Source organism: Cinclus cinclus, chromosome 3 (assembly GCF_963662255.1).
Source record: "Cinclus cinclus chromosome 3, bCinCin1.1, whole genome shotgun sequence".
In the NCBI taxonomy this organism is placed as follows: Eukaryota; Metazoa; Chordata; class Aves; order Passeriformes; family Cinclidae; genus Cinclus; species Cinclus cinclus.
The window spans coordinates 5,653,826-5,773,701 of NC_085048.1; the positions used below are offsets into that span (position 1 = coordinate 5,653,826).

Here is a 119,876-nt window from a genome sequence, read left to right on the forward strand (position 1 = left end):
AACAAGGTCTTAGCACAACTAAAGCACTCTGAGTAACAGTCCCACCCCAAAGCCATGAGAATGCAAGGCTACAAAATAGAGATTACCAATTTCATCCATTCCCTAAATTCCTCTGCTCCCAAATCTAGCAGGTGATGAGTTTATGTGGAAGTTAGTAACACAATACTTTCTGCTGGTAACTCTGAAATCCAGGTTGTGTCACTGACCATCTGGAACCACGTGAGCCATTGGTAACACTCACTGGTCACCAGCTTTGCAGAAACACAAAGAAGCACAAAAGCCATAAGTGGAAAAGTTCATAAAAGGACAAAAAATATGAGCAATAGAACCCCTCATTTTCAAGAGAAGCTTATTTTTTTGCTTTATGACTGAATTTCTGATTTTACGTCAACTTTATTTTTTAAAGGAAGACATACCAGAATCAACATCACTACAAGTCCAGTTAGCATATGTAGACACAAGTCACAGTTTTGTTTGTGTTCAGCACCTGGAATAAGCAAGTCACTGATTCCTTCTACAGTCCAGTGGACAGTAATGAGTACCTCAAAGTACATCATAAAAAGAGATGGAAATAATTATATCAAAAGGAGATGAAGATGGTCTTTTAATACAGTCCAGTTATCAGAGATCCCCACAGTAGATGTGTTTATTTAAACAGCAAGGCTGGTATTCTTCTACATTTAGAAGCCCACAAGTGGACATCAAAACTGAGACTAGGAACCCAGAAAACTACATGGTCCACTCTGCAGAGACACACAGAGCTCAGTTCAGCAGCTCAAACACACAGAGACATTTATTGGTATTTGTTTGCTCAGAGCAACTTGGTTTATCTGAAGGATAAGGGCTCTGGCACACTCAGACTGCTGAAGCTACTACCAAAACTTTAGCAGTTCACCCTGAAACCCCAACAGAAATCAGCACCTCCATATTGCACTTATTTTAAATTGACAAGCAGAAGACTGACTTGCAAATAAATTCCTGCATTGCTAGAGTCAGTTATCCCTTGCCTCCAGAGTGGAAGAGAAGGGTGGGAAGAACAAAGTGTAACAAGAATATCAGACCCCTAAACAGAATGCCTCACATATTCTCAGAGATTAAATATCAGAGGTAAAACCCCACATTACACTATTTAGTACAAATTCCCAAGACTTCTACCTGGGTACACTTCTATTGAAGCAATAATTTGCTTCAATAATTCTAGACATTCTGTAATATTGTAAACTTCAACTCATCCATCAGTGCCACAAGTAGCTTCAGTGGTTCACTATTTAGAAATATTTAGAAATATTTGTTATTTAGAAACGGCAACCTGCTTCTACTGGAATTTCTAAGGTCATTTCCAGTTGGATATTCCTATAATTGTAATGGTTTAATAAAAGAATCCTTCCGTTTTATCTGTCTTCGATTAAGACACTTGCACACTTTAAGCAAAGAGCAAATCATTCCTCATAACCTAAAGATTTTGCTTGCTCTAAAGAATCTCTTTCCAGATAGAAGAGATGCAATAGAAACCCTGAATGGTTAAAACACTCAGAGTTCTTGGAAACAGCTGAACCTGAATCTGAATGGTAAACAAACTTTACTGTCTCTCAGAAACTGAGGGATCTTAGTATGGCGAGAACCAAACCCTTCACTTGCACTTAAGTGCACTCAATGCAAAATCATGAATGTTCCTGGTCATTCAGAATGTTGGTTTTACAGAAAAAAAAATAATAAATCAACAACTTTTTTCCTTCATAAAGCTCCAAAATATCCAAAGCAAGATTTATAAACATATTACAAGGGACTTGTAATAAATTCATACCACATTCTTTTCACTCCTGGCTGCACTCAATACCTGGAGGAAATCAACCACAAACTCTTGCACCATTTCCAGCCTCAGCTTTTACTTGTCTTGTTAGCAGCACCTCATCTCTACACAATTCATCAACAGCAATCCTCTATCCACTGCCAGTCTTTCACTAAACAGCACGAGGATAAGACTTTATCCCAGATTTTGTTCCTTTATCTATATTTTATTTGTACTGCAGTAAGGAAAACAAACACACCAAAGTGTTATTTCAGAAGACAGTGGTTTGGTAAATGTTGAGGGTGACACATTTCACACAGGAGTCAGCAAAACCTTGAAGCAGGCATCCAGAAATCCATCTGTTGTTCTGCTAAAACTGACCTGGTTTCTGCAGTCTTGAGGGGCTGGTTCACAAATCCAGGACCCTACTGTAGTAAAGGTGATTCACCTCCACCCAGATTTTCTTTGCTGATGTCTGCATAAAAGGCATATTTAATCCCAACATACCCATAAATTTCACTCTGCATGTGACAGACATTTTTCCACTGGGAACCAGATAAACAATAGAAAACTACTCTGCACAGGACACTCGATTGTCACATTATCCACAGCTTTTAGTTGTTAAAAATACCAGAAGTCATTGTCAACACACATTTGAAAACCTGCTTCACCTGCTGCAGGGCCTAATTATTCCCAATTTGAATTTTTCAAAGCGCTTTATTTTTGGTCTTCCATTCCATTTTGTAAAATTTTACTTGGTTTGGCCTTTAAGTCTGTGGTCAGAAACTCCATTGGAATACAAGAGAGCCTAAGAAATACCAACTTTTTATCTGCCCAACTGCTCCAAGAAAAATATTTTTGTTTGTCTTTAAAATCTGGCATCATTTCAACAACCTTGTTTATATCTGAAACTAAGCACCCTTGAAAAGCTCAGCAACCCAGTTTCAAGCCTGTTTGCAGTGGTACTCTGGTAACTGAAATAAAGAAGGCAGAGACACTACAGTCCTCTGTATCACCCTGTCATGCAACCTTAGGGATCTCTTTCCACACAGTTTGAGAAACAGCAAGGTAAAGACCCCTTTTTATTTATAGCCTTCATATACAAGCAATGCTTTGGATTAAATGGGCACTAAAAGCTTAAGGTCTAATAAAGTTTAACAGTTGTTATCCAGCTCATTTTATGGTTTCATGAAATGTCTAATTTTTTCATCGCAATTTTTATAAAGATGCATCAAAATACAGTAAATGACAGGTTAAATGACAGACTAAAAAAAAATACTGAGCAAAAATGGTGACAGAGGTCTCCATTACATGGATAAAATTGAGAATAAAATTGGAAATACAGGAAATATTTATTGTTCAATATTAAATAATGAAAATGTCCTTAAGAAAGTATGCAAAACAAGTAGCTGACCTATTCACATGCAACATCAAGGTTTCATTGAATTGCAGAATGATTTGGGTAGGAAGGGAATGTAAAGATTATCTTATTCCAGTACCCTGCCATGGGCAGGGACATCTTTCACTGTGCCCATTTTGCTCCAAGCCTCATCCAACCTGGCCCCTTGGACACTTCCAGGGATGGAGCAGCCACAGCTTCTCTGGGCAACCCTGTGGCAGGAGCTCACCACCCTCACAGGGAATGCTTTTTTTGCTTTTTTTTTTTTTTCCTAATATCCAATCTAAACTTGCTCTCATTCAGTTTGAAGCCATTCCCCCTTGTCTTGTCACTCCATGCTCTTGTAAAAAGTCCCTCTCCATCTTCCTTGTAGGCACCCTTCAGGTGCTGCAAGACCATAGTTAGGTCACCCCTAAGCCTTCTCTTCTCTGGGCTGAACAATCCAAATTAAATTTGTCCAAATTTAACCCCAAATTTAATTAATCCAAATAAATTCAGAGTTGCTTCATCTCCACAACACTGCCAACTAGAGGGTATGGTTTCCATCCAGAAATTAAGTGTTGTACTAAACCTAGAACCCCCTGAGAATATTTTGAGGTTACCTACTCTTTATTTTCTGTCAGTGACTAAATATTTTTGAGCTGCAAATGCTCAATTGTACTCCAGCAGTAAATCTGGATAGCTCTGGCAGCACCCAGTGCTTAGAACTGCAGCTTCTACAGGCAAATGTGGGCTAAAATACAACAGAGAGATCAAGGTGAAGAAAGGCAAATATCTCAGTAGTGCCCAGTTTTACTTCCCTTAATGTAAGTAAACATGTAACTCGCCCATTTCTTGTAGGCAAACCCTGTAAATGGAAACATGAAAAATGCAAAGAGCTGTTTTAAATACATTAGATACATATTGGCTAGACCAGCTCAGAGTTCAGAGCTGCCTGCATGATGTGTCAAACTGGGCGTACCACATTAGGCTGGGCTTGTGAATAAGTGAATACTGCAAATGGTTACCAAAGCATGTGGGCAAGGGTAAACAAGAGATTACTAACACCTTTTAGGACTGAATAGCTGAGTGAGCATGCTGCAAAAGTAGGCTGGCAAATGAGCCTCGATTCTTAAAAGTTGTCTGCATCTGTGCATAAAGTTTTAAACAAGAACTCAATTGTAACTTGATGAAATTGGTCAAAATATTGAACCTGCTCTATTATGCATTCCCTAGAGCTCTAGTTCACTCTTTGTAATAAATGTTAAGGCACTACAACAAAGCATTTTATAAAGGACCTGTCCCTCCTCCACATGATCATGTGCATATTCACAAAGCTGAATTTGTGTAACCAAAAAGAGACTCAGAGAAAAAAAACACACAAGGACCGTGACTTGAACTTGACACATAACACATGAGTAGCTGCAAGAATTCTTATCTAGCTTACCTGGAGGTGGCTTTTTCCCTCCTTTACAGGCCTGTGTTTTGCCACACCTACTACATTCCATAAATCAAGGTGAATCAGGGGTGTGTTACTTTATTCAGCTGATTGTACCACATTTTAGAGTCACTCCACAGCTGGCACACACAAGTAGCAAAACCTGCCTAACTCATATATATGTGAAAGCCATTAGGAGGAAACAAGCTGAAATCTACACTGCCTGCAGAATAAACATCTAGCAGGGTACACAGAATTAAATTCAGATCTACTTCAGTCAGTTATAAAGCCATAAGCATGACTTTTTCTCATTTTTTAGGATGAAATTTAAAATAGTGATGATTTGTGCTCTGTGCTATTAAAGGAAGCTTCATTTCTCTACTTACATAGAGCTGATCTCATTGTTTTTCAAAACCAGTAACTGAACAGGTTTTGCAGAAATACTAATCCCTTCTCATAAAAAAAAGGAAAACCATGGGAATGGTTTAATTTGCCTTAATTTATGAAGCCAACTTACACCAGGACCCAAAACAGATCTCAACTCATTGTACCACACACTGCTGCAGTGGCACTCAGAGTATATTCAACAACACGTGACAATTTCCTACCTGTATTCTGAGTTTTAGGGTAAACAATTCTTTTGTTCTTTTTTTTTTTTTTTTTTTCACCACAAGAGACCACAAAAAGGTGATGTGCATGAAAGAATATGAACAGCCAACTTAGAGAGCTGTGTGACCAAAAGGGAGATGGAGTCATGGAAGAGTCATGTTGACAGGCACCACTGCCTCTAAAAGGTGACAGCCTGGGGCTGCCGGGCACCTGCAAAGGAGACAGGAGGCAGGTTATGGGCGTGCTGGAAAAACACAGGGACACTCCCAAGGACGTGTCCCATCACAGCCTCATCTCACGGTGCCCTACTGCAACAATGGGAAGCGCAGCAAACAGCCCCAAAGTGAGCGGTGGAGGGATACAACACATCCCGCACAAACCTCTGAGCTCCCTGTAAACACCGCACTGCGCTGCTTGCGAGGGCTTCATCCCACAGCCCCCGTGGCTCCCCTCAGCGCTGCCCCTTCATCCCGGCGTGTGGCAGCAGGACCAGGGCAGTGCCTGTCCCCTGTGCTGGGCACCGTGAGGTCACCTCGGGGGCCGTGTCCAGTTCTGGGCCCTCGGCTCAGGAAGGACATTGAGGGGCTGGAGCGTGTCCAGGGAAGGGAACGGAGCTGGGGAAGGGGCTGCAGCACAAGGGAGCAGCTGAGGGAGCTGGGAAAGGGGCTCAGCCTGGAGAAAAGGAGGCTCAGGGGGAACCTTGTGGCTCTGCACAACTCCCTGACAGGAGGGGACAGCCAGGGGGGTCAGGGCTCTGCTCCCAGGGAATAAGGGACAGGACAAGAGGCCATAATCTCAAGTTGCACCACGGAAGGTTTTTAGTTGCACATTATGAATAATTTCTTCACAAAAAGAGTGGTTAGACATTACAATGGGCTGCTGAAGGAAGCGGTGGAGTCATCGTCCCTGGAGGTGTGTAAGGACAGACTGGACGTGGCACTAAGACACGTGGTCCAGTTGACAAAGTGGTGACCGGCCATAGGTTGAACTCGATGGTCTCAGAGCTCTTTTCCATTTAAATAACCGTGTGGCACTGGAAATTCCGCACTGTCCCCGAGCTCTCCTTGCGGCCCTCACGACCCCTCTCACTTCCCTCTCCCCCCCCCCGAGGCCGTTCATCCCAGCGCCACGCCCCCTGCACCGCAGCCAATCGGATCTCCCGCCAGCGGGACCGCAGCCAATCACAGCGGGCGGAGGCCGCGCGCACCGTTGAGATCCCTCACCCCCCCCCCCCCCCCCCCCAAGGCCCGTCAGTTGTCGGTTGGGACTGCGCGGGTGGCGGGTGCGCAGGCGCTGAGCCCTCACGCCCTCCCCGCTGCCCCCGGTCACCTCCGGTGCCCGAGCGGAGCCGGAGCGGGACTTCAAGGTGGGGCCCCGGCGGGGACGGGGGTGTCCCGCGGCGGAAGGCTGTGGGTACGGTGAGCCTGGTCTGAGTACGGGTGAGGGACAAGCGCGGGGGAAACCGACCCGGAGCACCCGGTTGGTCAGTGGTGCCGCGTGTGTGTGCTCTGCTGGCGGATTAACCTCCGTTCTCCGCAAAACCTGGTCGGGAGGGAGGTTCGGGAGCAGGTGGACTAATGCTGGTGGTATTTCACAGCTGGGTTGTTTTGCTGGGTTTGCCTGGAGTAGAGTTAATTTTTGGTTAGAACATGCCAGTTGTGGATATAAACACCAGTACTGAGCAGCTTCGGAGCATTTCGAAGCGAACGCTGCGGGTTTGCGTCTTCCTGTGCTGTGGAAAACTCTGGTTCTTCTTTCTAAAGCACCTGACAGCATCGATCGGGCGATTCGCCGCCGTGTTGGTCTTGCCATTTCTTTTTTCCTGTTTCTTTTCTCTAAGGGCTGTGTCCCAAGTCCTCTGTGCTAAGAGATGCTTTAATGCTGTATTTGACAGCATTATTTGTAACTTTTGTATCTTGTGCAGATATTTTAACTGTTGGAGACCGGGGTGGGGGGTGGCTTCCCGTGCTTTGAATTCCCGTCGCTGCTAAAGCTACGCCTAACATTAAAGCTCCTTACACCTTTAAAATAAACCTGCTGTTTTAAAGAGTTTGTGGGAAAGAGTTGGTGTTCAAAATGTTAGGAAGACAGCTGCTGTGCCTTCCAGAATCACACTTTGTCTGCACATGAAGGAAGATAAAGGGAAAATTTGCTGGAATGGGGCTCTTCTTGAGGAGCAAATATGCTGCCTAACAACATTGCAGAAGGTTTTGTAAAACCTGCAGCTTCACTTCCTCTTGTTTTTAACGACAGAGCATCATTGTGTGCCTTTCAAAACAAAGTGCTTAAGTCACACATAATACATTAAAAGGGGGTAAAAGCTTATAAATCATACCTGGCACTCGATATAGTCATTAATTCCTTGCTGAGAAATATTTACCTCATAGCTAAGGTTATTAATTTTTGGTTTTTTATAGAGAGAGAAGTGGGGTACATAAAGGACAGGTTTAAATGTTGTTGTGGTAGATGTAGAGCAGCTTAGAAGGGAAGTAGAAGTTGCTCCTGGCAGTTCTGTGTATGAAATAAGCAATTAGTAAATGGGAATGTTGAAAGGCTGAAAAAACTTCCAACAGCTGTAGGGGCTGGAAACTGAAAAAGGAAAAGTGAGATAAAAAAGGAAAATTAAAAATTATAGTAGGAAACAGGCTTCTGACCTAAACAGTGATATAAGTATTTATGGCTGCAGAGGACTCTTAAATGTGGGTCGGGAACTGTTCAAATGCCTGTGCTTAAACATGAGGAAAATACTGATTTTTCTGTCTTGGTATGTAGAATTGTAATAGGACACACACAACAGTGGAATAACTGACCAAAAGAAAACAATTCTTCCTTTCATTTAGTCTGCAGTGGGAAAAACATCTCATTGCTCATTTGTTTTAATATATGAAAAACTCTGACGATATGTGAGAAACCTCTGAAGTCAGTAGGGAAATCCACTGTTGATTCAAGTGGTTGTTTGGACTGGGTTTTGGAATTACCCTCTGGAAGGAAGATATGTATAATATATAGCTAGTTAAACTGGTCACAGTAGAACTGTTTTGGTTACATGCCTTGTCCATTTAAATTTTTCAGGTGCATCTGATTGCCTGCTGGAAGCACTTCAAAGTCTACACAATGAGCTCGATGTTGATGTTATTTTTTGGTGGAATCCTCATCTGTTGTGCTCGCTCAGCTGGTGACTCGGTACCCAGGTTGCTCCTTGTGTCCTTTGATGGCTTCAGGGCCGATTACTTGGAAACCTACGAACTTCCTCATCTCCAGGAATTCATTGAGGATGGTGTGCTTGTAAAAGAAGTCATGAATGCTTTTATCACCAAGACCTTCCCAAACCATTACACCATAGTGACAGGTTTGTACGAAGAAAGCCATGGCATTGTGGCTAATGACATGTATGATGCAGATGCCAAGAAAAAATTTTCACAGTTCAATGATTCAGATCCCTTCTGGTGGGACGAGGCAGTTCCAATCTGGGTAACAAATGAACAGCAAGGAAATGGAGCAAGTGCTGCTGCAATGTGGCCCGGTAGTGATGTAAAAATCAACAACACGACCCCTCATTTCTTCATGAAGTACAACTTCTCAGTGACGTTTGAGGAGAGAGTGGAGAGAATTGTTTCGTGGCTGAACAGCTCTGACCCAGTGGTCAATTTCGCTGTGCTCTACTGGGAAGAACCGGATGCAAGCGGGCACAAGTACGGCCCCAACAACACCCAGAACATGCGCAGAGTGTTGGAAGAAGTGGATAAACATGTTGGCTTCCTTATGAACAAACTGAAGGCATCGGGGCTGTGGGACACTGTTAATGTCATAATAACAAGTGACCATGGAATGGCCTCCTGCTCTGCAGAGAAGCTGATTGTCCTGGATAAATGCCTTGGGCGCAATAACTACACCTTGATAGACAAGACTCCGGTTGCTGCAGTGCTGCCAAGGCAGAGTATGTTTGGGTTTGGTTATCTTTTAAGGCATATACTGAGAATTAAGTCTTGTTTATCTTGCCTCTAAAAAGTACTAGGCTTTTTAGTAACAAGAAGTTAAAAAAGTACATACTTTTTTAGTACTTTAAAAAGTATGCTAGACTGTTCTAATCTTTTGCAAAACCTATGGAGCTCACGTTGCAGAACTTTGGCATAATGGGTAAGCTAAAGAATGATGGTTTATTTAGAAGTTTGTCTTGGCAATCAGTGGGACAAGGAGAGTTTCTTGTGAAATTGCTGTGGCTGATAAGGATGACCCTGGTGCAGGTGGTTGAGAAAGTAGGTAGGTACTTCGTTTGCCCATTCTCTTGTTGCTCACTTAGTCTGTGCAGCTGTAATTCACAGTGAGCCTGAAATAAACCCATGTGTTTATTCAGAATAAAAAATGCCACTGTAAACTTCCAAGTAAGAATCTAGTCCCAGCTTTGATCATTTTACCACTTCTGTTTCTGGGAGTGAAACCTAAGATTTCTTATTTGTATCTTGGAGTAGTCCCCAGCAGCCATGTCTGAAATAATGACATTGCTGGCCTCTCTTGTGACCAGACTAATGAACAAAGTGATTCATACAGTTACAAAAGAATAAACACTTGCTGCATTGGATAAAATATTGACTACTTGAGGGGCTCATTGCTTTCTCTTGATTTCTCTGCTTGAATTTTGCCCTTCAATCCCAGATGGTACATTGAGTTGTAGGTCCAAACCCACATCTGGGAGGTGTCTGATTTTAAATGAAAGCAAATTTTGAAATTCACCTCAACCAATGTAACGTTTCTTAAGGGACATGAAAAAATCCTCTTCTCTGTGTTTTTTAAAAAATAATTATTCTGAAATAATGGATCTTGAGTTTAATGACAGATAATTGTGGTAAGCATGAGTTAATTTCCAGCTGCTTAACGTGCAATATTTTCCTTGGCAGACAAAGAAGTTGTGTATAACTTACTCAAAAATTGCAACAGTCACATGAAGGTTTATCTGAAAGAAGAAATTCCAGACAGATTCCATTATCGCCATCACAAGAGAATCCAGCCCATAATTCTGGTTGCAGATGAAGGCTGGACAATTGTACAGAATGAGTCCCTTTCCAAGTGTAAGTGTGTGTTCCTCTGAGGTTTGTGTGGGTAAACTGCCTTGTTTCTCTTCCAGCCAGCTGCAGGGTGGTTCTCATTTAGCAAGGGGAGTCTTGGCACTGTGCAGGTTGAGGAATAGTGCAGCATTTTCTAGAACATTCTCAGCCTGAGCCTGGAGTATTTAACAGATGAGGAGGAGATGGGGAATACTGTGTTGCCTGAAACACTTGTCATGTTCAACTTAATAGTCTGAGTTATCTTAGGCAGGATATCAGTCTGTCTCAAGCTTTTCCTGGAGTGTGGTTTAACTTTTTATTGTGTATAAAATATATATATATATATATATATATATAGGGGTGCTTAAATCGAAGCATGCAACACCCAACATTTAATATTACAGTACATGTACTTAAATGGCAGGAAATACTAAAAATAGTAGGAACACAGCAGAATGTTTGAAAGACAAAACTCAGCAGGTGTCACTTCTCAGTGTCTTGCTAAACTGTGCACTTTCTTCCTGCTGGAATGTCAAATTACACATATATATAGGTGTGTATATATATGAGTATATATTTCCACACTCAGGGTTTTTTTCTTGGCAGACAGGGGACATGTATAATTTATTGAAAAAAAAAAGTGACAGTCACATGAAAGTGTATCTCAAAGAAGAAATTCTTTGTTGTAATAGTAAGAAAGTTCAGCCTGTAATTCTGGTTGTAAATGAAGGCTCCATGTGTGTATGTTGTTCAGAAAGTGATTGGACAGATTCTTGGTAGGAAGATCCATTAATAGAAATAAAATACAGAAGTACCAACATTTGGGAAGTTTCTGAGCAGCCAGCAGCTCAGGCTGGTTGGCAGGGTCAGGGATATCCCTGTGTGACTGCTGTTAGTGACTGGGTATTGAGTGGTACAAAATACTGGTTGCACCCAGTTTGGCTGATCTTACTGTCTACCCTTTGCAGAATTAAGTTCAGTTTTTTTCAGTATTTGTACAGAAGTACTGCTTTTTAATGCAGGATGTGTTTATATTTTAATTTCTCCACAGATTTGCTACAATTATCTTCAATTTGACACAGCATGTAGCACAGGTGTTCTCTGATCAGAGTGCTCTTTTTCTTGTTTCTGGTTAGATTCAATTTCATGTACCTAAAAATAGTTAATAAGTGAATATTTATAAGGAACAGCATTGTATTAATTGAAGTAATTATCTTTTCAGATCAATTTTATTTGTGAAAGCTTCCCAGAATCAGACAGGGGAGGCTTTAGCCTAAAAGCCTGTTTAAGGTTTATTGTCTTCACAGACGAAGTGGCAGCACAGTGGTTGCCAAGTGCACCAATAACTCCACACACCAGAATCCTACTTCAGAGATGAAATATTGGAAACTTCATTGGAGTAGCTCTGTTCAGAACAAACAAGTAGTGAAAGGCAGGGAAAGCAATCTAGAAACACGAGTTAAAACAAACAAGATGTGGTAACAAACAGAATGGTAGAAAACATTAAAAATAACTAGTGGAAGCTCACTGAAATGGTGAGTGTAACGTAATCAGTTGGAATCTGGATGTTTTGCATCAGAAGCTTCAGGGAATCACCAAAGGAAACAGTTCTCAGGGATATTCTTCCACTGTTACTAAGAAATGGATCCAAACTTAAATGCAGTCGCTCAAATACTGTGCTGTTTGTGCTGTGAGAGACTTTTGGTACTTTGGGCATGTTTTTCAGGAATGCTGTTAGGAAATTTGACACTGGCTGCTCTTTAGCTGTTTATAGTCCATCTTAAAAACCTACCCAATGTCCAAGTACTCCTGACCTTATAGCCATAAGGGTTTTGCTGTGTGACTGCCAGAGGCACAGTGATCCTTTGTCTTTTGGTTTTGACTCTTTGGGTGTCCCTTCAGCTGAAGTACCTTATCTGATAAGCATGAATTGAGGGTATTTAATATGCTTGAAATAAACACTATCAAGGGAAGGGTACTTGATTTTTAGTAAGTAATCAGTGTCCACTCTGCAAGGAGAGATGACTTTCCAAAATCTGGGAAGTAAAAACTTGCGTTCTAGCTACCGACTCATTGTGGAGCGGCAACCTCCTTTTCAACTTTGGCATGAAGAATGGGAAGGGGAACACTGGAAATGTTAAGCTGAAAGGAAAAGAGATTAATGGGACAGAGAACCACGGGGGAGGGTCTGTATGGGAAAAGGCTTGTGGGGTTTGGGGAACAGGGAAGGAACTCTGGCTTCCTTCTGTTGCTGATCCAACAGCTACTTTTATGCCGTGCATGAACCTTGGGTTAGAACACGTGCTTTGGCGGTGGGGGAGATGGGGAGGGCAGCAGTGTCTCTGCAGCAGAGGCTGTGACAGTAACTGTGTGCTGTGCCCCTCTGCAGTGGGGGACCATGGCTATGACAACGCCCTGCCCAGCATGCACCCGTTCCTGGCCGCGCGCGGTCCCGCCTTCCGGCGCGGCCGCCGCCTCAGCACCATGGCCAACGTGGACATCTACCCCATGATGTGCCACGTCCTTGGGCTGGCCCCGCGGCCACACAACGGCACCTTCGCCAACACCAAGTGCCTGCTGGCTGACCAGTGGTGCATCAGTGTCCCCGAGGCCATTGGGGTCGTCATCGGGGTTTTCATGGTCCTGAGCACTTTGACCTGCATCGTCATCATCATCTCCAAGAACAGAGTGGCTCCCTCCCGGCCCTTTGCCCGGCTCCAGTTACAGAGTGATGACGATGATCCTTTGATTGGATAGCACGGAGGGAGCCAAGCCTCGCTTCCTACGTTGTGATTTCAGGAAAACAGTTTCCATTTGCACTGGATGGCATTCTTTGTTCGATGCACTTTATATGTGTGAAATACTGTACAGCCAGACCCTGCTGATCTGTGTGACTAGTGTCCTATAAAAATATTTTTGTAAACAAACAGTGAACAGTTGGCTTTTTACTGGAAGAGATGCTTAACAAAATAATGCTGCTTAGTCTTTTGTTCAAGCCTCTGAACACTTTCAGAATGAGACTCCAGAATGTGACTAGCCAGGATAGACAAAGTGAATTTTAAAATTTGTAAATGGTAATTGCTTTTTTGTATTAAATTAATATTGACTACTTTTAGTGTTCTTGCACCTGTGTTGGAAAGAAGAACTTTATTGAGAGTTAGGAGTTATTTTTGTTTCAAGAGTGTATTCTGATATGCCCTTAAATTTGGGGTAAGAGAAAGTCCAAGACCTTTATTTCTACCCTAAGTCAGCAATGTAACAAGAAATTTCAGAGAAAGAAAATAGAAGTCAGTGATGAAATAACAGGTGCATATCTCTTCTATGGTTCAACACTTACAAGCCTGGGCAGGTGGCTCTGACATTTCTGGATATGTGTCTCTGGATGACTTAGATCCACAGGTCCAGTTGGGATGGCACTACTGCCTTATCTCAAGGAAGTAATTTTAACCTGGGAGTCTTTGAATTACCCAGTTTTATCAGCTGTAGGTGTAAAATCACTGCTCTTAAACCCTGCGGTAAATTTTTCAGGAGTAAATTCCACTGAAGGTGTTTTTGCGATAAAGGTGGTTCTGCCCTGTGTACCAGTTCATAATTGTCTCTTGAAGGCTGTTGTACTAAAAAGCAACAATTGAAAGTTTGATGTGCAAGTCATCAATCGAGGATTCCAAACTCATATTTCAAACCCTGGAAGTTTAAAGGAATAAGTTAGCAGGTCTTATCTCAAAAAATAAATTCTCTATAATGTTTGAGGTACAGAGATGCAGATTCCTGATGAAGACGAGAGCTAACTGTTCTCTTAATTGAAACTCTTGATTTTTGCTACTTGTCATCTAGTAACTTGCTGTTAAAAATATAGTTTGATTGAGAAAGCCTTAAATGGTACTTTATCTTCCAGTGAGATTAAATTGTTATTGCTAACCCAAAAAGAGAACTACAGTTACCAAGTCCTTTTCCTACAAATCTGGTGGCTTTAAAAAATAAAGTGATGTTGCTACCTGGTAGTAATGGGGCTTCTCTTTCACGACTTCAAATTCATTGCAATTTGGTGTTGGCCGCAGCCTTTTTTAGTGATCCAACAGTGAGATAGCAGGAACTTTGGAGGGAAGGGGTTACATTGAACTGGAAAAAAATAAACTTGAGCTTTACAAATGTGTGTCTTCCTCTCTAGGGACTCCATTGTACTTGATTAAAAACACAGTCCAACACCTAACCAGTTCTGCTTTTTGGTTTTTTTTCCAAACTACTAACTATACTTACTAATGCTTTACTCTGAATTCATCTCATGAAAGAGTTCAGATTAATTGAAAGAGGCTCAGGCCCCTTGAAAAATCTCTGCTGTTACTAACAGGGTACTGGATTTTAACCTGTTGATATTCTAGAGCAGTAGCTGGACTGAACACAGGAACACTTCCTCATCCTCCCATATTTACATTAATTAATTACATGTACCAAGAGGTCAGGTTAATGAGTAACTGCAAAACGAATGTGTTGCAGGGTAGAACCTAGGCTTAGATCTGCTGTAAAAGAGAGGATGCTGGAGAGTTTGGTTAGGTTCTGGCAAATTCTGCTAATCCAGAGTGGGATCCTCAGAGCATCAGTCAGAGAATTACTAGAGATGCTTTGCATCATCTGGGTTTGCAAAGGCTTGACTGAGTTTACTTTTCTGGAAGATAATCTATCCTCTACCTGTGAGTTTTGGGGATTTTTCTAGAAGTTAAAACTGATTAGGACAGTGTTTTCTTCACTCAGTTCCTTCCCCCCAGCAGCTGTCACACAGTGTGTGGTCAATGTGCTCTCAGTTCCTCTGTGCATCCCCTTCCAGGCAGGCAACAAAGGTACCAGCAAGGCTTTGGTGACCAGAACTGTAAATGCTGTCTGAAGCACGGTGGCAGAACTCTGATCTGAAACTGGAATGTTGCTACAGCTGTGGAGATCAAGGTCTAAATGCAGTTCCCCTCCTCACTCTGAGCAGCCCTCTCTGATGAGAACTGCTACAGGCGCTGAGCTGCTGTGATACCAGCGTGTGGCTGTGTCTGGTGGAAGTCCTTATCACCCTCTGTTCCTCCTCCCTTTAGCATGAAGATGAGACAGCTACTGTGGAAAGACTTTTAAGGAGGACATTGAAATGTTGAGTCAGATAAACTATGTTACAGTTGTACTGCCGATTATTTTCATATCCAAAGATGTGGTGTGGTCTGTAACTGTGCTGAGTGTTCTTCCTGGAAAAAAGGGTTTCACACTAGCTCTTGTACATCCAGTTTTGTACAGATTATGTACAAATCAAGACAATCTAGAAAAAACATCTTCCTGTTTTTAAGATATGCAGTTGATTTATTTAAGGATGATTATTTTTAACAATAGAACCTTAAACATGACAAAACATTTCCACTGCTTCATTCTAGTTTGTGTGAAGTATTTCTAATGAAAGCCAGTGGCCGATTTCCTTTTGGGCGCCAGTTCAGAACAAAGAACAGCAAATTATGGCTTGTGCTTCCTCAAGGCTGCAATAAAGGGACAGTAGTTTGTGGCAACATTTAATGACTTGCTAAATAGACACAACTCGGCAAGGGTCACCCAGGGCAGGTTAATTCAGGGGAAGTTCCTAACCCTTAAGGGGCTTTGCAGTTTAGATGGGAATAGGGGATATTTAGTGACACTTGCCAGCACTGGGGGCTGATGTTTTGTTACATTGGCTACCTCCATACAGGAACTCTCCACACTGGGTACAGCAGCCCTAAAATATCCACCCCTCTGGGGTTTCATGCTTTCTGGGCATTGGCATCATAGAAACAGCTCCAGAATTGAGCTGATTTCACCTGACTACAGCTCTAAAACACTGCTTTCAGGAACTTGCTGCCTACACACTGCCTGTGAAAATAAACCAACTTTGTGTACATCCAAGGATCAGACACAGCAGCATAGATATGGGCAACAAGACATCCATGGCATTGTTTAAGCAGAGAAAAAGAGTGGGATGTAAGCCTGTTAAATTTCCATTTACAAAACAACAGGATCCAACCACTGCACATTTGTCCTTCACCACATGCAGGTCAAGACTGTGCTGTTCACACTTCTGACAGCAGTCAGGGGGGCAGGGGGGTTGAAATGAGCTGATCTCTAAGGTCCCCTCCAATCCAAACTATTCTATGATAGTATGAAAAGTCCATTTGCACAACATTTCATCTTACAGCAGGCTTGGCAACTCTGGGTTAATGGTTGGACTGGATGACCTTAAAGGTTTTTTCCAACATAAGTAATTTAATGAATCTGATTTCTTGTAGCAGCACTACTGCAGCTCTTGATCAAGAAAGCCTGGAAGATTATTTTTTTTTTTTAGTAAAAGAAACTCTATTCCCACTATTGGTAACCAATATCTGTTTTTTTCCATATATGGCAGCAAGTTGGGAAATAAGAAGTCTGTTATGTAAGAACTGTGATCTAAAATTCCGAAGTTCCATCACACTTCCAGTTATTTTTAACATAGGCGTACATGTTGCAGAGTCCAAGGAATATCTGGGATGCATACAAGTTGGAACCATTCTCCCCCAGTCATCTCCTCCCAGTTCAAGTTTGTTTTCCAGAAGTGTTTTAAATGAAGCCAACACTCCATGCTTGACAGCGTTATAGCAAAGATGTATTTTAACTTCGGCATTTCCAAACAAGAAGAAACAAAGAAAACATTTGACATTTGTATGCTCCACAGGTCAGTAATTAAACACATCATGCATCATTCTTGGTTTCCAAGTTTAAGTTACAAGCAGTACACAGTGTACTCAAATTCTCTTTCCAATAAACTTGTTTGTACATCACAGAAAGTATCATATACACACAAACTAAATCCCAGGTCCCCTCCACCCCAAAAAGGTGTCTGACAAAATGTCACATCAGAGAAGAAGTTGCTATTTTTCTCCAGTGGCATCATCTGTGCTTTCAATTTCATTAAGCTCACACCCAGAAACTTAAAAACAGTTGGGCAAATGTCCTAAAAAGGAATTACCCAAGAGGTACCTGCAAACACACCTAAAAATAAAGGAAATGCTTGACCCTAATCTGAAATACCCAAATGCTACAAGATTCCTTTTTTTTTTTTACAAAGTTTTATTTTGCCCTCCTCAAATATGGGCCTCAGTGCAATACAGAACAAATGACATAGCAATTCTCACATTCATGTCCCCAGCCTAAGTATTATTGTTCCAAAACCCTTTGTTGGGGGGAACCTACTGCTCTATCCTTGTTGCATATTTGGGAAGGTAAGTCTAAGTCCCAAATGACTGATCAACACTGACAAACTTTGCCCCCTCCTTAAAATCAAGGGGCACTTTGGCTGATGATAGAGCTACACTTGCCACAATTAAAGTGGGGTTTAAGGAAAAGCTCTGAGATTACAACTCAGTAATTTTTACATCTGCCACAATCACTGCTATGAAATTACTGTAATAAGAAGAATTTCCACTGAAGCAACATATTCCAAAGTGCAGAAGCTACAGGTGAGGGTTATGGCATTGTTATGACAATTGTCACTGTTACTGCCTTATCAAAGCCTGCAGACCCTCCTTTAAACACATAATACGTTTGTGCTACAATTCATTTTTAAGCTGCAAATAAGCAAGAAAAGGTGGACTCAGTGCATCAGTTTGCTGTGTGCCATCCACTTTTTGGAAAGTGGGTAGGGGAGAGACTAGTAACAACTCAGAGATGTGGGTTTTGTGCTCAGACTTCCCTGGTCTCTGAAAATTGCTGCTAACACATGACTGGTAGTGTGGTTCAGCTGGAGCCTCTGCAACACTCAGTTTTACCTGTCCCAGCAAATTCAACTTCAAGCACAGTTAATGGCCAGCTGCACTAAGAATCAGCCTCACAGACCTTTTCCTTCAGTGTTAAGAAAATGGCAATGCAGGAAAACCAGGCAGCTCCTGGCCCAGTATCAGCACCAAATCAGCTGGAGTTCATGCACATTTCATACACATCCCCCAGATCAATCTGTCTTCAAACAGACCTGCATTTTTCCTGCCTTCCTAAAGCTACTATCACAGCTGAACTTTCAGCATAACCCTTAAGTTGGGCTATTTCGTTGCCTCTTTTCTGAAGCATTTGCTGCACCCAAATGTGGCCTCTGGAAATGTCCACGTCTGTCTGCAAGACAGTGTAGGGCTAAGCAAGTGCCCCTGCCATCACAGAGGAACAGGTCTTAATTAGGATTGGTATTTAGCCCCGCAAAAGTAATTTTGTATCCCAGCCCTCCCCTTGCACCAATATCAGTCACTCCCTTGGTTAGGCAGAGCACATCCAAAGCCGAGGTGTTCCCATCCTTGCCCTCTGCTGGGGGCTGTGGATACAGACATAAATTGCATTTAAAAATACCCAAGTCTGCTACTTCTGCACTAATTTTGAAAGTTAGTTTCTCCTTCGGGCATTGTATTCAGCAGCAAAGTGCTGAGACATACTATCATCTCCCAGGGAGAAGGGGAGAAGTCTGACAAGAGACAACTTTTCTCACATCAGAATGCTTTTCATACAAACTTTAGTCAGCAGATTATCACCATTTGAGTGAGCTCATTAAAAAAAAAAACAACAAAACACTAGACTGGCAAGAAGATTTATTGCCACACACAAAATAATGGGAATAAGTACCTTTTTTGACACAGAGTTAATATTTCTCCCTGACAGAGGTCTTCCTCTGGAGAAATAAACTGGAGAAATAAACTCTCACACCTTTTTTTTTTTAATTATTAAAGTGTGCTTTTTCAGATTTAAGAACATAAATGGCTTAGGATTTCTACAGCTGCCCTTAAACTGTGTGTGTAATCCTGATCATCCCATTCCAAGGCCCACCCAGACAGAGCAGATACAGCACAAGACACAAGTCAAACTCAGAATCTCCAGTAGCAGACCAGGGACAAGCCTGACAATACTCTGAAAACAGCCTGAGCATCCTTGTTCCTCAACTTATTCACCTTCTTTAGTACCACAGAAATAGAGAAGACTCCATTTGGACATACAGGTGTGGTGCTCATACGTGTGTTTATCCTGCCAGCTGCATGGAACTCCTAGACAATTTAGTGCAGTGCACAGGAAAAAAAAATACCTACATTTACCTGAAATCATATCAAAAGTGGTAAAAACCTATATTTACTTAAATAAATTTTTAAAACATTAAGAATCAAGCAGTTTAATGCTGATTGCTAAAGTCAATACCACTTAAGATTTGTCTTTTGGGGCTACAGTTAGCGTAGTAATTTGAAGAAATATATGTAACTCTAAACTTAGACACCTAACACTGTGTGACCTAGCAGAATAATAATGTTCTTTCCTACAGGATTTAACCCACCAAGTTATCTGTAATGGTGATCTATGCAAAAGCTTCCTTTGGCAGGGAAGAAAAATACTAACAAAGAAGTTTAGTACCATTCAGTGACTTGCTAAAATCAAAGAGACTAATAAAAAAACCTCGAAGAATAAAACAAAAAAGAGGGTGGGAAATGAAATCACAATTTAATAGTCTGTGAAGTGCACCGCAGTTGATGTTATTTCCCTAAAAATAGTCATAATAAGGTATTTGAGACCTCTTGTTACTGCAGGTCTACATACACACAGAGCTTCCCAGGTTTACCTAGGATATCTTCAAGCCCTGGAAGATGAAGTGGCTGCAGGGTGAAACAGGATCATGCTCTCTCTCCATCCCTGGTCTGTATGTGCCCCAGAGTACCAATGGATCAGCATCCATCTCCTTTCACTCCACATATTCATGCTGATCCATCTCCATTGTTTATTTTCTTTGTATAAACTTGCTTTAAGCTTCAAGCAGGAAATAATCCCAGGTGTTATTAATCTTGCAGCAGTGGCTGGGCAGCTTCTGTGTGTTGGATTTGCGTGGAATGTGCTTGGGCGAGAACAAAATGCTTAACAAAAACTGCAGTAAAAAACAAAACAAGCAAGCTGCCCAGGAAGACTCCTATAACAGTGGAGTAGGAATCTGCTCCACGGGTTCCAGGAACTCCCTCAACAAGTAGATCCTTCACAGCATTTAAGGAACCATTGTTGGGCAGTGGGTTGATGCCAAGTAAATGGCACAGTAAGGGGTACAAGTCCGTAGCATTCATGAATTGTTTGGTGGCATTCTTTCTGAAAGCAGGCCCAACTGCCAAAAAAATGGGATGCATTTCTGGCACAGTGTTGTCATATCCATGATTACCAACTAGAAAAAAAAAGACAGATAGAGGTCAATATCCCAAAGTTGCAAAACAAGCAATTGAACATTTTCCTAGAATTAGCAGAATGCAGAAAAGGCACAGCCATTCTTAGAGAGGCTTAGAAGAATTGTTTTGACTGACAGCACAAATATCTCCTAGCAAATAACAAGTCTCAGAACTATGAAGAGAAAATACCTAAAAAACCCACAATGGAGAACACAATTTAACAAAGAGCGGGGAAAAAAGTGAGCTCATATGGCAGTAACAGCATTGTCAATGGCACATTATGTACACCCACACTTCCTTGATCTTCAAGGAAAGACTCCAACTTTGCAACTGGCCCAGATCTATTAGAGAAAATTTTAAAAAAACCAAGACATTTAGAGCCAGACTATCTGTGTGACTCCAAGGAAACATTTTGACATTTTGTCCAATTTTGTGCAGCACCAACTCCTCAACAAGGAAGAAGAACTCACTGGTGGGTGTCCAGTGCCCATTCCAGACAGGGGCATTAAAAAACTGGGAATGTGTCAAATACACAGGCACAAGAAGATGCTCTTGGCCGCTATTGAAAATCTTGTTAAGCCTTGCTGGTAACACTCTCTAGATTCATAACCAGCAGCAAAAATCAAAAGGTTCTCAATTAGAAATGTAAAAATTGACCATATGACATCTGTACCTGAGGTTACCAAGAAGTTACAGTTCACTGTCCCCATGCTACTGATAATAAATCTCAAAACTGTGAGGTGAGGAACTTGCAAGTGTTGGGGGTTTTATTCCTCCAAATCACCTCGAATGCATTTTACCCCCAAGGCAAATGAAAATCACTGGTGTGCAGGAACACAATACCCAAAGACTCTTTGTAGCAATAGAATGAGGTTACTCTAAGTGTAGCACTCACACAAACTGAGAACTTTCAGAAAACGTTCTTGTATTGCCCAACCCCACCCTTCTCAAGTAAATAAGTAAAACATGATAATCCTATTCACCCTTTCTCTACACATTCAGTTAATTCAGTTACAACTTTCCTTTTTAATCTCTCAGGAAGTGCTTGTTGTTTTGCTACATCCTGAAAGACCTCAAGTATGCGGTCACTAAAACATGTGATTGATCTTAATCTCAGTAAGTTTAATGTTTAAAAAAACAGTAAGTGCAGTTACTGCACTTACTAGCACCTACCTAACAGTAGGGTGCTTCCCATCCCATAAGGGGAAAAAATTATAAATTTCACACACTTCATTTTCCCTCCCAGCCTTAAAAAAAAAAATAAAGATGAACATTGGTTGTTGATACTAGGAGAGAAAGTACCACATAAGGTCCCTGCCTTGGAAGATACAGGAAAACACTATAAAGACAAAATACTTACATAGAAAACCATCAGTCTTGTTCTGTACAATTTCCCATCCTTTATCAGCCACTGCTAAGATGGGCTGTATTTTACTGTTGTGTTTGTAATGAAATCTGTCTGGAATCTGCTCCTTTTTATATACAGTCATGTTGGGATGAGCATTGGCCAAAGCTTCATATACTTCTTCCAGTTTTCCTTCAAACAAACAGAAGAGACAAAAGACAAAAATTAAACATACCAGTGGGTTTACTGAACTCATCAGTAGTTAAAATACAGCTGAAAGAAGAGGGCAAAATGCACTTCCCAAGAAGTGAATTGCAACTGTAAGAAACAACAGTGTGTGCCCAGTATCTCCTGTGAGAAATCCAGAGCCTCGGTCACGCTAAGATCTCCCTCAGCACCAGACTTCACAGCCTGTTCCCAAGCTATAACTGCCTTACTAATTTTAGAAAATCCCTAATTTCACAGTTATCAGAACGCAAGCTTCTCACAGGAATGAGTTAGAAAGCATTCAGTTGTCTCCTGGAAAAGGAACCAAACCCTCCTAGCTCTGTGCAAAGCCTTGAAAGCAAGAAGACAGCTCCTAAATCTGTTCTTGAGGTAATGGCTGCATTCAGGCCAAATTCTGTCACCTAGCTGGCTGTGACAAGTGACACTTTTCATCTATTTTAAAGCAGTTAGTTGCTTTCCTTTATTGTTCAATAACAGCCAACAGCATGAGCTACTCCTCTGTACTCCCAGTGCCTGCTCCTTTCCCTTCCCTAGTCACATTGAGAGCAAACCCTCAAGAGCTCTACTAACACTGAATAAATAGGCATTCTCCACCTCCAATTCTTTATTTATTTCTGGTTTCTGCACTTGCCTTTCAAGTAAAAGCCACTGAAAAGCCACAACCAGTTGGTCAAGTGCAACAGAATGGAGGAACCAGAACAGACAGCCAGGAGCACAAAAGCAAGTTCAGGAATTGCCATCTTACCAAATTTCTTCATCCTCAGCCTCCACTTAAGGCCAGATTCCTATTGAGAGCCATGGAGTGCACACAACAGACTCCTGTGGCACATCATATCCCTCAGCTCTGTGACTTAGGTAAGAATTTGTGTAACACATGCAGCTGAATGCATGGTGCATCTGCAAGCCCCTTTCAGACTGCCATTTCCACTATCCATGCAGTTTTGAATGGATATCAGTGAAAAAAGTTTGGGAGAAAGCGGCCAATGTTTCTAAAGAAACCATCTTCCTTTTCCCCCTCAGTTCCTAGAATCCAGTATAGAAATTTTGAAGGAAAATACATGAGTGTATACATTCTGAAGGAAACACATTGTTTCTTATCTCAAACTGACACCAAAAAACATAAAACCCCCCACTAAATTAAGAAACAAAACAAATGTTAAAATGAGACAGGAAAAACAAAGGTATCCGAGAGAGTTAGACCAACAAGAGGGACTGCAGTGTAGCATTTGTAAGACTATATTAGTAATAAAGTTAATTTTGCTATGCCAGCTTTTTATAAGGGATGGCAGGAAAGAGAAGACCCAAATATAGCAAACTGGATTTTACCCTAATTATTTGAGTTAATACATTTATATTAAATGCAAGAAAAAGGCCAGCATCACCAGCTGTGGTACAGGTACCTTCTTTGTGAACATCTAATTAGTTCCCCACACACATTAATAAATACACCAGCATGGTTAAATAATGGCTTTAATCCATCTCTTGGAGAAGCAATACACAGCCAAATGATTAAAACAAACTGCTGCATTTTAAGCATTCAAACTTTTTCTCAATCTCATTAAGTTTTACTATTTCCTTGCTTTAAGAAAGACAAATTGAGTAACAGGTGAAGAATCAGTGTTACGTACTTAAGCATATATTAGCTCATATCTGAACTGACAGTGAAACTCATTGTTTTATAATAAAAATCACATCTGGTACCAATGAAGAAAAAAATTTTAGCTGTGCTCAAAACTAATTTTTGTTTATAGGTAGTGTAATAAATATCTGAATCTCTGGGCAAAATCAAATCCAAGCTGTTTCTGAAATCCACTGAAATGGCTTTTTTATTATTCTGTCATTTAATTGCAGCAGAGATACTGTTTCTTTTCAGCATTTAGCAGACAGGAGAATCAAGTTACGCATCTTAAAGTTCTCCTTTACTGCATTAGGGAGGTTTCAGCACTGAGGTTTACTTTTACAGCTTCTTTATTTGCTAATGAGAACATCTTGGGCAATTGTTTGCTTCCATGGGGATGAAGCTCCCAAACTTGGCTTTTTATCACCATGGAGAGAAACAGTGCCCAGCTACAGGGCCTGACTGTGCTCAGGCAGCACAGACCTCAGTCTGGGCACACTCACATTTTAGTCTGGAGTGTTCTTCAAATTAAAAATGACAAGACGCATTTGTTCATGCACTTACAGGTCACTTAATTCTGCAAAATATGCTCCCTGCTTGGGCATTAAACACAGAGTGCTATCTATCCATTAGTGATGCAAATGTTACAGAATTCTTAAAAAACATCCTTCCAGACAAATTCCAAATTAGCACTGTTTTTGTGTGGGCAGGGGTGTTATTTTCCAGGTTAACACTTTTGCACCAAGTAGTTTACAGTACTTGATCATCAAAATAAAGAGCAGGTGCATTCGTGACACTAAACATACACCTGACATCTCAGCAACCCTTCAGTGACTGAACCCAGATTTCAGATTTCAATTCCAACATTGTTCTTGCCCATCTTTATCTCAATAAAAATGGTATGAATGTAAGTGTCTAGCTGTTCAGCATGACAGGGGGAAAAAAACCTCAAATGAACTACAACAGCTGGCAGCTAATCAAATAGCCAACACAGGCTTTCTTTTTATCAAAGATCCCCATCTGTTCTCAGCTTACTGTTTGAGTTAGAAATATAATTCTTCCACTATGGCTTCAGAATCTTGATGAAGGCAAGATATGTAACATTCAGGTGTTATCTATCTAGAGCACCATTCAGCCTTGATAATGCCATTAGATTATTTCTCACAAGGACTAAAGGATCCTTGGCAATATTAGTCAACAGCAAACAGATTTGCTCCCTTTCCTTTTCTGAAAGTTAATCCAGGCTTTTGACAGAGCCCACAAAAAGAACAAAGGGATCGTGCAAGAACTCCTTGTTCAAGGCTGATGTCCTACTGCCATCAGTGCAGCTACCACCAACTCACTCCATAAAGTCTGGATACTTAAGTACCTCCTCAGGGAACGTTACTGCTGTAGCTCCTACCTTCTTTTGGCAAAATGGCTACTGCAGGGGAGTGGTCGATGACTTCATAGAGCTCTCTGCTCACGTACTGATCAAGCTCAATGAGCCTTTCTGAGGATGACTGTGACATTCCGTGATCACTTGTGACTATGACGTTTATCACATCCCACAGCTTCGCTTTCTTCAGTTCAGAAATGAGATATCCCAGTTTTCTGTCAATGTCACTGATTGTTGCTCCCATAAGTGGGTTTTCTGGGCCCAGCAAGTGGCCCATCTCATCAGGCTGCTCCCAGTACAGGAGACCAAAGTTTATGGGCTCTTCTGAAGTAAACCAGCTGATGAGCTTTGCTACCCTGTCTTCAAAGGGAACAGATTCATTATAGGGCATGTAATTTGTAGGCAAGACTCCATGTATCTTCACATCTGTCCCAGGCCACATAGCAGCACCAGATTTGTGTCCTTCCCTCTGGTTTGTCACCCATATTGGGCTGGCCTCTTCCCAGAACTTGGAGTTGTGGGTGTTCATTTTATTCAGGGAGAAGGATTCGTTCAGGACAGGGTCGTACATCTCGTTAGCAACGATGCCGTGGCTCTCTGCATAGAGCCCTGTCACCAGGGTGTAATGGTTGGGGTAGGTCTTGGTTATGAACACATTTGTGACCTGCCTGACATGCACCCCGTTCTTCATGGCATAGTGGAAATTGGGAGTGGGCACCCTGTAGATGTAATCCCATCGAAACCCATCAAAAGACACCAGCAGCACTTGGGGCTGGGCTGGCTGGAGAGACAGTGCACTTTGAAGAAAGAGTAAGAAAATTCCAAGGACTTTCCAATAACTGCTCATGGCTATTCTGGAAGGTATCTGTCCCCTCTTCTGAGGCATCATGGCATCTGTTGAGCAGAGACGGAAGTTGTCAAAGTCATAACTTAGATTTAATAATGAGCGGCTAAAATACTCCTTTTGTATTTATATCCTCTAAGATACATTTTACAAAAGCGTGCAGTGAGAGGACAAGGGGGAATGGCTTTGAACTGATAGAAGGCAGGGTTAAGATTACATATTAGGAAAAGATTATTTATTCTGAGAGGTTGAGGCACTGGAACAGGTCCAGAGAAGCTGTGGCTGCCCCATCCATGGAAGTGTCCAAGGCCAGGCTGGACAGGGCTCTGAGCAACCCAGTCTCATGGAAGGTGTCCCTGTCCATAGCAAGGGGTTGGAACAAGATGAGCTTTAAGGTCCCTTCCAACCCAAAGCATTCCTAGTCCTGATCATAAGACTCCAGGATTTCGACTACTCCTAGCTATGACAGATATTCCTCATGTAACAGTCCTTATTATGTCCCTGTCTGACAAAATACGATACAAAATTTCACATTGGCTTGTACTTCTCTGCCCCAGTTTCCTCCTGCTCCTCCCAAACAATTTCTTGTTTAAAACTCAGGTATCTACTCAAAGCAAGATTCCTGTAAGAACCTACCCCCCCCCTCCCCCCCTGAACTTCCCTGTCTGTAACTGACCTAAAATTTCATGTTAATACTCCCCATTTTTTTTCTCAACAGCCTCATTTAACCACAAGAGCAGATATTGCTCAACCCAATCCTGCATATGGCCTGTACCAACATTCCTCACAGTTCCCTTTAGGTTCCCATTTTTCAGTAATCCTCTGGTACTCAATCGCCACTGAAATTCAGCTGTAAAACAGTGAATTTGCAACCAATAAATCCATTTTAATACTCAAGAGTACATAAATATCCTAGTGAATATAAGAAATTATGGTATAACAAGCATCTGAGTTCCACTGCAACAGTGGAATGGGATCTGTGGCTGCCCCCTCCCTGGAAGTGTCCAAGGCCAGGTTGGACAGGGCTTGGAACAACCTGGGCTGGGGAAAGTTGTCCCTGCCTCCATGGCAGAGGGTTGGAATGAGATGAGCTTTAAGGTCCCTTCCAATCCAAAGCACTCTGTGATTCTAGGATTCTGAGACTTGCAAGCAATCAAATGTTATACCAAACTTGTGCATCTCTCAAAATTAAAATCCAGGCCTTGAGCTCTGCTAAGAGCAAACTGACATTCCAGAGATGTAATTCCCTTTCAGCAAACAACACAGACCCAAAGGTTACAGATTTCCTCAGATCCACCTGATGGGGGATTTCTTCCAGCTGAACCTGAAGGACAAAGGGACAACACACTGCTGTGTTCATAGAACCCCAGCTGCCAAATTAGACATAGCCCATAAATTCCCCTTCTGGGGAGGGACAAGCATGGATTGAAGCTCTCTCCAGTGAAATCAAGTCTCCACTTCTGTATTTTACTCAACTAATGATCTCAGCATGATCTATAATTCTATGATTCTAATTCCTTAACTGCATGCTCTCAATAAATAATAAACGACGGGTGGTTTGGTTTTTACCCAAGGCCTTCTCACACTGCTCTTTCCCGGATACTGCCTAAGCACATCTACTGACCCAGGTCTCTGCAGAACTCGGCACCAGAAAACTCTGGGGACCCGAGAGTCTCTGTGGGGACGAACCCACCGGGCTGCCGAGGGCAGGAGCTGCCCCCCGGACACACGGACGGACACGACAGACCGAGAAGCGCCCCGGGCCCCGCTCGGCGGCCGCCGGAGCTCGGCACACGCGAATGCCGAGCGCGGGCCGCCATTCCCCACACGCAGCCCCAGCAGCCCCGGAGGCCGCGGGCACCCCCGAGCCCCGGAGCCGCCCCCGTTACCTGAGGGGCCGCGGAGCTGCGGGAGCGGCCCGGCCCCGCCCGGGAGCGGCCCCGGCGCTGTCACTCACCGTGCGGGGCGGGCCCGGCGGGAGGGGGACACGGAATTACGGCGTCCTTTGGGTGGGGAAAGAGCGGTGAGATCACAGATCCAGCCTGCGACCGAGCACCGCCGCCTCAGCGGAGCGGGGGCCTCAGTGCCGTATCCAGTCTTTCCTTACACGCCTCCAGGGACGGTGACTCTCCCCCGTTCCTCGGCAGCTTATTCCAGTGTCCAGTCATAATTTCTGTGAAGAAAGTGTTCCTAATGTCCGGTCGAAACCTCCCCTGGCTCAGCTTGAGGCCTTTTCCTTACATCCTGTCCCTTATTCCCTGGGAGCAGACCCTGACCCCCCTGGCTGTCCCCTCCTGTCAGGGAGTTGTGCAGAGCCACAAGGTCCCCCCTGAGCCTCCTTTTCTCCAGGCTGAGCCCCTTTCCCAGCTCCCTCAGCTGCTCCCTTGTGCTGCAGCCCCTTCCCCAGCTCCGTTCCCTTCCCTGGACACGCTCCAGCCCCTCAATGTCCTTCCTGAGCAGAGGGCCCAGAACTGGACACGGCCCCCGAGGTGACCTCACGGTGCCCAGCACAGGGGACAGGCACTGCCCCGGTCCTGCTGGCCACAGTATTCCTGGCACAGCCCAGGTGCCACTGGCCTCTTGCCCACCTGGACACACCTGAGCCATGTCCCGCCGCTGTCACCGGCACCCCCAGGTCACAGCCGAGGTGACCTCGGGTGGTGTTTGGAGCGGGTTCCTCGGTACAGCCCTTGTGCAGCTGTCAAGAGGGGCAGGTCGTAAGGGTGTTGCTGCATTTTATACATTAAATAGAAATTAAATAGAAATAGAGCTCGGGTAGGGCTGGCTCAGCTGTCACGACAGTAAAAACAAGGAGCAAAATTAATGCCCTGGATATCTGGAAGTGCTTCTTCAGTTAGAAATAATAATAATAAATTGGTTTTGATTCTGCTGTTTTTCTATCAGCCTTTTTTTCCCCTCTTGTGTTCTGAGGCTCTAAATTTTCCATGTGCTTCCCAGCGGATGCTTTTCCCCACCATTTGATGTACAGACCCACAGGTATGCCCTGGAGTGAAAATTAATTTCTCCTTCCCCATCTCACTAGAATCTAAACTGCTGAACTGGACAAAAATCCAACCTAGGTTTCCCACCTTTTCTAGTTGAGGATCTGTACTACGTGCGAGTCCAAAGTCTGCATCCTGTGTATGTACACAAACCCCACCCCAATTCATGGCAGCATGCAAAACCACTATCCTCTTACTGGTGCATGGGAACTCAGAATCACAGAACTGTCAAGGTTTGATGAGACCTTGAGGATCATCAAGTCTAACCACATAAAATCATACAATCAAATATGATGTCTATTAATCACTTTATAGCTGACACTGCCTATCTGGTGGATATATACACACAAGCAGTGCCTATCTAGTAAATAAATGTATTAATATACATATACATATACATATACGTGATACCTTTCTCCCCTTCACCCTATCACCAGAGATTGTACTAGGGAACAGGACTCTTCTAATTGTTTTCTTAATGTCTTTTTTCCCTCCTTCATTACTGCTGTCCTGTTACAGGTATGAGGCTGAGCTAGTCCAAGCCTGGAGACTCACACTGCTGCAGTGCATGGTAGAACCTGTGTGGATGTGGCTGTTCTGCACCTGTAGGACAAAGTTCATAATCTGATTCCTGGCTGTGAACTCCAACAGAAACTTTGGAGAAAGGGAAAAAAGGAAAAAGTTGTTATAAAACTGCACCTGTGTGTATTGAAATCTCTTGCTGGGTGTCTCAACAGCAATGTGCTGTCCCACGCTGTTATTCATTAGCTAGAAAAAAAGCGTGCTCACATTTACTGTTGGTTCAGGTTTGATTTTGGGCTCTCACTCGGATCTGGAGGTGTTGGGAGCTGCCTCTGCAGTGGCTGGGATCAGTCACTAGAGGGTACAGGTGCACCTGGATTTAAGGAACAACATGAATAGCTGGAAATGGTACTTGCCTTGGATGCCAGAAATGGCTCAGCTGCTTAACACTGATATCAAATGAAGGCAAAGCACGGACAAGGAGTTTGCTAATTCCACCAAAATGTTTAATACCATAATAGATTTTCATTGAAGTACAGAGCTAATGTGAATATTTGTACAAAATATGTGGTTAAAAATAGTATTGATTTATAATATATACAGATATGTCACATCCGTGTCAGAAATGCAGACACTCAAATGAAACCATGAGCAATGCTTTTAAATCTACAACAACATACACTAAATATTTCTGCAGCTACCCACAGTAGGACAACTTGCCAAACTGACACTGAAGGATCCACCAGTCCTTACAGATAGCATTTCTGTCAGAAGTCTGTACAAGAACTCTTTTCTAAAATGGATTCAAAACATTTACCTTCATTAACCCAACCATGAAAAGAACATATCTGTGTGACACTAATGTAGACACAACTTTCTTGCACTAGATATATGATCAATTACAATAATTTGTTAAAAGGCTGATTTTCTGGTGAGAATAATAGAGAAGTTTAATCCTTCTTGCTGGATACTCTTATTGTTGTGAGTGAGAAAGCCCCTGATTCAAATGGGCCCTTAATACAGCTCTAGGGTACATGGATCTGAATCCTGAAGTCTGTTTTAAAGTTCTGAATATCTTCATTTTTCATTAACTTCATACTCATACTTCACAGCTTTCCCAGTCTTACTCCAGTAAGAATCTCCCCAACAAATGTCCCTATTTAAACTTTATAGCTGCGGCATCAGGACACAATCATAAATTAAGATCACTCTTACTGCAGCCCCAGGATCTGTGTAGTTACTGAACAAACTGACAGAAGGGGAGAGAGAATTCAGGCTGCTTTTTAAAGCTTTCTGAACATTTCTGAGCAGTGGGGGCTTTTAGGGTTTGTGCCCTTCCATCCAGAGTGCTGCTGCTGTTCTGCCTCTAATAGTGCTGGTTTCTCTCCCCTCCAAGCCAAAGCAAATATACTCCACACTTCAAATAGTCCTGTGGGAAAGAGTTTTTACAACACTTCCTCCCTCATCCTTTTACCCCTGGATGCTGCAGTCTACATGTATTCAGAAAAAGAGAACAGCTGCTGTTATAAAAACATCTCTTTTTAAGAGAAGCCTAGAATATTGAAAGCTGCTGTACTCCCCCAGAAGATGGGTTAAACCAGGAAAAGCAGTGTTTGGAGTTTTTGCTAGTGTAACTCATTATTCAAGAGCACTGCATAAATGAGGGTCTGACTGGGACTTTAATCCATATTTGGTTTTACTTTTTGATAAACCAGAACTAAAAGTGATTTCTTAGACCAAAGGGAATCAAGGAAATGCAAAGGTCTTACATTCACACTGGTATGTGAGAGAAAGCCTGAAATGGCAAAAAGTTTAGTGCTAAAGTGTTTGCCACTAAAGAAGGACCAAAAATAAATTCAGTAAATATTCTTTAGAGGATCTGAAAGCACTGTGACTGTGATCAGTCTGATCCTCTGGGACACACAGCTCTCTACCATGCACACCTAAAGCCCTGAAGCTCATTTCCCAGTGCTGTGTCTAGTGCCAAGCACAATGGAAGAGCCACAGCCAGCATGTTGCAAACACAGCAACATTTCGGTTGGGTGGATGAAGAAACTCACTGTGGTGGGGGAAGCTCTTTTGGTGCTCAAAGTGAAGAATAAACTAGGCCTCCTGCCTTTCACCTCCAAAAGAGGCAAAAAGAACCCCAGAAGAAGTTCACTATTACTAGTTTTTCTAATTAAAACACAGAGGTTAAGGCCTGTCCTTTCCAAAGGAATTAAAGAGCTCAAAGTTTACTTCTCCAGTGAGACTTCTTAAGTAGATCTAATTTTCAGAATCACGAACCACCATCCTTTGACAAAGGAAGTTTTTTATGCCAGGCACACAGAAAAACAAATCATTTTTTCAAATCCAGATTTGAGCAATTCAATATCAGAATTTCACAGGACAGTTATCAGCAAACTCATCTCCCAGTTTCCAGTCCTTTACAAGACCCAGCACAAACTGATGCAAGAGACAACAATTCATTTCAATTTTTATAATAACAAATCTTAACAGAACTCTTTCCCCAGCCTGGCTGGCAGCTGGATGACATGCTCCTTGTCCAAGCACTCATGGCCACAGCATCACCCAGGATTATAGAAGCACAGAGAGAACCAGATCAGGGGTCTGGGACGTGCCAAGCTTTTGCTCACCAGAGACTGCACTGCAGCTTTTTTTGTGCACACCGAGCCAAATCCACAGCAAACCAGAGCAAGCTCACATGACTGTGAAACTGCAGCAGCTTAAAATGGAACACGGCATATCCTGCCAACAAGAAGGCTGCTCTCCCCTTAATTGCTACTGAAACAGAGTTTGGCCTATGTCACACATTTAAGCATTTTCAGTTCTACCAGGGGTATACACCACGCTACTCAGTTTATTGACATAGTTTAACTCTTTAAATGTTGCTTTTCCAAATGCCAGTGCAAGCAGAACACAAAAATACTGTTTGCCATATTTATTAATTTAAACTAAGCTCTGAATTATACAACTGTAAAAGTGATTAATTAGCCAGTAGCTTTTTAATACTCCTATAAAATATGACTAAATAGAATATTTCAAAAGTTATGTACAATACAGTGGAAATGGTCATGGCATCTGTGACAGTGCTCAGACAAACCACTGGAATCGCATCCTGCCAGGAGTTCAGTCCATTCCTCAATACAAACAACAATCTGTGTTTTTGTAAAAGCTGAAAGCTTTTACAGTGTTGTTGAACGGGGGGTTGGGGGGGGACCAAAATAAAACCAACCCACCCCACTCACTCAATTTAGGATCAAATTAGTGCTACAAAATTTATGCACATGGAGAATTTTTATAACCTAAAACACTTTACAGTAACTATGGCTGTGGTCTTGCTATGTTTGAGGAAGGGATGCTCTTGCCATATTTTCTTGGCTGAAATCGAAGTTTACTGGAGTGTGTTTGTGTATGTTAGGAAGGGGCAATTTGCACACCTTGTCTTAATTACAAAAATCAAGGCCACAGAAATTACTTGTTGTTTTGTTCCAAAAGAGCAGATTCCAAAATACTCTTTCTCCATGCACTGGAAATGTTTTCACGCTTTAAATTGTAGTGAGGAAGTCATTAAAATGTCAGTTTCATTTCTGAAGAGGTCAGAAAGGACAAGCAGGCAGCAGGGAACAGAAACAGCAGCTGTACTCCCCCGACTTCCTTCTTTTCTATTCCAAAGAGCAGCAGGAGTCATGTCCACCTATCAGAGCCCCCAAAGCATCACCTCCAGCCGCTCCCTCCAGCTCCTGCTTTGGGGAGGAAATTGAAAGGATATGGGCTGTGTGCCACTGTGCCTCAGGAGCCACAGTGTAACACTGAGGCTCCATTCTTCCAGGGCTCCAGCAGGAGAGAAGCCCCGACACCCTGTGAGAAGTGCAAGTCAGAGCGGCTGACCTCAGAAAAGCTCCAGAAAAACAAATTCACACTCAAATGAGTAGGGGTTCTGCCTGTGATTTACTGAATAGGACAATTCCCCTTTCAGACAGTCAGCTTTTTTTGAAGGAAGTTTTCTTTCCATGTCAGGTAGGAGCCAGCCTTTAGTAAAACACTAGCTTCTCTCAAGAGTCACAAATGCCGATACTTTGATTATAGGGACATTATTTCATAATACATGAAACACTCTTTTTTAAAAAGATGATGACCATTATTTTATCACATACAGGTGATACATAAGCTTTGACCATAGAGGCTGCTTTGAATTTCCAGGTTTGTAATTGTATTTCTATTTCAGTGCTTCAAGCAATGAGCTGTGTCCTGCTGCCTCCTGGGTAGTACCACACAGCTTTACAAAGCACAGAATAGTCAATGAATGGGGCCTCATTTTAAATCTGTTTGAAAATGCACTTGGAGGAAAGAACATTTAAGGTCCAGTGCTTTAATTTGCAGTGTGGTTTTACATCATTTGAGGCCAAAGTACTTAGCTCAGAACCACGTCTCTCCAAAGTTTGAGGACACGGATACAAGGACAAGATTCGGCCTCCTACAGTCTTCCCTGTAAAAAAATCCATTCACAATGATATCTGATCATTTACATGTTTAAGTATTACTGTCCTTGTTTATACTGGGCTAAACTAAACCCCACGGACATCAGCGCTGGGATGTTCTCAAAACCAGTGGTGGATATAGTTTGAGGCCTAAGAAGGTGTTTTCAACTGGATACATTCCTAGGCCTGTGAGTGACAGTTTGTTTCCTAAAACCAATTTTAAATGTATCACAGGAAAAATAATTGAAGTGCCACCTCTAAGGAGTCACTTTAAGGAAACTTCACACAGATATAATGAAGATACTAAAGCCCTATTTTCTGTACAGTCTCTGCTGTATTTAATGAGCAGTATTCTATCAGTGTAACACACAATGCCCATAATGCAGTAACAATTATCACATTAGAGAAATGCGCTGAGTAAAGAACTACATCTCATCAGGAATACCCAGGGGGCTGTGGTGGTCAGAGGCTGAACTCTTTGAGAATGACATGTCCTCATTCCCAGATGTACTCACCATGCACTTTGGGAATGCCATCTCCTGTCCTCACTGACAGAGCAACACACCTTTGTCCTGGAAGTGCTGCTGAGCCAAGACCCCTGCGAGAGGGACTTGACTCTGCTGAAGTCTTGTAGCATCGCTGCTAATTAAGGGTGTGATGGAACCCTCCCTCAGAAACCAGATCATTAGGCTTTATGACAAAAATCTTGATTACAGAACCTAAGCTGACTTCTCAGATCCTAGAATAAGCTTTCAAGATGTATTTACTTATTTTAAGCTGTAAAGGATTTTAAACCATGGAAGCTCACTGTGCCATTTTATAGTCACTTTGGGGAGTACAGCTGCAGCTAATTAGCTTAAAAATCCCACCATACCTTACACATACGCTCAGTTTCTGCAGTATTAATTTCAGTGGAACTACTCATGTGCATAAATTAAGCGCATGCTTAAATATATGCAAAATCTGAGCTCAAATGTCTAAAAAATATGTTCTCAAAATGACAAGTATGCATTAAAAAAATAAATCATCATGGAAGGTCTGCCAGACAGGGAATCCTGGATCTGTCTGCTGTCAGCCATGATGCAAACACAGAACAGTTTTTTGCAACCCAGTATATACTGCAAGTGAAAGAAACATGCAGGATGGGGTGAAAAAAGGGGATTCAGTTGCATGCAGTCTAATTTCAAGTGTGTAATTATGGTCCTGTTTTCTTTGGCCTAAAAAAAGAGAAAACAAAACAAAACAAAATAATTTCAACTAACCTCTGCTCACCTCCACAAACCCAAACTGCATACAGCTCAAAAAGGGTTTTGAAGCATAGGATGTGGGAAGGGAAAAGGGCTGAATATTAGAGATGTGCAAGTAATTACTGACAATTCCAGGGCTATCTACCACACCACCAGGAAAGCATTCAGCCTGTAATGTTACTGGAACATACAACTATGACAGGGAGCAAGGAATCCCATTTTACATGAGCAGTCAGTCAGCTCCTCTTCCTCAGACCAAAAGAGAAGCACCACTCATCCCTTGATAGAAGATAAAACTGACAATCCCTATTGATATTCTGGCTCCCTTCTCCCCAGAGAGGACTGACCAGACCCCCCAGAAGCTGCTGCCTCTCCCCTCAGCCCAGAGAACTCCATCTCACATCCCTGCCACCACTTCAGACCACCATTCTCTACAGCTGTTGCTGGAAGAGGGTTGTTTTCTGTTGTTTCTGAAAATGTTGCAAAGACAGTATTCCTTACAGAAAATTCCAGGGGCTGCAAAGGCCACCAAACTGCTAGTAGAGCAAAAACAACACACCTACCCCCCTTAAAAAAGGGAAAAAGGAAAGTACTAAGGTCTGTTGGGAAGGGAGGAGGGCAGAGGAGCAGGCTGCTTCATGAAGGGCAGTAGCAATCCTGGGACTTCGAGTATCAAGCCTGACACTGGCCTAATTCCCACCCGAACATCTCTCTGGTAGTGGTGTTTCAGCATGCAAATTATAGCTGTGAAAAAGATCCTCAGACTGGAACACTCCCTTGTTTCCTCAGCCTTGTTTTGTCCTTTCCAGCTAGATCTATTACTTGGTGTGTGATATGGTTACAAGTACAAAGACTTTTTTCCTAGCCCTTTTGTTACAAAGGCTTGATTACTTCGAAGGGGTTTCAATGACCTTAATGTCCCGGTGCTCAGAAGGCAAGGGCTGCCTTTCAACAAAACAAAGCAAACAGAAATCAAGAGCTGTGCTGGAGGAGAGAGAAGTGCTGCTTCTGCCGGAGAGGCTCAGTTAGATACAGGCGGCGGCGGCGGCACACCGGGGCGTCGAGTTTGAATGATTTTTGGCTTTGGAGAATTCTTTGGGTCCTCATCATCTTCCATGTCGCTGTCACAAACGTGCACTACCACACTGGGAGTGGACTCTGTTCCTGCATGTAGCTCGTATTTCTCTCCTGGAAGCAGAGAAAAAAAATCATGTCAAAAGATGCCAATCTGAGTAGCAACACAGCCCGTGGCACTCCTGGTGGAGTGCAGAATACTCCACACCTGGGTAGGGAGCTGAGTGTGTGCTGCTCCTAAATACAGGTGAGCACCAGCACAGCTGGACTGTGTCAGCTGTCACAACACATCCTGGGGATCCTGCCCCAGGAGGCAGTTTGATCACAGCTCTGTAAGGATCATAAAATACACACATCCTCATGTCTATAATGGGTTTTGGCACCAATATGTGTAGCCAATAGCACTGAAATAAACTCCCAAAGTAGGCAGAGGAAGGAGAAAGAACACAGAAGTTCATGGTTAAAAAGATTAATTGGAACCCAACCTATCCAACCTTTCCTTTGAAGTCATTTCACACCTGCTGGGTTTGGGCTGATCTTTGGTTTTGCTGTGGCTTTCCTTCAGTCCCATTTAAAGCCCAACTGTTGCCCTCAGACATATTTCAACACTTAATCTAATTTCTCCAGAAATAAAAAAACCCCGTATCTCTGCTCCAAACGGATTTTGAGTTTCAAAGCTCTTTAGCTGGGGCTGTAACAAATTTTGTCTCTACAGATGAGATTACAGAGCAGTATATAAATGCTATAAATAAACAGATATATAGAACAAGCTGAACACCTAAACAGTACATTATATTTTCTAACTATCTACATTCCTTATTTAAGTCTCAACACAGTACTCCTCTGAGGAAGATGAACATGTTTGGTTTTTTTTCCCCCAGAAAATACTTTGAATTGGAAGGGACCCACGAGGATCATCTAGTCCAACTCTTAAGTGAATACCCCATATGGGCTTGAGTGGTTACCTGCAAAAGTCCACAAGCAAACAAAGGATCAGATAAAGGACTTTCAGTCCTGAATTCAGCCTGCTGGCACTACATGTATTCTGGATTGTACATGGGACACAAGTAGGTATTGGTTATTAAATTGCAATGAATTAATTTAAGACTTTTAAGAAAAAAACATTGCCTGCAAAATCTTCTGAGATGAGGAAGGTGAGGCCCCAGCATACCCAGCTGGCCTCTGTTTGTGGTGCAGTGGCTCCTAAATGCTGCAGCAGTGGCAGAACCCGACATGCCACGTGTTGTACCAGGGGAGCAAATGGCAGTCCCTGCCTCAAAGCACTCGTGGCTTGCTTGTGGTACTCACTTGGAATTTCATTTGTTAGCCACTTTGTGGCAGAGTAATTCATGTGAGGGAGGGGTTGTAGGTTTGGCCCTGCATTAGCACCTGCAGCTCTGGGACTGTGCTCACATGCAGTTTGTGCTCACAAATTCCTGGTCCGAACAAGCCTGCGTGGCTTGAGACTAGAGGACACACTGTATTTTTGCCTAAAAACAAGGAGGCAACTAGTGAATAAAAGCTGTAAGCCATGCATCTTGCTGTGAGAAATATTTTACTGCTGTGATACCATTAATGTTGACATTTAAGTGCTCTAATTTTGGCAACCTTTCCTCTGAATCCAAATCGAGCAAAGCATTACAGGTCTTGCTGATAGGCTAAAATATAAAAAGAGAAATAGCTTGGTTGTGCTGCATTGAGGAATTATATGGTTTTTCTTTGCTCATTTTCCCTGCGGGCCTCAGCTAATTTCTCAGCTCTGGGCTGACGTCAATGCCGCCAGGCAGCACCGAGGGCTGCATTTGGTCACTGTCACCGCGGGCAGCTCCGCAGTGCCGGCACTCGAAGCGCCGGCCGGTCCTGCTCCACCTGCACCGCCGAGGAAATCACATTCACCGCCCTCTTGAAAGGTAACAATCCCAGCTCAAATGCCACGTTCTTTTACTGCTCAAATTCCTCCCAGAAGGACTCTTTCCGCTGAAAAAGAACAGTGGGAAAAAGTACAGACGCGAGGAAAAATATTCAGATGCCTCTAGCTCGAGTAACTGTAGCAGCAATTAATGTCACTTTGCAAACCAAAATGTGATGTGCTCCTAAATTAGGTTTTTAAGGCATACAGTTATTTCTGAGCATAAATGAGCTGCAGACTCTGTTCTGTACTCAAACAGGACAAAACCTTTTCATGGCTGAGTTAAGAACAGGACAACAATAACTCTGGGACTTTTGTACAGCTTTATCTTGTTCCAAACATAGTAGCTGTTTGTGGAAAACACTAAGGTGATAAGCACAAAATAAAAATCCAATAGCTGCAGCCATATTAGCCCGCCCTTGTGCTGTTTTTCTTTTTTTTTTTTTTTTTTTTTTTTTGTTTTCTCTTAAACAACACTTCCAGCATTAAAAAAAAATAATAATAATGAGCTAAGTCTGCAGCAGTTCAGCTACTGAAGTAATGGTTGAGTCACTGGAGTTCTGTTTACAAGACCTAGTTTGTCCCAAGCTATGAGTAGCAAGTTGAGTTAACATAGGTAAGACTAACCAATTTCTGTAATGCCACCCAAGCATTTGTCCAGTGACCTCACTCAGCTGTCTCTGACATGTCCACCTCTGTGTTCTCAGGCCCTACACTTACCCATGCTCCTCCTTCTCCTGCTTGCCTGGAGAATTCTTACAGGCTAGCTAAGCCAAAGGATCCTTGAGGACAGGGTCTTTCTCCTCCAGCTGTCTTTGGTCTATCTCTATCCTGTAATAATAAATTTAAACCTTCATACAAGCTAACACTGACAACTCACATAAATTTACTCAGAAAATCATCATCATATTTATCAAATATACTCTGCCCCTCAGGGATGAATTCAGCTGTGGCATGTCCACTACAGAGATTTGTCCAAAAACCTTTCTGATAAGCCCCTTAAAACAGCAGTGATGTTCCTCTCCAAACATTTGCTTTGCAAAAGAAAAACAGTAAGAATCTGAAGTTGTCTCCGTTAACAATGATCACAGCTGCTTTTATGTCACTGGGCCCTATCTTTTGTGACCACTTGACCCAGGAGTACACCCACAACCTTGGGTGACGCAAGAAAGATGAGCACAGAAACAACTTATGATATTTCAGAATTAAAAATAATTGTATAGGATTTTCTATCCCTTTGTGAGTCAGTACTGTGACCTTTTGTTGATGCTGCAGCTCCTGTCTAACAGGGCCCTTTGGTCCAGCAAAGACCATGTTCATATACATGAAGAATAATGAACAAATGCTAATGATAACGTGTAGTTACCTCATCCCTAATTCAGACTCATGAGCAAAGGTTAATGAGTTCAGAGCTGCCCATTCCATGTAAATGTAGCATTAGTATCATAAAAATACCTTCCACTTAACAGGATGCAAATAATAAGAGGTCCTTTGTATGTGTGCATGTTTGTGACAGAAGAGCTACAGCCTATCCCAAAAAATACCTCTATAAAACACCTCTGCAGCACAGATCTGGAATCTGCCATAGCAAACTGGAGGAGCAGCTCTCTGGAAGCCCATTACTGACATTGCAGGAGCTGGGCACCCTCCTCTCCCAACCAGATGAAAAATTTTCACCATCCAGCAGCTCTGCTTACCCTGCCCCTGGTAAGAGAAAGGAAGGGCAAAAGCAGCCACACAACAGCAGGGAGAGGAAGGACATAGATGCAAAGTTTTATCTATCACCATTTATTTGCCCCTCCATCCCCTTTTAACTGTCCCTGGGAGTCATATGTAGTACTTAGGATTTCCTTTGAATCAGTGATGACAAATATGAGAGTCTGAAAACACTTGGGCACAGAAAATCTGCCTTGTGAGATGGTTTGAAATCCCTGTGTACAGCATTTCCTGGGCAGGGTCCTGCTCTCACCTGCTGCCCCCTTCCCAAGGGAAGGGTGAGCCAAACCCAGGGCAGAGCAGGGGCAGGTGCTCTGCATCCTCCTCAAGAAGCCCAGCTAGAGCATGGCAGGAACAACTACTTCTGAATTGCTCAGAGACAAAATGAAGCCCAGACCAAGTAGCCAAGGCAGCTGCCAGATCTCATCTGTGTCCTAAGAGCCACCACTGTGGACTCAAGAGCCACCATGTGTGACACTTCAGAATGGTGCTTTCATAATGTGAAAAAAGTATTGTACAAGACCTGGAGCATACCCTGAGGTGCAAAGCCCGTTGGAATGCTGATAAGGGACTGTGTAACATGGAGAGGAGTGCAACTGGTGTAGAGCTGTCTCTGTGGTTGCTCTGTGGCTGCCTGGCACTGATTTTCCAACAATGCCCAAAAGCTGGGGAGGCAAGTAGCCACTGCCAGAGTGCAAAACTGCACTAGCGAGTGCATGGAGCAAGCCAAGTGCTCAGCACCCTGCCCTGTGCTGGGTGTTACTGTACAGTGCAGATCCCATCAATGCAGCTGTGATCTGTGAATCAAACCCAAGGAAAAAAAGCAATTTTTCTGGGCAGACACAGTGCGGGCAGCAGGCATTGAGGCTGGCAAGGGGAACTCAGGGCGGCACCTGGGATCCTGGAGAAAGGCACTCTGGAGTGCAGAGTTAGGAATGAGGGGGTAGAGGGCAGTTGTTGTGAAGAAGGAGGCAGTGGGGGAAGGATGGCACATATAGGCAGACTGGGGAGTGGATAGGGAGAAGGAGGGACTGCTTTCCAGAAAGAAAGGGTGTATTCTAGTGCCAAGAGGATAGTTTGCAAATCACTGCACTAATAAATGGCAAACAGCAGCCTGTCCTTTGAGAGGAGCAGCTCTTCTGTAGATAGTCTGGACCTGGAGACTCCCTCTCCCTCCACCTTGCAAATGTTTCTCATATAAAATACATTTGCAAGGTGGGGTGGTTGGTTGTTTGCCTGTCAGGTCCATGTTGTATCCTCACATGGCCTAATCTGGAGCTAGCTTTTTCCTACAGGAATGCTTGCAGCCTACCAAGCCATTTCTAGTCCAGGCCCTGATGTCTTCACATCTTCATCAGCATATCAAACTACCGGAAGTTGTCTTGACAGTAGAGGTGTTTTCCATCAAACTGATTAACAACTACACTCCTTTATTTGCAATATATTGAAAATATTGTAGGCTCGTGGTCAGCACCAGGCACAGACACGGTTCCTGGCTCTGACTGATCTACAGCACTCTGTTCATGCCTCATTTAAAAGCCTAATTTCTACATCTGCCAGAAAGTGAGAATATACATCAATCATCCAGGAACTTAATTAAATATGCCATAATCTTCCCTAAGGAGTAAATGCACCCTCACCGATTTCATGTGAAGGGACCAAAACCAGTTTCCTTTTGAGCACAGAAAGAAATCTGTTCCATTAGATCCCCAAGATGCCAGCCTGTCACTGCTGCAGCTAAAACACCTGTCCCAAAACTGCTTGCACATACCAAATCTGTTAACTCACTTCCAGCATATTCCTTTTACTCCGCACCAAATCTCCAACGTTTTGCACCCAGGGACAGTTTCGGTCTCTAATTTTGTGGCTATGATGATTATGGCACTGCACCATGACAGGAGATGACCTGGACTCAGGGAATGGAAAAGGAGCACGGTCTGTGTCCAAGTGGCCCATCTTGCATTCCCAGTGAAGTAGGACAATAAAACTCACCTTATGCTGAGGGCATACAAAGATGCTCTTCACTATTTAGAAGTGCTAATGAGTCTTCCTGGTTCTCAGATGTTTATTTTACCAAACCATTGCATTTAAAACACCAAAGATTCCTCTCAAGTTAAAGACGTGGAAGTCAGATTCTAACATTCTCAACTCTGTAAACAACTGTGCCAAGTGAGTATTTTTCAACAGCTGATAAGCTGTAGTTACATTTTTAAATTGTTTTTGAATGAAAAAAATCTCTTCTCTGAGGCTACCAATGCTGCTTGATGTCCAGCAGTGTTTTTTACTGCTGCAATACTGAGGAATGAGTGTTAGTGGGATTTGTTTTTCAATGAAATTCTAAACATAGTAAATGCACAACTGAGAACAGCAACACTATTTTAAACCCGCCGCTGCAGTTAACTAAAATTGATTCCTCTAACAAGTGCTAAAAATAGAAAGAAGAGAGCACACAATGGCTTTTCGTATTGCTCCCTGCAGGCTCCTTAAATCTGGGTGAATTTGACCTTCACACAAAGCTGTCCCAGAGTGTGGGACAATGAGTGATATTTCACATTCCACTGCTCCAGCACAGGAATTGATTTATTACCCAGCTAGCTCAGGAATTCGTTTACATGTTTCCATTTATAACACTGCTGCATCAAAGGAAAAAAAAAAAAAAAAAAGGAGGGTTTTGGGTTTTCTTTTATTCAGCATTTTAGAAGCAAAGTATTACTCCTGGAAATAATAATATGCAATACTGTATGAAGTCTTCCATCTGACTGCCTTTTTCTATGGGCTTTCCTGCTGAAGGGGAACAAATCATAGGAATCTCCTGATATATATTTTCCTCTTGTGAGAGATTCCGTGTGAAAAAGATAGATAATCCTGCAAACGTTGTGAATCATGAAACATCTTCCTACACCCCATGCACTCCAGCCCCGAGTTCCTTTGGTGCAGTTGCACAAAAGCTCCAATGATAAGATGTCTGCAATTGGAAGCTGCTCTCAGAGCGAGCAAGCAGCATTCCCAGTACAGCTGGGGAGAAAACAATTCTCTCATCCCACAAGAATTTCAAAAATAAACTGCTAAATTTTCATGAGCTCACCCCCACAATTGTTATTAGATTGGATCTGAAATGTTTTATTTTGGTATGAAGATAATTTAATAGGCTATTTTTTCCTGGTGGCTTATGAATGTAAATTAGATTAATTTGCAAATGATACTGCTTAGACCTGAAACTGGAACCTTTCTCATTTTTTAAGTTCTAAAACAGGATGCTTTAACAACTTTGAAAAAAAACTATTTGTAAAGATGACTTAATTAAATCAAAAGTAACCCCCTCCCATGTAAAGTTTTGGTTTCATCAGAGGAGCATTTTCCAAGGGAAAGCATTGCTTGACAATCCCAGCTAGCTTCAATTCCTGGCATTAGCTGAAGATGGGAAGACAGAAGAAAGCCTGGATGCATTATCCATTGACATTTATCCTGTGCTAACAGAGACTACAACTTACCTCACTCCTCCTGCATAGTTTTCAGCAGGAAATGAGCATTCCTAACAGAGCAATCCCACTGGGACTGGGAAACAGTAGTTCTCTCTCAACAAATAACATGAGAGATTCTCCACTCCAGTGGAGGTGCACTGTTTCAAGTGAGAAATCTGCACCTTGGAATGCAGTACTGAGCAGATGTCGTGTACAGCAAAAACTCCTCACATCCATAGCCAAACATTTGTCCAGTCCTCATCTAAACCATCAGCTGCCTCATCTAGGCACAAACCCCAGCACAATAAATGGTGTAAGCAAAGCTTTGATCAACTCTCACACACAATTCTGTGCTTACACATGGCAAAATTCATTCTGAAGGAAAGAACCAGGTGACATCCATCAACTGAAATCCAAATTTTAAAGCAACTTCCAGCTTTATGCCAACTCCCTCTACAGTTATAATCTACACTGGTATTTCTTGTCTGCTTTTTCTGACATGTTTTCACCCAAGGACCACAAGCTTACCTGGTCCAAGCTTGGAAACTGCATAAAGGAGGTCGTAGTTGATGACAGGTGTTGCATCATCTATTGGTTGCCACCCTACAGGTGGGGAGGCTGGAGGCGAGATGAGAAACTGTTTTGCAGGCTGTGGTGGTGCCAAATGAAGCTTGTCTCCATCTGTCTCAGAGGTCTGAATCTTTAAAGCATAACAAAGACACTGTTTAATACAGGAGAGAATCACAGAACAGTTTGGGTTGGAAGAGACCTTTAAAGGTCATCTCTCTCCTCCAACCCTCCTGCCATGCTCAGAGCCCCCATCCAGCCTGGCCTTGAATACTTCCAGGGATAGGGGCATCTACAACTCCTCTGGGCAACCCGTGCCAGTGTTCCACCACTCTTACTGTAAAAGATTTCTTCTTACATCCAGCCTAACACAACCTCCTTTTAGTTTAAAACTATTTTCTCCTCATCCTATTGCAACAGGCCCTACTAAAAGGTCCATTCCCATCTTTCTTGTAAGCCCCCTTGAAGTAGTGAAAAGCCACAGTGAGGTTTGCCTGGAGCCTTTTCTTCAGCTGATCACCCCCAGTTCCCAGCCTGTCTCCACAGCGGAGGGGCTTCATCCCTCTGAGAACCTCTGTGGCCTCCTCTGGCCTCAATCCAACAGGTCCATGCCTTTCCTGAGGCTGGGACCACCGGGCTGGACACAGGACCCCAGGTGGGATCTCACTGGATCAGAGTCATGTCCCCATCACCCTGTGGGTGATGCAGCCCAGGATATTTGGGGTGCCAGGGCACATTGCCAGCCTGTGTCCAGCTTCTCATCCCCACAGGATGGCTAAATGGAATGACTGCTCAAATCACACCCTTCTCATCCCAAATGCCACCCAGGCAGGGCTTCAGCGTCAGTCTCAGAAGAGAAGGCCTGGAGATGAATTTCATCTCAGCCTTACAGATGGTGCCTCTGCAGTAAATGCACAGTGTGGGGCTGTGACATCAGCAAAGCTACAATGTCTGTGGCTCTTGTGTACTTTTTCTAAGGATAAATGCAAAGCTTTGGTAGCCACAGCTGCTAGTTCAGAGATTTTTGAGGCTGTAAAGGTACTTGTTGTGATCTGGTCCAAATGCCTAAATAAAAAGTGACATTGCACAAGTAACTCCTGAACCAAGACCTTGTAAGTAACTTCAGAAAGCTTTATATAGCTTTTATTTCTTTAGTTGAAGTGAAAAAGGAATCTATGATGCTCCTTAGTCATTTGCAACCAAGCGTCCTTGTTTTATTTCCATCTTAAATTATCTACTTTAATTCCTGCTCTTTTCTAGTATGTAGAAGAAGCCTTGACATAAATGAACTGTAGTCAAGCCATACCATGACCAAGGTTGCAACCGGCTCGAGCACAGAAGCAATAAACTCTATTTCCATGACAGCAAACATGCCAGGGTCCTGGGATGGCACCCTGCTGTACCAGAATGGGGTTTGCAAAGAGCCAGTCTGAATCTCTCAACTCCATGTTCCCCAGAACTTGTAGGTCTGGAAGTGGTTATTCAGCCTGGCTGAGGCCAGACACTGCTCCAGACACTGCTGCTTCCACATCTTCATTCCCTGAACACAGCTAATAAGCTCTTGTAAGACTATGTGTACTAAAGAGCGTAGTGCAGGTACCAGAATGGTTCTGCAGGAGACCAGCTTAGATAGGGAGACTAATCACTATTGTGCAAATTTTTCTTTTTCTTGTTATCACAAGTTTTCAATTAGCCTCTTGAATGTACAGTTAGAAAGAAACCATTCTCAGATCTGCTTAACTTCACATTTTGAAACCTTTCAGAAAAAAGTCAGAGCCAGATTTAGGAGATAGAGCAGGTTTAGGGCATAGAAAATGGGATGAGGCAGATTCTTAACACCTAAATCCAGCTCTAAGATCTTCTGAGCTCATCTAACTTGTTAAGCACACTGTTTTTTTCATAGCTATAGCTTCCCATCTTCCTGTGGTTCTGCTCCTGCCTAGGCTCAAAACAGCTCCTATTCTGACCAGGATGAAGAAGCTCATAATTTAATATTAGTGCTTGCCTGATACCTTCAAGTGAGCCAGCCCTTATCCTCAGACCTCTGAAAGGCCAACCTGGCAGCTCAAAGCACATCTACAATGCTTATACACACTAGTGGGTATCTCACAAGCCACAGTAACCACATCAGTTTTTTAAACTGCATTCAGAGGAGGTGGTGGTTTGGTTCTCAACCTCCCCCAATTTTCTCTATTCTGGCTGGGGCCCAGGCTGCTGCAGGAGATCTACACTCTCTCTCTGTTGGCCACCTGACAGTTCCAATAGATAGATATAATCACCTACTGTGAGTGGTTTTCTTCCCCTACCTTCTTCCTTTGACTTGGACTCAATAAATTCATTTTAGAGAATTCAGTATTTGTAATTCATGTATTCAGTAAGGAAAAGCCAAAAAGGCAGAAGGAAGCCTGATTGCAGCTCAGGGTTGCAGCCAAATACGTAATCCGGTCCCACCTTTTTTATTCACTTGGTTTCTTTACATTAGCACTTTCTTATGGTTAGTTAAGAGAGTTACCCACAGACAGCATGCAGTGCTGTAAATCACCTCTAAGATACATAACTCTGTGTGTTGGATGAGCTACTTTAGTCCTAAGTGGTCTTTAAATTTACTGTAGACCCTCAAGGCAGAAACAACTCAGTCAGCACAAGGAGGTTTAAGTAATTTTCTATCAGAGAGATTGGGCATGGGAGAAACCTTTATTACTTCTATTCAGTATTAGTGCATAGCTTTTATAGAAATATTGTGCAGTAACACAGAAGTAGATTCCAGATTTCATTACCTGTGCAAAATACAACTTTAACTTCTTCCCTCTGAACTGTGTTTCATGCAGCTCTATTCTGGCTCGAGCAGCTGATTTGGGACTGCTAAAATTTATCCGCACACGCCTGAAGCTTTTGAACAGCTGGAATGTCACGCAGTCATCATAGGCACGGAACAAACCTTCAAATTTCTCCTGCAAAGGAAAAAGAAATAATCCTGAAGATTAACTTTGTGGTCTGTCATATCGGTCTGAGTCAAACAACAATCTGAAATTTGACAACTGTTTAAGTACGAGGTTTCAACCTGTGGCCTTTGGGGACAGGTGCCCATAGACAAATAAAGGCTCTGTGAAAAAAAATTAAGGAAAGCAGAGGTCTGGTAGTGCTGAACTCTGCAAAAGATTTAAGGCAAGAAATCTTCAAACTGAGAACCCAGAAGCTATTGAACTTCTCATAAAAGCTGAGCAAACCTTTGACAGTGACATAAAATGAAGCTGAAAGGGCACATGACTGAAAACACCAGACAACAGTGGGCTCATCTGCACAGAAGCAGCTATTGTGCTGAATTACAGAGGAGTCAGCAGACAAAGGCTGCAGCTGAGGGGTACATCCACAGCAGCACTGCAGGGTCATTTTGTATTGCATGAAATGTTTTTCTGGATGTTTTGTCGTTCAAATACTTAAGAGAATACACACTTGTTCTTTGAGAGGTCCTGCAGCATCTGGAAACAAATTGGAAAACTGAAAACAGTGATCTGTCCCAAAGACAAACTTCAGGCTTCAAAATGTTCAGCTGTAGAAACACTCAAAGCTCATGACAAAAACAGAGATATTTTAACATTGTAAAGGGAAGGTCTAAAGTTTACCACATGCATGGACTTAGAGAACAGAAATTCAAGGCACTTTGGCAGCCTTGGAGGTTTGGACTCCATGATTTCTCTGCAAGCTGTGAGCACACAAAGGACTAGTTCCACACCATCAAATAATCCCAAAGTCCTTAAATAAATTCTGACACTTGCACAGATCTTTTCATTCACGCAAGCATTGATTCATAAAATGCCAAGACTGAAAGGGGGCAGTTATTATTTAGTCCAGCCTTCATGTTTACTCAGATTTCAGACTGCCATCCAGTGAGTCAACATCAAATCTGAGCATTTTAACTACTGCAATCAAGAGCTGAAATTTTTTAAGGTTGAGAATCAGCCAGACCAAAGCCCCTGCTTTTAGGAGTGCTTTATTCTGGAAAAAAAACAAACAAAAAACAAACAAAAAACCACCGGTAAGATGATTTGCCACACCATTTCATATACACTGAGGGCTGTTATGTTAGGGGTTTGTATAATTACCTTATAACATACTAATATTAACCTTATACAATACAGTATTGTATAATAACCTAATGTACATTGACAATAACCTAATGTGGATGCCCCATCCCTGGAAATGTTCAAGCAAAGTTGGATGGGGCTTTGAACAACCCAATCTAGTGAATGGTGTCCCTGCCCATGGAGGGGAATTGGAATGAGATGAATTTTAAGGTTCTTTTCAATTCAAACCATTTCAGGATTCTGTTTTCTTTGCTATCTCTGCAAGCCCTCACATTTTTACATGTTTTAAAATACAGCTTTGTTGCTTCTCATCTAGGAAAACAACTTCTTTTCCCTTACAGTGGACAACTGGTAGACACTAGAGAAGATAAAGAAAATGCAGTTTATGTAATAACATCAATACTCCAGTTCTCATCTATTGAGCTTACAAGCAAAACAAAGAATTCAGAACTTCTCAGAAAAATGCATCCTGAAGCAAGTGCAGCTGCATCAGGGAGCACTAACAGCACCATGGCAGTAGCTTCTGTCACAGTGAGACATTGTTATGGAGTTAATAGGGAAACAGCCCAGTCCCACCGCCAGGGCTGTGACACCACAACACATGTGCCCAATCTCCTTTCATTCACTGCCAACTTTGTGGTCTTCCTCCCCAGACTGATATTCCATTGCTGGCACCCTTTCAAAGGAACCTCCCTATGGTCTATTAAGCTTTCATGATTTTCATTTCATTCTGCCTGACCTCACTCACCTCTTCCTCTCACCGCAGGAGATACTTTGGAGGAATGCAAAAAGAAAAGAGAAAAGGGAGGCGAGAGCTCTGTGGTTTGGCAGAGGGTGATAAAGGCATGCAGAAATCCCCAAAACAGTGTGAAGAGCACAGGTTTGTACAAGCAGGTCTAATCTTACCACCCAGTATTCAAATTGTTACATTTCACACCTCAGTTATGCTTTTTATCTGCTTTGCTTATATTTTTGAAAAAAATTACATTTTCCTGAGCAGAAGCCTACATTCAGTGGCATTTGTAAAAAGGTCAGCCAAAAGCAGCAGTCATCTCAGTCTTGTCCTGACTGGAATTTTGATGCTACAACCTTCATAGTGGCCAGGGAAAAAGGGCTGGGGGAAGGGAGAGAAAGGGACAGGGGCTCAATGTCTGTCTAAGTAGGACTCACACAGCATTCAGAAACACAGTCCAAATAAAAAATAAAGTGACTAATTAAAGCTTATGTCTTCATGTTGTCTTTATTACCTACTTCAGACCTCTTCTGTACATTTTTAAAATTAAGTAAACAAACTTAAATACATTTTAGTGGGGGACTTGGCAGTGCTGGGTTAACTGTTTAATCCTAAAGATCTTCAACCTGAACTACTCTATGATTCTGTGAGAGGTATAAAGGTGTATATATATAAATATATATATAAATGATCAAGATAGGATGATCAAGATATTATAACAGAAGTATCATAAAGCAAAGAATTAGCAGCAAAGTGAACATTTCCCAGTAGCAGCTCTCAGTTTCTCTATGAGTCAACAATGAAATCATTCATCATATTGAAAAAAATGTTCCACCAAGAGTGGAAGGAACCATGCATGGACTTGTCTGGACACTGGGAAGTATCTATTCCAACTGACTATTTATTAATAAAGAGATGCTGCCTGTCTGGATGCAGCAGTCAGGGCTGTCTGCTTGCCCTCTCTGTAACACAACCCAGAGTCCAGATCTTGGTGAGGGACCTAACACAACATTAGGGAGGATACGATTCCAAATGTGGGTCCAAGAACAGTAAGCACAAAGAATGAGCTGGGCACATTCCTGGACTACAGAGACTCACTCTGATTAGGCACTGAAAGGGATAGATGGAGAACTGTAAAAAAAGCTGATTATGTCCTGGATGCTGTTGCCACACTGGAAGAACTTTAAAGCACTATGAACTTTATTCTGCTTGCTTTTCAATTTGATACTGGCACAGCTTTAGAGACTCAGCCTTGATTAACGCTCCTGAAAATGCTGTGGGGAGGAGGGAAATCAAGCCCTCTATTTGATATTATTACAGGGCACTCTATCCACAATTGGAAACTCTTCCCCTGCACTGACTGAAACTGCAACTCCCATTAAAAAGATTCATACATCTGGATTTTTCTACATTTTCAGCTGATAATAATAATGACCTCAGCAGAGGTCATTAATCATCAAGTGAAGTTAATGGCCCTCAGCTGCATTTGAGCCATCCCCACTCCTCCCAGCTTGATATAAATTCCCAGGAAACGCCTTATGCCTTAATTGCTATTGCCTGTGACTTCTAATATCTGCTGAATGCACTTATCTGGATAAAAGTCTTTCAGAGTCATTCCAATCTATAAGAAAATTTATCATATACATTTTAAAGACCTAAGCAAATTCTTTCCCTTTCAAGTTTTGTGGATAAATTATTCAAGACTCATAAGCCTCTCAATTTGGGACTTTTAAAGTGCTTTTAGGATGTGGTACTTTTAAAATGCTTTTAGAAAGTAAGTCTTTGAACTTTCAGAGCACTTTGCAAACTTGTGGGAAAAAATGGAAACAACCAAAGTTGAGCAGCAGGGTTGCTATTCTTAAAAAGTCAAAATGTAGAAAGTAATGAGTTACACATTTATTTCTGGGATTTGGGAATGTCTTCATCCATCCCAAATATGTCTCAATGAGGCCCAATTAATGCTCTGAAAAATGTGAGCAAGGTTCACTTCACCAGTTCTCACTTCTTCCTCCTGGAACCTGTGCCCTCTCTTCATGTCATTATTCCTTTGCCCAACACTGGGCACCTTTCCCCAGTTCTTTCCTGTTACCTTCTGTCAGCTCCCATCACTCAGTCTCTCTAGCAGTTTCCAAAGTTCTTTTTTTGTTTGTTTTCTAAATTAATGAAATTAGCACAAAGTACGACCATACTAACTAAAGCTGATGATTACTCGAGCTTGATGGTTATCATTTAGGAGAGCCAATGCTGAGAACAAACAGAGCATCATGCAAGGAAAAAATAAACACTGGAGTGACAGACAGGAGCTCAAAGCCTCAGAGGACAAGGGCACACCTATGCCCTCCTAGAATAAAAACTATTTCTAGCACTAAATGGGAGCTCATCTGGGACCAAGACCCTGCAAATCACATGATAACAGTGCTCAGTGAAATGCAGCCATAGGGAGGTAAACAAGATGCTGGGTATATTTGGAGAAGTACTTCCAATAAAGCAAGGAGAGTATTAACAGCACTGTACAGAGCCCTATAGCAGCCCATTAAAAATGCAGGGTTTGTTGCCTGTATCCTAAGTAGATTAATGGGAACAGATCCAGCTAAAGGTTATAGGGAGGTGCTGGAATGAGTCTAGAAGACAACAGAGCTGGGGAAGGGTCTGGAGCACAAGTCTGATGAGAAGCAGCTGAGGGAGCTGGGGTGGGGGGGGTCTCAGCTAGAGGAAAGGAGGCTCAGGAGAAATATTCTCCCTCTGCACAACTCCCTGACAGGAGGGGGCAGCCAGGTAGGGGTCTGCTCCCAGGGAGCAAGTGACAGGATAAGAGGACATGGCCTCAAGCTGAGCCAGGGGAGGTTTAGGCTGGCATTAGGAAGAATTTCTCCACTGAAAGGGTTGACAGGCATTGGAACAGACTGCTCAGGCAATTGGTGGAGCCACCATCCCTGGGAGTACTCAAAAGGCAAGTGCATGTGGCACTTGGGGACATGGATTAGTGATCATCACAGCAGTGCTGGGTTAATGGTTGAATTCAATGATCTTAAAGGTCTTTTCCATCTTTAACCATTCCAGAATTCTATGAATTAACAACTTAATAAATAAGAAACGAAAATACTTGGCTTATTTAGCAGAACAAAGCAAAGCCTGAGAGGAGATGGGACAGTCATCAGTAATTTACCAATGCTGTTCAGAGCAAGGACAAATCACACTGTATGGAGTAAATCTAGAAGACTACGTTGGCATAAAACAAGTGGAAACCGTTGGCATAAACAGATTTAGTCTAGAAGTTAAAGAAGGTTTCAAACATCAGAGTAATGATCCAGAAACAGCATTCCAATTACAGCAGTGGCAGCAAATTATTTTTTTAAGATTGAATTTGGTTAGTTCGTGTGAGGGACTATGACAAAGTATCGACACAATGAGCATTGTAAAACATGACAGCCATAATTAGCAAGTGAATTGGGTTCTGACACAGCAAGTTCCTGTGATTTATTTCTAAACATTTCTTTCATGAATAGCTCCACTGGTATTGTGTTCATTCAGGACAAAAGCCAAGGCCTAATTCAAATCAATGGAAGCCTTTCCACAGACATCAGCAAGCTCTGGATTAGAGCCCCAGAACTCAGAACCCAAATTACATTTTATTATTCAGTGTGTTTACACTCATTATCACCCTTGCTACACATTTGATTTAGGAGAAGGCTGTGATTTAGAACTTTAGTCTAGTGCTTTTCCTAGAGTTTTGCAAGCAAATAAAGAAAGCATTTTTCTTATTTTAATTTTTCCTGTTCATTCATGTAAAAGATACTCCAAGGAACTAATCACAATAGAGAAAGGGATATAATTCACAATTATGAAATTAGCTTTTCCTGAAATTAGTTCTGTACTGGATATAAATATCCCTGTAAGACATAAATTTCTATCTCAGAATTGAATGCATTTTGTTTCCAGACAAGCTATGCTGGTTGCAAACCTACAAAGCTCTCATGAGGCACAAGAAAAAAGAATCTGGCAAAACTGTGGAAGCTGTGCACTGAAGAGCCTTGTAGCAAAAACAATCTAAGAAGAGACTAATTCCCTGTTTACAGCAAAGAGAATGGGGACACCAGTTACTTCTAGAGGGATAAAAGAGTCATTAAGATTATACACTTTTACCAAAAAAAATAAAAGAGAAGCCTAGAAAATATGAGCTGAAGTGTTTTCAGCATTGAGATATGTCAGTGCCATGTGAAGGGTATTACAATGACCTAGCCTGGATATTGTGTGTGGCTATTCTCATCCAGAATTAAGGAAGATGAAGGAAAGATGGAAGAGCAACAGAAGACTGCAAGGATGATCAGAGAAGCTGTGAACCTGTCACAGGAAATAAAGGTAGATGATAACCATCCCTGGAAGTGTTCAAGGCCAGGCTGGACAGGGACCTGAAGAACCTAATGCAGTGGAAGGTGTCCCTGCCCATGGCAGGAATGAGAAAGTCCCTTCCAGGTCCAACTGTTCTGCGATTCTGGGATCTTGCCTTGGGAAACCGAACCCAAAGCATGAGGTGTTTCCTGCTCCGTGTGTGTAAGGAAATCAATAAATAATGTGAAGGGAAAGAGATTAGCAGAATTAAAATAACCAACAGTGTTGATATCAAACAAAGACTACCTGTTAAAATATTTAGTCTTCAATTGATGAAGTTATTTAGCACTAGACCTGTAACATATCAAAATGCCACTGGCACAGAAATAGAAAAAAGCCTAATAACTTTGATGAAAAAGGTAAGAAGGAAAGCTTATAGAAGAGCACTATGCATTTCTGTGGTTCTCGAAGACAAAAGGAGAGAAAAGACTAGAGGGGCAAAAAAGGGATTCTGATCTGTCTAATGAAAATTTAAAAGAACTGGGTTCACCCGAAGTGCTTTTAACAATTATTTAATGAGCCACACAAAACAAGCAAGCAGCTTGATACAACTCACATGTGAAAATTCCTTAAAGCAAGAACTCCCACAAGAAGCCAGTGTAAGCAACAGCTTCTTCAATGATCAAATTCTCTACTTCTAAAAAGATGAAACTCATTGGGAAATCCTGGTAGTGCATATGAAAAATCACTATTGATTCTTAGTTAAAATTCCAGGAGTGCTGTAAATAGAGAAAAATATTTTAAATCAGTGATGATAAATAGAGAATTCCAATGGGCTCATCCAGTTTCTTTCAAGTAATGGCAAGAGAATAAAATACAAATTTACCATTGAGAGATCCCCTTAAGGAAAAGGTCTCCAGGTTGTAGCTTTTTATTTCACCTTTCACTGTAGGTAGTTGTAGCTGAGAGTGTGGGATCTTCCTATTCCCTCCCTTCAAGTAGGAGAGGGTGTTATTTGAATAAAATATTCACACTGAATGTTACTGTCTGAATGTTGGTTTGCAGAAAGTTTCTTCTGTTACCAAAGGGAATCCCTCATACAATACCACAGCTGGCAACAGCAATGGAAAAATGTGTCTTTCCACCTGTCATTCACCAGGGTACATTTAAGAAGGACGTTTCTACATGTGAGACATTGTGAAAGGGGGAAAACCAGGGAACAGTGGCTATTTTGTCAGGTAATCAGAATCACAAAGTACTCTGCAATGACCTCCTGGTTACTGTACTGTGTACAAGTTTGTTCCCCACCTTGGAACTCAGTGCAAAGCCTTGCTCATCTCTTCTTTAAGTTACATTAGAGCATTGAGATAGGGCTGGAAGGAGCTTGGGTTTATTTACATTAAACATGGCAGTAATTAGCATCTTACAAAACTGAACAATTCTCTCAGTACATGAACAAACCAACACAGTTTGCTACCCCAGTCCATTCAATTTGTTGTTCTACGCTTGGTTTTCTCTTGTTTTCAAGAGGTGAAGGTCAGGTAAATTGTGAACCAAAGATGAAAAAAACAGTAAAGCCAAAAACAATTTTAAGGCTGGGCTTCAAGATGGGGGTTGTTACAAAATGCATTAAATCTTGCTCTCTCCAGTAAAATAAAGATTGATTTGCCTGCACTACTGCAATCCTGGTAAAGGGAAGCCTAATGTCTCTAAGGTTTACTATGCGAAGAATGCAGTTTGTATTCCAGAAGTGATGCTCAATGGCCTTGGTGCTCTGCAATTTGCAGTGAACCAACCCTACTCTTCAATTTGCAGTGAACCAACCCTAAACAGGAGCACACTGGCCACAAAACACGGCCGTGGTCCATGGGTCACATGTCCTGCTGTCCTATCCTTACACATTGGGCTACTCAGAGGCATCTGCACAGAACTTCGAGATCCTGAAGGATGCATTCAGTGTTCTGCCCTCCACATTGTGCCAAAATCATTATGACAGCAGAAATATTTAATCACTGAAATGAAATATTTGCATTATTAAGTAATGCTTACTGCTTACAATGTCTTGTTCCAAACTGGGACTTTGAGAAAGTGTAACAGACATTATACAGTGTTGTGAAGAAATTTGTAACTCATCATCTCTCAAGCAGACCTGATGGCAAAATAGGTCAGGAGCTGGAAGAAGTTTGCTGGTCTCACCTCACACTGGGATTAAGGCAGGAAGAGGCATCCATCCCTCACCAGCCCTCCTGCATTATGTGCCCACCACGGCATGACAGCACTGCAAACATCCCGGAGAACAGAACAACACAGATGTCCCTCTTGAAAAATCAGCTGAACCAAATAAATTTACCTTTGGTCTTCCAGCTCATCAGCACAACAAAAGATACAGAGATAATATCTGCCCCAAAGCTTAATGGAAATGCATTCCCATTTCAGAAGAAGGCTGACAAATGTCAGGGGCACAGAATTTTGCTGTGTTGCCTTTTCTGTTTTTAACCAGCTCACATCCCTGTTTACCTCAATGTGACGCACATTCCTCCTGCTTAGCTCCACTGATCTGGAAACCAAAGGCTCCTTCAAGAAGAAATAAATTGTTCCTGTGGCAATGCCAAGGGGCTGATTTAATATAGTTTGGAGAGTTCTCAATTCAATTTCACACCCACCGATTGAGCTAAAAGAAAAATCCACACTTTACATTTCCTCTTTATAGGAGCACTGTTATTTTACTGTATCATCAGCCACAGCTTTTCTGAGCACACCATATTTGAAGTACTCCAGTTCCAGATGCTGTATGAGCTCCCTGAAATGCTGGAAGTGCTCTTTCAAACCAGCTGGCAAAGTGCACATTCTAAGACCAGATCCATTAATTTCAACCCCAGTGCTGGGGAGTGTTCTGTAGAGACATCATTCTTTGTTCCCTGAAAAGCTACATTTGATTCCAGTGCTGGCTACCATTATTGTGCAACATCACATAATAGTTGTCTTTTTTTTTTTTTTCCTCTTTTGCATTGTATTTGGCAGTGGGGAAAAATTCAGAACCTGAGGAGATTTGTGGAAGATTTAATGCATTTTTTTTTTCCGAATAGCAGCCTTACATTTTAGCTTGCGAATGGTAAAAACAATGTTAAAAACAAACATGTGAAGAAAACATTCAGACTGTTCTGAAAAAACAGCCTATTTTTGTTTGCTTTAAGATTTCAAACAATAATTGAGTAGATAATGTATGTAGTGAACTCCAAGGGGCTCATCTGCATTGGATTTAAGAATGTTCAATACCAGCTATCACTTTTGTCTTGTTCCTGTTGTTAAGCCCAACAATTAATTGGTAGCAAAAGGAACAAATTACTGTGTATATGTTTCTAAAGTTCTTATTATCTTAATTTAACACACAAAATAAGGAAGAAAAACAACTTTAATTAGTTTTTACTGAAAGCTGCTACATTTATGTTAATAAGGATTGTTCCAAGAGCAGATCTCTGCAGTAAAACAGTTGGTGCTGAGGACTTTCTGATCAGGTGCCACGGACTGAATGCCCATTAGCAGTTGGAACATATCAGGCACACTGCTAGATATGAATTTCATCTGAAAGGCATCCAGTTCATGAACTGCTCTGTGATGTGAACGAAAAGCACAGTTAATGAAGAGCAACAGGAAAGCTGCCTCATGAGAATGCCCAGCTCAGACTCAAAATGCTAATGCAGACACAAGCCCATATCTCCCATAAATATAGCTGGCACTCCAGGAGAAGCAAAAAAACCAACTTCACAACCACACTGAAATGTTAGAGACAATAATAAATAAGGGACTCATGGTCAAACCTAGGATTGAAATTATTTACTATAAGAAGTTGCATGAAAATTATTCGTATTCACAGAATTGTAGAATGATTTGGGTTGGAAGGGATCATAAAGCTCACCTAAGTTCCAAGCCCCTGCCTTGGGCAGGGACACCTTCCACTCTCCCAGATTGCTCCAAGCCCTGTCCCACCTGGCTTTGGACACTTCCAGGGATGGGGCAGCCTGTGCCAGGGCCTCACCACACTCACGTCAAAGAATTTCTTCCTATTAACTGTACAAACTTTTGATATTGTAAGAAAAGCTACATAAATATCCATCTTATTATGCCACTATTTTTCACTGATCTTTGGCAACTACAATTTCATCTCCTCAAGCCTTCTGAGGCCACCCCACTGTCCTGTTTGTGTGGTGACACTGAGGCCAGGACAGACTCACAGTCACAGTGGGAAACCAAAGGCTCACAGGAAACCATGAAAACCAGAGTTTCCATAACTCATTCTGAATCACTTCACTTCTACACAATCCCCCATTGGAGTATAGAAACCTCAGCCTCTTAAAAATCTGTTACTGAGGCTGTGGAAGTGTCATGGGACACCTCTGCTGCTGTGATGCAGAATCAGGATGTCAGTGTGCAAAATGCTAAAGGCAAGAATGAACTACAATAGAGGCAACACCAAGAGCTGAGAAACTGTGTCTTATTTATAGTCTTGGAAATGCAACATTGTAAAACAACCATAAAATGCACACTACTTATTCCCTGACACTGTCAACCCAGTTAAACTACAAAAATAAACAAGAACAAGCCATGGGACAGTTTAAACAAATAAAATGTTTGCATTGCCCATTCCTGATTTACTGTTTTGCCTACAGTGATCAACATTTATAGCATTTCAGCTGTTCTCATCAGTCATAGGGAATGCTTTCTTCCTCTTCTCTTTTCTAACACTGCAAACTGCATGAAGAGGACTAAAAATATAGTTTCAACTTGTCTGGATTTGGAAAGGACACTGACAATTTTGAAAGTGACTATGAAGCAAAAAAAAAAAAAAAAACAAAAAAAAAAACAAGTAGAAGAGCAGAACAGAATCTACTATCATGCAGCTCCATAAATGTTACTTAACTGATGAAAAAAGATACAAGGGAAACTCCTGACCCACCAGTGCACATCCTCTCATCATCATCATCATCCTCTCTCTACTTCCTCTGCAGCCCATAGTCAGTGACCCCTCAGTCATAACCAGCAGCACTGTGACCACTGTCTAACGCTGCTTGTGCTGTTTGACTGTTCCTTGCTCTTCCCAGTCTGTCCCAACCATCTGTCATTCCCAGTCTTACACTTCATTTGCAAATTACTTGAGCAGGTCTGTTGTCTGTACATCTGAGCAGCTCCTAGGAGCTGCAGCCTCTGAGACTGGAGGCCCTTTGTACAATGAAGATAAACCAAGGATGGGAATACGTTGCCTCCAGTTCAAGTGTCTGAGTGGAGTCTTTAGCAAACCTACATCAACTACAAGTAAATGGTGCTTCAGAATTAATGGCATAAACAAAATTATCAGAGATAAACATTTAAGGAAGTGATAAAAAGAAAACTAAAGAAAAAATCATCACTGGGCTAAAAGAGAAGGAAATGCCCTGTTTACAAATGTGACAAATTGAGGAATATTGATATCACATTAATGTATATCATGTATGTCTTTGGCTGGACTGAAAACAATGAGTGCAGGAGGTGAGGGAGGGGATTCTGCCCCTCTACTGCATCCAGCACTAGAGACCCAACTGCAAAAAGGACATGGACCTCATGGAGCAGGTCAAGAGGAGTGGACACATGGACATGATCAGAGGAATGGAGCACATCTCCTTCTGTAGTTTGTCAACGAAAATCCATGTTCATTGTCAGTTCTTTAAGCACATTTTCTTTTTAACCTAATTTGTTCCTTGTAGTTCTTCCTTCACTAATTGTTTATAAGAGAACAATTGCACTTGATGCATATATTTGAGCAGATTATATTATATACATATGTATATATGTATATATAATTCTTTAGCTAAAATAGTTTAAAAAAATATACTAACTACATGTAACAGTCTGCTCCTCCTAACTTCAAACAGCGGAACTTCCACAGACTAAAATGTTTATGTTCATACACTACTTTGAAAGAGTTATAAAAGACTGAGTTTCTCATTCTCCCCCATCCACTGATTTGGTGCTCTCAGAGGAGGCTCAAATGAGCTATCATCTGCTCATAATTCCTCTTAATGCTGTTATCAGTCTGAAAAGTTTTACTGTGAATTTGACTTTGCAGATCACGGCAGAAAATGGATGGAAAGCATCTGCATAAACAGAGATGATACACTCTTGCCTCCATGCTGCTTCTAGATTGTCACTGGAACCCCCAGTTCAGTACTGACCTATCAAAAAACTGAAGATGCTTCCCAGTTTGAATAAACTTCAGTGGGGAAAAAAAAGTGCTTGAAATATTTTTACACTTGGAGAGGCTGCTTTCTTCCTCATCAGAGGTCCCAGCCTTCAATGGATGCCAGGATATGAAGCTGCACAGATGCTGAAATAACAAAGGAACACCACACAGTGGTTTACCTGCCTACTGAAAAATATTTAAACAGCATAATTTAATTTCCAGTATACACCACAATGCTTAGTTCACCTCTAGAACTTTATAGTGTTATAGTACCTCATGACATCAAGAATTTAGCACATATCAGAAAACCGGGCTTGTGCAGGCCAGGAAAGAGGATTTGTGCTTAGTAAACAGATTCCAGCACCCAAAAAAGGCTGAGATGACACATACAGGTTCTGTACTGGGTACAGAAGGGCAGAAAAAGAAGCAGAGGTTTCCATCCAAGTCCACAGCCACTAGTACCATCCATTTCCAGACAGGACACAGGGAATTTCAGTCTTACAGTGATATAATTGTTTTATTAGGCAGATGGAAGGAACCCCAGGGTGAAAAAGCAAATATTCCTGACCAAACTGCTCCCATGTCATTTTTCAACCAACTGGAAAATTTCCAGTTGGCACGAATTCTGTTTAGAAGCAAGAATTGGAAAGTAGACTAATCCTATCTTAGAGCTAAAACTAGCACTGCTCTTCATCAAAATCATTTTCATTTCCTGATGTGAAAAATATATCAGTAACAGCATGATATTAAAAAGATACTGGACTGGGATTATGAAACTGAAGCTGCTGTCCTCAGATCCAGAGCAATTGGTGAGAAGGAGCAAGCCCTGTGACTGGCAAGCAGACTGGCAACAAATGGAGATTTTTCTTCTTTTTATGAACATGTTTTTTACAAATAAGTAGGACACAAAAATAATCAGCATCCCATAGTTGCTTGCCCTGTGGCACTGTTTCACACTGGCTCTGTGTCACATTTGCCTTGCAAATGCCCTTGTGCCAGGCTGGAATATTGGGAGACAGACATGTAGAACCAGAGAATGTCCAGAGCTGGAAGAGATCCACAAGGATGATCGAAGTCCAACTCCTGGCCCTGCACAGGACATCCTAACAATCCCACCCTGTGCCTGAGAGCATTTTCCAAACACTCCTTGAGCTCTGTCAGCCTTGAGGCTGTGACCATTCCCTGGGAAGCCCACTCAATGCCCAATCACCCTCTGGAGAATCCAATCTAAGTCTCCCATGCCACAGTGCAGACTCAAGGAGTCTGGCTTTGAGGTCAAGGAGAATTTTTTGGTGCAAATAGATTCTAAATGACAGAAGAAGAAGTGGGATGCCAAATCTGGTGGAAGCAGTCAATCAAAATAATGGGAAGCCACCTGTTCATTGTGGAGGTTACATTGTCAGAGTTCAGAGAGTGTCACAGACCACTCAGCCTGATGCAGGGACTGTGCCTGGATCCAGCTGCACATGATTGCACTGCACAAGCAGCATCAGTTGCAGCCCAAGAACAGAATTTACACTTTCAAACTGAATTGCAAATTGTGTATTTGATCAGTATAGGATACTAGCATTTAATTAAGAAGGGCAAATTATCAACTAAAAGTGAACACATTCATGCTCAGCATAGTCCAGACTTTCTCCAAGGGATACTCAAACCAGAAACACAGTAGAACTGGATTTGCTACATATAAACTCCAAATTTAATGGAAAATATTAGGAGGAAATAAACCAATGAGGGTATCTTTATACAAGTAAGTTGTCTCAACCAAAAGAGGTCAGGTTTAGATTTGGTATCAGGAAGGAATTCCTCTGTGAGAATGGTGAGGCCCTGGCACAGGGTGGCCAGTGAAGCTGTGGATGCCCCATCCCTGGAAGTGTTCAAGGCCAGGTCGGATGGGGCTCAGAGCAACCTTGTCTACAGAAGGTGTCCCTGCCCATGGCAGGGGGTGGGACTGGGTAATCCTTAAGGTCCCTTGCAACCCAAACCAGTCTATGATTCTGTAATCTTACGATTATAAAATAGAGTAGTTAAATACATACCAATCTGCAGCATTATCATCCATACCTCACTTTACACACAAGTGTACATTCCCATTACATCATCATTTTACCATACTTATACCAATTACTTATTCCCAAAGTCAATTCCCCTTATCCAAGACCTTTTCTTTATACAATTGTTACTGTCCTTTGCTCTGCTTCTACTTCACTATACAATACATAAACCATAAAACTGTATAAAAGTTAAAGCTTAAGCAGGAATTTTACACTAACACAATGACATGAAAAATATTCTACACTGTCTTCTAGGATGCAGCACATGTTGAGTAGACTCTTGTTTTGTGACTGCTACTATATGCCAAGCTCCTTCCCCTATCCCAAAAAACATCACCATTTTGGAAGTTAGGATTGTGGGCAACAGGCTTACATCACGACAGTTTTTCCACAGTGTCAGTCTAATAATTTGCTACAAAGGTATGAAGCAGACAGCTAAACATATCTCCTCTTTATTCACTTACTTAAAAAAATCAGGCAAAAAGGCATCTCCAAAGCCTCTAAAATTTTAAGTACGCCAGTAATTTACTTCTGTCTAACATAAGGAGGATACTAATTTCTGCTATGGCCCAGCATTTGGCTTTGCTCCCAGCTGTCTTGATTAATAAAAATTTTTTTTAGCACAACAACTCTCAGATTCTGGTTCAAGGACTGGCAGCCGCCTGCAGAAAGCTGGCTGGTCACACAGCCCTGCAGTTTCTCTCATGGAATCAGCTGTTTCTAAAGATAAAGGTACTACTTTTCACACATCAGTGCTTTTCTTAGGCTCTGTAAACAAGGTAGAAACATGAAATTTCCTTTCTAGACAAGAAAATGCGCATCTAAAAAGTTTAACCAGTCTCACCAGAGCCAAACAGCACAGCTGCAACAGCAAACTTGGGCTAGAGCACCTCACCTGTAAGAAAAGACTCAGAGACTTGGGGTTGTCCAGCCTGCAGAAGAGAAGGCTTCAGGAGTTCTGAGCTTTATGGCAGCCTTGGGATACTTAAAGAGGATATGCAAGAAAGATGGAGAGAGACTTTTACCAAGGCCTGTAGTAACAGACAAGGAGCAATGAGTTTAAACTAAAGAGGGAAGGTTAAGACTGGATCTAAAGTAGAAATTCTTTCCTGGAAGTGTTCAAGGCCAGGTTGGATGGGCTTGGAGCAACCTGGGATAGTGGGAGGTGTCCCTGCACATGGCAGGGGTTGGAACTGGATGATATTTGAAGGTCCCTTCTAACCCAAACCATTCAGTGAATGGTTTGTTTTGCTTACAGAAGTGTGATACTGCTGTTAATTATCCACTGCCATTCACTAGAACTCAAGAGATTTGCATCACACAACTGTTTAGTTATATGAATGTCTTTATATAGCTGTGAGTTTGTTTTATTTTTTTTGCACTAAATTTCATCCTGCTGTTTAACCAAGGGTTGTTCAGAATTTTGACCCTGCCCTACCAGGACAGTGTCATTTACACTTTTTTGGAGGTTTTTCCCTTTTGACTAGTGTCATTTTTCTCAACCTGATTTCAGGAAGGAACATGTGAGCTCATCTACTTAAATGGTTTCACCATTTGAGAATAAACTGGTTCTGGTTTAGACATTCTGTAAACAACTATGCACCTACCTCATGGAAATTATATCTGGAGTGTAGATTACTTACAGAAATTACTTGAACAATGTGAAAGCTTTAGTCAAAATACCTATACTCCACATCTCCTTTATCCCACTAATCCCACTGCCCTGTCAAACAAGGAAGGCACATTGATTTGACATGGTCTACACAGCCCAACCCTAAGTACTTCCAAAGTACTTCCAAACTTATTTCCAAAATTCAAATCAGATAAAAAAACCTGTAACTGTCCAGGTCTTTCTCCTCTCCCTCTTTTAAACAAAAATGTTGTTTTTTATTATCTCCCATCCTCAGCAGTCTCTTTGTAACCAATGAATTCTTAAAGATAATTTCAAATAGTAAAGAATTATTTCAGCTGCATCCTAAAGGACACTTAGGTAGTTTTAGCAGATCCTGTACACTTTAAATCTGTCTCAACCCTGCATTTTAGCAGTTTTTCTCTGCTCTGGCCACTATGAGGGTTGTTATTTCTATTAATTTAGGTAATTATCTGTGCTATTATATAACATAAATGAAACTGGTCACACCATAATCCTCTCCACATTATGTATCTTGCTATTCATGGATTTACACATTGTTTTCCTCTTAATTTTTAGATATCACAAGACTTCCCTTGTTCTTATTTCAAACCTCTGATAATGGAAACTTATTTTGTGATTTTGCACACTCAATTTTCACGTTACATATAAACCCTCAAACTGCTCTAAAGCAAAAGGAGTATCTGATCTAGCCCTAACAGTCTCTCATTATATGTCCCATCTGTCATTTGCATCAGGATAGATAATCTCCATTATGCATTCAAAAGTGCCTCCTTAGCTGCTAATTCTCATGTTCTTCTTGGTCTCTCAGATAATCTTTTTAGGAGACACTATTTACCAGCTCCATAAGGTCACTGAAAATTACTTTCAGACAAATTATTTTCCTCTGACTTCAGACTTTATTTCAAAAGCTAACTTCAAAACATTTTTCACCAACAGTACTTCCCATTACTAATTTTTTCAATTGCTAAAATCAAAACTGAAAATCAAATAAAATTACCTACCTCCATTTGCTGAAAAAAAACCACACACAGAACAGTCTCATAATTTGATACATGTCTTACCATATCGCCTACTGTTTGGATATTTTCAGCAGTTTAAAAATTACTGTTATTTGTTTCTAGTATCATCTACCACACTGAACAAAAATAACAGGGGAAAACACAAAATTCCTTTCTTGCAGGAGTATGAAGCAGAAAGACAGAGGAGGAGGGAATAAAATATAAAAAAAGATAATATATTTGATTTTTTTATAAGGTTTCTGAAGTATTTTCTGTCCCATGCATGCATATGTAGCTTAGTCTAGTCATGTTCAATCATTTAATTCCTTGTGAGACATTTAACAACAGAAAGTTTTGAGGAAGGAGCCAAAAGGAGAGATGCAGCAGCCCAGAGTACTCATTCACAAAAGGATTTTGTTACCTGGACGTGGGATGGAAGCCTGTGGAAGATGCTTCCAGTAAAGCAGAAAGCTGTCAAGATAAATTTAACTGAGGTTTCAATGATGCTTAACACCTGCTTGATGAAAACTTTGTCACAAAATCCTCCCTTTTTTAGACTACGAATGGGTTTTTCCAGTATCTTGTATCATCTTCTGCCCTTAAATCATTCCACTACAGAGCAAGAAGTCAAAGTCATCTGTTCTCACCTGGTCTTCCATTATTACTCTCATTTTCATGAGCTCTCCTTCCATCCCAACCCCCCTGCTGCTGTCACCCCCCCAGACACCACTCCTGCCACCACCTGCCACAAACTGCCCCAGCCTCCACAGGAGTTTTCCCCACTCTTGGTCTTTCCCAACAGAGGGACTTCATCAGAGTGACTTCCCTGCTCCCAATCCCCATGCTCCCCTTCCTCATTTCAGCCACATTTTGAATAACCAACTGATTTCCTCCTCCCTCAGCTCAGAACAGTTCCACCTATGGTCTGCCCCTTGGCAATATTTGCTTCCCTTAAAAAAATGTTCTTCTCTGAGAGAGAAAGGCAATTTCTGCTGGTGGGTTGCTTTTGGTTTTGTTTTTGTATCAGCAGTAGGAAATAAAACAATAATCCTCCAAACAAAACAAAATATACACCACCCCCTCCACAACCAACATTTGTTCTGTGGTTAAAACAAATTTCTCAGTATAGGTCTAATTATTCAGACAATTCAAAAGTTTTTATTCTTAGTGGTTTAGTTATTGCATTTCTCTAAGAAATATGGACAAGTAGCCAAAATGAACCTTATCACTGGACATGAAGATACACAGCAAAGAATGATGAAACTTGAGATTGATAATGTTTGAGTAAAATTTCTACAGCAAATAAAACAATCATCTTATCTCCTCCATATATGGAATTCCTTTTATTGAGAGAATTAGCTGGTTTTTTACCATTATTTGTTTATCTGCCTCACACCAGCACGCTTGACCTACATGAATAAAAGGAAAAGTGAGATTTCAACAAAGTGGCTTCTCTCTGGCTGTGCAGCAGAAGTCCTGCCCTATGATTCAGCTCTCTGGATGCCTCCACCTTTTAATGGCAAACATAGCCCTCACTGCAACAGACGAAGCAGAGAGATACTTCTGTAAGTAACAAACTGAGCTGCAGAAATTCCCCTCAACAGCTGCCTGTTGCTACTGCTTGGAGCTCAACAGGTTCATTTGGTTTCTCAGCTCATGGACTATTATTTCAACAGGTGGAACTACCTGGTGCTGCAAAATTGGAGGCTCTTCCATGCTCCTGATAAATATGAAGCCATCCTGTAAGATAAAGTCAGTCTTTCTGTCTGCCAGAATCTAATGCGGATTCTGAGAAGCAGCATGTTTGGGCTAACTAAAAACAAAACAACACCACACACCCCAACAAATGCAAACCACAAAAAAACCCACCAAAAATCAACCAAAATCAGCTACTAACTCAGCAAAGCTCCTTGATCTCTGGAAAATGCCTAGAGCTCAATAACATTTGAGACTGAACATCTACAGAACACGATTAATAAAAACAAGAATTATTAATTACACCAGCTCTGCATGCCAAATCCAGTCTCCTAATCAGAGAACTTACTTACTTATTTCCTGGTTCCTCAGTTTTCCATCTGCAAATGAGAGCACTTGGAACATTTTATCTACAACCTCACTTTGAAGTTTTCCAGCAACTCCAGGTGTACAGAAGAGAAGGTGCCATGGAGATGCCGTGAGAAGGCAGTCTGTGCTTCCAGGAATGGACATGCACAAAGCAGAAATCAGCCAGAATCCTGGATGGAAAACACAGGCTGGAGCCAAACCCGATGGCTGCCTGTGCTTTTTAGAAGAAATGCCAGTAAGGAAAAGGGAGAACTCTCCCCTGGGGGAACCTTTAATTCTGTTGGCCTTTAGAAGGAGAAGGTGCTTATTGAAAATTATATTAATGGGGGAAATCCTCAGGAAAAGCTCATGCACACAATGCTGGCACCACTATAATACGTGCATGGAAAACACAGTCTCCCAACAAGTGGCCACTGACTGGAGGCTTTGCTTGGCCGGTTTCTGGCCCTTGGCAGCCTGTGTGTTAGCCAAGTGTTTGACAAACTGTGGTACAATTTCCTCAGAGTCTTTTTACCAGGGAAGAATTCTCTGCTCAAGTCCACATTGTCACGGTTGTTTGCACTCTAGCATATGATTAGGCAGCATCTTCCAAAGCAAACAGGCTGTTTAGCACTTGAATGATCAAAATTGAGTAGATTATTTAAGGCCTCTGGTAGAATCAACCCTAGAAAATATTAAAGGAAGACTTCTGCAAACACAAAATATGTGCATTAGTCTATGAGAAAAAAAAAATATTCTAAATTACTAAGAAATTACTAAAGATACATAAAAGGTTGGTGCAGACCTCTGCCTCAAAACCTGCAATACTGCTCAGTATCAAATCTTAGTCATGCTAAGCAGCAGCAAACAGCATCAGTAAAATTTGAGACAAAAGAGCACAGGAGATACACAGCACCTTCAGAGGAAAATTAAACTGGATCACTACAGACCTGAAAATAATGTGTCCTTGATAATTTTGTTATTTTGAGAAAAGAAAGAACTTGGGTACTTTATCTCTCTAGGTTCTTCTGAGAATGTTATTTTTTTTCAAAAATTTTAATTTCATTTTAATTTAAGTAATTATTTAATGAAAAATCAGTATCACACTTGTATCCATATTACAAGTATGTCAATCTATATCGATCAATTCTTCAAATCTGCTTAAGAAAATCACCATCTCTTCAGTGCTCCTCAGCCAGCCTGGGCCATTTGTCAGTAGAACTACAAGGTCCATCTTACCTTATTACCTGCATTGGATTAATTCTGCACCTTCTACCAACACATTCTAGATGTTACTTATTTTCATTTGACAAATTACTCATTGTCTCTAGTTCTCCTTATGAAAGTGAAATATCTTCATGTGACTTCCAGCACAAAGGAGAATCAGAGAGAATACAAAGCCCTCTGACTTGCTTTGCTGTTCCCTGTTAGCATTAAAAAGGTGAAGAAGGAGAAGCAGAGGGTTTGCCAAATTCAGAGGTGAGTAAACACCTGCAGCTGCCACCGACCTCTGGTGGAATAGCAGCATCCCCTTCTTCTGAGGTAAGGGAAAAGCAAGGACAAGTAAGTGACGATCAGTCTAAAGAGCGTATTATGAACTTCAGACTTACCATTCTAGCATTTCTTTGGGAACTCTTCTAAAGAATCCAGCTGCCTTCATACAAGGGTGTTAGAAGGACAGGCAAAGCTCAATCTGTGACTGGAACTGGCTGCACAAACCCCAGCTTTGCTGTCAGGATCTCTCTGTGCTGACCCTGAAGCCAAGAGCAGGGTCAGTGTCCTGGAAACAGCACTACAGCATTTGGTAAGCTCCTCTCCATTACTTGCTCCAGATGAACACAGACAGTAAGCAGATATCCAAAGACACACACATCTATTTCTCCAGCAGAACTCTTGGACTGTGCAGATTTCACAGACTCAACCATATTTGCAATTATAAAGAACTACAAACTACTGAAAATACCAAGAGAAGTCACAGAGCAGGCCTTTTATCCATCAGGGTATTTTTGGCAGTCATGCTGTCATTGGTTTCCTCCTTATAGCCTGTCTGTGAATCTTATGACTGTGCAACAGACTCTTCCCACGGATCAAGCTCACATGGCTGAGAAGGATGTAAAGACAGAAACCCAGAAACTCTCCCAGCAAGTCATGCTTCCTGCCACTGGACAGCTACCACCATCCAAAGGGGCAGCAACACTTCTCTCCCTTTCCTCCGTTTTCTTCACTTGACTCTGACCTTAGAGCACGTAAACTTTAAACCTCAGAACATCTCTGTGAATAAGCCACTTAGACAAGTGGAGAATTGAAGTGAAGAGCAAAAACCACAAGCATCAAGTGTGCTGTTGCCCTTTAGACTTCAGAAGTTTAGACTTCTAAACCTCTCAAAGGCAACTGCAGGACAGCGACTGAACCTCCAATGCATCCATCCTGAACAACTCTCATTAGCAGGGTGCTCACTGGAGCATCTGAACTGAGTAATGAGTTTACAGATTGACAGAGATCCTGCTGCAATGGGGATTAATCCTCCAAAGCAACAGTCCAAACAGTTAAACTATTTCTACTATTTCCCTTTGCTGCCTGGCTCATGTCCACATTGGGTCTTTACCCTGTGTTAAGATAATGGCCCCATCCATACTACATTACTGTCTTCAGTATGCGATCCATCTGCATCAGTATTTCTCCTCTCTTACAGTAGTGCCAAGCTGCCCCAGTCCTACCTTGTTTCTGAGTGGAATGGTCTGTGTGAACAAAAATGAGGAGAGAATATGTAGAATTAATAATTTAACAACCCACTGCTTAAAGTAAGAAATACAAGTTTAAATTCTCTTCCACTGTTTCGGTGATGTCTGGAATTCCTCTATTAGAAATAAACAAGATATTCATTAACTAATTGTTTATGTAACAAAGATCATTACATGAAATTATCATCTAGAGGCACTGAAAGAAATCTTAATTATCCAGGTGAACTTCAAAGCAGAACTGCACTTCGTGATTTCTCTGGTTGCCTTCTCAACTCCTCTAGTTCCTGATCTACAGTCAGTAGCATGTTGATTAGCCTGACCCAATTTTTGGATTAGAAAAGACAACTCAAAGCAGCAGCTGATCAGAAGCAAAGGGCTTGCTGGATGGGTTCATGGGTGCCAAACCCACAGTGTCAGTGCTGCCACTGCCAAGGTACCCATATAAGCCTCTGTTTATTGAAAGGATGAGTAGCTCCAAATGCAGCAAATAAAAGCTTTGCCTTCAGTACTAAATAACTGCTCCCCTGTTCCAGAGGCCAAATGGAAACAGAGTGCTTCCAAGCCTGACTGCCAGATGCTAAAAGCATGCCTACAGAATAAGGTCTCCTCTAGAGGTTGAAAAGCAGCAATGAGCTGGAGAGCTACTTCTGCTCCAAATCCTGTGCCCAAAGCCAGCTTTGTGTAAGAATTCCCCAGCTCTGAGAGACCGATGCTCTCGAGAAGTAGCAACTTCCAGGACTCCACGTGGCCATCGGCTGTGGGAACTGCTGCTCCAGAGCCCCAGGCTCTGCTACTGCAGTCCTGGCAGGTCCCTCACACACACAGCCTGCAGCTGTGGTCAGAGTGCTGCAAAGTGCAAAGCAACGGCTCCATGTTGCCAGCATCCTTCTCCCAAATCTCACAGAACAATGGCTCAGTAACACCAACATCCTTCTCCCAGACCTCATGGGAGAACAATGGCTCAGTACAACCACTATTCTTTTCCCAAGCCTCATGTCAGCTCTAAACCTAACTGAAATAAAAGTGAGATAAGCTCTAAGTATATACTAAACCCTGAACACAACCCTTTTTGACATCAGAGAACAATTCTACAGGACTAACAGCTCATCTTAGCAAATCTCACCAAGCACCACATGTATTCTAAGATCTTCAATATCTGTTCTACCACTGTGGGAACATTCCCTTCAGACAGGGAGAAGGTTCCCTGCAATAAAACCTTCTATCAGAGAAGGGACAATAGCCTGGATTTCAGTTGTCAATGCTACCTGTGCCTTCAAGCTGACCCACAGAAGGGCTGGGCAGAGGGGTACTCACAGGGTAGGTGGAGAAGACAGGAATTCTGTGCTTGCTTTTGCTCTTCAACTTCCACATCCATCTCTTCTCAGCAACAGCCTCCTTCCTTTTTTAACCCTAAATCTGTTCCCCATCCTATCAAAGTCAACATAAACTTCTCTATGCTGTGATCATACTGTCACCAAAAAAACCTCACTTTGAAGTGAACCCTTCTGCATTAAAAAAAGGCCATACTGGGCTTTTTTCCCCTGCAATTCTCCTGGAAATGAGCAAAGAGCAGTAGGTATCTCCAGCTTTAAATTATCAGCAGCAGTGAGACTTTCACAAAGAGGATGCCCACACTGCAGGTTGCTGCATGGGGAACCCAGCATGAGCACAGAGCTGGCCACAGCCTCCACAACAGAGGTTGGGGACAAGGCCACGGAAAGGAGCCTGCAGTGAGGTGTGGGTCACGGAGCACACGCTGCTCACAGCCTCTAAGCCAGGCAACTTCAAAGTAGACTTTGTGTTTCTAAGCTGCAGTGCAGTCTGCAGTGCAGTCCCCACTGTAAATATACCCAAAGTCTCTGCAATCAACATTTTAATTCAAACATAAGGGGGAAAAAAGCAAAACAGGGAAGTTTTAACCAAAGTAAACAAGGTACAGAAAGTCCAAGTAACACAAAAGGGTTACAATTCCTGTAATGTCTCTGCAACCCTTTTCTCTTATCTAATATTCCTGGCCCACACTTTATAGATGCTGCAGCTTAAATCAGGCTAATCTAAGTCTTACCTAAGTCAGTGAAATGCTTTCTGCTGATTTATGTTAGTCAACATTTTGCTTTTGCATTGATACTGACATATAAGTAGCATGAGGATACCAGAAGCTCACTACAACTTTTATTTATTGAATGGTCTTACATCAAACATGGATCAGATACTACAGACCCCTGTACAAGATCATATCAATGCAGGTGTAAATCCTACATGGTAAAAGAAAATGCTTTCTAGTAAAAAGAAAAGAGAAAAGAAAAGAGAAAAAAAATAATAAGCAGATAAACAGTTTACTACTTCAAAATAATACAAGAAACATGTCCCAGTGCAGGCAAGAATCATCACCTGAATCATTCCTCTGAATTACTCACTTTTACATCTCTAAATTCACTATTAAACTGTTAGAAAAAAGCTTCTTAAATTAGGAAAAATCTCTTGGCGCCAACACAAAAGCATCTGTATAAAGTATAAATGATCTCATACACAATAACAAACTAAAAGAAAATAAAAATCATCAGAGCCTCTTGCAAATCAAAGTAGTTTTATTTCCAGTGGCTTCAATGTTTGACTCAGAACCAAATAGAACAGAGGTTCAAAATTTCACCTCCAATTTGTAAATCCCTTTTACCCTGCTTCAGTCTTTCAATACTAAGAACCTTCAGATTAGAAACTAATTTTGTCTGTACCTTTGTCCTTTATAAACTGCTGAATATCATTGCATTACATCTATGAGCTCTTTCAGATGATCTGTGAGAAGCATACTTATAATTCCTCTTTCAAACTCAATTTGCAGTGATTTTCTTGCAGTAATATGCGAATAAATGAAAAAGATAATTGATTTCAACAGTAAGCAATTACACACAATGACTTTTCTACAGCAGTTATCTAATTAAGAGACTATGAGCCCTGCATATCAAGCCTTAGACTTAAGCATTCTTTTTCAGGTATGCATATGATATGCAAGATAACTTTTTGTGTTCAGTTACACTGAAGATGCACAAAGATACTTACTACAAACTTTTAACCCTTCATAAAAAAATTATGTTTGCATATTTGATTTGAATGTGAAGGAAAGAAACAGCTACTGTTTAACTGAATAAAGATATCTGAAGGTTATCAACATCAATAAATAACACTTATGGCAAGGCTGATTTAAGAAGTGACACTGGACTAAAAATAACTTGACAAAATCAACAATGAAAGATTTTTTACGAATATGAAACATGCATATGCACAGATGTCAGTTATATAACCCATTTCTTACATCATTAAAGAGTAAACACCAGGCTATTGTTTCAGCTTATCAAAACACAGTAAAAAGCAGGCACATTTCCTTTCCCGTATTTCTCTCCCCTAATTAAGAGATTTTTTTTTTTTAAACTGCGTGTCTTTTACCATCGCAGCAGAATCTCATTTGCCCCCTTATTGTCAATTGCTACATACAAATGCCTATTGCTCCCAAAGGCTTTTCTAAGAAGCAACAAAAGGATTCCAGGCGCATACCTTAACCTCTTGGCTGGCAAAAACCTCCACATCAACCCCACAGGCAACCAGAGTGGAAACATCACAGTCCATGCTACGGGCTGGCATCCCCCGCCTTTGTACAGAGTTAGGCAAGCTCAGAGTGACAAACGAAGGAAGAAAACAACAAAAGAATAATAATAATAAAAATAAATCTTCAGTACTGCAATTGAACAGTCCAAGATTCAGCTTCAGCGCTGGCAATGCCTGCAAGCTTCCAACACGAGCTCTGTGCACTTAAAGTGAGTTGCTGGTTGCCTGTCCCCTGTACACCCACCAACTGAGCAGGCACAGCATAGTAACAGCGCTATTCCATCTCTCATGGCAATGACATCACCACAAAGACTGACATAAGCTAAATCTATTTTTTCAACCCTTTTATCTCTAGGCAGCACAGTGGATCAAACTGAACATGATTATGTGCTAAATCTGAACTCGGACTAAATCAATTCAAGCAGCGTTCACTGTCAACTGAGTCATAGCTGTTGTTTCAGCTGAGTGCTTATGGTGGCAAAAAAAAAAAAAAAAAAAAAAAAAAAAAAAAGGAAAAGAGATCGCCTGACACTGAAAGCTCCACTCTGAGCGTAAATTAACCCACCATTAAAGCCACTAAGCTCAAGGTAAGATTTGTTACCTTATTGTACTTTAAAATCTACAGCAGAGCGCTAATAAAAAAACACCTCAAATCAACAAAATCTCAGCACTCGGCTTTTAATAGCTCAAAGTCCTCTTTTTTAATAAAGCACACCCTATAACCCCACACATGAGATTAGAGAACATCTTGTCCTGTCATCAGCAGTGATCAACACACTGCAAATTTGATGCCAGTGCTTTGCATCCACGTTGCACTGTGACTCATCCCCAGGAAGATCAGAGGCATGTCTGTGTGTGATTTGGAAGTCAATACCCCTTCAAAGAACAGAACATTAACATTTCCTTGAAATTAGGACTTCACACTAGGCAACCTTTACACCACCCATTCCAAGGGTTAACCTTCACAAATGCAACCGTGTTCAACAAAAGAAACAAGCAGAAGTGAAGATGCTTTACACCTGCTGACTCAGTGATCCATTTACTCTTTGCAATTTTTATCATTTTTTTTAGTGATAGAAATAAAATATCTGTATGTCTGGTACTTCTAAAGTGATCTTTATCCCAGACTAGCACCATTATTTTTCCTGTACCGTTTCATTCTTGTGATCCATAAATTACTATTAATTGTTGTAGGCCCAGAATTGGCATTTATGGATATGTCAGATTAATAAGGTCAATTAAATATTTAAGTACTAATATGAACCTAAGAACAGCTCATGGCTCACTGTAAGGGACTTCTCTACTTGCCTCCACTCCACTCACAGATAAACTCCTAATTATACTAATATTAGGTGTAAGGAGGAAATTCTTTACTGTGAGAGGGCAGTGACATTAGATGCTAAGACAGATAAGCCAACATCTCTTATCAGAATATTCTTTTCCAAGTTCTATTAAACAATTTTCCCACTTTTCAACTTGCATTTATAGCAAACTCCCCAGCAGTAATCACAAACTAAGATCCAAAACCAGGACTAAAACATATACCAGCACTAAATATTTTACAAACACAGACTACACAGACCAACAGAAATGGATAGGGCAGCAGAAGGCAGAAAATGAATCAATATTGCTTGTCATGATTATCAATTGCTTTGTGCACTGGTCACTTAATCACTGTCAAGATTTTTCATAAACCACAGGAAACAACTTTTTAGAAAGAATTAGAAGTTAACATTTTTGTGAGTGTTTACAGGACCTTTTATTCATATATTTGAATATAATATGTATGTGGTAACAAGAGAAAAAAAAAGCCATAAGGGCCTGACTGAAGTTGTATGCAGACAGCAATGGAAAAATCATAGCATCAGAAGAGTGAGAAGCCAGTAAGTGCTATCAAAGAGCTGGGAGGAAACACTGAAAGCAAAGATGAGTCATGTGTCCAAGTCTTATGAAAGTGATGGTTTAACAGTGATGGACCAACAGGATGAAAACAAAACAAGCGTTTGGAAAAGGAAAAGATCAAGAATCAGATGACGATGGTCTCTAAGGTCCATAAAGAGTGAGAGTGATGCTTGGCCTGAGTGTGGTTTCACAGCAGTGAGGGAAAAAAGATCTTACATTATAGAACTACACCGGATAGTTCTGGAATTACTTTTTTTCCTTCCTTCTCTAAAAACTGTCACCTATCAATTTCAATAGCCTTAATCTCGTTATGAAGACTGGAGCCTGATGTGCAAACTGACCTGTTCAACTTTGTGGTTATTCCTGCACTTCCAGTGATCATCTCCTTTCAAAAGGGAATCACTACAATTTTTCCACTCCATCTGAATAAGGAAACCTTACTGAGATCACAATTACTTTAATTTCTTACTTCTTCTTGCCTATTCCAAACTATAACCTAATTTTTCCCCTTAAAAACACTCTAGCTTACTAGGGTATTTTAGTGAGTTCTTTACAAAGATAATCTAGTTAAGTTTTGCCTCCTGAAAACAAAGATTACCTAACAGAAGAACTCTACAAAGCTTTTGAGTACTCAAACTAATGTCTTTCAATATATGCCATAATCTATTTGTTACTGCTCACTTCTCATTTGAAATCAAGACACATTCCTATGTGAATGTTTTTTTTCAGGGCACTCTACAATTCCTTATAGTCTCACCTAATTTAATGAAAATTTTATTACTGAACGCTTTAAAAATGGTTAATATTGACTTATTTCTCCAGTTCAGGAGACTTGCTTTTTATTCAAATTTAAAGAAAAAGCATTTAAATTTCTTTTAAAAATTTCTTAACTCTGTCTCTAGAGGGTCTTGCTAAATTCAGTTCACCAAACTCTCAAGAAAAAATGAAGCCATGTTTCATGCATATTTTAAAATATAATATTTAATAAATAGAAATTGATATAGACAGACCTGCACCTTAACATCATACTGATACTCATTCAGTAGGTTCTCCAGATCACTAACTGGTAGCAGTATGTAACTCTACCGTCATCCCTCACCAATTTTATATGGGGTTTAAGACCATGACCATAAATTCTGAGAACAGAAAGTGGAGAGTTTTGAACAGTTATTCAGAAGCTTCTTAATTTGTTTCAATGTTTGTCCATAGTAACAGTTGTACATGGAATTTAAGGGGAACTACTCACTACCTGTGAATATCTCAGGGGGTTGAATTTAGGAGCAGTTCAGGCTCATTTGTAAAATTAGGCTGAGCGTGGAAATACCAAGTTTTCACAGTTATATGCACAGGCATCAGACAGGTTCTAGAACTCAGAGCAATATTCCAGGTTATTGTTCCTTCACAAGCACCACAGTAATGCCATAGCATCACTAGACTCTGATGATTAACAGTTGGTGATCAGGTCTTACATTTTCACCAGTTTTACATTTTCATTTCCTCAACCAGAAGGAAAATAAAAGCCATGTCGTTCCAGCCAGCAATCTTGCATTCTGGATCTGTACAGTTCCTGGGACAACTAAGCCTTTACTCCTGTGTGTGGAGTTGTTTTCCTTCCGTAGTTCCACCTCTGTCTCAGCTTAACACGTATGAGCAGCACCACAGATTTAAGATTTTCATGCACAACTCTCCAGTCATTAAAACAACTGCTGCAAAATCTTGAACCTCCTTTTGCAAGCAAACTAGTACTGATTTAGCCTTAGGAAAACTTCACTGGCTCTGGACCTCAAAGTAACATCAGATGTGTGGTAACCAAAACCAGCAACTAAATTCAGTTCCTGACTTACTGCTCTCTGGATGAAGCTTGGACTTGTTACCACTGGTACTACATAAGTTATTCCTGCAGCAGCTCTGCTTGCAGGTGCAAACCGTACTAAGTCAATGGACAAATCCAGAAAAATAAAAAGGAGGTCTCCATCAATGACCCTGTGAGGGCTGAATGGAATGCTGGGAATGGGTTCACATGATGGTTGATTGAAGTGCTTTCAATGATGTGCATCTCTATTGATCTCATTCAGCCTACTCCACAAGTAAACAGCATTTAAACCATGCTCCTACCTGTCAGTAGGAACATACTTTTACAATTATCTCATTTTTAACGGCATTATGAATGATAAATACTTTCAAAACCACATAAAAATTTAGAAATGTAAGAGACAGACCTGAAAAAAAAAATCCAGAAAAAGAAGACAATTCTTCCAATTTCTTTGTCTGCAGCAGAACATAAGAAAGGCCAACCACAAACATTCTTCAGAAGCAAAGTTAGTTCCTTCAGAGGTGTTTCACAAGGACATAAAGAAAATGGAACACTGAAGACTGGGTAGGGTTCAGCTCACCCATAGAAAAATATTTATTTTTCCTCCTGACAGTGAGCATTGCCTTATACTAAGGTCAATTAGCCTTAGTATATTCCATTATACATGGAATATTATATACAGGGATATACTATTCCTATAGTATATATTCCTAGATACTATTTTCTTCAAAAGAATGTAAGCACCAGACAAATCCAGCCAGAGGAACACACCAGCAAACAGAATGGTCATCAAACTGCATGGAAATATATACTTTAAATAGAACATTTAACTATCATTTGCAGTAAATAAGGAACACTGAACTATCCAACACTTACAAACCCACTGATTTTCCCATGATGAGTCTGACCCCCAAGCTAAGGTTTCTACAAATACCAAACGGACATCAATTGTGGCAAAAAAAAAGGACTCCAATTCACCCCTTCTCAGAGTAAATAATCATTCCTATGAAGATTTTTTAAAGACACAGAACTTTGACCAGACAAGAAAAATTTAATTAAACTTAGAATAATCCTAAATCATTAAGTTCCTCATACATGCAGAGAGTTTTGATCTTAGAAAATGCTTTGGCTGGCTTTGTTTTTAGGAAAGGTAACTTTTCTGTATTTTAAATGATATTTTGCTTTTCTGTAAGCAATAACTTTCTGTTAGTCATGCTTCTAGGTCTCGGAATCTGAGGGTATCCAAGAAAATAAAACAAATCATCACGATTATGAAGGATTTCTCCCTCTTTAATACAGATAACACCAACAACTCAAAGGCGTGCACATGATGGGAGAATATTTCAGTGACTGCACAAACAACTGTGTCAGTCAGGCAGCATCACTCCCCTGTCTCATTCAGCTACACACAAGCTGCAACTGTGAGTCAGAGCTGCTCAATTATTTTAATGTGGCTGTACCATTCATAGTCCTTTGCTTCCAAGTAAATTCAGGGAGGTGTGAGGGGGTGGAAATCTGTGCATGTGTCTTCTGTCAACTCAGAATGGTTACAAATCCTTTTCTGTGCCAGATCCATGCAGGAAAACAACTATTAGGGTCCCAAATTGAAAGCCCCTCTCTCTGGTAAAATGAACTGCTGCAGTTCAGGAGTCAGGACATCCTTGATTCACCTGGTGAACCCATGACCACCTACAGAATACATAACACACACATGAATCCCTGGCAACAGAAGATCATAACCCTGCAGTGTAAGCTGAAACTATTTGCAGCCTAGCTAGGATCATTGATAAATTGCACACATTTCAAATTAAGAGAACTAAACATAGATCCCCACATGCTGGTATACATACTGCCAGTATAAGCAACTGATTTGGGAATTAATTTCATGGTTCCAGCATGGATAGCTAATGCAATGAGAGATGCCTAAGGGCATCCAAGACACACATACAGGCTTGACAAACGTGATCCAGGACCTCTGGAAGATTCCTCTCTGAACCATCAGCCAGAGGCCCCAAGAGGTTCTGTAAGATATTTAAATTAGCACTTATTCGGGCAACTGTTCAACGCACCCCCTGATCAATGCACTCTATGGACTATTAGAGTGGGATTTTGCTGATCCATCACTTGCTGTGTAGTTTAGGATGGGCTGAATTTCTCTCCAGCCTCTGACTGCTAATGAGATTTCCAGAAACTACAACAGAAACATAAGCATCTAGCACATATGTACATATGTATAAACTGATGCTGCAATATAAGTGCTAATCTTGAAGTGAATCCTACACATAAAGTTATCACTGTGCCTCCATTTCTCCACCAACAAGATAGGAATAGTAATACCTGGTCTGTCAACACATCCAGTATTAATGAGCACATGTAAAACTGATTTTTATGCTGTCTTTAATTCTATAAAAGTGATAATGACTGAAGATTACAAAATAGGTGAAGTCCTTACACATGTTTATTCTTGCAGTACTTGAAAACAGGATTAAAACCAGGTCCTGTAAGGGTTCTGTACAAGATTCACATGCACAGAGGATGACAGGCCAGTGCACTGACAGCTGAAGGAAACTGAAATCCCAAGCATCTCCCTTAGTTCCCAATGGGAAGATGGAGGTGCTCAGGGGCTGTCACAGGAACAAGACACTGAAGAAATGGGTTCAATTCTTCACAAGAACTACCTTTGTGACCTTGGATGAAGAGCATGCAGGAACACACATTCAGAATGGCTCAGAGCTGTGGTTTTTATTTAGATTTTATGTGTAAGCTGGACAGCACAAGGACTCTCCATTACTATCTGTTATTTAATGGATGATGCCAGTTGGAATAGGTCTGTAATGTTCCTGCCTAAAACTGTGATTTGCAGTTATCCACGAGCTCTGTTAACAGCTTCAAAATGTATTTTTAAATCATTTCCATTTACCCTTACTCATCTCAGACTAGCAAGGGTATTTAACATGCCTGTATGTTTTCCCTGTCATTTCAAACGCTTCATCACAGCAAAATGCCCTTGAAAGAAGAGCCTGGAATACCAATGCTCACTGCTGTGAGAGACCAACCTTATCTCTCAACTGCAGCTCTGCACAGGACACGCAGGTGAGAGATTTAATGGCTGTGCTGAGAGAAAACAGCGTTTACTGCCAAGCCAGCAAAAGCAGCCCAGTTCAAAAGGAACAACAAAAAAAAAAAAAAAAAAGAGAGAGAGAGAGAGGGGGAAAAAAGTCCACTGTCAAACAACATGCAGTCAGACAGCAAATAATGAAGCAATGAGTAATAGATTTCTTACATAATTTATATTTTATCCTGATATTATAGGGTGGGATTTATTTTGCTGCAACACTTTAAAACAAATAGTATCTTCTGTTAATCCCCAGATTAAACTGCAGACAAAAAAAAAGGTGTTGATACTTAAAATCTGCCATATACAAATATTACTTCTTGTCTTCATTAAAGATGATACTGCTGTCAATTTTGATAAATCCTCTATTATTTTTTTATTTACATTCAAAAGACAGATAGAGATCAGATACAAAGAGATCTAAAAGTAAGGTATAAAGAATCCAATGGCTCTGAAGTGAAGTAAGAATACTGTTAAGGAAGTATTTTTCCCCTAGAGCATGAACATGATGACCAGGAGAAAAACAAAATTAAAAAAAGAAAACTGAGTAATTCTAATTTATTAGTGCAGTTGTAATGTATTTTAAAAATTCATTTATCCTAGTTTCTCCTTACAGGACTGATTTCATAACAGAACAAAGAGACTACAATGGGCCATTTAAGAGCCTGTATCGTATCTGCAGACAGATCAGATGTAGTTTCCCCCTTTTCCCCTCCCTAAAACCCACATTTATTTTCCTAACTAGAACTCAAGAGAGTCTTTCACTGACCCAGCCCAGGAAAGGACCAGAACCAGTTTCATTCCTATGTTTTGAGCTCTCAGTTTATCCAGTATCTCCATATTTCTTATGAAGTGTGAAACAGCTCTAAAGAGACATCAGGAAAAATAAAATAATTAAGAAATTGAAGCAGAACTAGTTCCTCTAAAGGCATTTCATATGAGGTATCAGCGTGGTTTCAGAAGGTAGGTATTTAAAACAATTCCAAACCATTTAGTTATTCTTATGTTGGTCTACTCTCTAATAAAAGAGCTTGACACTGCATTGTCAACGTTAAATTGACAGTAATTAAATAGCAAATACATTAAAGGACAAGTGAGTGACACAAAACTGATCTGATTTCAAAGCAACTGATCTATATTTAAACAATCAGCTTCCTTCTGAAACATGGACAACAAACCCAAATGCATGATATTCCCCAAAGCATCTTCCAGTAGTAGAACATTTCCATACAAAAATTCCAGCTCATTCTACTTTTGATAGGAAAGTAGGAAAGGAAACAAGGTTTAGAAAAGCCAAAGGTAGAAGGGGAGACTGGGTCCAACTAACTTACAGCAAGTTCAGCTGTTACTTTAGAACAGGGTTTATTTATAGGTTGGTTATTTGGTTGGGTTTTTTGTTTTGTTTTACTTTAAGCAATTCAGTTTTAATCAGAAGCCCCTGTCAAAACTGGAAAAACGAGAAATAAATGTTTCTGTGAAGTTCTGCGAATTTTCTTGGGTTTTTTTGGAAACAAGACTCTCTCATCCACTACTTTTTTATTTTTTTATAGCTTCTTATAATCTTCTTATGAACTTATTCAGCTTTGGGAATATGCTGGTTATTTTTCTGTAGATTTCACATTAAGCAGCTACACACATTTAGGACCTAGAACTAATTCCTAAACCACACCTGCAGTTAATCCAGGTAACTAGGTCTGCCAGGAATAATCTAAGCTCGGTTTTATGACCCAGTAGCACGCAACAGTCCACATCTGTGCTGCTATTGCTGGCCATGTTTAAGATCTTTTAGTTGCCTCCACTCCCAGCCACACTTAACAATCAAAGATACTTTCTAGAGCCTAATAGACCTGTTTATTTTTATTTTTTTTTATTTTGCAAAAACTGTATTAAAACATTCCAATTGCAAAGGTCAGAAAAACATATAATCACTGGGACTCAGAAATTGTAAATTAAAACTTTTATGAAGTCATAACTTGAGTCCCACAGCAACTGCCTTTGACTTGTGCATGTCCAGACCTGATAATCTGATGTGAGTTGTTCTCTGTGGCCCAGTCCATCTAGCACTTTGTCCAGGATAATTTAAACATCCAAATGAGGGGAGACTTTAACAAAACTAGTAGTTAAAATTATCTGTTAGCACACAATGACTTTATCAGCTACTCAATTCTGCATTACTAATCATGATCACTTGTGCTCCAGTTAAGTCCACTCTTGAGTTCTGCTCACAGCCTTAGCACAGCTGCCTTCACCTCAACACCAATCCATGCATATTTGGTTATGTTTGCATTTCTTCACAAGTAAGACCATCAAATTATCTGATTTATTGGTGATTTAACTTTAATTTGCTAATTGTTTTTGCAATCTGTTAATACAGTTTCATGGTACTATTCTATTCTGGTTACATGAATCAATTCACAGAAGCTATGGATATAACCCCAATTAAAAGCTTATCACATAGCCATAGAGTACTTAATTTTCTCTTTAGTCACTTACATTAGAATAGTGCAAATAAGCTACGAATGGAGAGTGCCGGCACTGAAGCACTCAAAAATTTCAACCATTAAGAGTTAATCCAATAGCCTCATTTTTTACAGAGTGCACAGTATCTCAGTTAAGGGGGAAAAAGTGTCTGACTAAAAAACTCCAGTCCTCTCCACCTTGTGCCCTTTGATGTGAGGTGTTCCATACTAATGTTTACCATAAAATATGAATTTGTTTCAACACTTTCTTTTTCCTTGCTGTAAGGAGAACTTAGAAAGCTGATTGTGTCCTCATTGTTGAAAAGACAAAAATAATGTAAGTATTAATTTGCAATTTATTAAGAATTTTTGAAGTACTACCTATACATTTTAGTCATAAACAGATTTTACAGTCAGAACTTCATACTCATCCTTCAACTTGAGACGGACAAAGCAAAATCCTACTTTGCTTCACTTGAGATGCTACCAACTATGTAACAATTTCCTTAGGCCACAGAGATAAATTTAGGCTCAGATATTACAACACATAGCAAGAGGCACCTTGGCTGCACCACCTGCCCTCTTAAAGGATCACTTGGAACTGCTTTGTTTCATTCCATGTTCCTGGTTTCATTGACTTGAACAACAAACTCATGCTCCAAAACATGTAACAGAGGAAGGTCACAACTCTTTAAATTAGCACTTAAAGGAGTGCTAGAGAGAGTTCTAACACTGTATGATACCCAGTGACATCAACCCCTTCTCATGGCAAGGATAAGCCCTGCAGCTCATACAGCAATTTGGACTAGGAATGAATCTCAGTGTGTCTCTCAACCATGTTTGTGTTTCTGTGACACATGGAGGCAACTGAAGATAGTCACAGACCAAGAAACATTTCTAGAAGATAACTGATTTACAACTTGAACAAATAATAGTGTCTTATCTTTTGGACAGAGCAACTGAAAGAGTTACTAGTTCCTGTTCTGTTGATGTCCTTGTAAATCTTTAAATGTGATAGCAATGCCTGGTTGCCGTTTACAAAATATTTTACATACACCAACAATGTAGCCAAATTTCTGAAGGGACACAACCAGGCCATATACAGTGATCAGATTTTAAAAAGAACCAATTTCCCAATAAAACAATTCCCATATCAAGTTGCAGATTGTCTCAGGGGAGCCTGCTGTATGTTAGACTGTACTGACAGAAGCCCACTGATGCCTTCAAGGCATCACATTCACTGTAGTGATGGACATAATATATAAAACTGGCACATAAAAAGCCCCTTGCTAAGCACCAGAAGATTCCCATCAGTCTGCCAAGGGAGCACAGCCCTTGGGAAGGACCAGGGGCACTGTGCAGCCACAGGGGCTTAAACTGAGCCCACCCAGGCAGCAACACAACCCCACAAGGGCTGAAACCACATTCACTGATAAAGACACATATTCTGGCATCCCTAAAGACAGTCCCGCCTTGCTGCCTTGTTTCTGTGAAGGTACAAAGAAAAGGTGGATGACTGACAGACATGTTTCTATATTAACATCCACTTACACATCGAGTTCGATACAAAGCTGTAAAATAAATGTTCAAAAGCTACTAAATATCACAGGATCATAGGAGGGACCTTTAAAGGTCATCTAGTCCAATCCCCCTGCAATGAGCAATCTGTCGAATCTGACCTTGGCTATTTCCAGGGATGGGACATTTTGAAAGTACATAGATTACAAAAGCTTTTCTGGAAGACAGAGTAGTTACCAAGTACAAAATCATGCCACGGAGAATCTTCAAGGCACTGCTAGGATTTTTTAAACAATTAAAGTCTAGAAAAAAATTATTTAAATTTTAATGGCCCACATCTTTGACTTTTCCTCTAATGCCTTTGAGCCATTCCTCAGTTACAACTGCTGTATTTCAATTTGCTAATTAATTTTTTTCCATTTATCAAGATAAAAATAATTATTTTTGCTGGATTATATACCACTAGACAAATTTCTGAAGTAAAACATTTATGCAAGCTTAATGCTCAAAACCAACAGCAGTTCCTCTGCCCCTAAAATGTAGGCAGAACTGCAGGTTAAGAACTATTTTAGCAGTACTTCCAGAGGAAAAGGTGATGAAAGGAATATTTTTTCAAAGCAACATTTTAAAAGGCAGGAAAGAACCCAGAGGTATTTCTTCTATTGTTTAAAAGTCATTATTTTCAAACAGCGATTGTATAATCTGCAGGATAGCTGCATGCTCCAATAAATCATACATTTTTTTTAATATGCAATAATTTTCCATCTGTAATTCTTTATATGTAATAATGATGGAGAATTCAGTTGTACAGAATTTGCTTTGTCTAGAATTGAAGTATTACTTCCTTTGGTGAATGGGAAGCCAGAGTCACTGGTATTTACAACATGAATTTGTTAAGTAACAGAACACTGCAGAACTTACATAAATAAAAGCGATCTGAAGTCCATGCAGTTTTAAATTCAAAGGAAAGAACAAACAGATCCCAGACAGAGATTTCAGTCTTCAAAATGGAAGATAACAAAGAAGCAAACCCAAGCTTCTTTCTTTCCACTATCTCAGACTTCCATTTATCAATGTACAGAATCTGCTGCAATCTAGAAAGCCACTCAAAGTGGCTGAACTAGAAAAAGAGACTCCTGTGTTCCCTCTACATCCTGTTGTTGCAGAAAAAAAGTCTTCTAACCATTTAACCTTGACTCTTAAATTACTTTTGAGATCTCATTATTTGAGTGCTTTCTTTGATTTAGTGCATTGTTTACAAATTCTAATAAAAACCATCTGAAACTTTCACCTCAAATCAAAATCGGGGGTTAGGAGAACCTTAAATTTCATCAATCTGGGGTTGTATCACCAAGTCCTAAAACCCCATGACTGGACAAACATAAATACAGCTTTCTTAAAAACAGGCAGAAATGTGATAGGCAAGCACAAGCCTGCACAAATTCATCAGATGTTTGGAAGGTGTTTTGAAAGAGATCATTGCAATCCATACATATGAATGCTAAAGTAAAGCAGCAAAAGTTTAAACATGGACTCCTTTTGAAGAGAACCTTTAATAGATTTTTGTCTAGTATGGTTTATTTCAGATAAATGAATGGGGGATCACATATAACAAATAATTTCAAACAGAAGAATTCTGATGCAGAGAAGGCAGGATTGGTGCAGAACAAAGTGCAGAAGAGGAGAACACTCCCTTCAGTGCCAGCAGCGGAAGTACCAATCCGTGGGAAGGCTGTGAATATCTCCTATTGAATTGTATTATTAGCAGCAATTTTATCTGCCATATTCATGACAACCCACGCATGACCCACAACAACTCAAGCAGCAGGCAACTCAAATCCACCGATGGTTCAAAGTCTTCAAAGCATGAAAGATCCAGACTGGGACCAAAAGCTGACCAGGGCAAACAACCCAGGTAAGGTAACATAATTAGTTTTTGGAAAAAGCCACTGTATTCCCAGGTTTCAGCAGCATAATACTTCCAGGCAAAGAAAGACAAGTGGCTATGTCACTTCACAACACCTCAGCACAATTTAAAGAGAGAGAGAGAAAAGATGAAGGTGGCATATGAAGTGAATAGCTCCTGTCATTGAAGAACAAGCTCCAAGATGTCTGTGAATGTTAACAGGATGGGATGATTGGCACTGCTGTGGGAAAGAAAAAGACAGCAGTGATTTGAAGGATTTTTAAGTGTGGGAGGGAATAACTGCAGAGCAAAGAAGGTGATAAATTTGAAACAGAAATGTAAAACAGCAGCATCAATACGTAAGAGTGACTGCGTTGGAGAGGGGAAAAAAGAATCCTAAGCACATTCCTATCTCACACCATTTTACATCTTCCAATACATTAGAATCAGAGGCTCAATGATTCACAGGAGAGATGCTTAACAGCGATGCTGAATAATGAAACAGCCTGGGAGAAAGTGTGGGAGTCATGATGCCCAAGTTCGTGGTCAGCTCAGCTCAGAGGCTACGCTGGTCAACACATTCCTGCAGCCACAGAACCAGGCGAAGGACAGTTCTTAAAAGTTTGCTGAGCAGAGATAAATTTAGATTGATTGTCTGGGCCTGCCAACTGGAACCAGGGCAAAGGTATTTGTGACATACTCAGCATTAAAGAACAAAAAAGGCATCAGAAAAGGAACAAGTGTTTGGTTGAAGTCATTCAAGTTTTTACATTGCCAGCAAAGCACACATAAGTGAACATTAAACCAGGCCAACTGGATTTAAGCAGCCAGGTAAGAACTGGAAAGTTGAATCAACTCCGGCTTTTGTGCTGATAACTCAATTCAGGAGGGAAAAAAAAAAGGATTGATCCAAGATAACTTCAAGAAGATTCCTACCAAAAGAGCCAATGAAGCACAAACAGCAGTGGGTTATGTCTATCAGTAAACTGGGAATGCAGTCTCAAATCCAGATCTAACAAGAGCTTGTTGTAACCTAAATTAAGAACATACTAGAAGCTATTTTACTTCCACAGAATTTGATTTTAATTTGGGTAAAACCTTCAACAAGTGCCTGTCAAAAAGAGTGCCCAAATTTGTGTAATAAAGACTATGATAAAATAATTCTAATGAGTGCTAAATCAGTATGAGCAATTGTTCATTTTAAGTTAAATGATCTGCAATGAGAGGGAAAACAGAAAACCAGGAGTAGTCTGATACCAGCACATTGATGCTCCTGAATGTACCAAGGAAATTCTGCTTTACACAGAGCTTTATAGCAATGTGTTGCATGAAGTTGTGACTGTTTTAAGAGGGAAGGAAGATGAGTAAGAATCAGGGAATAGCTGCAGCTGAAGGGCAAGTCTGGAGATCATTTAGTCCAACGCCCTGCTCTGTGCAGGGTCAAACCAGAGCAGGTTTCTCAAGGTCATGCCTGGTCAGGATTTCAGTATTTCCAAAGATGAGTCCACAGTCTGTCTAGGCAAGCTAATACTTGACCATCTTACCATAAAAAGGTTTCATTGCAAACTTTTTTTAATGTTTAAATTAATTTTTCCTTTTTTTCAGTTCGTGTCCAGTGTATTTCTTTTCATGAACATCACTGAGAAGAGTCTGAATTCAGCTTCTTCACTCTTCTACAGCAGATGCTTACACACAGCACTGGCCATAGCAGCAACTCCTGGGGTGCAACACCAATGTCTGACCTCCAGCTGGACTTTGTGCTGCTGATCTCAAAACCCTTTCATCTCAGCAGCTGAGCCACTTTTCATTCCTCCTCACTGCCTACTCACCTAGTACCTACTTCAGTAGTCTATGCATGGAGATGGTACAGGGGACAGTGCCAAGAGACCTAAGGTCAGGATAAAGAGTATCTACTGCTCTGCCATCATCCACTGAGGTCATTATTTCACCACAGATCATCATCAGGTTCATCAGACTTTCTATATATTTAACATTTCACACTATAATTTAATGAACCAAACTGTACATTTAACGTTTTTCCCCCTCCCATTATTTGCCTTTCTATTCTCTCTTTTTATTCTCTCTCCACATCTGAAATTCAGCTAAGCACACCTTAGCACAACACATTTGTAGATAGCTGTTCAGTAGCTTCACAACACAGATGTGTAAAGATTAGAATACAATCCACAGTAATGTGGTATCCACTCATTATCAAAATGTATTTTTCTTTTAAAATGTTTGAGAGAATTTACATGACTTAGGCTCACACTAGATATGAGCCCCAGGAATAAAAGTTTCCACCAGCAAGTAAGAACAATCTCAACTACCATACATTTCACATACACAACAGTATTTTATAGGTGCAACTATATTATTTTAGTTCAGACCAGGATTGTGCTTTTGAAGCAAACCTCCTGACAACCCTCACCTATCACACTTTGTTTCACACCAGTGCTCAGGCTGAGTGTACAAACTGGATTTCTTGGAACAAAATTGAAGTGGGAGAGGCATTCCAGGCAAGCTCAGTCCACAGAACACAAACTAGGTTAAAAAGCAATCTCAAATAGCACATCCACACACAAATACAACAGACCCACTCTGGCAAGATCTCAGTCCAGAGACAGCTTCTTTTACAGAGGTTGTCAGAAAGTAAGAACTTCAGCATAGGGTATTTGGCCACTATGCGGAAAAAGATTAAATTTAATCAATTCAAGAAAGATAAGGTTGGTGTCAGAATGCTGACCTAATTTCCACTTCTTTCCAATCATGCAGGAAGGAACAGAAGTATGAAAACTTCTGATTTGTAGTAACAACAATGCACAGAAGGGCCAGGAATACGTCCAAATAATAGTAGGATTTTAAGAGACCTGCAACCACCCACACTCCATCTATGGCAGGTTATACACAAGGTAACTCTACAAGTGCCAATCAGACCAAAAAAAAAAAAAAAAAAAAGCTGACACCAGACTCAGCGAATCCATTTTCTTCAGCAGATGTCAGTCTTCACATGGAATGATTAAATGCTTTACAAAGCCCTAAGAGAAACAGAGCACAAAGAAATGACTGAGACTGCTGAATGACCTTCAAAAGTCAAAGAACAAGAAAACAAGATGTTCCTAAACTCACATTACTTTCCGGGGTGGCTCCAATAAGCTACCATGTAAACATACATCTTATAGGCCAGCAGAATAATCTAACTTGGGAGAGACCTCTGGAGGTCATCTGGTACAACCTCCTATTCAAGGCAGAGAGCTTCAACGTCAAATCAGATTGCTCAGGGCCCCAGTCAGTGAATTTCCAAGAAAATCTTCAAGGATGGAGGTTCCACAGCCTCCTTTAGCAGCTTGATTCAGTGCTTACCCACTGTGAAAACTGTTTTTTCCTTGTAAATTTTGAGGTGGGAAATTCTGATTTGGTTTATTTGCTGTCTTCTCTTCTTTCATAGTGCACGTGCAAGAAAAGCCTGTCTGTCTCTCCTCTACATGCACTCGGTGGCAGAGGACAATTAGGTTCCTCCAGAGTCTTATTCTTCTCCTTCAGGCTAAACAAACCTAGCCCCACACACAGGCTCTCCTCATTATATGCTCCCCTTCAGAGCCCCTCTCCAGCTTGTCTGCATTTTTTTTTTTTTTTTGGTACAGAAGCCCAAAACAGGACATGCTATCCCAGATGTTGTTTCACCAGTGAATAAAATAAATGCTGGCTCTGCTCCTGCTGGCGTAGCACACGATGCAGTTACCTATGAATGAAGACTGGAATCTGAACATGTTAAAATACAGAAGTCTCACTGTGAGAAAATAAAAATGAAACACAGCTGGAAGCAGATTTACCCCTGGCTGCTGCATCCTCAGAGACAGAAGGGCTACCCTGTGGGGGGCTTTCCATCCAGCAATAAAGTGGCTTCCTGCACAGCAGGAAACTCAACGTGTTCTCTGATTCCCTGGGAAGTCCCTTTCCAGTCTCTCTACAGCTTGTGCCTCTGTCTTACCAAAACTCTTGCACTGCAGGTTTCTTCCTCTTCACCTTTCTCCTTCGCTGTTATTTCCTGCTCTGGAAGCCTTCTCTCAGGGCTCAGCTGCTTCCAAGGAAGAAACAGTATCTCTTTGGCTGTTCAGCAGCTCAGTTTTCAGGGTCCAGTAGCTCATTGACAGCAAACTGAGCTCTATAAATCATTCTCAGACATTAAAAAAAAAAAAAACCCAAAAAAACCACACCAAACCCAAACAAAACCAAACCACAGACACAAGAAATAATACACTAAGCATTCAAATACTATGCAAATACCACCTGTTTCTTAAGCACTTTAAAGAGCTCTGACTAAGCCTGACTTATCTAAATCCTGACCCAACAATTTCGTTTGTGGTTCAGGAAGTATGGACTGCATGATCAGACTGCTAAAATGAGTTGAGAACTTGCTGAACTGACAGGCAGGAGCACTAATTATCAACTGCTCAACATCCATTTGACAAAAAATAACAGGTGAATATCACAAGGGTCAGTATCAGGGCACAGACTTCTCAGTATCTTCCTAAGCACTCTGGGCAACAAGGCAAATTGCAAATGTGCTGAAAGTGCAAATGATAGCAAAACAGCAAAGAAGGGGCAAAGACTTCTGTTTTTAAAAATAATAAAATTCACTTGAAGGGTAATACAGATGTTGTCTGCCCAGAGTCGCTGTGCAGTTACACGGAGGTTTTCAAGAGCTGATGAAAAAGTCAGAAAGTCAGAGTTGACCTCAACTAGTGTTGGCAACAGTCCTAGATTTGGAGGCAAAGGCCAGACCAGATGGCCTCCAGAGATCTCCTCCAACCCATGTCTCTGTGATCCCATGATGATACAATGCAAAAATTTAATTGCTCAGGACAGCAATAACAATTTGGGGAATGAACACTCCCCGTGAGGACAAAGCATACATTAGCCTGACACAGGGATGCACCAAATAAAACACTTCCCATTCTACTCAGGCAAATGGGCACTTGTTACCATTCTCAGACTCAAAAAGGACTGTGTTGGTTTCAGACCTTCTCATTACAGGTTTTTAATTATAACGTGCATGAGGAAAAGCAGGGAGGTCTTCTTACTTGTAGACTCATAAATGAAGTAGAGAGAGATGTTAAATTCAAAGTCAAATAATACAATGCACTCTGTATTGTCAAGAGCTTAGAAAAGAGTCTCTCTTTTGTATGACAAATCTCTGCTGACTTTTCCTTGACTGCCACTTAAACATCACTATAAGCACATCTTAAATACCTCACTACATTTATCCGAACTTTCAATTACAATATAACTCATCACAATGGCTTCTGAGCATACAAAGCCACCCTCTACCTAGCTGGCCTACAGGTTCTTCCACCATTGTGAACAGAAGTAAGATGTATACAAGGTTGAATTCCAGTTAGAGAAAACTGTTCTGCAAATAAAATGGTAATTCTTGCTAACAGTAAATCAGTGATGAGTTGTGTCTCTACTTAAAAAATGTTTTGTGCCCAGTCTGAGTCTTGCCTAAACTGCTCCAGTAACTTATTTGTTTGAAATCTGGCAAGCAGACTTCTACCGCTGTACTTAAAATTACTCGGCAGTTCTACTAGTCCAAGAAAATCACAGTGAGCTTCCATATCAGAATTCTTTTCCTGAAGGTTGCACACACACTATATGCATATGTACATGCAACACAGAAAAATAAACAGCAAAAAAAATTCAACTGGTAAGAAGGTTTATTATCTACTCTGACATACTCAAAGTACAGAAAAAAGTAATCATCACACTCAGTTCACTTAGTCATATATTCAGCAAACATATTATGCTAATTTTTTTCTACATACAGCAAAAACATTTTTAGTTATTACCTTAGAGCAGGAAGTCAATAATTAAATGTTCTGTCTTAGGATTCATTGAAAAGTCCAAGTTGCATAAATGACATGAGATTACTTAAGTTATTAGAGGGACATGAGTCATATCCACCTAAAAAACTGTTCCTGGCATCTCTAGTGTTACATTATTCATTTTGGTTGTGTTTATTCCTCTAGGGTCTAGGACATTGTATTATCAGGCACTGTACTAACAAGCATCACCATCCTAACACTTAAAATAATCAATAACACATCAAAGAGATCAGTCCTTCTATTCACAAGACTTGAAAATTATACTTTTTTCCTTATGTTTTATGCATTTATGTCTTACGTTGCAATACAGGATGTGACCCAAAGCATGTATTCCATCACCATCTATTCAAACCAGGTGGGGCAATGATCCTTATCTCTGTGGGAGATATTCTCTGTTAATGGGTCATCTGTTAAAAACCAGGTGGGGCAGTCATCTTCCTTTTCCACAACCCACCCATTCTCCAGGGAGATATCTTCTGTTAATGGGCCATTAAGTCCCACTGCATGACTGACAAAGTTACATCATCTCATTGTGAGATGCTCCAGCCAGGGGGAAAAGCCAAGCATTTCCTACCAAGATAAAAATCAGAGATTTAGAACACCAAAGCAGCCTTTTTTCCACTGGATTCCAGAGGAAAACTGGACCTTTCCACATCATCTCTAAACCTTCAGGGGAAAACTGCACCCTTCTACAGGACCACTGCTTCAACTGAACTGCATTTGTCACTCCAGGAGGACTGCAGCCACCATTTAATGGGACTGCCAGCAACACCCTGACTGATGGGGTGTCAGGCTGTATTCTGACCCTGTCAGTGTTTTGTATTTGTTCTTTGTAATACTGTACTTCTATTTTAATTTTCCTAATAAAAATCTGTTATTCCTATTCCTATATCTTTGCCTGAGAGCCCCTTAATTTCAAAATCATAATAATTTGGAGGGAGGCAGTTTACATTCCCCATTTCAAAAAGAGGCTCCTGCCTTCCTTAGCAGAGCCTGTCTTTCCAACCAATACAATTTAAAACTATTAATGTATTCACATACTTCACTAAGCATTCTCTTCAGTCCATTCATTAACTACCTTTTCACATTAGACATTAGGCACCAATTAGCTCTGCTAAGTATTTCTGTGCATATCTCGAGGACACTCCACCTCCCCCATAAAGACAAGAATATCAAAGACTTCTCTCCACCCCATAGCAGTCAAGTGGAGAAGGCACAAGTAATAAATTCTTAAATTAGAAGATTCAAAGTTAAAAGTAGAGCTTTTTATGAAGTTGCTTTTACCAAAAACAGCCTCCTTAGCAAGGCTGTGCTTTGAAAAGCACAAGTACTCAATCTTCTCATTTTGCTCAAAAAATCTCAGTAAATGTATTTAAGTAATTCACTACTACATATTTTTAGTGATCTCATTCATCTAAAGCAGGATGAAACTTTATCCATCTTATGCATTACCTTGCTTTCAAATAATCCTATATACTTCAGTAGGTCTGTGCCAAATAAGACAATAAATATGCATAAACATGGATCAGATTTTAATCATCTTAATGCAACAGTAGTTCTCCTCCTTTACTTCACCAAAAAGAAAAAAAAATTATGAGGGGGTCTCTGTAACAGCCAGGCTTAAGCGCCTTAAATCATTCCTGGGATACATTTGCTCTGTACAAGTGCCTGACAGGAGTCTGTATTCAGGTGGTCTCTTATCCAGGATAAGAAGCAACAGGATGAGTGAAAATGGCCTCAAGTTGCTCCAGAAAAGGTTTGGATTAGATATTAGGAAACATTTCTTCAGTGGAAGGGTTGTCAGGCATTGGAACAGGCTGCCCAGGCAATCAGTGAAATCACCCTCTCTGGAAGAGTCCAAAAGGAAGGTGGATGTGGCATTTGGGGACATGGATTAGTGGTGCCTGTGGCAGTGTTGGGCTCATGGTTGGGCTCCATGATCACAGAGATCTTTCCCAACCTTAATGGCTCTGTGATTCCATTTATCCCAACAACATCCAGGTACAGCAGGTAGAATTGGAACGGAGTCCTGGTGAGGAGAGAAAGTTAAACCTGTACAAAATTTAGGTCCCAAGTTCTAAATAGATCAATAATAATTTGGTTATGCTTCCTCTCCACAGCATGGAGAAGAAAGCTGCTCCATGACTGCGAATCAGCAGGAATCTCACATCACAGTAATGGAGCCCTTGACAGAACAAGATTTGATTTACAGCAGCCCATGACGATGGCATTACATATGTCATATTTATTAGGATTGAATTCCTTCTCTGTAGATACTCACCAACTTCAGTTGAGTGACTCAAAGCAATAAATCTATTTTAGGTTTTAAAGCAAATGATAACAAGCAAGAGAAGAGAGAAATTGCCTTTAAAACCTATTGAATAAGTGGGCTCTTAAGTACTCTAGGGCATAGCTAATTCTTCTTCTCCAGTTTGCCCCTTCTCTCAGTTTTGTTACTAAGTCAGGTGTAGTGTAAATAGGTATATTTATATCACTTTACTTGATAGTGCTGCTGGCATGGCCACAAAGGACAACAGAACATTTTTTACCAGGTTTCCAAGCAAGCACAACACAGAAATTATTTCTGTCTGACTTCCTAGCTGTACACAGGATACCATAGACGGAATAAACACATGGAATAAGGAGAGACTTCAAAAATGTTGAAGATAAAATGCTAAAAGCTGAGTTCAGGTGCTGAGTCACAATACACTGCAGAAATTAAGATCTAGGTCCACCATAAGCAAAAACACTGCAAAAGAAACCTGACAGTAACAATAATTCCTCTGTGAAACAATTTTGCTGGGCTGAAATTAAACTGAAACAAATTTATGGTGAACATTGTTGTTCTAACTCCATAAAACTAGAAAGGATTAAAAAGTGCATTTTGTATTTAATATTCTGGTGGTGGGGTATTTAAAACATTCCTTAACACGTCTTATCATTCCCTCTTCCAAGAGCAAGTGCTGTGGGTGCAGGGAGGAGTCAGCAGATGGCACCCACGAACCAGAGCACACACACCCTGATGGCCTTGAGCTCACGTACATTGGGCTGGGTTATTCACAAAACCCTGGGATTTCTTTCTGTAACAGCCAGGATTTTCCCTTATACCATGTAAGTGCTCTAAGAGTGTACTACCTTCACTACCAAGGTGACCTGCTGCATGATCATCAGTTCAAGGAGACATCAGAAAGAAGTGGAACAGTGCTTTGCACTTTCATAATTTTAATCTCAAACTCCACAATAACAGTGTTTTTATCCCAGTTTACATCATTTTCTGTGAAAGAATGACAGTTAAAAATACTCCCTTTCACCTTGCCAAACACACACCTAAGATACAACCTCATAAAATAAAAATTAAAAAAAAAATAAAAAAAACCCCACAGGTGGCAACAGGTCAAAACCCAAAAAGCATTACAAAGAATGTAAAATTCTCTTTAAAATCGGTATTACAATACTGATACAACTCATGTTTTTTAGGTTTGGGGTTTACAGCAGTGCTTATGCTACAAGAATGTGGATAAAAGATAGCTGAAGGTCCCTCAATAACAAAATTAGGTAGGGAGGGCATTAACTGCTAAGGCAGAAGAAAAAGCAAGACACGTACCAAATATTTCAAGCAGATTGGACTACCCAAAAACTCTATACTGCATATTTTCAGTACATAAACCACCTAAAATTCTAAAAATGTCACTGTCTTCACATGACTTCCATCTTAAAATGAATTTTCTGAAAATCCAGTGCCTGTTACTGTTCACGTTCAAACTCCACCACCCCTTCTGTCTTTCAGTTATACCACTAGAAAGTAGTTGGTTTTTACACAAAATTAATTCTCATATCAAGTACAGATCTGTGCAACACTTTTACTCCTTCTTCCTCCTGTTAGAGAATGAACAGGCTGGAAAAATACAGGGTTGTGCTGGGAGTGGAAGACATGGAAAAATCTCATCTTCACTCAAGCTACTGATAAGGTGTACATACATCTCTTTCTGTTTTAAGACTGACAAATACCAGATAAGGATTTAATTCTTAGACCTGAAGTAAACACATGGAATACAGACACATAGCTTGGACCAGCTATTTTAAGCAGTTGCTTTTGTTGTCGCCACGCAGCGTCAATCACATCATACATTTTAGATTAACAGAAAGACTGTGATACAGCAGGGTTCTGAATGGATAATCAGAACTGTGCTTCAGTACATGACAGTTCCACCAAAAAAATTCTCAAAATCTAAATACATGCACAGGACAAACTGCATCTGCTATATGTAGGTCACAAACCAGCAGGGAGCCAGAAAATCTTCCATTCAGAACTTTAAAAGTGATGGATTAACACAATAAAACAATTTCTTTGGGAAATACTTATTAAAATGTGTAAACATTTTGTTTAAATCATTTGAAACTGGAATGTAAAAACAGGAAGACAGATTATATTCCTAACAAAGACTTCTATACCATTTGTGATGTATGATTCTCCTCCTTAACTGTGAGGCAAAGAGGAGCAATCACAGGAGCAGCTGCATCACAGAGCACACAGCAGGTAGAATAGACACCAGATAATGAAAGACTTGAAAGGAAGTTTTGTAGTTAAAGATGCAAAAGATAAAGGGAATTCCAGAAGGACACAGGAAGGAAGCAAAACGTAACAGCATTCTCTGATATATTTCCACAGCTCCTATTGGCAGCAGAAGACTTTGAAGGAATTTGGAAGTGTCTGTGATCAAATCCCTCAAGTCAGACAGTTTGAAGCAGTGCTGCGCATTTATTCAGAGGAACAGGATCACCACTACACAAGAACTGAATGGGTCCAGAAGTTGCTCATTTAAGCATCTAATATTACATAGCCAAATTGGGTCTCTGCTTCTTAAGGAAAGATTCCTGAGAGAATCCACACAGAAGCTTTGCAAAGACAAAAAGGAGAAAGCAAACAGTGCCAACCTGTTGATGTATGTTAAAAGTGTTTGGTATCACATAGGAGGCAGACTCTGGGCTGTGCAGTGCTCTTGGTCTATACATGGCCCTGTCCCAGGAACTCAATGAAAATCAAGTAAAAATAACTCCAGTCCCCAAATTGGCAGAAGGCTGACTGAGAAGGCCCTGTGGTTCAATGCAAGACAGCCTCAGCCATGTGAAATATCCATTCCCTTCTCTTCAAGACTACTGCTATTTCAGCCTGTGTGAACAGACTATGCATTCAGTCAGGGATACCACAAAATCCAGCTGTTTACAAAAAAAAGAAAAACCAAACACCCCAAAAAAAAAACAACCCACCAAAAAACCCCACAACCAAAACCTTTCAAGAAGAAATAGAAAAAATAATCAGGATCCAAAAGAGTAGTGAAGAATAAAAATGGAAGAAACATGTATTTCTTGACTTTATCATGGTTTTTGTAAGTCAGCCCATGGTACCCACCAGTCAGGTATCAAGGCCTTGAAACAGGAGACATCTACCCCCCATTCAGGGCTGGTATTTCCTCAGCATCTTATGAAGCTCCCAGCTTGTCCTTCCCTTCTTGTAAGGCAGCTACACACTGGAAATACAGGGATGAAACCATCAGATTTCTCCCCAGTACTGGTTCCAATAACATGAAATGGAAAATTTCTATATTCTGCATGCTGCAGTCTTACAATGCTTTATGCTTTTTTCAATTCACCACAAGGCCAAGTAAAACCAACACACACAGACTTGAGTCCACTCTGCTGCAGTGCAAGAGTTGCTTTCATTACTCTCTTGCCAGAAATACTGTAATTTTTTTTCCCCATTTTACTGTCATTTTAACTTCCAGCTCATTAGTCCCTATCACATGGAAGGCTTCTCTTATCCCTCTGAGACAAACACATTACATCTGCCATATCTGCAATGCCTCTGCTTCTGCATCAAGTTTCAAAGCCCAGTACAAAAGTTATATAACCTAAGTAGGGTAGAATGTCCAGAAAATGCAATCGAATTAGGAGAAAATAACCGAAAAGTAATGACATTAAACCAAGACAATTTTAAAAAGTACACACTACACAGGAAACTGAGAACTCAAACAAAATCCTCACTGGTGGAATGGTATCAGCAGATCTTGCTGCGCCGGGACTGGACCTGAGAACAAAACCATGGAGAAATCTTTGCACTACCGCAGCAAACACTAAAACTTCCATCAGCTGGAAAATAATCAGGAATTCATCTAGCACAGAAGAAAAGACATTTTCAAATGAACAGAAGTAATTGATAATTCAGATCAACTTGATTCAATTATGATCTCTCACCTTTGTGCTCAAATCTGCTGCAGACTGTCTTAATATCACAATCTTGAAGCTGCCATCTCTCCCTTCTCCACCCTGTATTTTCTCACACCACCTCCCCATACCCCTCATTTTCTAAGACAATATTCTTCTCCAAGCAGTATTTTCTTACCCATCTATATTAACCATTAGTTTATTAATTGCATTTAACTCTTGCAGTGTTAACATATATTTTCTATGAGATATTTGAGAAATTCCCTTAAATAAGTGGTAATTAGAATAGTAAATTCACTGTTTTGAATGTGATTAAACTATAAGGTTGCTTCTGCAAATGCAGAGTCTTTATGCACTGCTAATGAAGGCTGACCTTCATTTAGCAGCCTTTTCCTTGGGCCAGGAAACTGATATCAGAACTTGTGGTTGGATTAGGACTTCTGATGCTATTAAAATAAAGAACAGCTGCTACCCTAACCACATTAGAATGGCTTTACTGCACTTTTTGATTGCTATCAGCTAGAAAAACAGGGTTTTTGTTGACTTCAGAGTGACAGTTTGCTGGAGGGAGAAGAGCAAAACTGTGTTTGATTATTAGCAGATATTTGCTGATAAGAACTACTCAGTGGTACAAACCAAAGACTTTTCTATATATTGCATAAGGGCAGCTTTTCTGTTAGGGAGCTATAGCTCTTGCTTGTGTCAGCAGATCCCAGAAAGGTTGACTTCTTCCTTTAATATGCAATGTGCCAGCATCAGTTTCAATGAGACCCAAGGAAGCTCCACGGCTGTGGTTTATTCCAAGTGTGACCTGCTATCTTATCATCTTGGCTTTTATTGCTTTATAAAAACATGCCATGCCTTAGATCGCCAGACAAGAAAAAAAGGGGGAAAAACCCAAACAGGAGTAACACTGGTCAAGAATAGCAAGTATCACCAGTTACAATAAATCTTATAATTCCAGAAGATAATATATCCTGCTATCATCCTGGAGAAGAAAGGCTCAATATTCTGTGTACGTGCAGTCAAATTCCAGTATTTTCAAGAAGAATAATCAAAAGGAAAACTCTACCAACACCAAAACTCTGTCAGCAGAAGTCCCTGGCTGAACCCCTGTTCCAGCTAACCCTGGGAGCTCAGAGAGCCACACCAGTCTCAGTGTTCCAGGCTGGATGCAACTTCCTCAAAGATCAAAAGGCATTTGAGTCCGGGAATTTGGTTCAACCTATTACAGGAGACAGACAACTGCCAAGTGGAATCTTAACCTAAATTTGTACAGTGTTTGGGGATGTCTAAAACAGACCTACCCACAGTTTATCCTACAGTGGCCATTGTGTTGGAGAAAGGAGTAATTCAGAGGATGATTTTTTTTACTGAGTTACACACAAAGCCTTGCAATTCCCTATGGCTCCCCGAGCTTTTCCTCATGTCATAACAGAAGGCCCTCATAAACCTTGGCATGGATTTACTAACACCTTTGCTAAAACATCTCATTATTCAAAAGTCTGTATTTTAGTAGAACTGGTAAGAAAATTATATTCCTATAAAATAAAAACAAAAATGGAAATACCCTGAATGATCCTTTCTCAGGAAAGATTTCCCACCCACCCTGGTTTGAGATAACACGTTCCCTCTAGACTGCAGAGTAGAACACAGCCACAGAAAGCCAACACTAGAAGAATTTTTCCATAGTTGTTCTTAAGGAAAAAAAGTATGTTTCCAAATTTAAAAAGCAGACAAGTAACTTCTGTCTTGTGTGTTCTGGAAAGAACATTAATCAGGTTATTTTTGTAATTTAAAAACAACTAGTATAGTTAAATGCTTTGAAGCACTACTTCAGATTTCAGCTGCAAGGAATACAAGCCTACTTTTAACCCAGTTGGTCTTTTGCCAGGCACGTTCTTCCATTGAAAGAGGGGCATTTGTGCTACCAAGAACACTGTGCATGGATGGGAAAATAACCTCAAGTACTGTAACAATTATCAGACAGCATCCACGTGACAATAGCCTTTCAGACCCAGAAATACTTGCTATTAACTTTTTGGTTGATTGAAGGATTTTTTCTTTAAAAAGAAAACACCAGCACCACCACAAAAACACCAAACCACATTTTCAGAGCAGGACTGAACATTGATGCATTGATGCAATTGAGGAATATTCAGAGCTGGGAAATTCCTGCATGCCAACAGCATAATCTCCAGAATAGCCCAAGAGAAGATGGAAGGAATGCCTAAACTAGAATGACAACTCCTTACAGCTCCTTTGGAAATTCTGCAGATCATCTCAGAGGAAATTACCATCAGACCCTATATACATACATAAATGCAAGTTGTCTTGTTAAGAGCTACAAGAGCAGCCTTAAATCATCTCCTTATAAATATGCATTGACAGTCTGAATATTGAAAACACACCAATCAAAAATTAACTCATTTTCTGCCTCTGAACCAGAATGAATACTCAACAGATCCCAAATGTCAATGAAGGTGAACTTTCCTACTTGCTCCTTCTCCAGTAAAACCTCAGCTCCTTATGGTTACTGTGGCTTGAGACCTAAGGAATTCCAGACAGACATGCTTTGTGGATCTTACTGCCAGCCATGTTTACAGAGTTCACATGCTATAGTGCATCCAGCTTCATGAAGTTACTGATTTTCTTATGGGGGCTCCTCAACAGAACTCACACCTGACACGTGAGCAAAGCACGGGAACAACAGCTACAGGGAGGAAGCCGTGACACCACATCCCATTCCATGTGCCAACACAGGGCTGGGTAACAAGGTGCAGCAGCTACACCATGGGGTAAAAGGGAGGTTTATGAATGACAAATACAGAACTGTAGAATAGTTTGGAAGGGATCTAAAAGTTCCATTCCTGGGACTGGGCAGGGACACCTTCCACTAGACCAGGTTGCTCCAAGTTCCAACCAAGATGGCCTTGAACACTTCCAGGCATGGGGCATTCACAGCTTCCCTGGACAACCTGTGCCAGAACCTCACCACCCTCAAGTAAAGGATTTCTCCTTAATAACTAATGTCAACCTACCCTCCCTTTGTTTTAAGGCCAAATATCAACAGCTTTTTCCAGCTGTAGATAGAAATTGTATAATGAGGCTGAAAAAGTCAGGCTAACCACTCAAGCAGTCAGATGGAATATCAGATGCAGAGCATGGAAGATCACAGGTGTTTTCAGACTAAACACTGTATTGCCCAGAGACGGTTCATTGGAAAAAGTATTCAAAATTAGTTACAGGAAAAAAATGCAATGGAATAAGGACTTTAGATTGGATATTTTTTAAAGCAAGACCAGCCTCCTAAAGCTTTCTTTTTAGTGCTTCCATGATCATACAAAAAAAGCAGTGTTCGGCTGTCTGCAAACCAGCACCCAAGGGAAAAGTGCAAAACAGGATTCCCAGAGGGCAGCTGTGATTCATGAAGGACACTGCTCCTGCAGCCTCTCTTTGCAAGCTCTCTGTATTTTTATTAGATGCACAGAGTATAGTAAAGAAACACTTCCATTTAAACAGAATGCCAGGGAGTAACACTGATCCCATTTATAAAGCAGAAAAAAGAAAAGTAGGTAGATTCCACAGCACGAGAAACAGTTTGCTTCAAGTGGCAGCTTCTGGTAATGTTATCATTTCAACCACCACCAACCTTAAAAGGTAGAAAAACTGAAAGTAAAACAAAGCAACAGCAAGTGTACCAGGAAAGCAGAGTGAAGCCTGCATTCCTTTCCAGCCTTGGAGCCTGACTTCATCTTTGCTAGGGTGACCTTCCACTGGGTCCAGGCTTAAATACTAATATTAGACTAAAAAGAAGTGTGCCGCCCTCTAAACATAATGATGACTCAACTCCTAGAGGCTTCAGTGATGTAATATGAACAAAGAGATTCTGACTTCACAATCTAGATGCTTAAATCTCAAGTCAAAAGGAGCAGATCTTCCTTCCCCCGCAGACACAAAGCCTGCCTAGAGCCTCCCAGAGCATCATCTTGAATTAGCCTGTAGGAAAAGGGAACTGAAGAAACATTTCACACATGGCAGCAGACACACTGGTTCCATGTTGTTTAAAAGGAGCACTGAACAGATACATTTCAATTATCTGCTTCAGCCAAAGCATCAGCAGAAAGCTTCAGTTCTAGAATTAACATGTTAAAGACAACACAGCAGACCAGCAAGCAGTCCAGTGTCTTTCACTGAACCTTAAAAACAAAAATAGCAGCATGAAAATGGGCTTTGTTGAGAAATCTAAAGGCAAGTACAAAGGGAAAAAAGCCTTTACAAATAAGGTTACAAAGATGTTCTTAAAGCACCACCCTTGGACAAATATTTCAGCACCCACCTGAGGGAGTCTTGTATTTTTCAGGATCCAAGTTCAATAATACATCTTAAAAAAAAAGTCAGAGGAAGTCTAACAAACGCTTCTGCAGTAAGAGCAAGCAACCGTCCAATATATGTAAATAAAGTTGTAATGTGAAAGAATCTCTCATGAAAATAGAAATTGTTTTCATAGTAAAGTCCTTCCATTAAAATAGGATTATCTTTTCCATTGACTTGTTAGTTTGACTTTTCTCCTTCCTGTTCCACCCCAACTCCATTAAGCTCAGGTTCAGAAAATGTATTTTTAATCACCTTCATTCCCCAGTCCTGCATTCCCACACTGGCTCTCTGCATCAGAATTAGTATACACTTCAACAGATGTTCACAGAATCACAGATTGGAGGAGGTTAGAAAGGACCTCTGGAGGTCATCTTTTCCAACCTACCCCCAACTCAAGCAGGGCCAGCTCGAGCTCAGCTACCCAGGACCTTTGGCGTATCTGCCTGGAGAGACTGCACCACCTCCCCAGGCACCCTGTGGTATCACTGCCACAGTAAAAAAGTGTTTCCTGATGTTCAGAGGGAACCTCCTGTGTTTCACTCAATGTCCTTCGCCTCTGCTCCCAGCACTTGGTATCACTGAAAAGAGTCTGGATCAGACCTGTTTGCACCTTGTCTTCAGGGGTTCACACACACTGCTCAGATCCACCTGAGCCTCCTCCAGCTCAACAGGCACAGCTCCCTTGGCCTTCCTTCAGAGCAGACAGGCTTCCCATCCCTTCATCTCTGTGACATCCATCCAGTATGTCTACGTCTTGCTCATGCTGCAAATTCCGCAACTGGAAATATTTGATCAGTATTTTTTCACACAGAAATAATAATAGTATCTCTTACTGGTTTAGATTACATTGGCAAGAAAAAACACTTGATGGACTTTGGCTATCCCTGTCTAGGCAGCTTCACCATAACTAAAATGCTCAGAAACTGATGAATCATTATTTACCTGAAATAAAACCATCAAGTTTAATCGGAGCTCCTTCCAATTTGAGCCAAAAGAATGTTAAAAAAAGGAGCATGCAGCTTCTAAAACGCTTGAGGAAACACATCCTTCCCTCATGAAAACATATTCTAATAATGACAGCTTTGTGTAAGCATCTCCTGAGGCACACAGCATCTAAAGAAACCATCCTAAGAGACAAAGATGCTTCACTTTGACAGTGTGTTTACCAGTCCCAGCCTGAAGGAAGTCTGACTCACAGAACAGAAAGGTTGGTTTTACAAAACAGTGAAACATGTTTAACAAAAGCACAACAAAAGGGTTAGTAGCCAGAGTTTAAGGGCTATGGGTAGAAATTAACTGCTGAAACACTCAAATACGCATCCTTAGGAGTTATCAGCATCAGGGCCTTTGGCTCACCAACACAGTTGCTTTATCAGGAAAGCTAAAAGGAGCAGCACCTCCCATTCACTCACACTACCAGCCAAAAATAAGTCTCAGTTTTGCCATATCTTGCTCACACATAAATAGTCCCATCAATGCAACAAAACCCAGGGTTATGGTATAATTTTATTTTTGGCTTCTTTAAAATAAGACTTCCATAAGCCAACCAAGTCAGCTCTTGAACTCCAAAACACCAAATTAATTTTCCCCTACCATTAACAGCTTTATGCCAAAAACAAATGATCAGAACACAGGGCAGTGACAGGGGCACAACCAAATGCAATCCCAGTTTTGCAACAGATTATCCTGTTGGATAATCTTCTCCTCACCTTTGCTGGATTTTACGAACTAAAAACCTCTGTATATCAAAAACACTGTAAAGAAGGTACAATTTAATTTTCCATAGGAAGGTGCAGGCTGTCCATGATGGGAGTGGAGATAATCAAAACCACCCCCCCTCAGCTGTAGCATGCTCTATCCTTCTGAAAGCTGCTAAAATATCCTGCACAAATCCTTAAATGCACGTATTACTGACCCAGTTATCTGGGGCATTCTCCTCACCCAAGCACACATTTCTTTCCAAGAACACAGCCTGGAAGGTAGAGAAATATTTTTTGACCAGATGCTCTGTTACTGAAGCAAGATCAGCTGTAGGTAGCTTTAATCAACATTCCCCTTGTTTTAGGACAGTCAGTTCCAAGCAGCTTCCTTGAAGTTTGATGGCCAAACTAATCTTCAGATTCCAAAGTCTGCAACTCTTCAGGCTCAGGCTGGTGAGCCTCAGGTGCCAACCAGGAGAAAACCCAAGCCTGTGTCTTTCCCTACAAAGGACATGGCCTTCAGCTGCCACAATTCCTCACCTTTAGAAAAAGAACATCTGAACTCAGGCTCCCTACAGGTGCTGTCATTGCTTTTGACAGGAGACAGAATCCCTTCTAAGAGGGATTGTAGACACACAACACTGGTGAAAGGATATTTCTGACACAGGACTCAGAACAAACCAAATCAGCTTATCCCCAGCCCAGGTGTACGTGCTGCCAGTAGCTGCTGCAAGTCCACACTCCAGCACAATCTGGAATTTACTAGAATCTGGAATCTGATACAAAGGAGTTAAATACCTTCAAATTAAAAGCTGTCTTTAGTGAGTGTATTGCTTAGCTATTAGTCTGTTAGAAGTTTGAACTTGACATTTCAGCCCCTTAGACACTTCAGATAATGTAACTTTAGAACTGACAGGGTAACTTCTTTAATGCTCTTCCATGCTAAAGCCACTCAGAACTTTCCACACACATCAAACCAACCATTTACAATGAGGTGTTTCTCTGGCTTCCATTACTAGCTAACTTGTAACTTCCACTCATACCTTCACTTTTAATTTTGACCTGCACTTTTAGGAGCAAAGTCAAAAATACATTGCAAAAGCTTTACTTTATGTAGAATGAACACCAAAATTAAACAATTTGAGATACAACCATTACTGTAGTACATACTTTTTAGATGTTTTGTTACGTATACTTTGAATTAATATATAATTGAATATATGATTGTTAACACCATTTATGAATAGTGATCATGTGAGATTTTAAAATTTAGCTTAGCAACTCGACAATATTTTATTTTTAATTCATGTGTGCTGCATGTTGTTGCAGCAACAGTTACTAATAGAAAGGATTGTGGGTATTAATCAACTGGGAACACAAGTACACGTTATAGAGGAATAATAAAAACCACAATCAACTCCCCAGGTTCTTGGATTTAATGAGAAATCTGAAGGCAATCCCATCTTGATAAATAGAGACTTACAGGAGTAACCACTTACCTGCAAACAGAGCTGCTCAACCCACAGCACGGGCAGGGCATTTACAGACCTGCACGTGGCACAACATCCACCTCCACAACCCAGCTGCTATTCTTAAGACACATCCTTAAGTCCTGCAAGTCTCTGGGGATTGCTATCCCACATACTTACATAATCACCCATTCCATTTTCTAACTAAGCCATCAGCTAAATACCAGAACAAAGCTCTCAAAAGGGAAAGCTCAGGAGCAACTGGGGATAGAATCTCTGCAGGGTGAAGTGAGAGATTCTCTGCTTCCAGGTGGGCTTCTCTTTTCTTCCTTTAAAATCGGACTTTCAGAACCCTTCAACTTTAGTCAAGTTCATTACCAGATGGTGATAAAATTCTGGATAATGGCAGAAAGTAATGCAAAATGCTTATTAGCAAAAGGACAATTCAATAAAATAGGGCACTGTTTTTCAAAAGTGAAATTTAGAACGTAGAATTTGTAATCTATAAATGCCCTTTTTAATGCTCATATAACAGCAGTAATCTATATTACTCAAACACAGACAAGACATTATTATGGAAGACAAAAATGCCCAAAAAACCAAACACAAATAACTCCACTTGTGCAGCCTCACCAGGTATCGCTTTCAGTACCTTTAACAGGAAGCCTGTATCCTCAGAAGTCTTGTTTTAGTCCTCTTTTATCTGGTAATCCCCCCCACTAAAAAGTCTTTGTCCGTTCTGGCCAGCTCTGGTCCCAGTGATTTTCTAATTTTATCTGGATACCTCAGACAGTTTCAGGCAAAACCCACTGCACCACTGCCAGCTTGTTTCTGAATTGAAAATTCTGAACAGGACACTCAAGTAGCTTCAGATGTGCCTATAACAATTAGCTCAGACTCATTTCATCAGACAATAAAGCCCCAAGCTATCAGTTTTATATTTCTGAACTCTCAGTCAGAAAGAATATCAGACTAAGAAACAGGAACTGAATTTTTCCTGCACAAGTTGATTTTTTCTGTTATTATTATCTCAAGACCATGTTGTTCTCAACATTGCTTTAGATTAATTGCAGAATTCAAAATATTTTCATGAAGTTTCTCACGTCTTTTTATCTAGAAAATCTGACGTGAATGACAGTGAGAACACATTATTACAGATAAGTTAAAACATGCCAGACCTTATCTCTCTCCTCTACAAGTACAAGAAAGGAGGTTGGAGTGAGGCAGGTGGTGGCCTCTTATCCAAATTAGCCATCAGTTGGACATAAGGAAAAGGTCTCAAGGCACACCAGGGGAGGGTTTAGCTCTGATATTAGAAAAAAATTATCCACCAAAAGGGCTGTCAAGCATTGAAACAGGCTGCCCAGAGAAGGGGTTGAGTCACCAGCCCTGGAGGTGTTTAAAAGATGTGTACATGTGGCACTTGGGGACACAGTTCAGTGGCTGGCTTGGCAGTGCTGGGCTAATGGTTGGACTCTTAAACCTAAGGATTTGCCAACCTAAGAAAATACAGAAAGGCAGCCTCCCATCTCAGTGACCTGTGATCAGCAAGCAGGAGCAGCCATCATCACATGTTTGATGCAGCCGAGGCTGCCATGAAGACACAAACCTCCATTTCAGTATTCTGGAAATCTCAACAAAAGAAAAACATTTTTTTGTTGACCTCAGTTGACAAAAAGGCTTCTAAGCTCTTGAAATAAACATCAAAGCATAATATTGTTGTCACCTTTAGAAATAAATCATATTTGTGATCAAGGTTCTTTGCACAAGACAGATGAAACTGTTTCACTGACTGCAACAAATAGATATAAAGCATAGGTTTTTCTTACAGAGAAAACCTGGAAACGGACACCGTACCTTACTGTCCTCATCCTCAAACACAGACTGGTGAACATTACAGGCGAAGAGAGAATTTGGGAGATCGTTGAAATCAATTATTTCATGAAAATCTTCCTCTGCAAAACATCTCTTTAGGCCATTGTCTCCATTGATAGAGTAGAGTAGGAACTGTCCTCCATCCTCCGGGATGCAGCCATAGTGGCCGAGGCCCCGCATTCCAAAGAAGTAAGAATCTCCCCTCATTCCTGGCAGCACAGAGAAGATAATATCACACAGTTACTCTACATATTAAAGTAGTAGTAAATATTAAAACACTCCACATCCACAACATAACCCAGAGATTCTTAAGTCAGGGGGCTCTGTTTGTAGAAAGTAAATTTCACACTGTTTCAAGGCAACAACTGGCCTCTGACACAGGGCACTAAGACCAGTCTCACCAAGGTTCAAACAGGGACTTGGCTTTAACTTCATTTATTAGCACAGAAAAGGCCTAAATATACCAGTACAAGCTTCTGAACTCCAGCAGAAGAGATATTACTTAAAGGCCCCTTGCCCTATGAGAAAACACTGTGCTGCATTTGGGTTTAAGAGAACCATGTTTGTTACTGGGAAGGCTGCTGGTACTTCTGAGTCTGCAGCCAGATCAGGAAGCATAATACCCAGGGTAAGAAGAACTTTGAAAATAAATCTGAAATTTAAACCAGGCATCCAGTAAAACAAAACAAAAGACCTTTATGGAAAGGAGCATGAATACAGCATCATCAAAAGCCAATACAACCAAGATACATCTCTGCTACAAACAACATAGCCAATTTTTTCTACATTTTAAGTACAGAACTTTTACACTGGTTTTCAAAGCCCATTAGCAATTTCTTTGCATCTTAATCACACTAGGAAGCAAATAAAGTTAAGGGAAGAGTGGACTCAAGATGACTTTCAGGAAAGTCCTGCTGATTTTGGAGCCTTTTTCCCAAATGTATCAGTATAGGAAGGTAATTTTAAGGCATACAAAAAGATAGGGACACATAATGAGCCCATACATTAAATAGTATCACTACTGTAGTTATGAAAGCTTCACACCAGCCAAGGGGAGTAAGTCAAGGTCCAATTAATGATCAGTGTGTTAATCAGTATAAAATCAGGTATTTAGCAGTCCTTCGTAGACATCAACCTATCGCATCTACAGAGCCCCAGTAAGTTAACTAGAAGTTTACTGGATAATAATCTGTTCCCTTTTATTTGTTTCTTTCAATAACAATATGCAATCATTAGCTGCTTTTCCTCCTAACACAAGCATTTAGAGAGTTACATAAACTCAGTGTGCTCATCTGTTCTGCTCTGCCCTTGTTCTCTTGCATACTTGCTATTCTCTATAAATAGCTGTAAATATTAGCTCAAACACACTATATAGGACTGCTGTCCAAAATTAAACCATATGGGTTTATTACACTTAATCTCAGTAAAGCTAAATTATGGAGCTAATTTGCCATGGCTGTGCCTTTCATATAACCTCTGCTCTGAAATGAGATTTGGCTGATGACAGAGCACATCATTCCATAACATAAGGTTATGGAAATATCAGTAATTTTTATTGCTGAAGTCCCAGGGCTAATGACAGAAGTGCTCAAGTACACAAGCTGAAGCCATGCTCAAAAGTACTGTGTTAACCTGAGGACGGGTTTTCAGCCTATGAAATATGCCCTGTCCTTTCAGCAGCTCAGCCCAGTATCTCCAACTAATTTCAGTTTAGAAATTAAATTCCAATTGGAAAGAAGAAGCCTGAACAAATGGCAGAAGAGATGGCTACAAGTTCAGCAGTACACATTAGTATAGGAGAGCTCACCATCACAGCAACATTGCCTCTGATATTTGAACCAACTCACTTAAGCTTTGCATTACTGTACATTTCATGGTACACACATCCAGGGAAATACTGTAAAGAAATCCTCACAGCAGCCAGAAACTTCACATCAGAATGCAGCATTTTCTCTAGCAAAAAGCTTTAATAAATCATCTCCTCCAAAAACAATCATCTCTAAGCATGTTTGTCATCGTGTCTAGCCTGTGTCATTAGGTTTATGGAAATGAACTTCAAGCCCAGTGTGTTACACAACTTACAGGGCAGGGCAGACTTGTGCCAGGCTGTGGGAAGAATTTCATTCACAACAGGCAAGCAATTTGCAGGCAGGGAAGACACCGACCATCTGAGAGTCACACTGGACACACTAAAGTTGTAGGAATTTGGATTATGAATGTTAAAGCTAACAAGTTTCATACTTCCTTTCCCAAGGCAAACCAAAGCTAATTATGCAGAGAAGCAAAGACTCTCAATCTATTGACATAAGTCAGAAAAGTCTATAGGCTTCCTCACTAAACAGTTGTTTATTCTTCCCTCCTGGGAGAGCCATATTATAATACAGTACTGTATAGGAAAGATTTTAAGTTAGGAATCCAGCAAAAACACTATGACAAACAACAAAACAGAACAGAAATTTTAAGTTACAACCCTGAAGCTCAGGTTCTTAACCAATAACAAAATGAACATACGCTGCAGCAGCCAGGATGAGAAATTAATAAATATTCACATCATGTGGCTGTAGTCTTGCTCTGCTAGAGCTCTTGGACAGGAAAAGCTTGATTCTTTTTTATCCAGCCAATTATTGAGACATTTTTGCCCAGCAGGACTTGGGTATTGGCCAAGTCTTTTTAAGAAAGTCACTGTCTCACAGGCCTCTTGACCAGCTCTCTTCCCAGACTTACAGGCAGGTGTCTGTGCCTGCACAGACATCTTCTACTCTTAAGATACACCAAGAGCTCTGATTACTGCTCCCTCCACTAGCAAGTCAACTTATACTTGATTCTTAAATCCTCTGCCCAATTGATGATGGGATGGTGAAGAACACCTCTATGGAATAACTGCTGTTTCACAGATTGTCCTTTGCCATGCACTGCACTACAGAAAGCATAGCACCACAGTTAAAACAGAAACCTCACTGATAAAATACATACATGTGTCCTGAGAGAAATAAACTGCCTACAAGCCTGAGCTGAATCAGAGGGGACAAAAATACTTGAATCAACATCATTTGTTAGCAGACTTCAATCAGAAGTTATCCTCAGGCATAAGATGGAAATCTTATATTTTTCCATATTATGAATAATGTTCCACATACAAAAATTTACATATATATCTAAAAATCATAGCTACATGTCCTTTATTATGTCTGTCAAACCTTAAGGCTTAGATATCTTGTAGTTGGTAGTGTTTTATGGCTTCTTTGAAATTACTTAGCCATTCCAGGCAGTCCTCTGACACAAAAAATACTCTATTTCCAATTATTCAACTAATTTAGAACAAAACAATTTATATCTCAAATCCCTTAAAACAATTAACTATAAGTCATGCATCATCCATGAACTGGATTTCCATATAAAATAAGCCAAATTAAAAATAAACTTTTATGTTACAATAATACAATCACTGGATCACATTCCTATTTATGTTAAAGCTCCCTTCCACAGCTTCTGGCAAAATAAGTTAACTTCATACTCTTTGGGTCCTTTTTAAATTAAAAAAAAAAAAAGAAACAATAACAACCAAAAAACCCCACATAATAGTAAACTGTACTTATCTTCCTTTTAAAATGCAATGAGTTCAAATCAAGTTATGCATTTGCTTCTCCCCTCCCAAATCAGATTTTACAAATACTTGAGATATCAGAAACTGTCATACAGAATTTCAAAAGAAGTAGCAATGCCATTTAAAAAAAATAATAATACACAAATACTGGCACTATCCAGCACCAATATTGATGCTAAATTATCCAAAATCTTAACTGTTATTTCTGAATTTGGTGTAAGGTTTGGACCCTCAACTTTCATACATCCCACAGAATGAGAACCTCAAGAGTGCTGCACCTTGGAGAACCAGAGCAGCCACTTCCCTCCCAGACCCTACACATCACTCCACTCTGATGTGGGTTACTTTAAATTTCTCCTCCCATGGTCCAGGTGTGCAAAGGTTTCTAATTTGGGACGGCTCCAAACACAAGGTAAACACCCTTCCCACTGGCACAGATCAGGTCATGCCAGTGCTCAGCACTAGAGATGCTGTGACCAAAATCTCTGCAGAGATTCTCAGTAGGAGCTCTGTGTTCATTCTGTTACCTCACTATTTTTAGACACAGTACACCTCTAATTAAAATTAACAGAGGCCAGCAGAAAATTATATTCACTGGAAAACAGCAGTAGCTCACTGAAGTTTCTCTTTGAAAAATTACACTTATTTAGTGTAAAACTGAAAGGGCAAAGATGTACATCTTTTCATGAAGTCTGATCCCTGCAGAGCCAAAACCTTCAGCAGAAATTGTACTGAATGAAGACAATTTGAGTATATGAAGTGTATGAATGGACCAATGCCTTCTATATCACTGAGCAATTATATATTTATCCACTGTTTTTACGGACACTAATAAGGCATTTCCTTGGTGAACATTTCCATGTCTTTAGAGTTTTTCAAAAGAAATCCCTGAGGGACATCAAGAAGCAGGCACTTATCTCTCGAAATCACTAGGAAACTTTACTTTTTTATTATTATTAAACACTGCTTGCCATGACAAACAACATGACTAAAAATAGAATAAAGCAAACAAGATGTTACAAATAGAAGCTTTAAATATAATCACTATAAACTAGAAGTATTATTGAGTCCTGAGTGCAAACCTGGAAACCATAACCTGCAGGAATTAAGAAAATTTGGAGAAAAACAAAGCAAGAAAAATTCCACTTGCTTTTCTAGAAGGATCCAGGAGAAGTGTAGGGATTCCATCTTGGCTTATATTGAAAAAAAAAAAAAAAAACACAATCCAAAAAAAGCAATTTTTACCATAATTCAAAGGCAGGTGAGAGGCAGGATGGGGAAATCAAACCCAGTGAATAAGACTTTACTGAAAGAGTGATTTTTTATTTAAAATATTCACTGACTTCACAGTAGCAGAGCCACCAATCTCAGTGGTGTCAGCTGCATCTCCTGCTGAAGTCAACTGGCCCCTCACCCAAGGCTTGGTCAGAAGGCACAAATGTAACAGGGAAGGTCACAGAGTAACTTACTGGAATTTCATTCCACTCTGCACAATGAACACTGGAGATGAGCATTATTTTTAATGGTGCCAATTCTTCACTGTGGAAAGCTCCTATGGTCTTAAATAGAGGCTTTTTACTTAATTAGAAAGAGCAGAACTGGACCTCGCATAACAGGATTAATGAACCTTTGCAGCCTCAAAAAGCCACAAGGATCAGAGTGACCCCCTCCCACAGCCTTCACCCCGAACTCCCAACTGGGCAAACTCCCTTACAGGAATCAAAATTACCAGTACAGGGAAGTCTACTCACATTTGAGTTCCAGTTTGGTTAGCACGACACAAAAATAGTGCCAACCTCCACTTTTCCTCCTACAAAAGTGGCAGATATGAGGAAGAGGGTTTAATTTTTTTTTCCTAAATGCTAACTGGTGCAAATCCCAAATGTTCTAATCCTTTCCATTGACATTCTAGCCGCATTAAATTTAGCTGAGACTTTGGAACTATTTTTGGAAGCTTTTAACATCCAAAGGGACTATTCAATTTTATTCCTCTAAAGCAGGACTGGTCAGCTCAAGCAGTCCAAGACATGCACATCACACTGCAGGTTCAGCTGTGCCACCCACACCAGGGATGTATCCTGAGACCACAAAGGGACTGTGACATCGCCTTCCTGAGTGTCTGCATCTCCAGCACTGAAGAAAACAATCTAGGAGGCACTGGTGAACCCAACCAAGACAAAATTCCAGTCCCACTGCACAACAGGAAGGTGATACTTGGAGCAGCCAGTGCCAGGTGTGAAGATTCCCTCTGCTCTTCTTAAACACAAGAAGCTCAGCTTTGATCAACTGGGCACTACAGTAACTATGGTAACATTAAGGTATTCAAAGAACGGGGAAAAAAAAAAAAAAAAAAAAAACCCTCCCAAAGACAAAGAAACCAGAACAAGCCTCCTGATCACCTTCACTTGGCCTCTATGCTAATCTATTTAAAGCAAGCCAGTTTTATAAGGGGCACACAGCATTAGAGCGTCACTGGCCTTCAGCCAGAGCTGTCACCTCACACAGGGGTCAGTGGAACACTCGCTCAGCAGCCCTCCAGCTTCTAACCTGAAATTCAGAACTGCTCCCCAAATCTTACCCAGAACTACTTACAACAGGAGCCATTCACAGGGCTTAACTCCTAGAAGACACTCAGGACACAATTATGACTTGGAAGAAAATTTCAAAGTTTCCTCCTCTAAAAGGACTTCCTGCTAGTACAATCAAATAATTTATAACTAAATAAAAAAAATAAGGACACCAATGCAATGACAAACATTTTCAACACAAAAAATGACCAACTAAGCTAGTGAATCTGAACACCAACTACAATACTTGTAAGGGGACAGACAAACTGTATCACACTGCTGATAACTTCTTGGAAGTTTAAGGAGGACAGGACAGATCCTGCTGTTAAAGGTACCAAAGACTAGTTAACAGAGATGATCATTAAAAAAGAATCTTCTTCTGTCCTTGTTTACTGAGATTTTTTTGCAGTTTTCTGTAATGTTTTATATTCTCACAGTATCAGACTTCCATCTGTTCCAGGATGATGGACAACTGTATCATTTAGTTTCACTGTAAAAATAACTGCAGCAGTTTCTTTACACTAATCATGTATTTTTTTATAAAATAGGAGTTTTCCTTTTCATCAGGGCAGCCACTCTAACTAACTCAAAGACCAAACCATTTCCAAGGGCAAAACTTAAAAGCTGAAGACAGAAGCTGGTATAAAGTGCAACCCCTGATTAAACTACCATTCTCACTTATATGACTTCTTTCAGTTGTATCGACTTATAATACATTTATTTTCAGGAACCTTCATTACACTCCAAACTAAAAAAATAAAGGAACACACTATTTTAAAGAGGTGCAAAAGAATCTAGGGGCAGTGAGGGAAAAAAAAAAAAAAACCCAAACCAGCAAGTTTGGAGAGCTACCTATTACATAAGCATCAAATGGTATTGGCTCGGGATCACTGAATCACAGAATGGTTTGGGTTGGAAGGGATATTAAAAACCACTTTGTTCCAAACCCCCGCCATGGGCAGAAACACCTTCCACTATCCCAGGCTGGTCCAAGCCCGATGCAAACTGGCTTTGAACACTTCCATGGATGGGGTATTCACATCTTCTCTGGGTAAACTGTGCCGGTGCCTCACCAGCCTCACAGCAAAGAACTTACTCCTAATATCTAATCTAAACCAACCTTGCTTCACTTCAAAGCCATTCCCCCTCGGCTACGACAGCCAAGTTTAAAGCTGTCGAGAGGAGCCTTTCTTTCTCTCAGGGCTCCCGGCGCAGCCCAGCCCGGAGCTGCCCGAGCGCCCGGTCCGGGTCCGCATCGCTGCGACCCCAGCACGGCGGCAAACCCCATTCCCACGCCGCCACCCCTCCTCACGGCTCCTCCGCACCCCACCGGGGGAGACACCGGCCCCGGCCCCGGCCTCGGCCTCTCTCGAGGCGCGGCCGCCGGCTCGCCGCGCATCGCCCGCGCCCCGAGAGCCGCGGGTGGAGAGAGCCCCCAGGGCAGCGCGGCGCCGGGGCAGGACCGCGGGGCGGTTGCATAACCCAGGTCTGCGGGATAGCGCTGCGGCCACAGCGGGGAAGGAGCCCCTGGAGTAAGCGGCCGTGCCCTTACCTGCGGCTCGCTCGCCCTGCCCTTCCCTGCCTGCCTGCCCGCCCGCACTCCGCCGCGCTCCGCTCCCAACGCGCCCTCAGAGCGCTCCGCGCCGCGCCCGCCAAGGTGGTGGGACGGGCGGACCAATCAGCAACACCTCCGCCTAAACAGGCAGGAGGAACCTCCAATGAGAACGCGAGGAGCGCGTCGGTCCCGCTCTCCGCACCTCTGGCCACGCCCCCAGCTCCCACGGCGACGGGCCGGGGATCGGTGACCGGCCGGGCCCGTGAGGGGACGGGGCACAGAGGAGAGGATTCGGCGGGTGTACGGGGCCAGCGAGCCGGGCAGGGCACGTGTGGGACAAGGGATGGGCAGGGACAAGTGAGAGGTGAGTGGGGACAGGTGAGAAGCACATAGGGCAGGTAAGCGGCTCAGGGCGGTGAGGGGACACAGGTGAGCCAGGGCGGGAGCTCCCGGCACACAGGGAGCGGTAGGAACCAGGCAGTGTTGTGTGTTCTCCTGGCAAAGCTGCTCTCCTTCAAGGTGTCAGTGCCCCCACCCTGAGGGTGGGATGGGATATCTTAGGGTAGGGGAGAGGGGGGGTAAGATGGGATGAGGTAGGTACATACAGGATGGGCTGGAATGGGGGTGAAGAGGGGTCGGATGGGTGGAGTGAGGTAAGGTAGGGGAGAGGTGGTGTGGAATGGAGTGGAGTGGAGTGGAAGTGAGGAAAGATCGGGTAAAAAAGAGGTGGGATGGAATAGAACAGGAGTGAGAAGGGGTGATGGGATAAGGTAGGGGAGAGGTGGGGTGTAGTGAAGACAGAAATAGGATGGAATCCTCACAGTGCCAGGGCACCTCACCATGGTTTTAGTGACAACCCCTCAGGTCCTCCTGTAGTGATGTTGCAGGGGTCCTAATTATGCTGGAGGATGGAGCTCCCAAGACCATTTTCCCCTCTGACCACCAACACCCAAACTGTCCTTTAGAGTGAAGTCCATCTGGGATGGAGCCAGTTCTTCAGGCTAACAGGTGAATCAGGGGTGTCTCCCCACTACAGACAATGCCAGAAGAAGCATTTGTAGGGCTCTAAAGGAGCATCATGTTTACAATAGAAAAGGGCTGATGCTGGTTGTGATTTTAAAAAGAAGAGAAAGCCCTCAGATGCCCCCAAGGCATGTTTTATTAAAGGAAGGTCTATTTTCTCTCTTCCAGCTGCACATCCGAGTCTGCTAAATGTCAGAGGCTAACACTGATTTTCTGTGGTCTCTTCACTTTGGAATGTAATACAAAGGGATTTAATCAATAGGGTGATACAGAAACGTAAATAGGTTTTTGTAAAGAGGGCTTTGAAAATCTATAGAATGTAATGGAGAACTAGAAGAATGTAATGTAATTATTAAATACCCCATAAAAATCTGTGTAAGGAATAATTCTCCATTAGTTAAAAATACATAAAAAATTGTGTGCCATTTATAGCAGCACTTTCCAATAATAGCAGAAAATAAATGGTGTGAAGAATGAAATCAATAATGTATCCCACCTCATCTCTGCAAACAGCAAAGAGCAATGCACTGGAGATGGCTGTACTTGCAACAGAAGAGTTTCTTCCTGGTTCCTTAACTGAGGGCTGACTTATGTCTTGATGCATATCTGGTATAGACCCCTTTCAGGATTTGTGCTTTAGTTCTACTTTTATTTTTAAATATAGGTAACTTATAATAGTAATTATTATTATTTTCATTGATTTGTCCTTGTGCCTAAAATATTGATCTCTGTCCATGATCTTACTGCTCTAGGCATTATGCAGAAGAGTAAGTGAGCTATGGAACCAAAGAAGTCACTATATAAACTAATCAGGTTTTAAATCAAATTATCTGCTTGTTGGTTTTTGTTTTGGGAATTAAACCTGGTAGGATATTTTCCTTTGTCTCCATTTATGTATGTTCCCTTTGCATGATGTGTTATTTTAATATTCTGAGTAGGAAGAGCATCCACTGGGTTTTTTCTGTCCTGTGTTTTATGTTATACAATTTCCTTGTGTCTTCTTATCTCAAACCTCTTAACTGTATCTTGTGTCTCAATTTTTATTAATTTTCATACTTGGAAGAATGTTTTCGTTGTGATGAAGCTGACCTAGCATATGTTTTCCTTGTGGTAAAATAGGAATCTCTGCAGTTTTGAAAGCAAGCTAACCCATGCTCAGGAAAAATCAGGAAAGCCAAGGTCAGCACTTTGGGTTTATATGCATCCAGGCACTATTGCTAAGATGAAGGGGGAAAAACCCAAAATTCCACTGATTGCAGTAAAACGTCCTTCAAAGTAGATAATTTTAAGAAGGGCAGCAATTGCAGGATTTTAATACCCCTGTTATAAGCATTAAAAATTTCTATTAGGAAATGGCACAAAATAATATATTATTTAGACATGGAAAAATGGTGTTGCCAAAATAATAGGATGAGAACAACTGAGAGGAGGTCCTTTGTGGAGTCCCACCCTTCACCCCAGAGCTGTTCAGGCCATCTTCCCACAACCCAAGCAGTTGTAGAGTGCCAAAACCTGGAAGAAGCTGTATTTCTGGAAAGGATACCAAAGGAGGTGATAAAACAGCTGCTACTTGCAGGATCCACAAGCAGTGCTCTGAGCTCATCCCACAGAACTGAGTGGGAGTTTGTTACTGATATCCCAGAGCACAGGCTTAGCCCATCTCCTCCAAATCCTGAGCTGCTCGTTATCTTCAGTCTGCACCTGCTTCCCATCTCCAGATTTAATCTGTAAGCGAAAGTGGCCTCTCAAGTGTGCTGAAGCACCCACAAAGAATTTCAACACAACTGAAGCACTATAGCCAAAATATTTTGCCCTTGATTTCTTATCGTCAATGTTACCTTGATTTCTTATCGTCAAAATACAAACCCTGGCTAAGTCCTGCAGCCTTTGCAGACGTTTTGGTGATAAATCCTCATTTTTTCAGCAGAAACAAATAATGCCTGAAAATCTGTAGATGCTGAAGAAGTTAATGCTTCATCTTTTACATTCCTGTTTACTGGGATAATCCCAAAATCTTTGGCCAGATATGGATTATGATTTCTTGCAAATGGCTGAGTCTGGAGATTAGAATGGATAAAGCAAGTAAAATTAATGTTGGCTCTGTCAGCATTATCATCTCTATTGTTTCTGTTACTTTTTTAGAACATAAAAAACACAATTGGATCCATCTAGCTTTGTGTTTTGTCTCCAGCAACCAAGGCTGGATGCTTAGTAGATCAGTGTACAAATAGGCTCTATGTTCTCCTATTTACCTTATAATTTTCCAGCAACTAGAGATGCAGGGATTTCTGGAACTCATGGTTGAATCCAAGTTACTCCATTTAGAAGCTACCAGTGGTCCTGTTCTCTAGGAGGTTTTAACTCTTTTTGAACCTGTTTGTGGTTTTGCTTTCCACAGTGTGTGACAGGGTAGTTCTTCATTGTAAAAACAGTTTCAAGTCTTATCCCTGTTTAAGTGTTCCTTTATTATGGAGGCAGTAAATGTATTGTTTATACCTTCTCACCATCATTATAGAACAAGGTAGATTGATTTAAGATGAAAAAAGATGGCAGATTTAGATTAGATATTAGGGAGAAATTCTTCCCTGTGAAGCTGTAGAAGCCTTGGCACAGGTTGCCCAGAGAAGCTGTGGATACTCCATCACTGGAAGTGTTCAAAGCCAGATTGGAGCAGATTGAACCTGGTCTAGGAAGATGTCCCTGCCCATGGCAGGGGTTGGAGCAAGGTGATCTTTTAGGTTCCTTCCAACCCAAACTATTCTGTGATTACTTTCTAGCCTTTAACTGGATTTCCCTCCAGCTATCTCTTTTTCAGTTTTGTGTGGTTTTCTCTGTTTTCACTGGGAGACTTTATTATCATGCTCTCTAGCCTATCTAATTTCACAAGAATACACTACTTTGAAACTTTGATTCTGCTAATAAGACTTGAATTTTGCTAGGTCTAGAATAGACAAGAGCTGTCTGGCCAAGGGACTTTGAATAACTCTGAGCATCTGGGCAAAAGAGTATTTTGACTCTGGGGGTGCCCTCATCACCTAAGGGGGAAGCTACTGATTCTTAACATTCAGTTCCCCTTTGGACCACCTCCTGGCCCTACACTGATATTCCCAGAGGGCTTTCCTCTTCAGTCTCCAAATCTGCAGTGCTGGAACCAGTGTCTGTGTGTGTGTGGTTGGGGTTATTTTTCCCGTGTGCACTGCTTTGCACTTATCACTGCTGAACTTCATCTGCCATTTTGTCACTCAGGGCAGTGAGACAACATTGCCTCGACACCTCTCCAGTGTCTGTGTGTGCTCAGCAACTGTAGAGCAGCTTAGTTGCAACATATTACAGAGAAAAGCAAAAATGTGCAAAGGAAACACTGTTTCTTTTTGCTTTTTATCTACAGGGCATTTTAAATGGTTCTGGAATTAATAATTGCACAAAGGAAAAATTCTTGCAGGAAAGGAGACTATCCTCCACCTGCTGTAAAATTTCAGTGCCTATAGTGCCTTGTACACATTGCTCCACTATCAGGTGGATCATGGAGCAGAGCTGGTTCCTTTGGGGGCTTCGATATGCAGGGAAGCACATGCTCCAGCTGGGATGTCTGTTCTCTCCAGATCTGGTGTGTGGGGGTCAGGCAAGTGTGGAGAAGAACCTAGAGGGGGCTTCCAGCAGCTAAAGGGCTACAAGAGAGCTGGAGAGGGACTTTTATTAGGGGCATGGAATGGTAGAACAAGGAAAAAAGACATTAAGCTGAAGGAAGGAAGGGTTAAAGGAAATATTGGGAAGAAATTCTTCCTTGTGAGGGTGGTGAAGCTCTGGCATGGGTTGCCCAGAGAAGCTGTGGATGCCCCATCCCTGGAAGTGCTCAAGTTTGGGTTGGATGGGGCTTGGAGCAATGATGTCTGGTGGAAGGTGTCCCTGCCTATGGCAGGGGATGGAATGGGATGATCCTTAATGTCCCTTCCAAAACAAAGCAGTCTGTGATTCCATAAAAACCTGTGGCACTGCTCTGGAATCCCTGAAATTCCACCTTTGCAGTGGGAAACCCCCTGCATTTGGCTCTGTTGCTCCCTAAATCCTCTCTCTGGCATATTCCTGTTGTTTCTGAGCATTTTCAAGAACAGAGGTCAGACAAAGAGCTCGTGTCTTTTAAGGCAATGAGAACAGGAACAAAGAATCTTTCAATTTTACATCTACTTCAGAGACTGAGAACTGTCAGAAAAAAATAAAGGTCTTTTTGATTTCACGTTGCAAAAATTTCCTATCTAACATAAAGTCCCCCAAAACACAACTGTACTATTTGACAGCTAGCCCTCAGCTTTAAAGACAAAAAAAAAAAAAAAAAGGCATGTCCCCATTTCTTTTGAAGGAATATTTTTAAATAAGATGTTTTTTCAGCCTAGATGCATGATATATCAAGGGGAAAAACAGGTTTAATTGTCTTTTAAAACAACCTCCATTTCAAGAAAGAAAACCACAAACCTTTTGTTGTAACAAACAACATCCTTACAGTGCAAGTGCAACTTTCAGATCTGAAATACTGTGGCCAGATGCAAATTGTCACATTTGAATGAGGATGCTGAAATAGAAGGTTTTCATTTTGTTC

The 119,876-nt window shown here is 41.1% G+C and overlaps 3 protein-coding genes across 11 annotated transcripts; 1 reads left to right on the plus strand and 2 right to left on the minus strand.

Moving 5' to 3' along the window:
* The first annotated feature begins 6,507 nt into the window (after positions 1 to 6,507).
* ENPP4 (ectonucleotide pyrophosphatase/phosphodiesterase 4) lies at positions 6,508 to 15,652 on the plus strand. Of its 5 annotated transcripts, none has more exons than XM_062489637.1 (4): positions 6,508 to 6,632; positions 8,287 to 9,151; positions 10,110 to 10,280; positions 12,646 to 15,652. In XM_062489637.1, exons 2-4 carry the CDS (start codon positions 8,329 to 8,331, stop codon positions 13,011 to 13,013), a joined length of 1,362 nt encoding a protein of 453 aa, XP_062345621.1. In that variant the 5' UTR covers positions 6,508 to 6,632; positions 8,287 to 8,328; the 3' UTR covers positions 13,014 to 15,652. The 5 variants fall into 5 exon arrangements, with proteins under 5 accessions (XP_062345621.1, XP_062345622.1, XP_062345623.1 ...); XM_062489638.1 differs by having other exon boundaries at positions 6,508 to 6,627; XM_062489639.1 differs by having other exon boundaries at positions 6,508 to 6,580.
* Positions 15,653 to 16,642: 990 nt separating this feature from the next.
* On the minus strand, positions 16,643 to 29,632 carry ENPP5 (ectonucleotide pyrophosphatase/phosphodiesterase family member 5). 4 transcript variants are annotated; one of them, XM_062489634.1, is made up of 4 exons: positions 29,577 to 29,632; positions 25,046 to 25,917; positions 21,813 to 21,989; positions 16,643 to 20,451 (listed from the first exon to the last, which is right to left on the minus strand). In XM_062489634.1, the coding sequence occupies exons 1-4, from the start codon at positions 29,630 to 29,632 to the stop codon at positions 20,081 to 20,083; spliced, it is 1,476 nt and encodes a 491-aa protein (XP_062345618.1). In that variant the 3' UTR covers positions 16,643 to 20,080. The 4 variants fall into 4 exon arrangements, with proteins under 4 accessions (XP_062345618.1, XP_062345619.1, XP_062345617.1 ...); XM_062489635.1 differs by lacking the exon at positions 29,577 to 29,632 and adding an exon at positions 27,755 to 27,783 and having other exon boundaries at positions 25,046 to 25,915; XM_062489633.1 differs by lacking the exon at positions 29,577 to 29,632 and adding an exon at positions 27,559 to 27,685 and having other exon boundaries at positions 25,046 to 25,915.
* Positions 29,633 to 36,138: 6,506 nt separating this feature from the next.
* Positions 36,139 to 106,740, minus strand: RCAN2 (regulator of calcineurin 2). 2 transcript variants are annotated; one of them, XM_062488413.1, is made up of 4 exons: positions 106,516 to 106,740; positions 46,622 to 46,795; positions 43,806 to 43,977; positions 36,139 to 36,305 (listed from the first exon to the last, which is right to left on the minus strand). In XM_062488413.1, the coding sequence occupies exons 1-4, from the start codon at positions 106,738 to 106,740 to the stop codon at positions 36,139 to 36,141; spliced, it is 738 nt and encodes a 245-aa protein (XP_062344397.1). The 2 variants fall into 2 exon arrangements, with proteins under 2 accessions (XP_062344397.1, XP_062344398.1); XM_062488414.1 differs by lacking the exon at positions 106,516 to 106,740 and adding an exon at positions 72,245 to 72,331.
* Between the last annotated feature and the right edge of the window lie 13,136 nt (positions 106,741 to 119,876).

Coding starts and splice junctions, on each gene's coding strand:
- ENPP4 (XM_062489637.1), top strand. CDS start 8,329: ATGAGCTCGATGTTGATGTTATTTTTTGGTGGAATCCTCATCTGTTGT. Junction 9,152..10,109: donor TGCAGTGCTGCCAAGGCAGA/GTATGTTTGGGT, acceptor TTTCCTTGGCAG/ACAAAGAAGTTGTGTATAAC. Junction 10,281..12,645: donor GAATGAGTCCCTTTCCAAGT/GTAAGTGTGTGT, acceptor GCCCCTCTGCAG/TGGGGGACCATGGCTATGAC.
- ENPP5 (XM_062489633.1), bottom strand. CDS start 27,685: ATGGCGGCCCGCGCTCGGCATTCGCGTGTGCCGAGCTCCGGCGGCCGC. Junction 25,916..27,558: donor CTCCTGCCCTCGGCAGCCCG/GTGGGTTCGTCC, acceptor TCTGCTCAACAG/ATGCCATGATGCCTCAGAAG. Junction 20,452..21,812: donor CAAGACTGATGGTTTTCTAT/GTAAGTATTTTG, acceptor TTTTTTTTCTAG/TTGGTAATCATGGATATGAC.
- RCAN2 (XM_062488413.1), bottom strand. CDS start 106,740: ATGAGGGGAGATTCTTACTTCTTTGGAATGCGGGGCCTCGGCCACTAT. Junction 43,978..46,621: donor TAAAGTTGTATTTTGCACAG/GTAATGAAATCT, acceptor TATGCTTTAAAG/ATTCAGACCTCTGAGACAGA. Junction 36,306..43,805: donor AGTTTCCAAGCTTGGACCAG/GTAAGCTTGTGG, acceptor CTCTGCTTCCAG/GAGAGAAATACGAGCTACAT.